The 138,113-nt window shown below is 46.3% G+C and overlaps 5 protein-coding genes across 12 annotated transcripts; 3 read left to right on the forward strand and 2 right to left on the reverse strand.

Moving 5' to 3' along the window:
* Nucleotides 1–475: 475 nt before the first annotated feature.
* CFAP91 (cilia and flagella associated protein 91) lies at nucleotides 476–27,801 on the reverse strand. The gene is made up of 18 exons (XM_068417475.1): nucleotides 27,705–27,801; nucleotides 26,833–26,909; nucleotides 24,536–24,693; nucleotides 21,722–21,805; nucleotides 20,395–20,451; nucleotides 19,315–19,499; nucleotides 18,440–18,617; nucleotides 17,944–18,101; nucleotides 17,506–17,688; nucleotides 17,251–17,393; nucleotides 14,476–14,592; nucleotides 11,373–11,444; nucleotides 9,668–9,814; nucleotides 6,686–6,907; nucleotides 5,273–5,421; nucleotides 3,963–4,054; nucleotides 951–1,270; nucleotides 476–870 (listed from the first exon to the last, which is right to left on the reverse strand). Exons 1-17 carry the CDS (start codon nucleotides 27,799–27,801, stop codon nucleotides 969–971), a joined length of 2,421 nt encoding a protein of 806 aa, XP_068273576.1. The 3' UTR covers nucleotides 476–870; nucleotides 951–968.
* Nucleotides 27,802–35,756: 7,955 nt separating this feature from the next.
* On the forward strand, nucleotides 35,757–38,365 carry COX17 (cytochrome c oxidase copper chaperone COX17). 2 transcript variants are annotated; one of them, XM_068417439.1, is made up of 4 exons: nucleotides 35,757–35,867; nucleotides 35,949–36,088; nucleotides 37,632–37,742; nucleotides 38,154–38,365. In XM_068417439.1, the coding sequence occupies exons 2-3, from the start codon at nucleotides 35,970–35,972 to the stop codon at nucleotides 37,714–37,716; spliced, it is 204 nt and encodes a 67-aa protein (XP_068273540.1). In that variant the 5' UTR covers nucleotides 35,757–35,867; nucleotides 35,949–35,969; the 3' UTR covers nucleotides 37,717–37,742; nucleotides 38,154–38,365. The 2 variants fall into 2 exon arrangements, with proteins under 2 accessions (XP_068273540.1, XP_068273541.1); XM_068417440.1 differs by having other exon boundaries at nucleotides 35,757–35,863.
* A 2,799-nt stretch (nucleotides 38,366–41,164) lies between these two features.
* Nucleotides 41,165–51,699, forward strand: POPDC2 (popeye domain containing 2). The gene is made up of 4 exons (XM_068417382.1): nucleotides 41,165–42,075; nucleotides 44,456–44,564; nucleotides 47,895–48,399; nucleotides 51,250–51,699. The coding sequence occupies exons 1-3, from the start codon at nucleotides 41,531–41,533 to the stop codon at nucleotides 48,351–48,353; spliced, it is 1,113 nt and encodes a 370-aa protein (XP_068273483.1). The 5' UTR covers nucleotides 41,165–41,530; the 3' UTR covers nucleotides 48,354–48,399; nucleotides 51,250–51,699.
* Nucleotides 51,700–54,193: 2,494 nt separating this feature from the next.
* PLA1A (phospholipase A1 member A) lies at nucleotides 54,194–66,799 on the reverse strand. Its single transcript, XM_068417408.1, has 11 exons — nucleotides 66,727–66,799; nucleotides 65,142–65,343; nucleotides 63,678–63,855; nucleotides 62,105–62,213; nucleotides 60,689–60,790; nucleotides 60,046–60,135; nucleotides 58,995–59,162; nucleotides 57,846–57,935; nucleotides 57,282–57,390; nucleotides 55,746–55,910; nucleotides 54,194–54,388 (listed from the first exon to the last, which is right to left on the reverse strand). The coding sequence occupies exons 1-11, from the start codon at nucleotides 66,797–66,799 to the stop codon at nucleotides 54,304–54,306; spliced, it is 1,371 nt and encodes a 456-aa protein (XP_068273509.1). The 3' UTR covers nucleotides 54,194–54,303.
* Nucleotides 66,800–70,074: 3,275 nt separating this feature from the next.
* Nucleotides 70,075–96,783, forward strand: CD58 (CD58 molecule). Of its 7 annotated transcripts, none has more exons than XR_011049689.1 (11): nucleotides 70,075–70,193; nucleotides 75,477–75,776; nucleotides 76,436–76,687; nucleotides 78,077–78,172; nucleotides 84,038–84,085; nucleotides 85,951–86,022; nucleotides 86,813–86,878; nucleotides 86,998–87,033; nucleotides 87,219–87,289; nucleotides 91,535–91,714; nucleotides 92,373–96,783. XR_011049689.1 is itself a non-coding variant. In XM_068417526.1 (10 exons), the coding sequence occupies exons 1-9, from the start codon at nucleotides 70,106–70,108 to the stop codon at nucleotides 87,260–87,262; spliced, it is 1,002 nt and encodes a 333-aa protein (XP_068273627.1). In that variant the 5' UTR covers nucleotides 70,075–70,105; the 3' UTR covers nucleotides 87,263–87,289; nucleotides 92,373–96,783. The 7 variants fall into 7 exon arrangements, 5 of the variants coding, with proteins under 5 accessions (XP_068273627.1, XP_068273628.1, XP_068273629.1 ...); XR_011049690.1 differs by lacking the exon at nucleotides 91,535–91,714 and having other exon boundaries at nucleotides 92,373–95,464; nucleotides 96,680–96,783; XM_068417526.1 differs by lacking the exon at nucleotides 91,535–91,714.
* Nucleotides 96,784–138,113: the final 41,330 nt, after the last annotated feature.

The raw sequence follows: 138,113 nt of genomic DNA on the forward strand, positions 1-138,113 counted from the left end.
TCTGTTCAGAGGCCCGCCTGCAGCCTGCTCATTTCTGACACGCTGAGCTGGAGCACCCCCGTGCTTGCGAACAAGGCAAAGCCAGCATCCTTCCTGCATAGCCCCCTGGAGCTGGGAAGCCTGAGTGACTAACACTGTTCGAAGAAAAATAAGATTCTTTCCAGAATTGTTCTCCTTTGGGATGATAAAAAGCAAGAAGAGGTCAGCCCAAAGAGTAACATTTCTGGAAAAGCCATAAGCACTGGCTAATGGGTTCTTTGCACAAGCTCCCTCAGCCCCCACCATGTCATTCTGCTATCACCCAGCCTTAGTTATTAGCGCCAGACACTGCCTGCTTGGCAGGAACCACCCTGCTGAGGTCAAGGGCGCCTTTTCTTCATGCAAGGACTAATTAGGTGAAAAGATGATGCAAGCTCTGACCGTTTTCATTCAACTTGAACACTTTATTAATAGCAGTGCTAATGCAGGCGGCCGCTCTGCTTTACTCCACTAAGGAGATCAGTGGGACATGCTGGAGAAAAGCCTCTGTGTATGGTCTCAACTCAAAATTTCCCACTGCTGGAATATTTTTTCATTTAATGTTGTTGATGCAAGGAAATACCATCAAAAGCCCAGGTGCTGATGTTTGTTGGTCTGTGCCAGGAAAACAAACAAGGAATGCTAACAGTGCTTTCTCACTCAAGCTTCTCTCAATAATTAGAAGAGGAAAATTAGCTAATGAGGTCCAAAGCTAGTTGGGGAGGAGGTGGGGGGGGGCTGGACTGGGGCTGCCACACCAAAATGTATACAGAGTGGTTCCAGGACAACATTGCTGGCAGGCAGCAGGAGGGACAGCCCAAGGGAGAGAGAGGATTTTCCATTCTGGGTGCCCTGAAAAAAAGTAAACATAATGTGCTTCCTCTCCTTCACCATGCTCCAAACTCAAATCACAGAGGGGTAGGGAAACTCACCTGCCTTGTCTTCTGTCTCTAGGAGGCTGTGGGATGCTTGTCTGATCCATCAGAAGGGCTCACTGCTGTCTCTCCTGGACTTTCTTCGCACGGAAGTGTAGCCAGTACCCGTGCAACTGGGGCAGAGCAAGTGCTGTCAGCTGCATTTGCTCCAGCAGCTGTCCCACTCGAAGCAGTGCTAGCTGTCCCAGCAGGAGGATCTCCCTTTATCTTGCTGGCAGGTGTCTCCCGATGTAGTGCCAGATCAGCCATTACCCTCTCTGTGTCCCCGTGGATGACCTGATGAGCAGCATAGATGTGTTTTCTTTGGGACTGCCTCACTGTGCAAAAAAAAGAGGTAAGGCTTTTACTTGGAAACGTACAGCAGTGTTCTGTGAAGGGGAGAAGGGAGGGATAGCTTTTAGCCTTCCTGCAGCTGTGGAAAAACCTAGCTCAGGAAAAAAAAAAATTACGCCCTTCTAACTTTGGCTGAAAGTGTTCTACTGCCACCTAATAGCAGCAGCCAACTTTGCATTTCACTTTGCAGACTAGCCCCCACAGCGGGAAGCACAGCCCAAGCGTTTTCCTTTCCAGTTTAGGGAATAACTGCCCAGGATGTGTTATCAGGCTTTAAAAGAACTTCTCCTTCAGCGTCTGCTAATTGCAGCGGGTCTCTGGAAGACTGAAGCTGAAATCTGCCCTCTCCTGTCTTTCGATTTTGCCCACACTGAGAAACTCTTACTGAGTTCAAAGTATGACTTGGAGACAGTATAGACACATTACATCACCGACCTTATCCCTTTTGCTACTGCAGGATTGTTCTTTATTGTGTTTTACAGTTTTCATCCAATCTCATTTGTATGTATTCCCAGCCCACCTCTTGGAAAACAATTACCCAAGCCAAATCATTCACCCTACAAGTCTCATCATTGCTCTTCACTATTCTTTGTTCCCTCTTTCTCTCTCTAGATTTAAGATGCTGGTAAACAATCATGGGGATTGAAATACTGTGTGCATGTAAGGAGGGTGTGGGGAATGTTGCAGGAACAAGCTGTGGCTTTCATGGTGTCACTGCCCTGCAGAAGTCCAAGACTTCCTTGTTGTTTTGGTCTGTTCATGTAAGGCTGAGCTGTTCTTAAACAGCTGAGCCTGAACCACTGGTGTCTTGCACACTGTCATACAGTTCTGCATACTGTCACTGACTCAGTTGCTCAACGTTACTAACCCATCCTGTTCATGTTTATCCATCTCCCAGGTCCATTTAGTTGACAATGAATGCAATTGGATCTCACTTGCATATGAAAAGCTGGTGTTCACCAGCCAGCTCTCAATTCCCAGGAGAGCTTGCTCTACCCAAGGCATTTTACCTTCCATCGTGTATGCATGAACTGCATCAACTATACCAGGAATACTCTGGCATTGCTGCAGTCCCTTCCTCCATCTGCAGTGAATACCATCTAAATGAAAGCACGTTCAAATTGGTGAGTGATTGTCCTTTTAAAAGCAAGTTTTTTCATATCAGCACATTGACTTCTACTTCCAATGAGGGAGGGTTCAGAAGTGAGGTGCAGAGGGGTTTCAGGATGAGCCAGTATTGGATAATCTCTGCTTTTATGCATAGGGATGCAACAAAAAGAGGAGGAAAAAAATAAGAGAATAAAAGACTGGGTAATGGCAAAATAGAGATGTTAAAGGGGAAGCTAAAATGTAGGCAAAGACTGAACTTGCAGGCCCTCAAATCTTTGTTCTACGAATGGATTTGCTCCTCTGGCAGGGCAGACAACTGCGCTCTCAGATCACTTCCTGCTATTTTCAAGGAAGGTGTATGCTCAAGCATATGCCAGGTTGCTAAAATTACAGTTTCATAATGAATAATCTGGCTCAGATTATTCACTAGCTTCCTTGCTAGTGCCTCACTATGTCCCGAATCCTAGGCGATCTCCAGGTCTTCTCTTCCTGTTCTCCTTTCTGAGACAGGCTAACCCGTGTGTGTTAGTGCCTGAGCTGCAGGCTTCACTGACTAGAATGACATCACCTGCTTTGGTAGGCTTGCAGAAGCAGGGCTAAGGAGAAGGGAGCTGATTTAACTCACACAGAATTTCCAGCTGCTGAATAGACACTGTTGATGTGACAAACACACAAACTAGGAAGAAAAAAGTTCGCACAATTCAGAGACCACAAAATGTGTTTGCAGCGTTTGAGCTTTCATTCACAAAGCAACAAAACAAAGCAATGAAGTAAGTGCCTTTGTTTTCAAGTCAGAGAAGTACACTGCAGCAAGGACCACTTCAGACTCTATTGTGGTACAATTGCTTTTCTTAAGTTATATCTGTTTTATATTGGGTGACAGGTTTAGTCATGGTCTTCTGAGTGTGCTGGTCAGTGGAAACATCCCAGTTAAGAACCGCTATTTATTCATGATATTCAATGTAATACACAGGTTTCCAGGGCCTTCCCCTCTGTATTTTGACAGATACTATTCCATTTTGGCTAAACAGAAGCATCTTTTACAACTGCAGGATTATCTACTTAAAACATGATGCCACTATAGCCAACCCTAAAACCTTATCTTTGCTTCTAGCTCTCAACCAATTGGGGGGGGAGGTAGAAAACATAGGAAAGCATATAATCTTCCTTCCACATATGGCATATATTTAAGTAATCTGCCTGTTAAAGACTTCTACAGTTTTTAGAAATTGCCATATAATAGACAATTCACAGCCATGCTACTTAAAGACTTTTCCCAGTTTGTTTTTGAAGGTGCAACGGGCTGTTTCTTCTCATGTCGTTTTATTATTGCAGATGATACACCAAATTTACATCAGGTCTGAATTCAGGCCACCATCTTAAAAGATTAAAGCTCATCAGAAACTGGTGAAAAAGGGTCAGAGGACTTAACTCTCTACCTGCAGAGTGCAAAAGAGGAATCTTGGAGAACTGAGACAACTCTTGGCACTGCATCTTTCCTTTCAGTGAGCTAGAGCGAGGAGGGTGAACCAGTTCATGAAGAGAATAAAGTTATGGACTCCTTACCTTTTTCTCTGATAGACATTTTCTCAGCTTCTGGAATCATAAAATCATAAACCAGCTCTGCTACAATCTCTTCTGACTGTAGGTGAGTTCGACTACACAACAGACGAGGAGTGGTATTAGTATTTTAATTTTCTTTCCAGATCACTTCTGCAAATACAAGGCTCCTTTGCAAATATTCTCACTATTTTCAAGGGAGTGTATTGTCATGGCAGTAATTGTCAGCTGGGTCTCTCTTTGTCCTACAAATAGGTGACGGTGCGACTATTCCCCTTTGCACCACACTTCCAATGTGTTCAATACTGCATTGGAAAGCAATATTTCCAGGGAGAAGATCACCCTAGACTCCTTGTCCTCAAAGGTATTTAGGAGCCCAGTTCTCACTGATGACAAACTGAGTTAGACACGCAGATACCTCTGAGGATTTCTGTCTTTGTCAATTTAGTCTTTGGCCCATTGCTGAGCTTGCTAAATTCTTCCCTTTTGTGACTGTGTTTGGCTGGTCTCCATGCTTTTTTCCATGCCAGTGTTTGGTGGGTTCCCAGTTGGCCCAGGGGCTGTATGCATTATCTATGCTTCGTTCTCCCAAAGGATTTCAACATTCTGGTTGTATTCATTCTACTTACAAAATACACAGCTGCTGTACCATAGGAGAGTCACTGTGTCATTGGGATTTTTATGGCTCGATTCCAAAAAAAAAGAGCATAGAAACTGAACTGGAGGTTTGGCAGGTCCTAAAAAGTATTCACTGCTGATGCCCCAGCCAAACACAGGACTCTGGTTTTCTCAACAACTTACTCCACTCAAAGTGCCTTGTCAGGCAGCCATCATCATGACTGACCCCCATGGAAACTGGCAGTTTCTTAAAGAACAGCCACCCCGTAATGAAAGACCGCTGTATAGCTGTATCTTTTAGCATCTCTTTCAAACTGATTTTCTGTAGTAGTGTAAATAAATGAAAAGACCAGTGTGAATGGGTATTGCTTTAGGCAGTTCCCAGATTCACTTAAAGCTCAGTCACAGCACCGCATTGGCATGGAGAAGTCTAAAAAGGGTGATTCACAGATCCCACAAGCGATTTGCAAAGGGAATCTGGCACATGCTGTATAGAAATAAGCTCTGATGGATTTATATGTGTGCACCAGGTAGTAACAGTGTGGTTCCCATACAGCAGTCACAGTAACGAAGCGATCACGAACGGTATTGCTCTGCCCTTCCCCTGTCTTAGATGATACGTGTAACCACAGAATCAGATGGTCAGGCAGGTTCTAAACTGCTGCAAACAGCCTCTAATGTGCCGTTTAATAACGTACCGACTCTCCATTTCGTAAGCAATGTCATTGATTTCCACAGCCATTCTCTGAATCTCTTCCCTGGCTTGTTCTTCAGCTGTGGTCTCCATGCTACTCAGGATAATGTCTTCCAAGTAGGAGTCAATGGTGCTCTGCTGCACCTTCACCACCTGGAACAAAACACCAAGACATTGTTCCTCTGCCTATTGCTGTGCCAGGACTGTGGTGAAAGCAGATTTCCAAAGAAGCAAGAACAACAGATTTTCACCAGACTCTCAATTTCAGGCAGGCCAGCCTGAGATTTGGTTTCAGAGGTGCTTTCTGGGAAGAGTAACTTGTGTAAAAATTTATTTTCTAATAATTCTTTCTGAGAACTAATTGAAGAGAAACAAGTGCAGGAAAGAACCAGTGGTAGAAGAAGAACTTATCCACAGATCCAGGTTAGTTCTGTGAATGCAATGGCAGTTGCTTCCTCAGTTTTCATGATCCCCTGAGCGACAACTGCCACATAATAATCATCAGTATTGACTTCAGTAAATTAATCAGCTTTCATTCAAGCGAATCCTGAAGGAAAAGGTTCCATCAAGCCAGTCAAAGTAACATGAATAAAACAAGACAAAATTATAGGTTTCCTTCTAATGGTTGTAGAGCAGAGATTCTAGAAACAGGTCTTTTCCTTCTGCTAGTCTGAAAGGCATAAGCTTCTGGCACTTTGACCCTCCTTGCTTCCCACCCAGAGACACAGAAAAGATGATAAGAGGAGAAGATAAAATTAAAAGGAAAATAAACATGATGCCAGACTCTCTTGATATTAACCTCCTCCCACTAAGTTTGAAAATTATTGGTTTAGTCAATTAGGCTCCCACTCATTCCTTTCAACTGGGAGAAATATGCTTCATGCAGCCAGGATCTAGGGAATAGGACTATGGAATATGGTAATTCAAGATTTTTGTTTCTGGATTTCAAGGTTATGTTATCCATTATCATTACTTCAAAATAATTTTGGTACCTCTTGTTATTTGCTGTCCACTTTTTCAGGGCAAAAATCTTTCCAAAATCTTGCTGAAAGGCATCCTTCCTGGGAAAGCACCTAATAGTTCTGCTGAACAGAGCAAGTGCTGACAGAACATTATTCCTAAAGATGATCTGGGTACATCCATTCTCCATAGGTATTAATTGTGGAAATTTAGAAACCTACATCCATTCATGATATGCCTTACAGGACTGTCTGTAGGGGTATTAAGATCATCCTTAATTTAATGAACATCACTCTTTTAGGATGGAATCACCCTCTCTTCACTAAGACTTCCCCCTCAATTTTAAAACTAGCCATCACCAAAGTCAGAGCTGAAGCACCTCCCTTCCATTTGAACCTTCTCACAAGGAGGCAGTTCCTACAAACCGCCCACAGTCCCACCGGTCTCCCTCTCTTGCCTGTTTGAAAATCTCATCTTCTTCCTGACGCCGCTTCTCTTCCACCTGACGACGTCCGCTCTCCTCCGCTTCCCGCATCCGCCTCTGCCTCTCAGCCAGCATGACAAAAGCGTGGATCTTCCGTTCTTCTTGCAGCCTCACCAGCTCTTTGGACAGGAAATCAAACATGTTCGCCAGTACCCTTCCTTCTTCCCTGGCCAAGTGGCTTTCCACTGATGACAGCTTTAAAAAAAAAAATGCAAAGAATTGTGTTACAAACCCCAGGAATGTTGTTTGAAGTCCCAGGACTACCACAGGCATGTGAAACAGCTCTGCAACATCCACTCAGACCAGCCATGGGACAACCCTAAGGGTTTTGCATTCTTCTTATTCTACATGCGCTGGCTGAACATAATGTAACGTTCCTGTACACAGGCTCTGGTGGCATAAAGAGGCTAAAAGGTGGCAAAACTAGTCAGTGTGGGATTAGTCCTGACACTGTTACACTAGGACAAGCAGCCCCTACACTTGAGTGGGTGGAAGGAGATACACTGCGTCTAGTGCTTTATTCCAGCTATTATGAACCGCTTTTGTGGCTGTGAGTATATCAGAATAGTTGCTGAGGCCGTCTGCTTGTTACTGGGGAACGCTCCACTGCCCAGAACAAGAAACGGGAAGTATAAAAGTGACAATGAACTGACTTCAGCTCCATACCATCCATTTTTCTGCGCTAAGCTTAGCTAGATCAGAACGGAAAAATAGGATCAAAAGTTGCAAATGAAGCTTCTTTCTAGCATTTGGAAAGTAAAGTCTCTATGAGTAGGAAGCTTGAGTAAAGGTTTAGGAGACTGCAATTGTGAGCACAGCCACATTTCTGTCCTCTCCCAAGGATTCAAAATGTTTGTTACAGTTCAAAGCCACCTCAGTGAAATGGTACATCTTTGGATGGACATTCATGATGCAACCAAACTGATGTAACTTGCTGAGATAATACAGCAGCCATGAGTCCCTACAGTTTTAGGTATTGTAGTAGTAACTGTACAAGTTACTGCTAACAAATTCAAAACAACAGTAATTATATTGAGTTTGCAGATGTGCAAATGAGACCTTAAAATTCCAAGTAATAGAAAATCAGAAAGTCGGTGACAGAGCCAAGACTAAATTTCAGGTGTTCAGCGTTACTGTGCCATTCACTCCTTGTTCCAAGCACATCACGTTTTATGGGTTGGGTATGCGTGATGATTGCACTTTGAAAAGGGACAAGTTCATTATCTCCAGTATGGACTATGAAGCCACAGTCCTTGGCAGGAGGTGCTGTGTCTAAAACCAATGTGAAATGGAGGAAAACAACCCTGGAACACCCTTGTTTTAGCCTTTTGTTATATACCAGGTTGGAAATTTTCAGCCCCTCCTCTCTGACCATTTTATCTGGCATTTCCATCTTCCTTTTGCAGAAAGCATTTCTTGAAAAATGCCTCTTTATACTGGGAAAGTCAAAAACCTGAAAAAAACTGTGACCACCAAAAACTAAAGGGCTGTGTACCATCAGTGACTTTCTGAAATAGCCACACACATAGAAAACTCCTGCACTTGCCTTCCTGAGAGTTTTATAGTTCAAAATGTTTGAAGACCTAAGCCTTGGACTGTGTGCCTTCAGAGACATACTGGGGGAACAAAAAAAGCAAGAGTAGAGGAGGTAGATACCACCAGAGGGGGATAGTGGCTCTCCCAAAAGGAAATTCTGACATCAGAGGTCAGAATCTTTACCATTTGCTCTCTCCTTGTCTACCAACATCATTATGGTGTCTGAACTGCTCTCTCCTTCACTCTCACCTGGGCTTCCAGAAAAGAAGGTGCATTTCAATTCCCTAATGCCTAAGGCTTTTATTTTATTCTTAATTTCTCAGGAGAAAAATTCTGTATTCCTACATTCCACACCTGGGCTCCCTGTGTATGGGGCGCATCTGGAAATGATAAACACTAAAACACAGTCACCCAGTTCAATTTTTACTGAGATCTCAGGGGAAATTTTGTTGCTGCCCACCCAGCAGGAAGCAGCGATCTGGCTTCATCTCTGCCAGGCCAGCCAGCAGATGCTGTTACCATAATCTGGAACCTGCAGAATTGCCTCACAGCTGGTCGCTGAAAAAAAAGGTGAGTAGTAAAAACTATAGGAAAATCTGCAGCAATGTGGGAGATACTGTATATCTGAGATGCAGTGAAGTCTGGACAAAAGTTCTTTAAGATCCATTTCAGACCAACATCTGTCATTTGATTCACTTCGCTCTGGAAGGTTGTGGCCCTGCAAGAAAAGAGGGTGGGAATTTACATCCCCAGCTCTCACTAGATCCTTGGCAGAGGACGGAGCCCAAAATTTTTCTGCTGTCCATAACAGTGTCAAGTACAACAATGTGACACCATTGCTAAGGTCTCAGAAGTCTCGAACCCAGCAGGATTTACAAAGTAAGTCTGCTTTGGCTTCTTTTGTGATGTTTTATGCCTGAGGAGGAGACTGAGAGGGTGCCAAGCTAGAAAAGGAACAGGGAAATGACAGAGCAGTAACACACATTCAGTAAAACATCTGACAGATGTGAGTGACAAGCATCTATTGTGATGCCAGGTCACAGCAGCAGTCAAATGGATTAAAATGCGGGAAAACTGAGGTTCATCTGACAGTGCAGTTTGTTCAAAGACTTGTAAATATAAATAAGTGCTCTGTCTGCAAACAAAGCAACTGCAGCCTGGGTAGCAGCTGTGGTCAGGGCGCCTCAGTCTGTTTCTGAGATTCCTCAGAGCCCCCACAGCAGTGGAAGCAATTTTAGCCCCTCAGGCATTCAATGCTTGGCCTGTGCTAGGAGAGCATTTTTGTTACTTGGGGTGCTTTCTGTGCTGTGGATAACAGAAAACAAAGAAATTAAATGCAAGGGCGGTGGTGGTAAGTAAGCACAGAGTGCCGGGTCAGGACAGTGCCATGAATCAGCCTTCCCATTTATACAGGCAAACCTTGTGCATTTGCAAGTCATGCTGTTGCTGTAAGGCCAGTGTCATTTGCTCCTCTGCCTGCAGAAGCAGCTGTCCATCCTCCTGGAGTGCGTGAGTGGTGCGCAGCTCTCGGATCAGTTCCAGCCGCTTCTCCTTCCCTTCAAACATCTTTAAAAGAAAGTTAAACAACCAAGCATATTAAATGGAGAATACAGACCAACATGTTTTGCCAGCAAAGCATGCCCTTTTTCTTCAAGTTGCAGGGTCAGCTGTTTCCAAGACCTAGCTCTCTGTAAGAAATTTGTGGCCACATTTAGGCAAACACTACCGCTGTCAGGTAAATCTTACCTAAACCCTACTGCATGGAAGATGAAAGTTGAGACCTTCTGCTGTGGAGTACAGATGATCCATTGCTACTTTATTATAAAAGAATTACTTTTTTAAAAATTCTGTTTGGCTTCACTCAGGACTCAATCTACTGGAATGCAGAACAGCAACACCAATGTCAAGTAAAAAGGGAAATATGCTTCCAGGTATTCTGTTATACCACCCTCAATGTCAAAGCTTCCCAGTGTGAGCATTGCCCCTTTTCCTTAGTCCTAGGTTAGGTGTCTCCTGTTTCAAAATCTACTGTTCTCTGAGCTTCGTTTTGAGGGAGTCCAACAACAGCTCAAAGCAATAAATAGGTGAGGAAGTTGTTGGAACTGGTGCTGTCCCTGTTATGGGGTTGTGGCCCACCCCTTGCCTGACACCATCTTCTTTTCATTCTCCCTCTCTTCCAACAGGACTTCCAAGAGCAACAAAGGATGACTCAACCCTGATCACATCATTGTCCAACTGAGTCAGATATTTCTGATCCAGTAGTAGCTGGAAGGTTATTCCTGTTTCATGGTGTGAAAGTCAGCAGTCTTGCAATGGCATCAAACATCCTTCTCATAGATCACCACAGAAATGGAGAAGACTTGGGAAGTCTATATTCCACCTCAAGCCACTTTCACAGTATTGCATTGTTTGCTAAAGCTCAGGTCAGGGTCCCACATGGGAACATTTCACAAACATTAAACAATTAGTGTAAGACAGAGTATCAATGATCCAGAAAGAAGCAGCAGGCATGAAAACAAACCCTCTGGACTGGACTGATTAAGCAAGTGACAGACTTGCTTAATATAAAGCCCACGAGGCATGGCTACTCAACTAATTTTTACCTAGACCCACTTCTACTCCTCTGAAAGCAGAATGATGGGTCCTGTACTTGCTGGAAATCATGGTGGTACACTTCAACTGCTCCTCATCTAAGGTTTAGCTCACCATTACAGGAAACTGGAAAGATTGTATGAAATACAAGCTGCCCTGCTGGGATGTGGGAGGTTTCTTATGCATGGCATCTTGGCATAATCAAGGCAAAATGTACTCAGGGTCCAGATCTAGTCTAGAATTTGCCATTTGAGTAATTCTGCTATGAAGCAGCTAATTAAGCAAATGAGTGTAGGGGATGGCAGCAACAGGGAGACATTCACACACATGTGTAGGAATCTAGAAGTTCCTGTAAGAAATTTGGGCTGGAGAGCAAAGACTTCAGCCTTGGAGGACTTCAGATAACATATAGGAGGATGTGCTGCCAAAGCCTCATTACCCTTGATTAGCACTGTGGAAGAAAGATTGCAAACACACCTTCAATCATTCCAATCATTCTGAAGAGAGACATAAACAAAGAGACACAGAATACCATGTTCTGAATAGCCCTGCCTCGGAGCAACTTCTGCAGACAGATCACTGCCAGTTCTGTTTCCTCTTCCTCCTGCCAGAACAAAACAAATATCCACACAATAATTAATTAAAATTCTTTGGAGACTAAGATTTCTATAACTTATCCATCTAACTATCAAAAAGTCTAACTCATCTCCAGCTTATTCTCAGTTGCTTCCGAACACCATTCTTGTAATTTCTAGGGAAAACAAGGTGAGTCAGAATAATACGTACTCCTATGTTTTACAAGAGATAGGGGAGAAAGGCTGGATAATTAGATTCTGTTTAAGATTTCGGAGGGTCTTTAGAGAGGAGTACCTAATGGTAAGGAGATGTTGACAGAGAAAATTAGTGTATGCATTAGAAGTACTATTTGTAGCTTGACTGAAACTGAGTTTGCAAAATGAGCATCAGCTACATGAATCTAACAGGTCAAGAGATTAAGGGGATAGAATTATTATTGATGGAGGTGCAAGAGAGCTGTTAACCATAAATAAAGGGATTAAATTAAAAGGGAACATATACAAGTTTTCTTTTGGTATTTCTTCCAGTGGTGACCTTTATTGGAGTAACTCAGTAAATTTAAGACTCAGAAAATGATTGTTGGAAGTAAAATTAATTACTCACAGTCTCTTTGAGAACTTTACTGGCCTAGCATTTTGTGACTGATACCAACTTGGAAGAATGATGGAGTGTAGTGGGAAAGGGAACATGACCACAGCAGAAAAGAAAAGGCTCTTTTTAACTAGAGGAAGCACAACTGGCAGCACTTTTTCTTGCTGAGGGGGTCTTCTAGTCTGGAGTTGACAGTAGCAGAAGGAAAAAGTCCATTGGGTGCCTTGGAAAGATAAAAAGAAATCTAAAAATTGCAAGGAAGTTTTTTTAATAAAGAGCCTATGAGGTCTGCATTGAAATGTGGTATCTTAGAAGTGCCGGAAAAACAGGGAAGAGCGTGGGATGAGAGAAGTGGTGTGGGCTTGAATCTTAGTATCTGTTTTTCCTTAGGTGTTGCAGATTAAGTTTTCCAAAAGCAGAAGGAAGTATTCCTGCCTTTCCACACCACTACCCAGGAGGAGCAAAGCACAACTAGCCAAAGGACTGCCCTATGATTTGGTATGTTCTTTTTCTCTGGAAAGAGGGGAAGAATTTCCAGTCCAGTTAGAGAGCTAAACTGCTGTACCACATCACCTGGCTACAGTGTGAAACCCCTTCAGGACAGAGTTTTGGAAATGGAGATGGACAGGTAAGCCAAACTGCTTACTTTGATTTAAACTAAGGTTTGGTTTAATTTGTTGTGGGATGCAATTTTCTGTACTTTTATCATTCAGTGCTGCAAATGATGCCTTAGCAAGGGTAATCATGAGCTTCTCCATCTTCCTGCTACAGACCAGCAGAAAAAAGTGAGGGGAGATGGAAAGCCTATCATGCCCTGCAGGAAAAGGGGAAAAAAAAGGAATTAAGGATATAGAAGGATCTAGGAGCAGGCTGGGAGAAAGTGATAAACCAGTGAAGGAATTCAGAGGCGTTCTGCGAGCTTGTTGTGGCTAGTAAGTGCGTAAGAAATGACTGGGGAAGAGGAGCTGAGGAGGCCTGCAGTAGTGCCTCCCTTCTCTCCACTTTCTTTTATATCCCTTGGGGCCCATGTCACCAGCCTGTCACTCTGGCATACTTTTCTTTTGAGATCCTCAACACCAGTGGGAGGAGGCTGGTGCACTTAGAGTTGGTATTTGTATCTGTGTATGGCAGGAAGAGAAGCATTAACAACAGAGAAGGGCCTTGCTTTCAATGCTCCTCACAGCCAGCTGTAGGAGAAACCTTACTTGGATTCTGTAAGGCAGGAGATGTTAGTGCTGCTCTTCAGTGGCTGAAGTGGCCTGATTTTACAGATGGAGCTTCACTGGAGAGCTCCACTCTTTTCTGTGTTCACTCATAAAGATACTTGAAAATAAACCAAATGTTGACAGAATTCATTTAGGTGGAGTTCTGTTGTAATGGAACTCTTTTTAAAAAAATATAATCTGTAAACATGCTCAAGAATGACTACAACTGGGGTATAAATCTTTCTGATTTCTTTCCATGTTACCCAGAAGTAGTTAAAAATCTGCTAAATTGGTAAATTGGTAAATCTAAATATTGTAAATACACCACTGCAATACAACGTCTGATACCTAGGAGTTAGTAAAGCTGTGGAAAGCTCTTCCCAAGGAAGTATTCTTGTTTCAGTCATCCTAAAATAGACTGTATAAAGCATAGGACATCACAGATGACAGCAGGGAAGACAGCATGGATGATCTAGTAAGACCTTCTCTCTCTCACTTTCATGGTTGTGTGACTCTCTTAAATTCACATGTTTAAATGGTAATTGTGTCTGATTCTTACTACATCATGAAAATGGTGTTAATAAGCAGAGAAAGCAGTCCACTAGGGCAACCACCTATTAAGTACATTGATTTAAGAAAGGAAAAGAAGTTGCAGCTCCCCTAAAAACTTGTTTTTTCCTACAGCATATCACATCCCCCATGACACATCACAACTGCTATTTCAGTCTTTGCAGAAGAATCATCTTCTGTGAACCAGAGCATGCTCATCAAAGACTGCATCCTGCATGGTGACAAGAGCTTCACTCCAGCAAATTAATGAAGTGCATGCTCCGTGCTAAACACCCAAAGTCTCACTGACTTCAATGGGGCTAAACTTAATTGTTCCACTGGATTATGATAGTAGTGTCAGATCAGAAGGTTGGAAGACGCTGAAGAATAATAATAATAATATGATTCTGCCTTTTTGTTCCCCAAGAAGAAGAGAATAACATGTCTACTAACTTATGTCTTTATAAAATAAAGTTTAGTTAAGAATCTGGCCAACAGATTTTGTAAAAGATTTTCAATTCTTCAGCTGCTAGTATCTTTACAGAATAAAGAGAGACTAAGAGAGTCTTAAGAAATAGTGATGGCTATTTCTAACATGAATACGCACAAAAAAGATAAAGTTCACTTCCTTCCTTCTCTGGGCACTCCTTTAACAACTGAGTAGGAAACAATCAGGGATCAACAGAAAAAAAATGCTAAAACCAGCCCACTTACAATAGATGGTTTTTCCAGAACTGGAGTGGGTGGCCGAGGAACAGGCTTTTCTACTTTTTCAAGGAAACGAAGGGGCTTCTTCGGCTCCTTGACTTTATTCTTCTTCTCCAGTATGGCCTGGAACAGACACACAATTTAATGAGAACTGGGCTAGACAGAACAACACAATAAGGCCAGTCTTCTAGATGCTGACTGTTGCTGATCACACTGACTACAGGGAGCTGAAAGTATTTTGCACTTTGCAGGCTTGGGGCTTCCATTTCTTACTGCACATCAACAGAAAAAAATTCGATATGGTTAGTAGATGAGGCTATTGATTGGTCAGAAGATACTGATGGGAACTTCAAAATAATATGTAAGAAGGAAGCGAGGGTTATTTTACTATATTTACAAGTCATCAGCAATCACATAGGGTGAGTCACCTAAAATCAATCCAAAATTGGTATGAACTTAATCTCTAATAAAATACATCTTTAAATAAAAGCATATTTTAGATTTTTTTCATTTTAAAATGAGAATCTTATCGAACCAATTAAACACTGACCCATATGCAAGCAGAGGCAGTTGTGTGTCTTACTCTCCTTATGTAATGACAAAACCATTATTTTTCTATAAGATAAAGGTATGATTCTTTCAAAACATGAAAAATGGGTAGGAATATCACAATTTAATTACAGTTTACATATCACTAGAGAATGGTTATAACTCTCTGCCTTTAACTATAGGTATAATGCTTGTTACTGAGGGTTAGAAATGTTATGCAGTCAGGAGATTTTATGAAGTGGGTCACTTGAAGAGTGTATTGTCACTGTTCTGTGGCACTTCCTCAGTGAAATGTCTTTGTGTGATACATTGTTACTGTGCAGGGTTGAACTAAATAACGCAGGACCCTTTCCTTGCAAAACGGATTTTGAAACTCTTCTCTGCTCACCTGCAACTGCCCAGCAGCCCAGTGGCACCCACAGCAATTGTACAAGTGGACTAAGGGGGAAAGGGAAACTAACTTGCCCGAGAACTTCCTTCTACCAAGAAAATCCACAAGTCCATTAAGAGTGGGTTTTATCTTGTTTGCAGCTGTTTGGTGGCAGATGCCAAACCTCATCAGTCAAAGCAGGCTAGGAGTGGAAATGCCACCACAGCCTCAACTCTTTCAAGACATTTTCACTGTTCAGAGAGCCAAAGTCCTGCCAACTTTCCATCACAAGCTACTCAGAACAAGATATTCAGATAATAATTTACAACTGCATGGCAACGCTTGCCTGCTGTAGGACATCACGCTTCAGCTCGCAAAGAAAAGGGAAGAGAGCACATACATTTAAAGCTCCTTCCAAATTATTATCCTGCTAGCGTATGGGTTGGATCTGTAGTCTTTATAACGGAAAAACCAGACATATTCCAACAAGGAAAAGTGCGCTTCTTTTCTCACTCGTTCTCCTTCAAATGTTCAAATACAGTATTTCACTAGGGAGGGAAACCAAAGAAAAACTTAAGAAAAAAATCCTATGCTGAATTTCTCTCTCCAGGAACAGGAAATTGATGGCACTTGCACAGAATTTAATTGTAAAATTAATTAAGTTTTGAAAGTCCAGTGGCCATTGTACAAAACTCTTCTTGCATGCTGGATCTGACCTTTCAGGCCAGGATAATTATTGGCTCCGGAAAAGGAGAGAGATTTCTAGGTGAAGGGAATAAAATGCTTTATTATTGAAAACTTCTGAAATGGACCATGTTAATAACGCAAGAATCAAAGCCTATAAACTGCTTATAAGAATCATAGAATCACAGAATCATAGAATGGTTTGGGTTGGAAGGGACCTTAAAGACCATCTAGTTCCAACCCCCCTGCCATGGGCAGGGACACCTTTCCACTAGACCAGGTTGCTCAAAGCCCCATCCAACCTGGCCTGAGGGGGCAGCCACAACTTCTGTGGGCAACCTGGGCCAGTGTCTCACCACCCTCACAGTGAAGAATTTCTTCCTAATATCTAATCTAAATCCACCCTCTCTCAGTTCAAAACCATTCCCCCTCATCCTATCACTACATGCCCTTGTAAAAAGCCCCTCTCCCGCTTTCCTGTAGGCCCCCTTCAGATACTGGAAGACTGCTAGAAGGTCTCCCCGGAGCCTTCTCTTCTCTGCATGAGCAGTTGTGATAAATTAAGATATGCAAAACATTATTAGCATGTTTGCAAATCAGATGCCCTTGTTAGGGAACAACAGTGATGTGCATCGACCGTTCTGATCTGATTTTATGAGTGGGGTCTTTTAAATCATGGTTTGCTGCAGGTGTACATTCTTAAGATGCATGTTTCTTAAAACGTACAGAATTTTTAGAATGTTAATCCAGATTTGGTTTATTTAATTATTAGTAGTTTGACAGTGTAACCAGTAGACTTGCCACGTGTATTGTAAAAGCAAGGGAGAAATGAGAATGAGCAAATGGCAGGAGAGACTTTCTAACTGACGTAATAGGTTCTGATCCAAATACCTGATCTGTAGGGGGACAGAAGCAGCTATGCTTGTTTTCTGTAGGGTTGGAGCAGAAGCACAGATATTAGAGAGAGAAAGTACTGACAGACTGAGTTCCAGAACACTACTGGTCATGGCTACAACAGTCTGAATGTCTGATCCGTTCTGTCCTTGAAGTTGTCTTACAGAAAATATGAGTTTAGAGCAGGAAATTGGGAGAAAGCTTACACATGTGTCTTCCCCACTGCATTTCTGAGCAGTTCATATCTAAGAGAAACTGACATGCTGCTGGATGCAGCTCCATACCTGATGAACCTGTGCCAGCTCCACCTCTAGCCTTGCTGATCTTCTAACAAATCCAGTCTCAGTGGTAGTGTACTTAGGTTTTGGAGCTTGAATCTTGACCTGGGTGACAGAATCTGGGAGACAAGCTTCCAGTTCACACAGTCCTAAGAGATACAAACAGCGATTGAGTAATGGAGTGGTAGGGAAAGAAATCTGAGTTTTGTTAATATTTTAAGTAAATATCTCATACAAACTAAGTCTTCCAAAATGCCTTACCTGCAAAGGTGTTAAGATAGAAGCTTTTTACCACGTAGCGTTCAGAATGGTTGTCTGGGAAGAAACCAATTCTAGACAAAGGGGCGTATGTTTGTGATGCAAAGTCAGTATACTCTTTGATGATATCTCGCCTCTCTAGCTTCCCCATCACATTCTTCCTCTTAGCTATCAGCTTCCTGAGCACTGAAAAGGAAATACAAATGTGAGAAGGTTCTTCATACAAATAGTTCTAAAAAAGCCATTTCTCTGGAAATTCACAAGAGCTTTTGCTAGTTAATATAAACATGCCCTGTTTGACCAGAACAAATGCTGGCCATGTATATCTACATTGTGGATGCAACCTGTTTCATCTTGAATAGACTGCAACCTTGTGAAAATAGAAATGGCTTGTCTTAAAACTAAGTCTCATACTGCTCTCTCCCTGTCTTTCAAATTTACTCAGTGCACAGTCGTGATGAATCTTTTTTATCTTCTCTTCTTTAGCCTTCTGATGGTTTTGCCGGTGGTCATCCAAGCGCTTGGCATCCAGCTCCATCTGATTCTCCTCTCGCCTCCGCAGCAGCTCTTTAAAGACTTCCAGTCGAACCTTCTGCAACCTGAAAGGAAAGGCCAGGTATGACCTACAGTACTCTGCAGTGTTCTGTGCAATGCTGTCATCATCAGGTCCTACATAACAACTGACTACTTTACACATTGTTCATATTGCACATCTCGTATTTAATCTTCCGTTTTAAAAAGTGAGTTTAGCACTGGTGAAAAGTATTGTGGTAAGCAGTCTCTCAAACTAAACTTAACAGAAATATCCCTTCCCAAAATCAGGGGATTTTCACAGAAATAAAAGGCTTGTACCTTTTAGCCAATCCCCTAAACCTTCTTGATCCTTCTCTATTCAGCCAATAATTAAGAGAAATATAGAGTATAATTGGACTCCTACTTTTCTATTTCCTGTTCTCTAAAGGCCCACTCCTTCCTCTCCATATCATCCATCATTTTCCTCCTCTTGGCGATATGTGAGGCGCTGTCCAAGGCTGGAAGAGTTGCTTCCCATGCACGTTTTTCCCGGGCACGTTCAATCATCTCCACCTCAGCTAGTCCTGCTGGTAGCCCCCGACCTTACAGGGACAAGAAGCAGTAGCTCTTTAGGAGAATGGTGAATCCAGCAAATAACCACCACTAAAATGTATTAGAGGGCTGGATGGGCACAAGCCCATATGTTAAACACAAGCAGAACTGTCAATAGCCAGAAGAAAATCCTTCTAAGGCCAGTAAAATTCTACAGTATGAGGAACGGTAGGACCGGCAGTTGCTATAGCTTAGTTGACGTTAACACTAGCACTTCATTCCTCTACTGCAGGCTGCAAAGGAGGAAAAACGTTTCCAAAAAGACACTTTCTGAGAATCAGCACTTTCTTTGTCATGTCCAGTGTCCATCACTATTGTGGGTGCGACACTGGGAGACGAGTGTCACATGTGTATTCTGGGGCAGCAGCGTTCGTACTGGTTTTTTACTGATGTCTAACTCAGAACAGCAAGTAAATGGAAAAACTGCTACTAGTTCATATTTGTAAAACATTTGAACATTTCACATTGAATGAGCTCGAAACTCTTTATGAAACGAACCCAGAATAGCACTATTAAGTAGGTAAATATCATACCTATTTTAGAAATAGATAAAATAAGTGCCCCAAAGGAAGACAACAAAGGGCTGCCAAAGCTGGCAATAGTCTTGAAACCTGACACTGAGAAAAAAGAACATCCTGCTAAAGAGAGGACACGATTATTATAATTTATCTTGATTTTTCAACTCACCCCAAGTGAGTGTAGCAAGTGTCAGAAGTTCAGGGACTGAGCCACTGGGAATTATTACATATTCAGGGGAATAGGGATCCGTCTGGGTTTCACCATCCCTGTAATCTGTCTGCGTGCCCAAAGTTCGTAACTTGAGACCAAAGTCCTTGCTGTCTCTTGTAGCTGAATGGACATCGGGCTCTGTCCTAAAAAGAGATGCAAGATGGAAGAACATTTGTCACATTCATTTAAAAAAGTAAACCAGAAACACAACACTAAGTCAAAGGCTGGATATCCAAATGTGGTTTGTTTTATCTTAACATTGCTCCCATTGATGTTAACTCCATCATCCTTAGTAAAAGCAGACTGAGGCTACACTGAGCCCTCTGAAACCTCCCTCCTTAGCTAAGCAATCCAGAAATCTTCTGGTTTCAGCTCTCACAAGTTATTACATGTATCCATTCTAAAGCATTACTTTTAATGGGCATAAAAAGTAACTAATGGTTGAGGGTAAAATGAAGTAGGGCTGCTTCAATGTAGCTTACATGTTTGTGTTTCCAATGTTTCCAGAACAAAAATTCAATTCTGATGTAAGTATGTGCAACTTCCATTGACTCTACTAGGAAATGAACCTTCTTAGGTCCTCTCAAAATTTGATCCTCACTGAAAACCACATTAGGCTACTTCATGGATGCTCTACACCACTGAACAGTATGGCAACTATCACAGAGATTGTAATAAAATATCAAGATGATTTTCCAACAATATTGCTGTATTGGAGAATCTTCTTTGTACTGGTATCCCTTCTAGGATTCAGAGACACTTGGCTTTCTGTTTCAGGCCTCATAATCATAATACATTTGAGGTGCATGTCCTTTACCCACAAAGTACTACTTACATACTGCAAGCAAACTCTTAACCAGTCAGTCACCTGTTTCCTCAGGAATTCTCAATGGTGAACAACCTCTTCCTTACCTCTCAACAAGTTTTTCCTGTTGGTTCATTATGAAAAATATTGGTCATCAGCTAAATAGTTACCCAATCTTTTTCTGGTGAGATGTCACCCGTTACAACAGTATTATTCCAGAACTCGCTACTTACTTTGCCATTGCATCGGCAACATTTAGTGGAAGCAGCTTATTAGAAGAGATGAGAGGTCTGAAAAGAGAGAATGCAGATATAACACAACAACCACGAGCATAAAAGATCATTACGGTTTAGAAAAACTGCAGTCCGCTAATTTCACTGGAGTTACACTGATTTTCCACAACTCAGGTTCTGTGCTTGCATATTTAAGAATTGTGCCTGAATATTAAATAATTCTTTAATTGGTAAGGGGCAACAGAGAATGTTTCACCAGTAGGAGTGAGTGTTATTCTTCTGTCAAAGCACAAAGTGGAATTGCAAAACAAGACAATAATCAAAAGAAGTTGGTTTTGAGTGTGCTCACCACATTTTGTTTATGTTTCACTAATCAGCTTACTTTTTTCAGAGTTTCTGAGAGAGTTTTTTTAATAGCTTCTTGAAATCCTGAAATGAATTCCTACAATCAGCTGGTAAGGTAAGCTGTTTTGGACTTATCTAATTTGATTGTTTCCTTATTTTGCAGTATTTTATGAGGTATCTTGAAAGTGATATGAGCTCAATGACATATTAACAATTCGTTCTTAGGCATTCTTATAGTTTGCATATTGCAGTTCACTCTCAATTTCCCTTAGCCTTTGAGAGACTTTAAAGCTTAATTTCACATTGCAGAAGATAACATCATCTTTGTCCTTTTTTTGGTGGTGTTAAAGTAGCCACAGAGAACTTCGATTTATTAAACTTGGCAACTTTTTTATATTTAAAGTGCCCATATTGGCCAATAGCTGCTGACTATAATGATGAATGTAATTCAAAGTACACGTGACTAAGTTGAGAACGTTTGTATGCTAGCTGTTGGTTCAGATCTTGAGTCCGTTGCTGACCTGCAGTGTTATCCTGGAAGAAGCAGAGCAGTCCTGCAGTAGAACACATTGATGAAAAGTTAATCAAAGATTCCCTTTGCTCCTGCCAGAAACTGGGAGCAAAAAGGTTCCTTCTTAAGAAGGCGCCTTTCCAGGAGCCTGGAGAACCACAATGGCTTTGTGAGCATCTTCTTCCTTTGTGTAGGAGGATCTACAGCCCAAAGCTTTCTACAAATAATTATTAAGTACAGAATTCCTGGTACATTTGTTTATATGGTAACTCATTACCTGAAAATTCTGGCATAGTGTGGATTTTAACTTTGTGACTTAAGATTTGGAAACTATTTAGATTTTCTATAGCAGTGATCAAAGAACCAATAGAAAAGACAAAAAAAAATAAGGCTCTGGCATATATTTAAGTGCTCTTTACACTGCACAAAAGCAAGCTTCTGAACTCTGTTGCAAATCAGTTCATTCCTTACCGTGCAAAATATTTGTAGCGATTCCTGCCAGTAACTTCAGGATCTTCGTAGACAATTTGAGGTATTTGAAGAGAAGGCTGAGCTCTAAAAGCCAAGATACAGGATTCCTTACTATCATTTAAGAAGTACATTCAGAGCAGTTCTGATCTTTTTGTCTTATGCTTCTTTTTTTCCCCTCCCCTTCTCTCTCTACTTCTCTGGTTGCACAATCAAACATACACACTACAAAGTCCACAAAATCCCCATAATTATACAAGCAATTATATTTTGCTTTTTTCATACTTATATATGTATCAAGACAGTTTGACGCTTTATGTATATTCCCCACTATGTGTGGACAAGAAATGGTCATTTGCTGCTTTTAATAAAACTTTCTAACATGCTTGTCATGAAAAGAATTGTCCCCTTATAAATGCTTGACCTTGTAAAGTAAACTACTTTTATTGGGAGTGGGAGGAGCAAGCTCATTTCTTTAAGAGTGAAAAACTTTCCATAACAGAAAAATATGTGTAAAGGAGTATTAGGAACAAAGGGGAAGACTACTACTTCCTGTGTTTCAAAAATAGCTAAAGAGATTTTGAGCAATGTGGAAAATTTTCGAATCAGCAATTTCAATTTGAATTCTCCAACAGAGAAGAAAAATTAGGCTGACCATGTGAATGTTTCAAAACCTATGCTGGAACAAGCACGTCTTTTGCAAGAACATTCTTTCTTCATTTTCCCCCCATTTTGAATGTAAAGTAGGCAGCCTGGTTAAATTTTTCACTATAACATCTTGGAGGGTTTTCTTTATTTTAAAGCTTTGGAAGACCATGAGGTAGACCTCATTAAGGCACTCAGTAAGAGAATGAGTATAATTGAGTCCTTTGAAAGCTATGCATCAGGATTGCTATTTGATTTCACAATCACTTTATACTCCAGTCTTACTCTGGTCAAGACAAGAAACAGAAGTTCTTAAAAAATAAAACAGCCCACATCATGCCATTAAGGTAAGTCATTTCCTTAAGCTATATATATGGCAAGTCCTGAAGGTCATGTTTTTCATAAGACCATTTTTGGCAATTTGTAAGAATCCTGACCTCAGATGTATGGGATTGTGGGTGCTGGAGTTGGTTGCTGATGCCTGATTTTAAATACAGAGGCATATTTACAGAGATACGGTTAAAAACACATAACATTGCTCGACAGCTGGGATCAAACCAGAGGACTGCGTGCTGAGATCTGTTGTCTTCAAAGACCTCATTGAAGCCCTGTGAGCTGCTCTGTGGAACTCGGGGAGCCACAGTATGGCTACCCATTACAGCAGAGCCTATAGAGAGATGCTTCATTAACCTCCCGTGACATACAATTTACTGCCAAGGTAAGTTTAAAGTCATCCTTCCCCAGCACTTTCAGTCATATCATGTAACAAAAGAGCAGGGAAGGTTTCCAGATGCAGTGCAGTAACCTGAGATACTTGCTCAGCACTAATGAACCTATTATTGTGAAGTTGTGTTTGTAATTCAAATGAGTAATTGAGCTGATGGCTAGTTCCACTAGCTGACTCTTTACATATCTGACTGTTGCTCCATCCAGATGGATTTGTGTTTCATTCAGCACAGGTGGGCACTTATTCTTATGATCTAACTTTATTAGCATAAGCTGTTCATCCTATTATGGTATAGTTACAGGCACAATGGGAACCCAGTGAAATAGCCCCTTTTATTGCACAGATCCTGCCTCTTGCATGTCCTTGACACATATTTGCTGACTTTGCTGAAATAAATGAGCATTTATTCCTGGTAACCTTGCAGAGGCAATGCAACTACTGAGAAGACAGCTGGGAAATATTCTGTCGTCTTCTGTATCAGCAATAGTGTCAATCAGCGCAGGTTGAAACAGAGGGGATGTGTTTCTCATTTTTTGTTAATTGCAAGACTCTTTGCAAATACATGTTGTTGAAATGTAAATCAATTTTTAAGCAGCACAGGCATCAAATAAGTTCTTGTTACAGAATAATAGGCAAAATATAAGAAGCCACTGAGGTTTTCATGTGCTGGGGACAGTTTTAACCGCTGAAAATAATAAAAAAAAAAAATGCTCCAAAATTCTTATTTTATTGTGGAAGTGAGAAGAAGATGCTTTTGAAACTGAACAAAACCAGGTGTGAAATCTGCTGTATCACTCTTAAACATCTGTGATTACTGGCTGGCATGTGGTAGAACTCAAGTTACCAGCAACCCCAGAGAACGCACCATATGAAAAGCCCATGGTCTAAAGTTTGCTTGTTAATGCAGCAAAAGCCTCTGAAAACAACGACCTCGGCTGATGCCTGCAGTCTTGAATACAGCTACGAGAAGACTCCAAAAAACACATGGTGTGGCAAAACATATAAACGTTTTTTTAAGTATTTGCTGAACCAGAAGCCCAAATTGTGGTGCCAGGAGAAAGTTCAACTAAGAAACACCTGCACTAAAAATGTGGTGCCCTGGTTCAGGCCCCATACACAGGACTAAAAGGAAACAGCTCCCACTGAAGTAACACGAGTCACTGAAGTCTTCATAACTTATCTGATCTATAAGAGATTGAAATAATTCTCTTCTCTTTCCCAGCAACCGCTGCAAAGCAGATAGCACAGGGATGGATGAAGGAACGTGCAACATCCACCCTGTAAGAAACAGATGGGCAACCATACTCCACAACAGCTGCAATCTCTTAAATTCAAGGGAAATATAAGTAGGAGTAAATTGCAGCCATCCCCACTTCAGTGTGCATGGGTTTTTGTTGGTTTTGTTTGTATGTTTGTTTTAAATTATCCAACCATAGAACACTTACACAGCAAGCTGCTGAAGAGCCTCCAGGCGCTGCTGAGCCCTCCCTTTCCATCTTCGGTCAATAAATGGAGGCACTGGATCTTTGCCCTCCCAACAGAGAGTGTAGCCCAGCAAATGGATCAAGTTACTAAACGTATTTCTGAACATTGGTGCCTTTACCTAATGTTTGTGTGGACACAAAGAAGACAGGCAGTGATTTAGCAATTTCAAACAGCATTAAAGGGATCAGAATGTCAGCTTGCTGTGATTTACAGTGCACATTTGGGATGGGGAAAGAAGAAGGCATACATATGCTAATGATGTCAGCTGGTTAGATGGTGCTTCTCAAGATGTGGAGCATACCAGACTAGCAGCAGATGCACAGATATGTCTTCTGGCTGTTTTCCAGTGTCTAAACTTATACTTAAAATCGAAGGGTCTAACAGTTTGTTACATAAAGAAGTTAGTGTGCAGTTAACTGTGAATGTGCAGTAATGTGAACTTCCAGCACATTACCCCATGTAACTCCCTCCTATTTCATGTGCTCTAGAAATGAAGGAATATACTCCACTTACAGAGTAAATTTACATTATTTTATACAGTAACAGTTTTAGCATGTGTTAAAAATATCTCAACAGGATATAGCACACAAAAACAATCACATTGAAAATCCACACCCTTCCTTCTAAGCACTAATTTCCCTGGGTAGATGTGCCTTAAATCTCTAAATTTATGGTTGCCAATAAATTTTTGCAATTGTGACTCAAGTATAAGTGATGTAGCTATATTGGCCTGAGCTTCTGTAAAGCCTGAAATCAGATTTGAATTGCGAATCGCCCCTTCCTTTTCAGCAGGTGCTAACTCAGATGCAGATAGGGTAGTGGTGACATTTCAAGCACACTAACTCACCAAAGTGTAAGAGAGTGTCAGACGATGAAGATCTAGGCAACCTACTATGAGTAGCTCCTTGCTGTGCACGAGACTGCATTTTTGTTTCATTTCTTTTGAGTTTGGAAAACCCTGTAAACTAATATTACCACACCCCGTGTCTACCCCATTTTGTGATGCTATAGATTAAGAATTCAAAGTTGTATTGTTTTGAATTGCACATTATGCACTTGCTGATTCATATGCTTAAAATATGTTTTATGCAAGTCAGAGTCTTTCACCATACCCATCTGCAACATTACACCTATGATGTGACAACATTAGTGAGAGTACCCCTGCTTACTTTGTCTGGCCTGAACTGTTAACACAGCCATATTGTTGCAAGGATCTCGATGATGACAGGCAATATTTCCAGCTCCGTGTGTATGTCTCTCTGCAGAGAGGCAGACAAACACACATTTCTTTCATGTAGATATATATTTATATAAAGAGCCCGAGATAATGGGGTAAGAGACATGCAGAAACATTCTTCAAAAAAATGTTTCTTGATTCCATTGTTGGAAAGCTGCTCAGGGAATTTCTCCTCGCTGTACAGCAATGGAGTTTCAGAGTTCAGAACATCTGCCTTGCAGGCTCAGTCAAGTGCACAGCTTCAGGAGGACTCTTTGTTTAAAATCCAATAATTCACTGTGCAGTTGTACCAAGTCTGTTTTCCTTTGGCATTCTACCTCTATGCAGCCTGTCCAGCCATCAATCACTGCTGTCCAAAGGTGTGACTGCAGCTCCCACAGACATGCCCTATTTGGTCTTAAACTAGCTAGGGTGAATACGTATAGCAGGGAAGCAAATGCAGTAGGGAGCTAAGCCTGGGCTAACTAGCTAAGGGCTTAGCTAGGAAGTTAAATAGCACTAACCTAGTATGAAGAATCAGGATGGATTTTCAGTCTTTACAGGCTGCTTAGCTGTTGCTACCTAGCTCATTTTAAACTGTTGCAGCACGCTACCTTGAGCTGTAGTGTAAGTATATCCCCAGGTAAGTGTGGAGGCACTGTGTGAAATAAATAACACGTTTTAACAGCTTTGCTTGAACAGCCCAACAATTCTTCAGTTCTTTTATTAGATCTTAATAACCTATACAAGCTGTTGTTAACAGCATTTGGAGATATTCTATCAAAAGTACTGATACACAATTTAGGAAATAACCCAGGACATGAAACTGGGCATTTCTAGGCTGCTGCCACAGAGTCACTCTAGGCCAGTGATCACGGTTACTCCCTGTGTTAAGTCTTGGTTTGGATAAAACTGCTTCCTTTCCTTTGTATTTTGCCATTTTAAGGGAGCAGCTTAGAACTGAGACAGAGTTTCTACCCATGTGTATACACACACACAGAAATACAAGGTGCATGTGAGCTGTCTTTGGCCAACACCTACCACTTTATCACCGACAAGTTGAACATGGACATTTGACTTTGAATGGTCCTTCTCACTTGATAGTGTGTACAGAGGGTCTGAAAGATAAGTGAACAAATGGAGCTAGTTACATATTTGAGGAATTAGCATGAATCATCAGACTCCACTTCCCTCTTTTAAAGCCTGTCCATAAGAGATTCTAAAACAAACTGGGAAAGAAAAAACCTGAAATACATGTCTCCATATTAAAGAAACTCCACCATCACCCAAACGAGCCTCAGAGCTGAAATACTACTGTTCTGTGCAACATGCACTTGACTGAAGAGAAATCTCCTTTCTTTGGAAACACTGACAAATAGAAAATGAAGACATGAGACAGAAAAAAGGGTAATCAGTGGAAATATCATCCTGTACATGATGCTTCCCTCTGGGATACAGAGCTTGCAAATGGTTCACAGTCCCCAGCCTCTCCTCGCTACATGTCACTGCTGCCAACCCCAACGCTTTACTCCTCTGTGGCTCTGCCCGGCTCCTGGGCCGGCTCCCACCTTCCCGGCCCCAAACCTGCTTTCCCTGCCCAGCCAGTTGCCGGTCGCTCAGTGACAGCCCCTCGGCCAGCTCTGGCCGTGCTCCTCGTCCTGCGCGGCGGCCGGGGGGTGCCGCCTGTGCCCTCCGGTGGGCGGGGGAGCCCTAGGGAGAGGCGGGAGGCCTGCTCGGGCAGCCCCACCGCTCCACGACCTGCACATTGACCCTCCCCCAGCACCTAACTCCCCGCGCCGGGCCCGGCCGGACGCGGCCTGTCCCCGCAGAGGGTGTGGGGCCCGGCCGCACCGGTCCCCTCGCCCCGCAGGGGCCGCGGGGAGGACGTTGCCCCTCCCGGCCGGGCCCGGTACCGTAGAGGCAGTCGAAGGTCCGGCCGGGAGCCATTTGGCGGCGGCGGCCGACCCCGGGGAGCGAGGCGTGCCCCGCGCCGGTCACCGTGAGGCTCATGGCGCCGCCGGGGCGCCTCCGGCTGCCGTTCCCATGGCGACCACCGGCGGGCGGGACGGGGCAGCAGGGGCTGGGCCGGGGCCTGCCACGCCCCCACGGCGGGACGTGACTGCGGGGCGGGGGCGTCGTCTCGGTATTTCCCCGGGGACAGCCCCGGCCCTCGCGTTTTCCCCCGCCGCTCCCGACGTGCTGTCGCTGCTGCTTCCTCCAAATCCCTGTGGGCAGGGTCCAGCTTCCCGGGGAGCCCTGAGGCCCGTGAGGCGGCCAGACACGCCCGCCTCCATTTTGTGCCATCGCAGGTGGGGTGGGGAGGGAGCCCCGCTGGTGACGGCTCTCCCGAGCGAGGAGCCGCGGAGAGCCCGTGGAACAGGCGCAGGGGTGGTTTGTCTGTGATTTGAGGAGGACAGGGAACGATCGACTGGCGGGGGCAGGGCCTAAGTACCTTCGCTTTTCAACAGCTCCAGTTGTTCTATGGGGTGCTCTTCAGTTCCCCTGGACCCTCGCGTAGTGCTTAAGAAAACCGGTTTAGCAGTTACAGCTGGGGACTGGATTCAAGCCTGGATATTCTTATTCCTGGCCCTGCTTGTTACTGCTTAGGACTTCTGCTGCCATAAAGTGGTGAAAACAGGCTTGGTATCTACCTCCCAGGGAGGCTGCGGGTACTTTTGCATTTGTAAAGCAGCAGGAGAGACCTGCACAAAGCATCACAAATAAATATTGCACTGTTATTAAGATGCATCGCTGTTTTTGCAAGGAGGAGGCGGTCATCCTAGAAGATGTCAAGCAGTTGGAAGCTTCTTCATGCTGTTAAACGGGAAGGGTCAATGCTTTCGTCAGCCTGAGGAGATTTGGAGGCAATGCTGCCGAGACTTTTCGTGTAGGACGTAAAAAGCAGCAGAATTGCAAGTGGGCCCTCTCTGCCTATAATTTTGAAGTAGGTGCCTCGTGTTAACTATTTTGTGTATAAAACTCTGTATAGCAAAGAATTATTCACAGCTTGCTGTGTCTGACATAAAATTTTGGCCCCCTCAGTGCTTCATCACAGGAGAGCAACGTTAGGACCGTGGTTCCAAATTCCTTGGCTCTGCCAATTTACACATAGGCATTTAATTTGACTTTGGATGCTGGCTTACTTTCTTAAAGGCCCATCACTTGTTTGAAGCAACAACTTCTTTCTTAGGGTAGTTGATCAAAATGGGTTAATTGAAGACTCAGATATGGGTCTGAACTAAGAAATGCTGCCACAGCTTTGTTGCTGAGTGACATCTGTAGGATACTGCTTTCCACAGTGGATGATCCATGCCCTGAAGATACTTGGCAGACTGTAAAGGCCTTCATTTTACTAAAGAGCTTTACAAAGCAATACCTTGATATAATTATTGACAGGGGCAGTGCAGGTCACTTGTTAAGAGAGTTGCCCAACATCTCTCATGATCAAGTTCAGTTTTCCTTCTTTGTATCTCATTTCATTAGAACTTCATAATTTCCATGGTGAAATTTTCCATGCTGGACATCTGCCTTGAGGTAACGAGGTGTGTAAACTGTATGTTGGCCAAAAAATGATTCTTTGTCAGCTCCACCCTCTCACATTTTTCCACTTTAAGGTTTTCAGAGATGACTGGATACCGGTGGTCTGGACTTCTGTTCTTCTGATGAGGAAAGGAACCAGATGGAAACCAAGTAGAGAAGGAACAATTACATGAGTATAACAAAATCCCAGGACGTAGCCCAACAGACGAGTACTCTCTGGAGCTGTGGACGATAAAAAAGGTGCAGTCCTGCTATTAACTTTAACCGCATTAAATTGGACTAAATGTAAGATGTTGCCACATTCTTTGTTCACCATGAGCTGCCTGGCCCCACTGCTTCTGATCTGTTGGTATTGGCAGCTGAAAGACTATGTGGTGAACCATCTCAGGAGACTGATGTGGCTGAAAACTAACCTGTCAGAAAGTAAAAAAGTTTTCAGGTCACTGCATAGCTGTCTGAAGACTAGTACTCATTCATGGGAGGTGACAGGTATATGTGGCTGAGCTAAAAAGCTCAAGGTTCAGGTTCGTGGAGTTTGCTTAGATTAGATTAGCGTGCGTGTGAAAGATTGCCTTATTTTTAACTAACATTTCTGAGAAATCTCTGTGAATTACAGATGTGGGCAGTGTGCCTTATAAGTGTTGAAAGATGTGTTGATTATTATTATCTTGAATGTTCCTTGCCTGAAGTCTTCATATTCCTGTGGACCTGCAGCTGGAGTGAAACCTGACCAGGGCCCCTGGCATGCTGGTGTGTGCTGTAGAATACACTGAAATGGCAAAGTGGTGGGGTGTAGTCTGATTTGGTCTTTTTTTTTTAATGCAGATCAGCCATTTCCAAAGAAAAAGATCCCAAAACACAAAAGGCTCTGAGAAAATGTTTGATCGCAGGCAGTAAACTCTGGCAAACGTGTCTCTGACCAGCACTTTGGAAAAGGGACTCAAAGCTTATGTGGCAGGGTCTGTCTGTCCATGTCAAGAACACATCCTGTTGCTGTGGTGAAAGTGAGCTGAAGGCAACTAAACTGTAAGCAATCAAAAAAAAGATTCCTGTTTCTTAGGTAGTTTTCAAAGAACTTGACTGACAGGCTGTCCTGGTTTGGCCTAAACCAGGCCGATTTTCCTTTCAGTGATTTTTACTTTCAGCTAAGTCTCCTCTAAGTAACTCAGAGCTTGGGCCATAGCATGATTTTTTGGGTTTGGGTTTGGTTTTTTTTTTCCAGTAATAGCTTTTCCAGAACAAGACTGTGTAGCTGAGCTGGGCTGCTGTCTATCTATCTGATGATTTTTTTTATGGCCACTTGGCTCTGAGGGGGCACCAGGTGCTCAGATGTATGAGTAAACTGTCTACACCTCTGTGAGTTATTGTGCAGTGACTGAGTGGACTAACTAACTCTCTGCCAATGCTTAGCAGAGAGCATACCACAGCAAAACTGTGGTAAAGTGTGCTAGTTTAGCTGCCCGTGAAAGAGGCTGAGCCAAATACATTTTACCTCACGTTAACCTTGAGATAAGACGGTGTAATTTGCTGCAAAATGAATTACTGCTACTCTGGTGATGGACTTGTTATGCTGTGATGACTTGCTGATGTGTTTGAACTGTAAAATCAGACAGAGAGAAGTGGAAAATTTAGACAAGAAGGGTGAGATTAGGCATTAGTTGAGAGCAGAATAGTAGCTGGACAAAGAGAAGATGGATGGGATGTGAAAATCTAGTTTTTAGAGGAGAAACTTGGCTGACTGAGCAAAGAAAAATTAGTAGAAGTGGGGTTGTAGAGAACCAATGTGCAGGGGGAGGAGGCAAAGACAGGGTGAGCAGCCAGTAAAGCAGAACTGAAGTGATCTGTACAAGAAAATGGGAGTCCCAGGTGAGGAGGTGAAAAAGTGGGGAAGGGTGTGGAAAGGCAGGACTGGGGGGGTGGGGGGAGAAGGCAAAGAAGTTGAGCTAAACAGATGATGAGTCTCTCTGCTCTGTGAAACCCCTGGCAAGATGTCATCCATCTGGCTTTAAGCTTAATTACATAGATGGTCCTCTTCTGCTCTGTTAGCAGTTGTCAAATGACAGCACTGTTGTGGTGCTGGGTGCATGTGATGCTTCGTGGCAGCTTTTTTCTAGTTATTAAAAGAATCTAAGTTACAGGCAACAAATATTCAAAGTACTGTTGAGGCTTTGATGGCAGGAAATGCCAAAATTAAAGTAATCCATTTAAAGTTAGTAACCCTTAGAGTGCCATTTTCTGTTCTTGCCACAGGATGTCACAATTTCTCCATGTATGGTCCATCACAGTCTAACCTGGGTGGCGCCAGTTCAGCACTTCTATTAAATGTGAAATTATATAAAATGAGATAAAATGAATTTGGCCCTTGGACCTATCCGAGGTAAGCCCTAATTTCCATTCCTTGTCCGATCTCCACATGATTTACTAGCTGTGTATATAATAAACATCTCTTTCCAGATGTGTGATTCAGAAGGAGCTGGAAAGCGGCAGCACAAGGCAGCAGTCAATGTGGTTGCTAGGTTTTTAATCCAGGAGAAGGGGGCCTTCCTCCCAGCCCATCAGAAGAGATGGTGAAGGAGAAAAAGAGGAGGAGGACATGGTCACTATGCCCAGCAGGAAGCAGAGGTAGGTCTCAAAAAGATGTGAGAAGACAGATGCTGTGAAATACAATGTTTTGTGGATCTAGGCCTTGTCTCTGTCCTGGCTTTTGGCTATAGTAAGGCATTATATCCATTTTGGAATACCTCACTTGCAACTTGTGACATCTTTTGTAAAAATGGCCTTGGAGTACTGACTGTGGTAAATGTTGCTACGCCAAGGTGAAGTCTTTGGTTTCTTTGTGCTGTTTTTACTACAAGCTCTGCTAAGAGAGGCATCTTGAGATACAACTACTGAAATGGAAAAAACAGATTAAAGTCTTTATAGGAGACCTGGTTTTGTTTGTTTGTTTTTTTTTTTTCCCCTGCGCAACCATCCAGATTTCATTGGGAGAGTCATTCATCACTGGAAACAGTGTCTTGACTGTACTGTAAAAACATTGATTTCTTAGCAAAAGCAAGCACTGGTGGCAATTCTTGAAATTAGTTTTGCTGCAAATTTTGATCAGGACAAAAGTTTCTGCTCTTCCTGTTGTTGTAGGAGAGTTGCTATCTTCTTTACTGTGGAGGGCTAGGCCACAGAGTCCTGGTCCCAGCATGAAACCCCAGAATTTCTGGGAAGCCGTGGGCTGAGTCTTGCAAGGTCAGAGGCAGTGGTTCTGTTTCTGAAGTGGAAAGTGACTGCAATCTTGCAAAGTACCTTCCACCTCCAGCCTCTGACGCTCTGAAGATTTGGCCGAATTTCTGGCAAGAGGTGATCAGTTGGAGTACTTGCTCACAGGGTATTCAGAGAGACAGAAATGCTTTAAAAGTAATCTTGATTCTACTCTGGTTTCTTTAAGGGCTTCCTTGCCACTATGGAAGGAGACTCTCTCCATACAGCCTTCTGTGGTGATCTCCCAGGAGGGGATGGTTCAGTCCTGTGGTAGAGCATCCCTGCATACAGAACTCATGCCGTAGTCCTAAAACATGGGGATCTGCCTCTTCAGCCTGGGAAGGGACTGACACATCACTTCTTGATTTTTAGCCCAGTGAAGCATTTGCCTTCACCTAAAGATGGAGTTTGAAGATTAGAGGGGATGTAGTTAATCACCTTAAGAGTCTCTTCCATTGTACTAGGCTAGAGCAAAGGTCCTTCCGTCCCAGTATTCATTCTCTCTCAGGTCATGCTGCTGAGCTGATAGTATTTGGTAGTTGTGGGTCTGCAACTCTGATCAAAAAGAGAAACTCTATCCTGTACTTGGGCAGTTAATATAATAGGCAACAGGGCCCTGGTAAGTCATCTTGCTCAGAGGTTTGAAGTCCTTTTTTCCCCTGTGTGTATCTTAAGTGTTGACCTTCTTTGAGAATCAAACACAGCGTATGGTTGACTGGGCTGCTGGAGCAGTGGCTGTCTCATGTTTACACTCAGTCAAAGACAAAAATATTTCTCTAGACCAATATTAAACAGCTTGCTTTTTTTTTCAAGATGGTAAAGGGTTAGTGATTCGCAGAATAGGCACTACATGGAAAATATCAAAATACCTTTGGCTCTGTTTCACCACACAGATTTTCCACAGCTAAATTTACCTTCTATCATGTATATCAGAAGTGTGAGAAATCTGGAAAACCCCGGACTACCCCAGACCGCTACTTTCAACTGACATTGATAGGGGCTTACCCTACCTAACAGTAACAATGAATGTAAATATATTTTTGAGGTTCCTTGAAAAGTCTGTCCTTTTGAGTCTCTCTAGCAGACAAGTACTTCTTTTTTTGGACAACCATTCTTTTAGTGGGCTGAAACTGAAGATAAAAGAAGCCAACGGCATAGACTGCAGTGCTACTGTGATATTTACACATCATGAGTCACTGCTGTATGTTCTTTAATTCTGATAAAGGGCTGTACAGGGAAAATAATTTGGAAACCCATGGCAACTGGGCAGTCTCCCCCTATTTCACCCATTAATCCTCAAAACCCAGAGCTGTAAATGGCCAATGCTATCTGTAGTCCTTGTACTCTTACGTGTGGCACCAGGCTATGAAGTGACATGGTAGATTGAGGGAGGGTCTTTTTTTATTATCTCTTTCAGAAGCTCTGGGATTTTCACTGAATCTCCTTTCCTGGGTACTGGATCTGAGAGTTTTCCAGCAGCCTGAGCTCAGTAGCCTGCCCTCAGCCATTCCTCTTTGACTGGTAGATGAATCTGTTCATCCTGTCACATACTCTTTTAATATAATTCTTTTGCCACTGTCAGCAGGCAGAGGACAAATGGAAAACAAAAAGCACCAAGTTAACAATCAATCTTTGCACACAATGTAATGTCAGAAGAGAAAAGGCTGTGATCTCCACTCTGCACTGTGCTCCAAATTGGTGTAGTCAGTATGACAATGTGTTAACAGTGCTTTAATGGCAATTCCCTTCCTTCTCCTCCTTCCCTGCCCCTTCATCCCACCAAGAAGTGATTCCTTCTTCCAGGGTGATTCCGTTACAAACTATTACCATGCAGGTAGCGTGGCCAAAATGCAGTGCTCCTCCTTGATCTATTTAGAAAACTGCTGAACCGGGAGGCTGTCTGGGCGTAGGTCAGTCTGAACAACCTTCCCAGCCAAATGGGATATCTGTGGGCAGGCTACTGAGCTGAAATTCATGGATAATTAAGTAGGTGGCTGATTAGGTATGACACCATTTCAGAGGTAGGATGGCAATGTGTAGGCAATTCTCCTCAGGAGCCTTGAAACTCCTGCGTTTCAAGGAGTTACACTGACAGGGTGCCACAGGGGTGCCTCAATGGTGAAACGGGAGAGCCTCATCTACCCATGCGATGAAAATGAGGAGCTTTGGACTTCTGGAAAAGAGCTAGGTTCTACTTCTCACCTCTTTGTGAGAATGAGAGGATGATCTTGTCAGTTGCTGCTCTTACTAGGACCGTGGCAGGTGGCAGGTCCCCTCAGCTGCTGATGCCATGTTTCACCCTCCTGCCCACTCCTTACCTTTTCTTTCTGGCTCGTTAAGTATCGAGTGTCCCTGGAGAGTGTGTCCCTGGAGAGTGTCCCTTAGGCTGCATCAAAAGCAGCGTGGCCAGCAGGTCGAGGGAGGTGATTCTGCCCCTCTACTCTGCTCTTGTGAGACCCCACCTGGATACTGCGTTCAGCTCTGGGGCCCCCAACATAAGGAGGACATGGAGCTGTTGGAGAGAGTCCAGAGGAGGCTACGAAGATGATCAGAGGGCTGGAGCCCCTCTGCTATGAAGAGAGGCTGAGGGAGTTGGGGCTGTTCAGCCTGGAGAAGAGAAGGCTCCGGAGAGACCTTCTATCAGCCTCCCAGTATCTGAAGGGAGCCTACGGAAAAGTGGGAGAGGGACTTTTTACAAGGGTAAGTAGTGATGGGATGAGGGGGAATGGTTTTGAACTGAAAGAGGGTGGATTTAGATTAGATATTAGGAAGAAATTCTTTACTGTGAGGGTGGTGAGACACTGGCCCAGGTTGCCCAGAGAAGCTGTGGCTGCCCCCTCCCTGGCCGTGTTCAAGGCCAGGTTGGATGGGGCTTGGAGCAACCTGGTCTGGTGGAAGGTGTCCCTGCCTGTGGCAGGGGGTTGGAACTGGATGATCTTTAAGGTCCCTTCCAACCCAAACCATTCTATGATTCTGTGAATGTCTCTGCCGACCCGTTGTCACAGGACCCGGAGCCATTTGTGTTACAACCGCCCGCCCTCCGCCGCCATAACGCTCCACAGAGGAAACGGGAGGGCGCGGCGGGCGGCGGCGCATGCGCACCCGCCGCGGGGAGGAGGCGCAGGAGGAGGCGGGGTGCAGGCGGAACGGGCGTTCCGAACTACACCTCCCGGCACGCCGCGGGCCCCGGGCGTGGGCGGGCGGCGGGGAAGGCTGCTGGGATCGCGCAGAGCCCTCAAGGCCGACAGCCCCGTGGCGGTCTCTCCGCTCTGGCGCAGAGTAGGCAGGTAGCGGCGCGCGCCGGGGGCGGGGCTGGCTCGCGGGGGGGGCCCCGCTAACGGCCGCTCGCGCTCCGTTCTCCCCCACAGGCCGCCGGGGAGCCGCCCGCCATGTCGACGGTCGCTGCCGCCAGCTGCGACACCAAGGGCGCGGGGGAGGCGCGGGAGGAGAAGAAGCCGCTGAAGGCCTGCTGCGCCTGCCCCGAGACCAAGAAGGCGCGGGACGCCTGGTGAGGGCCCCGGCCGCGGCTCCCGCCTCGGGCCGGGGGTGTGGTGGCCTCTGGTGGCCCCGAGCTCCCTGGGGCCAGCGCGGGTGTTCCTTTTCTCAGGCTCGGCCCATCGTCGAGCTACTGCTTGCGGCCTGGCCCCGGTGGGTTTCCCACCCTGCCCTGCTCGGTGCTACCTTCTAGGAGTTTCTGCCCCTGCCAACGTGCCGGGGTGGTTTTGTGAGCCCACCCCGGAGCGAGGGTGCTGGAGCATCCAAGGAGGGTGGGAGAGGGAGGAGGGAGAGGAGAAAATGGCATAAAAGGGTAAATTAGAAATGAATAGATTAATATCTAATAGTCCTAGTTTAAAACAGGTTTCAGAGATTAGCTCTTAATGCTGCTTACAAATCTTCACTACTGTTGACTGACTGAAGCCACAAGTACCAGCAGGTAGTAAAATTTTTATTGTTGAAATGATTATGAACGCTCTTCTATTTTAAATAAAACAAAATAGTTTGGTTTTTAGGTCTTAGAGAATGACGTTTCTGACAAAGGTGCAAAATTTGACAACGATCTATATAGCTACCTTTGTAATTATAGGCTTAGTCACAATCATAGGACCTATCAAATAGCATGAAATGCACCCCCAAAGTAGAGTTCCTTGGTCTAGAACAGTAAATTACTTTAGTCTGGTGAGCAAACTGTCTTTTTTTTACCTGACAGGTGGTACAGATGCCGTTCAGTAGGTGACATAATACAGACACTGTATTTTTGCCAAAGTTAGGGGGGTGTGTCTAGTTACATGGCAAGAGTGAAGGTAAGTCCAGGGCCCTCTAAGAAAAGGGTGGTAGGATGCAAGTCCTTGGTCAGATGGAGTTGCCATGAGCAGCCAGCACACCTGTCCATACTTATTGTGATCAGACTTAAATGATTAACAAAGAGCGAGTCTGAACTGCTTCTGTGGTATATGTGATACACCAATGATGGTAGGCTCTTACCACTATTTGATTATGTATTAAGACACTTGGATGGATGAGTAACATCAAAAGTTACCATATATGATAAATCATGTTTTTAAGAGTAGCTGGAGAGTTTATTTTTTGCTTCAGGTTCCCTGAATACCAACTGAAGCTGGACTAAAACGTCATTTACTGGTCAGCCTATTCTGTGTAGGTCTGTTACTGGAGAAATTTTGTTGCTGCTGTACTGAATGATTTGAAACTGGTTGCTGCTGAGATCAGCATACTTGATGAAGTGATGCGACAGCCTTGTGTTGTATAACAAATCCCAGTCTATAGACTTGCCCAGAATAGATGCTGGCCTGTTAATAGGAAATTCTGCTACACATCTCATCAGAGTTTTAAGTGCACCACTCCAGGCTTGGGCACCTTTTTGAGATAGTTTTATGCTTTCCAAAACAGCACTACCCTGGACAGGATGGGCGAAAAGATCTCTGGAGCCTAATAGGGGGTTTTGATTGTCCCCAACAGCTTGTCAGTCCAGTGGCTTTGACTAATAGTAAGCTAACATTTTGTTGCTGAACCTTGGAAATACTTTTGTTTTGCAGCATCATTGAGAAGGGAGAAGAAAATTGTGGACACCTAATTGAAGCTCACAAAGAGTGTATGAGAGCTCTGGGCTTCAAGATATGAGTGAAATGAGCAGGAGTGCGAATGTGGTGAGTATAGCCTTCAGGACCTCTGCCTCTGAAGGGCCCTGGCATCTCAGCTGGTGCCACTGGAAGGCCCAGAGTACTGTTGATGATGGCAAAGGTATTTTCCTTATGAGAGGGAAGGCAAAGTAATCCTCATTGACACTGGAGTAAGTACTGCTGTCCTTGTGAGGGTGGTGAAGCCTTCTGGCAGTATACAGCCTTTGTGAGTAGCTCTTCAGCAGCAGAGTATTGTTCTGCCTCTGTTGTCTTTTCACACTTCAGATCCAAACTTCAGCTTGGATTTCTAATGGTAGGGCAGTGTGGGGGTTGGTTTTTGTGGGATGTTGGTGGGGTTTTTTTGTTGATTGTTGAACTGTCCCTCAATATCCAGTGGAAATCCATGTTTCATGAAGCTGTCTTTCCTCTTTCTTCTAGATGATGTCTGTGGTGTGTGTTATGGAAAGCTGCAAAATAAATTATTTCTGCAATTTACTTCAAAGAACAAATATAAACAAAGAATCTATTTATAAGGAGTCTCTAATGATAGACTGTGCATCACGTCTATGGCTTTTCCACTGTTAGTTCTTGACCACTGCTATAGAAAATATATTTTTTTCCTCTTAATAAAAGTCTGAAAATAACCAATATTCCTGACTTCTCTTTCTTTTAAGTAAAGAAATGACAGTGCCCTGCTCATTCAAAGCACTGGGCTATAGGAATGGAGAGAATGAAAAAAGCTGCTTACTCATTGAAATGGGAACAGTGATTACTCTGGTGGTGTGGTTGAACAGATGGGCCTGAGGTGGGTTTTCCCTCTGATGCAAATTGAGAAATTGTGCTAGTAACTGCCCTGTTACTGCTTTCAGCAAAGTCATGCTGAAGCTTGTAGTGCTGTTTGTGATGGTAGGTGTAACTGTATTTGTACAAAGATGACTACAGCCTTATTAAATGAACTGTGCTTAGAGTCAAAACTGGATTTGTTTTCCGCTATTCAAAAAAGTGGGAAGAATTCCAACAGCTTTACCCCAGGATTCAAGCTTCATTCCTTGTAATGAAGAATTAAGTACTTTCCATATCAAACTCGAGTTCTTGAGCCAGTAGTTCTTCAAGGGAAGGGGAACAGAGGACTGCAAATGTATGTACAGGTCACTTGCTTGAAAGAAAAGTGCTTTCTTTTTTTTTTATGCCCAGTTTTTGTTGTGTTGGTCTTGTGCTAGGTGTACATGGGCTTTTGTTTTCTGGCTTTTTTTCTCACCTGTGTGAAGTGACAGAGGAAAGGTGATTGTGGCCTTTGATTCCTTACGATCTAGAGCAAAAAAAGTGCAGTTGATAGATTGTTACACATATGGGGCTTATTTGTCTGTGTGCAACCTTGTCATTGTTCTTCCTTTGGTGAGTTGACTTTGCTTAAGATGGCATCACTGATTACTTCTTCCCCTCCTGCTGAGTTTTCTTTTCAGAAATTGAAGATGAGAAATCTGTGCTTTGTCTTGGTTGTTCTCTTGGCTTTGATCCTGTTGGAGGGATGGGTGCAGTCGTGATAATTTCTCTGCCTGCTGCGGTCTGTGTATTCTGAGCTAGCAATGAGTAGGCTGTGAACGTTTAGGATGTGACACTTGGTACTGTCTCTGCCGAGAGTCACAAGTTGTGTGAGGAGAGTTTAGACTCTGCTTCCAGGAATGTTTCACAAAGGTCCTGGAGTCTGAGGAAATGGGCTCAAAAAATGCTTGCAGGGGACAAGCCAGGCTGTTAGACTTGGCTTTATGCTGCTCCTCTACTCTTCCGTCCTGAGGTAAGAGTTGTGCCATGTTGGCTTCTGGCCTAAGAGAAGGGACGCAGGTGTAGTTCTGGCAAAAAAGCATTCCAAGTCTGCAGCACTGTAGCTGGCTGGGGAGCAGGACCTGGTGTTCCTCTTGGCATTTATTGTTGTCTTGAGGTAAGAAGCTTGAGTAAGGTCACTTATTGTTGAATGAATGGGCTTGAACTGAAGAGAACGTTAAAAGGTGGATGAGCACCAGCTTTGTGGTAGTGTGTCCAGTCAGGGTGAAACTGTGGAAGTGGTGTCACAGAGTTAAGAGAAGGGCAGGGGATGCAGTGATCAAATAAGAAGGGAGTGCTATTTAAATCAGGTTGAGAAAAGAAAAAAAATGGATCCCCATACCATTTTACACAAATTCTGGAAGCTTAAGGAACGGGACATCTAGGCCTGCATGAAGATAAAAGTGTGGTAGATATTTTAGAAAGCTTTTAGAAGATGATGAGTGGGATACTGTGATACCTGTGCAACAGGTACAGAAAGGATGCTGGAGAACTGTGTACTTAAAAGCATAGTAGCAGAGCCGAGTAGTGTGTCTTTAAGTGAGCGGTGCCGATGGGAAGGGCACGTTAGGCAGGGCAGCTGCGAGCTTGGCCTGAAACACGACCACCCTTGAAACCCTATCTCTGCTCCACTGCCCCACGCAGGCTGACTTCATTCTGTTGACTGACTGTGTGGGTTGCGTCAATGCCTGAAATGTAACTGCTTCCTGGCAGCGGGGCAGATCCTGCCTGGGTGACTGATCACGTGTTACTCGAAGCAGGGGAGAAATTGCATTTATGCATCTTTTCTGTAGCTGACCACGGAGGACTGAGCTTGGCAGGTCCCTCTCGTGCCTGTGTCCTAGGTTACCTGAGTGGAAAGCGTATGCTTTCCTCTTTGTGCTAAATGAAGGTCGAGGGGGTTCCAAATAGCTATAAAAAAATGAAAATGTGAGATGACGTTTCCCAAGGTCTTTTCCCAACAGAGCCTGTTATCTGTGGGGTGGGAGAATCCTTCCTCAACTAGGATTTCCCTGCAAAACGCGCTTCCACGTGTTACACCCCCAAACTTTTATGTGGGATAATCCCCCCTGTGATAGATAAAGCTGAGTCCCAATGGCTCGTTTACTCTAGCTGTATCCCTTGCAATCACAGCTATCTGCCCGTGCAGAGCTTTACCTGGTGCCCCTTGGTCTGCAATGCCCCATGAGGTGGAGCTGCCTGGCGCAAGGGGAGGCTGTGCTGCAGCGCCTGGAAAGTATTGCCCGAGAGCCAAGCTCTCTTCTTTTGCAGTCCCTGCCGCTGCTACGAGCCACAGCAGGCGAAGGGGGTGACCTTTCTCCTTTTTTGTGCTGGGTGAAAGTCACTCTCTTGCAGGAGCTCAGAGCAGTGCGGACCCCCCCTGTGGCTGGAGCTCCCCGTGATAAGCTGGTTGTTTTCCCCTCTCCTCTCCCCTCCCGGCGCTGCGCTGGGCTTATCTGGGCGCCTGAGTTATGTTAAGTAGCGGGTGCGTGCCTGCTCTCTGTTCTCCTCGCTGCTTTTGCTCCTTGGATTTCAATTCCAAACATGGTTATCCATTTGGGGTCTCTCGCCCTTCTGCTGCCAAGTGATACACATTCCACATTCAACACCAGCTCCCTCCGCTGCTCTCTCACAGTCGCTATTTCCAGTGCCAGAGGGCTGGCAAGAGAGGCGGCGCAGCGAGATCTCTGTCCCATCCGTGACTTTTACAGCTAATGGCCTCTTCTCTTTCTCCGACTGAGCTCTTTTGGCCTCATATTTGCCAGCTCCTTTTCTCACTGGTGTGACTAAGGAGGGGGCCAGCTGCTGGTTTGTGAGCCACGAAGAGGAGAAACGATCCCCTTTGGGGATTTTTTCGGGCACAAAAACGTTCTGCAGCCCTTTAACATGTCGCTCTGAAGCGTGTTGCTGTGGGACCGGCTAGTGATCAAGAGGAGGAGGAGGAACAGCTACCCAGCAGCTCTGGTTTCAGACCTCTGCAGCACCCTTTGTGTATGACAATTCGTTCTGAGCGCAGGACAGCCGGGGAGGGTGGGGAGTGGGGAAGGATGAGCACAAGCAGCTTCTCTTGGGACCAGGCTATTCTCCAGCCTCCTGTGTGCGATGCCTGGAAGGAGATTATGGAGGGAGCAGCCTACCAGCTGGCCAGCTGCATTGTGCTCCTGGGTTACATGGGGGGAAGTGGTGTCTTTGGGTCCCTCTATATCTTTGGCCTCCTGGCCCCAGGCTACTTCTGCTATGCTCTGTGGGGCTGGCTGAGCGCCTGCGGGCTGGATATCTTCATCTGGAACATGCTGCTCGTCCTCGCCTGCTTGCTTCAGCTGGCTCACCTGGCGTACCGGCTCCGCAGAGACACCATCCCGGAAGAGTTTGACCTTCTCTACAAGACCATGTACCTGCCCTTGCAGGTGCCCCTGGAAGTCTACAAAGAAATTGTGAAGTGCTGTGAAGAGCAAGTCCAGTCGCTGGTCAGAGACCAGAATTACGCGGTGGAGGGCAAGACGCCCATCGACCGCCTCTCACTGCTGCTGTCTGGCAGGTAAAGGCTTTCCTGTTTCTCAACAAAGTCTGACAGCAAAGCTCTGTGGCTTGTTGTTGTATTTTCACCCTCTGTAGAAACTGGGGTGATGATTGTTTGCTTCCTCTGAAAAGGTTTTGAGATATGCTGTTGGGGAGGGGGGTAATTTGCTTTTGGGTGGTGTTTTTGTTTTCTTTTTCTAAATTAGAATATTCTGGGGAACGGTTTGCAGAATGTGCAAGTGAAGCAGCCTTCCTTGTGATGCTGTTGGAGGATCCTTACCTCTTTGTCATTTTAAAGTGATCTTATTTCTGATGGGAGCAGCCCAGCTGCGAGACAGTGTTTCGCAAGGCAGGAAGGTGGTGTGTCTGGACCTGTGGTCTCTGGGGGTACCAGACATACCTCTCTGATGTGAATGGCTGTGCACTGAGTATGCTGAGTAGGAGTCCTCAGTTCACCTGCTCCCCCTGGCCAGCAGCGTTCAGGGAGAGGTTCCACCCCTGTTCTCAACACCTCAACCCTCAGGGCTCCAAAATTTTTCACTTTAAGTGTCATTTCATCACGAGAGAGAGAAAGCGCTCCTGTGGTGGATCCTGCCTCATCAGGCCTCTTTCTTTCCCTGTGCTCTCATGCATTCATGATGTTCCTTCCTCCGGACCACCAAGGAGGACCTCACGGACCCCTAGATAGTTGCACTGGGGATTTGGTTATTGAATGAACTGTGCTGATGAAGTACTGGCATTTGTTCACCTGAGATCCTGTGGCATGCCCTTACGAACATATCTCTTAACCATTTGCAAAATCCAAATGCAAGGCAAACAGTAATGGTACTGGCTTCCCAGCTGCTGGCAGGCACTTGGCACCAATGTCAAGTGAGAGTGGGAGAAGGCGGCGATCTGTAAATGGGAGCGATGCTGAGCTGTAAGAGGTGTGTCTCACAAGGGTTTTCCTTTGGGAAGACAAACCCAGCATCGCCTGGAGCTCATGTTTTGCTGCAGTGGTCCATCCTCTCTGGTGAGGGGGTGTGCAAAGAAGGGCTGTCCTTCCTTTTTTTTTTGGTGTTTGTACCTTTTCTAGGATGTGTTAAGAGCATCCTGGGACCACTGACCAGTGCTGAATGGCAAAGCACTGGGAGGAAATTGGGTACGTGTGTTTCCATTAGGTGTCTTTCCCCTTACAAATGTCTGTGCTGAGCAGGTTGCACTGAAGTTTACTGTATCTACAAATAATATTAACGGGGAAGAGTCTGTGCTGTCTTGCTGTGCACTGGATAATCTGATGCTGCTCTGTGGGCATGAAAGTGCTGCAATGGACAGTAAGCCAGTGCTGATGGAGGAGTTGTTTTGCTCTCTTTTGCAGTGGGAAGTATGTGTCTTGGCTGGTATAGAATGCTCTATGGAGATGTGATTAGATTTCTATTTCCTGGTACCTGCTCTATTGCCTTGTGAGGTCCTGGCTGACCCAGCAGAGCATTGCTACTGTTATGGTGCCCCCCCTTAAACTGAACAATAGCAAGACAAAGGGGACTTGGAAAGGCAGAATGTGCCTGGATCAGGAAACCTGCCGTGTGATCCCTGACCCCTCCAGGCAGCACTCCCAGCTGACTGGAAGTCAACAGTGAACTGAGCCTTGTAACTCTTGAAAGCTAGAATTGCCTTTGTGCATCATACAATGAGGGAACGTGGTGACAGGGAGGCAAGAGGCCCCAAATCTGGTGATGGAGAGCTATGAGCAGAGCTTCAGAGTGCCCTGCCATTGCCCCAGGCCTGTGCAGCTCTCCTTCTCTGCTCCCACAGCAGAGCTGGGTGCAAGTTCGACCTTGACATTGGTAGGCAATTGTAGCAAAAGCAGGGGAAAGGAATACATGGAAGGCAAAGAAGCCAAGAGAGATTGAATGGTAATGTGCAGCAAACTATGAGCTCACAGTGTGATGTGTCAGGCACAATGGCCAGTGTGATTTTCTCGGGTTCTGGGTGTAGCAGCTTGCCAGCATCGAGGTGGGGAATGCCCTCGTGCAACTCTGAGGACAGGAAGAAGATGCAAGTACAAAGAGCCACAGGCTGGCTTAGAAGTACCTGAAAAGCAGCAGCAGTCTTGTGGGCTGAGAAGTCCAGGTTCAGGACCAAGCATTGCACCTGTGAGGGCTGGCTTTGTAGCAGGAAACGGAAAACAGATGGAATACAGGGAAGTGGCAGCAAGTATCATTTCCCCCAGAGAAAGGGGTCACAGCCCCATAGACTGGAGCATTTGCAGCTGTCCCAGAGAGGGACACATGTGAGATGGGGAGAAGCCCTTTCCTCCCTGGTGAGACTGGCTGCCTGCATGTTGTGTGAGCTCATCAGGTTCACGTGACACCTATTTTGTGGCCTAAGCCTGTGCACCTCACCTGTCCTCTCTGCAGGGTCCGAGTGAGCCAGGACGGACAATTCCTTCACTACATCTTTCCGTACCAGTTCCTGGACTCTCCAGAATGGGAGTCGCTGCGACCCTCTGAGGAAGGAACTTTCCAGGTAACCTTGTGTGGCCCCGCAGCAGCCCAGCCTCACTCCTTGCTGCTTCGTTGTGTGCTTGAGAAGGGGACGGAGGGGGCTCATTATGCCATTCAGAGATAACCAGGAATACCTTCCTCCCTCTCCTTGTGGTTTAGCCAGCACAGGGTGGTGCTGTCAGCTGTGTTATCTTTTTTCTGCCTTCCTCTGAAGACCTCAGTGTGTGCTCCTACTAACAGCAGGGAGGGTGGAGCATGGTGCCCCTTCCAATTTAACATGGAGATGAGGTATCGTGTTGCTGGCTCATTCCATTACAGCACTCCCTGGTACCTGTACTGATGTGTTTGCACTGCACGCTGCTAGCAGGGTGCGTCGTTCCAGCGTCAGGGTGGCAGCCACGGCAATACGCGGCAGTGATGTAAATCCATAAACATCCCATTCCTCACAGAAGTTTCTGGTGGTGATGTGTTTGGGGTGGAGAAGCAGAAAGGATGATTCACGCCCGAATATGGTTCTTTCTGAGCAGAAGAATCCCTTGCTGAGAGGCCAGACCAGTTCTTATTTGCAGTAACTGAAAGGATTTTGCTCTTGCTGTCAACACCACAGTATTTGTTTGGCTTTCCTTCTGGAGATTACTCAAGCCCACATCTCTCTGCCTTTAACTCACATGCCAGGACAGGCTGATCCCTGTCAGGATGTCAATCTAGAATATGTCAGTTAGGGCATATGAGGAGGGATTTTGCTAATCCCTTGGGAGTGTGGGATGGTCGTGAGGGAATGATGATGCTTTCTCATGAGAACGGCCACATTCAGACTTGGTTAGACCAGGGCAGCTCTCCAAATCTGCTTTCCTTGGGTCTGAATTTGGCCCATGTACTGTGTGAAAGGGTCATGGCGGTCGCTCCTGAAAGTTATGTCATCACCAGCAAATTATGGTCTTGCAAGAGCAGTTGCAGGCAATGGCTGACTGTGTGACTGTGGCACAGGGCTACAGCTCGTGAGCAGGAATAGGGGTGCTGGGCCAAGATAGCGAGGGCAACAACAGCATGGCTGTGCTAGGGGTGGGGTATCTCGTGTTTTGCATAGGGCTTCAAGCCTGGCAGCAGATTGCTGTTAGCTCCTGGATTATATTTGTCTCAGAGCTGAGCAGAGAGGACGACGGCTGCCCGGTCCTCCTGGCAGGGAAATGTTCCCTCTAAGTGAGGAAATGGCTGTCTTGATGGCATGCAACCTGCAAAGACATCTGCAGCGTTTGCTGAGCAAATTTCTGTGGACCTGAATGTTCCCAAACCTCTGAGTGCCTTTATCTGTGGTGCACGAGACAGCTCGGGAGCAAGCTGGTGCCAGGCTGCACCAGCCCTGCCAGCACCACACTCTTGAACCCTCTTCTGCTCTGTGAGAGAGGGCTGGTCAGGGAGCCCTCTCCCTGCTGTGCCTGGCACCGGGATGGGGAGGTAGAGTCCTCAGCGGGGAAAGGCTGCAGCCGTGTGCTGGAAATGCCTAAAACTCACATCTACTTACTGAGGAGTATGAAGAAGTAGCAGATTGTGCAAGACTTGCATCCAGCAGGTGAGACCTGACAGGTCCATGTTCCTGGCAGGACGTTACTCTTCAAGGCCATGCGTGGCCATGGTGATGTGCTGCTTTTGGCAGCTGTTTAACTCACCAGTCCTTCTTACTTGAGTAGTTAATAAAACTTTGTGGCATATCTCAACTTTATTCCCAGCATCACAATCATTTGGTTACAAAAGTGCACGTTTGGCTCCAGGGCTTTGCTGGAGGAGGGCATGGAAGGTTTTCCCTGCCCAAGTTTTCCCCACGGCTCTCTGGATTGAGCAGTTTCAATCCTGAGCCCACTGAAAAATGGCAGAAGTGCAATTCAGTCTACAAGGAGAGACGGTTTCCTTGAGCTTTCTGCTTTGGCTGTGTCTTCTTCCCACAGAACTGCTGGCTCCCAGTGCCTGAAGGAGTTGGGTTTCAGGGCTGTCATTTTCCCCCAGAAGGCTGAATTATGGGCTCTGGCAATGCCAGAACACTTGTGTCGGGGGGATTCATGACTGAAATCTGTCCTGCTGCTCTGGTTAGGAGGCAGGTTTTCTTATTACATCTCACTTAATCCCTCATGAGAAGCAGAGACGTTTGATTGCCATGCCAGAAATCGGTTAGGAAAATGAGATTCTGGTCATTTCAGTTTGTATGTGACCCTTCCTCTTGCTCACCTTGGCCTGGGAAAGTTCTCAGGTTTGATCTCCTATATTTCTTTCATAAGGCAGCTGCTTGCATGGCAGTGGCATTGAATATCAAACCCAAGGACACACACATGCAGCCAAGCCGTGTTCAGCTTCCCAGTGGCCCTCTGCCATGGTGGCTGGCCAAGGAGACCCCTGGATATAGAGTGAAAGGGAGCCCCCGGGATATTTTGGCTCCGGCACTTGTTCACATGCCAGTGTCTCCATTACACTCAGATGTTCTTCTTTAGCCCAGGGCAGTTTGACCCTTCCTGTGTCTCTTACCTTTTATTATTATTATTAAATTTATATATTACAATATACACTCATGTATAATGTTTTTTATTATTAATAGTCTGGTCTTACAGCTAGGGGGGAAATGGCTCTGTTCACATTAGCAAAACCCAAAGCAAACCAAAATGTTCTCTAAAATCAATCCAATAAAATCTCGAGTGAATTCCCTGCCTACACACAAACCCAGTAAACCCCTTTTATTCCCGCTCTCACTGAGCTGTGCTGTGCATCCTTCAAGGCCATTCAGCCCTACAGTGCCTGGCAGAGCTGATGAGACAGGATGTCTCTCTGGCGCAGGGTGACCAGGCAAGCCTTCCAGGTGGCCCTTCCTATACCCAGGGCCTTCTTGGAGCAGTGTGTGTGTGACCCAGCAGCAGGATAGGGTGGCAGCCTGCTGCAGGGCTACCCACTGGTGACTTGGGCCAGCTGGGCACACAGAAACGCTTCCCTTTGTAACATTTCTGTAGAGGGATAAGGCTGTCTGTGCCACTCTGCTCATTTCAGCTACATCACTTGGGTGTCAACAGGGAGCATCATCTGAAAGCGAGAGGGTGAAATGTAGCTAGTCATGTGGTTAGATTAAGCAAGAGCATGCTGCTAATTGCATAGGAAAACCTGGTCTCTGGCTCCTTGGAGAGAGCAAGCAGAGGTGGGTAAGGATTTATCTGATTGATTGGTTTGGGCGATCTGGCTCTCCAGCCCTGCTGTCTCCAAGAAGAGCAGGCATCAAAAGGGCTGGGGTCCTTCACTGGAGAGAAGCACGCAGCCCCAAGGTGGGTGACCCCTGTCTGGGTGGTAGGGCTTACTCTGCTCCCTCCCCACCCCACAGGTCACGCTGACGGCTGAGGCGGACTGCAGCTTCATCACTTGGCCGAGGAAGAAGCTGTATCTCCTCCTGAGGAAGGACCGCTACGTTGCCCGACTCTTCTCCTCCCACCTGGGCTACGACATCTCAGAGAAGCTCTACTCCCTCAACGAGAAGCTCTTTGCCAAGTTCGGCCTTCGCTTCGACATCCGCTTGCCCAGCCTCTACCACGTCCTCGGGCCAGCCTCCTCTGAGGGGGAGCCAGAGGACTGCGAGGAGCCACCACCTGCCTCTGGCCGGGCTGGTGCCTCTGAGCCCCCTCCGCAGCCACCACCACCACCACCGCCGGCTCCGCGCTCCCGGGCATCCCGGCCTGACAGTGACGTGCTGGGTGAGGACTCCACCAGTCTTGTCTTGGAAGATTTTGCTGAGTTGCCGGGGTCTTTTATGGACTATGTGAGCGAAGGGGAGTATATGAAGTGAGGGCACTCCTGGCACGGGCACGCCTCACCCTGTGTGGGACCCCCGCGTAAGTACCCGCTTGTGGAAGCAAGTCCTTCCCGTGATGAAACTGCCCAGGCAGAGCAGCGACCCCCAGCTTCTCACCCTCATTTGCCATGGGTTTGCTCCTCTGCAGCGTTTTGTTGTCTGCTGCGCCAAGGAATCCCGGGAGGTGGGCTCCACCTGTGTGATTTTCTTAAGGAAAAGCAGCAGGGAGAAGGATTGACTCGAGGCACCAGCTGCACTGTGGGGTGGAAGGGACAGTAACCCAGCCATAGGAAGCTCTTCCCTGCCCTGTCGTCTCTCCATCCCTCAGGGGAGGCAGAGAAACTGAAACAGTGTCCAGGCTGGCAGGTGGTACACTAGTGCCCACAGACACCCCACAGGGCTTGACCTGGCTTGCCATGAGGTCGAGCTGTGCCTGGAGATACTCCAGTACTGAGCTGAGGAAGAGATCCGCGTGTGAGCGAGCAGACAGCCCAGGAGATGCTGACAGGGGTAGAAACAGCTCCAGGGTTTACAGCAGATTGATAGTGGGGAGTTGTTGTACACCTTGCAAGTGCTCAATCTGAGCAGGGGAAGAAAGCTCAGGGTCCTTCCTCCCCCTGCCCACCACAGCTCAGCCCAGCATTTGCTCTCTCCTCCTTTTTGCTGCTGAGCTTTGGCTCAGCCACATCAGTAAGGTGTTGAAAAGTCTGCCCTGTGTGGTGTAGCTCTTGCCTCCAGTGACCCTGGGTGGACTGACAGGCTAAACATTGCTTTAACACACCCCAGACTCTGCTTTCTGGTGAGCAAGAATGAGATGGTCTCTTCCAAAATGCCAGCTCTTTACTCTGCAAGGGAAAAATCCCTGGGCCTCGTGGATGTTGGGGCAGAGGAGCAATGTAGGCGAACAGAAATAGACGGGAGGGTGGCTCGTGCTTTAATTTCAGATCCAAGTGGCCAAGAGAGAAATTCCACACTGAGCTACTTTTAGCCAGCTGCTGCACACCAGCTGCAGACCCTGCCTCATTCACAAGATCTAGAAAGACAAAAGCTTCCAGCTTCCAACATGTTTTAAAAGGATTGTGTGAAAGCAGGAATAGCTTTGTGCTGTGTAGCACAAGCTTTCCCCATCACACACATACACAGACCCCTCTTGTGTGTGTGTTCACAGTATCGACTCGTTACCAAAACCATGTGTGCTGATACTTGCAGTAGAGACCTGCAATAAAAGCCCAGATTTTTCAGAGGCTGGTATTTGGCGTGGGAGAGGAGGATGATCTTCCTTGTCTGTCAGTCTGGAGACAAGAGCCAGTGTGGTATTTTAATTTCTAAGAACTTAGACAAGGAAACACAAACTCTGTTTAGTGTGTCCCTAACAGTCAAACGAGCACTTCCTTGTTACTCTGCTCTCCACCTGGGTGTCCTAATCGCATCACGTCCCAGCAGCACAACAGCAATTGTCACACCCAGACAATATTCCACAGCAACTTGAGTGCCTAACCACAAAGACAAGTGCAGAGGGGCTGCAGTATTCCCTTCTGGCCAGGCATTTGTCACAGCTCAGCAGATGATCTGAGCAGGTCTGCCACGGGCCAGGGAAAGCACTTTCATAACTTTTCCCTTAGAAGTGGTGAAACATCCATAGTAAACAGGGATATTCCCTGCAGTGTCATTGTTCCAAGCAAGTGACAGCTGCAGTCCCAGAGGTCAGAGCTCCCCTGGGGCTTTCCCCTGGTCTATGCTCACATCTGCCCCAGCCAACTTCCAACCTGGCGAATCACCTCTCTACATTCCCCGTGCTGAAGTGCTTCTATGGATCACATTCCTTTCCATTTTCTGTGACTGCAACAGCCACCTTGCTATGCCACAGTACAGGAGGCAATTCTTGAATGCCCAAAGTGCTGCAAAGATCATGCAGAACAAAATACTCCTGGGACACATATTGGCCTACTATTCTTATAATCTAGTTCTTTGAAACTCTTTCTAGTCTGCTTACAAGCAAGACAGACTATGATAACCTCCTGAGGAGCTCATTCTTTCTCTGAGGCGGAGAGATATTTCAGTAACTTACAGGCTGTCTGTTTGAAAAAGGCAGGTTCAAAGGTTCTGTTCAAAACAGCTCAATGCTCCATGGCAAACTAAGCTTTATTCCTTGCATGAAAATTCAAACAACCAAAAGCCACCTACTTTTCCCCCCTTTTGTATCGCATTTGCTCTAATTCGTTGCTATCAAGTGCTTGCAAGATGTGGAGCTGCTGCTACTTAGTTTTGTACTGTTGTATCTTGGGGCTGCCTTTCTATTTGGTGGGTGAGGTGGCTGGTTGGATGCTTGATGGCCTGTAGGTTGGTATGTAAGTCAGTAGGAATTGTTTTACACCTCCTTTGAGAGCAAAATCAAAGGTGAGGGTGGTGAGACACTGGCCCAGGTTGCCCAGAGAAGTTGTGGCTGCCCCCTCCCTGGCAGTGTTCAAGGCCAGGTTGGATGGGGCTTGGAGCAACCTGGTCTGGTGGAAGGTGTCCCTGCCCGTGGCAGGGGGGTTGGAACTAGATGATCTTTCAGGTCCCTTCCAACCCAAACCATTCTGTGATTCTATGAGCTGTGGGCTTTGTTTCACTGGTATCACAGAAGGTGCTTTGGAGGGGTTTGGTTTTGCTGTCTCAGGGTGGGTGCATAACCCCATTATCTGATTTATCACATGTTGAAGAATTACATAGTTTTGCATGTTAATTTAGGAGGGGAGGGGAGAAGGACAGGTAACGGTGGGCTCCATGAGGTTTGTGTCTTGGGAGAGTGAGGAAGTAAGAACTATTCCTGTGATAATAATGGTGCTCTCTCTCTGCCTCCTTCCCCCCCCATCATTTTCTTCCCTTCTCCACTCTTTTCCTTCTGCAGCCTCTGGAAACCTCCGGAGTTCTCCCCACCCTCTCTGCAAACGACGAGCGCCTCTGGCTCCCACTCAGACCCCTGAACTCTAGGGAACAACAGGCTGTTTTGAACCCAAAGCCCCTCCAAGGGAGCGTATGCTCACACAGGTTTCTGACCAGAGACACTCTTTAGCAAGCACTGAGACGTCTGCCTGCAGACATGTACACTCAGGAGCACGTGAAGCACACGCGTGAGACTGCGGTGTGACACTCCAGCACCTCCCACCCCACGGCTGTTCACCAGAGCTGCCTGCCCCAGTGTGCTTCCCCGGTTTGTTTTCTAGTCCTGCCTCTCTGAGGTGTGTCGGCAGCTCTGATACCAAGGTACACCGATACTGCTGCAAGCGATACCAGCCTGCTTGCAGAATCTGTATTCCCTTTGATTTAATGATTCCTATTAAACTCAGAGATGAAACTACTGGTGTTTGAGGATTTGGAGAGGGAGATAACACCGTTTGAAAGGTTTGAGGTGATCTCAAGGCACGGGGTGGGGAAAGGACAGGGGAAAATGGGCTGCCTGACGGCTTTGGTAATGGGCTTGCAACAGAGAGTATAATATGGAGACTTGATATCATGCATCTCCCTGGGCATCCGCTCTAGTAAGACCAGAAATTACTTTTCCAGGGGTTAGGATTCCTCACTTAGGACAAGCACCCTTCTCAAAGAAGTTACCAGCTTCTGGTGAAAGGTTGGTTGTTTGAGTTGATTCATTTGGAATAAGAAAGGGGAGGAATTGGGACTGGGGGCAGGTGTAGGCAAGAAGGAGAGCCTGAACCCCTTTTTCTTTTTTTGTGCTTAATGGGGGATGACCTCAGGGTGCACACACAGAGTGAAGAAATGAGTCAGTACAAAACATCTCTGCGGAGAGCAGCCACTGGTAGGAAGAAGTGCAATATCTTAGATGAAAATAGTGTGGAGGTGGAAGGCCTCTTCCAAGTTCAGCTGCAACAGGCTTTGGCTGATGAGCTTCCCCAGCCATTTCCTCTGTCAGGGAATTGGAGATGGCAGAACCGGTGGAGAAATCCTTTGTCTCACAGAGCCTGCAACCAAGCTGGGCGGTGAGGGTAGGAGCCTCTCCAGGGCAGATATCCAGGGAAGGAGTGAAGAGCATCAGCCCCTCTGTCAGCATGCACAGGGCAGGGTGTTCTTCAGTGTCTCTTGGCACAGACACCCAGGGGTATGGCCATCCTGTGTGTGGGGCTGGCTCTGTGTCAGCCCCGGACTGATGGAGGCAGCCTTACCTGCCTTGAGATGCTCACACAGGGGCTGTGGCCCAGAGACCAGTTTGGCATGTCTCGCAAGTCTCAGCTGGGTGAGATCTGTGCCCTCAGGATCTGGCACCCTTGCTGAGGTCTGGAGAGGCCTCTGAAGTGGTGGGTATGTGGGATCCATGGTGTACACCACTCCTCGTGCTGCTTGCCTTTGCTGTCACCCCAGGGCAGGAGAACGGGGCTGCCCCAGGCCTGGGGATCATCCTGCTAATGGTTGTCACCATGTTCCGTTGCTGCATTCTTGCTTCAGCCTGACTCCATTGCCCTTCACAGCTAGGAAATGTCTCCAGCATATTAACACAAGAGCTGCTGGGGTCCCTTCTGCAAAGGAACCGAAATGCACAATGAAACTACATCTGTTGTGGTGCATTATACACCTCCCTGAAGTAGTGGACTGGGTTGGTCTGAATTACACGCTGCCCTTCACAGGTGCCTGCTGAGGATATATTCCAGTCTTCAACAAGGTGCTCCCTGGAAACCCTTCAGTCATGGCACCAACTAACCTGTATCTCTGTCAGGTTGTCCGAGCCCAGCTCTAACCCTCTCCTGAGTGGATGCTGGAGATGGTGTTTGTTAGGCTGGCATTCCAAACAGCCACATGGCAGGGACCAGAAGCTTGGACATGAACTGAAAGCAGGACCTAACTCTGCAGTGACACTGTCTAGTTGAGCCAAATGACTGAGGCTTTCTCACAGCAGAAGTGCCTTCAGCACACCCCTCTCTCCTGACCATGGTGTTCCTGGTGTACTTCTCTATCACTCAGTGAAGCCAGTCAACAGAGCTGGAGAAAATGGTCTACAGAAGATGCGGTTTGTGCGCAGAAGTGATGTAAGACTTTCTTCTCTTTAATTTGCATATGCATCAAGGTGGCAGAAAAGGTATGGATGGGTGAGGGCTGTTTCTACGTACATGTCTCTCATGTTGTAATCTTTTACCAATTCTTTCCAAATCTCAGCTACTTTTCCAGGTCTGAAAGACTGTTCTGAGTTCCTGGGACTAATTTGTGTTAGGTGGCCCTGTAGCTATGATGCTCCGTTCTCCTCCTATTACCTTCTATTCTGGGCAGTTGTTCAAAGCACTGCCGTGCTCCTGGTGTCTGTTTCACTTCATGAGAGCTTCAAAGAGAACATGCCAACAGCCAGAAGAGCTGCTTGCTCCAGGCCTGTCACGGGAAGGAGATTCATTCTGATTATTTAGCAGGAGCACTAACATGAAATCAATAGGGTTTCACTCTGAAAGTGTCTTGTATATAGGACTAGTGAGTTTCCCATTGGAGTGTTGGCTAGGAGTGACTCGTTCCTGTGCCAAACCTGAACCACACAGTTTCCCCTTGATGAGGAAAAATAATACTTCTCATCTTTAATATGAAGTTCTCAGGACACTTTCATACAAAACACAAATGAATCATCCCAATACTCCTGTTGTAGGAAGAGTGGTATTATCTTCTTCTTTCATACAGATCTGAACCTTGAGATTAAATTACCTGCCCGTCCCACTTTCAGAGCTGGGTACAGAATCCATGAGGTAGAAGTCCCAATGCAGTCTTTTAACTGAGAGGTCTTGATGTAACCAATCAAGCTTGTACTCACCGATCTGCTGCACTCTTCTTTTCCTTGACATCCTGTCCCTAATGCAGGAAGTAAAAAACCCATCCAGTTTCACGGTGAAAGTATCATCTGTGAGCAGAGAGCAGCAACAGGTTTAGGGCTTCTTTCCAGATTTGGGCACGCCTGCGTGGTCCGGAGGCAGTGCTAGGCACAAGCAGTGGGCAGCTCATAGGACACGTCTGTGTTGCCGGGGAGGGTGAGGTTCCAGGGCAGGCATGACATTGTCCTGCTGTGGAAGAGCACAGGGAAGTCAGGCAGCGCGTTAACAGGCGGAGGTTGCTGTCCTAACACAGAGGCAAGCAAGTTGCGGATGGACCTTGTGCTGCTCTGCAAGGGTATGGTGAACAGGGTGCTGGGCCCTGGCTGGGATGAATTGGCTGGAGGGTGTGCATACGGGGTTGTGTCCTTCACCTTTCCACCACCTCCTCCTAGCACTACCATTGTTGCTCTGAGTGCTCCTGGTTTAGTGATAAGAGCATAATTGTGAACCTGTGCAACTCTACAGCTTTCTACCTGAACCACAGCCAAGTCCAGGGGTGGACTTGGACTTCCAGGGGTGCAGGTTAGCACACCTTTAAAGCAATGTGCCATGCTGTCCCATTCATAAGTGATAAAAAGCCAGGTATCTGCACATCCATCCCAGCTTCGGAGTGCTTTGCTCTGCAAAGCATGCTAGTAAGGAACAGTCCTAATGGTCGAGGGAGTGCCTGGTATTTACATAGGAACGCCTCCTTGTTCCCCTATCTGGGCCTACTAGATACATTTTTACTGCCTTGTGCTCCAGTGTCCTTGCTGCCCACCAGAACAGAATTTGAATGTGAGCCCAGACTCCCTTCTGCTCCTGGTTTTCCCTGCTTTGGCGTATCTACTAGCTTGCTTCAGCCTGGAGCCAGGATAAGAGTCAACTCAGAAGCAATGTGGACAGTTTAACATGTCAGTATAGACACAGCTATTTTTCCCTGCCTGCAAGAACTCTGGGTCTGCAAAACTCCTGGCAAGAATATTGTATTATGGAGAAGACTATTATCTCTCTCAGGATGAGGAGGACTTGGCTGCTTCTGCTCTGGATAAGGTAATATGCTGAAGGTATATACTCTACAATGCCTGGCCCAGAAAATGCCAAGAATGGTTGGCTTTAGCCTTAGTGCTTTACAAACCTGTGCAGTATGAGAAGCAGAAAAGTATTACCAGTCTTCTGCTGTCTCATCCTGAAAAATGTGTCTGTCGTGTTTCAAATGGGGGCCCACTGTAGGCAGGGGGAAGATGGAAAGAGCAAGCAAGGACAAAAGGAACAAATTCTAGTCACTACAAGCTTTTGCCATGGTTTGTGACTTAAGCATCTTCAAGGTGATGTGAGCTGCAGCCATTTTCCTTCCATAGCACAACACTTTTATCCTGGGGGAAGAATCATAGAAAATTCCCAGAAAACTACCTTGGAAGTTTTTCTCTCTAACAGGTAGAAAATTATTTACGTAGGGACACAGAGGGGATGGGAGAGACCTCTTTACATATTTATCTAAACAGAAGAGTGCATTGTTTCAAACCACAGGCTCAGTGGATCCCTGTAAGATATTGCTGTGACTTACTTGCTATCAAGAGGCAGTGGGGCTGTGCAGAACTTGCCAACAATGAATGGCTCATCCTTCCTCCAGAATTGATTCCTGGGGAGATATTTCAGTGTCATGTTGTTTATCTGGCAGATGGGAACTCTGTGGGCCAGCAGCCGTTTGCCCATCTCCTGGTGCTTAGGTCTGCAAGGCAGGGTGAGAGATGTGAGGGAGAACATTCAATCAACCTGCAGATGCAGGAGGAAACACTGGAGGTACCTGGGGTATATATAGCCCTCGTGTACTAAAATGGAGTGAGAAGACTCGTCTGTCAAAACAGGGCATTGCATGAGAGTCTTAGTGGCTGTCTCTGAACGTTTTATCTCTGAAGTCAGGAAAATTTCTGTATAAATACACTTCCTACCATAAAAAAATTACAACAACTCTTCTTGCTATTGCATATAGATTGAAACACTGCCCAGATTGCTACGGAGAGGTAAGTGGTAGATAAGGTCAGTATCTGTGAAATCATGAATGGCACAGATAGGGATTGGTTGTTCACCACTTCTTCCAGTGCAGGAGTTAGAGGTCATCAAAGAAAGCTAACAGGTGGCAGGCTCCAAAAGATTGCATACTGCACAGAGCACCATTCCTTTTAAGCTGTTAAAATCCTCACTGTGGGATGTTGTGGATGCTAGAAAGTTTACATGACTGTACAAGTCATGGGAGGGGGACTGGACGAGTTCATGGAAGACAAAAGCATTGGGATCTAATAAGGACAAATATCTCGCCTTTGGCTCTGAAAGTCCCTGAGATGTAATTAGTCAGACACTGGGAAACTATTTGAGGGAAGAATTACTACATGCTTACACTGCCTTTTTTGATGCCCTTTTTGAGATCCCCCTGAGGCAAGGGCTGTGGAACAGGAGTCTGAGTCTGGTTGTTTAATTCAGATACAGTTTGGAGGAGGGTGGTGCTCTCAAGAGACATCTGTCTGTCTACACATGTGGTCTTGGTCCCCTGCCCCCTGGACTTTTCCCTACAATGGGAGCCTGAGTGCTTTGCTGCATTACTGCAGTGGCAACAAGCTACTGGACTCATTTCTGACTGTCAGAGATTCACTTGTCTCCTCTTTGGGCAAAGGGGAATGTCTAAGCCACAAAGTGCATCAGCCTGGAACCTCTGTAGCCATCTCTGTCTGGCAGAGTAGAGCTAATAACTATCTGACAGTGATTGTGGTTTGAATTGGCACCAGGCAAGGCTATGTTGTAGAAAAGGAACCAGTGCAGCAACACAAAAGTATGCAAATTTGGGCATCCTGGAGTATACCTACTGCTTTGTGCACTCAGGGGAGAGGTGGACCTAGCCAGAGTTACAGAGTAATTGTAGCACATGCCTGATTCTTGACAGCATTGAAGGTAAAGATGGAGGGACTCAAGAAGAAAGGTTGTGGTTCATCCCACAGTGACTGCACTCAGGGAGATACGCTGTTGTTGTGCCTTTTCTGGATTGGTATAAACATCCTTACACATGGAGCTGGGATAGAACAGGCCAGAAGCATGTACTGTCACTCACATGGTGATCTTCGCTGTGTCCTTGGTGCTGTTGCTGCAGAAAGTGATCTCAATGTTGGTGACTATGTTTCTTCTCTTCTGCAAGTGGAACTCAACCAGGCTGTGACGGACTGAGCAAGAGGCAAAGTATGTGAGAGTGAGAGCAGGTACTATCGGTTGGACCTACCCCTGCCAAAAAAGGCCTCTAGCACTCATTCCCTGGCCCCACCAGCAGAAAGAAGATTAAACAGACATAAGAAACTCGTCTCTGTGGTATGAGAGGCACAGTGGGCAGGTCTGTGTACTCCAGTGTAAACAGACAGACATTTTCCCTACTCGTTACTTCAGTCCTGAAGCCATGTGGCTGTCTTAATCCAGGGCTGTGCCCACACTAATAAACCCATTGGAAAGGGCTTTATGGGGGTGATGTGCAGGGTTATGGCTCTTCAGCTGTGTGCCTCAGACCATCTGGGACACAGCAGCTGATTCTGATGGGGATGGTGTGTTGTAACTACCTGGCCTCCCCAGAGAATCTGCCTCATTTGGTCAATGCCCTTCTGACTCATTTTTTCTCATTGGTACTTACCACAGAATGGGGCTGAGGGACTGGTTATTAAATAAACTTTCACTTCCTTGGGCAGCTTTCTCATGTTGACACCTGCCTGCTCCAGCAGGCCTGCAGGAGGAAATAAAGCCAGTGCAGGGAAAGCCATGAATGACCCAGAACAGAAATATAATGAGTCCTGATTCACCTCCACTCACCCTGCCCAACTCTGCTGTCTTGGAGGACAGATCTTTTCTTTATACCAGTGCAAATGAGAGCAAGCACAGGTTTGTGGTGTCTGTTTGACAGGTTAACATCCCCTCAGAAAACCTGTTCTGGCTACCCCAGATAATCATCACCAGGGTACCTCTTGGTGAGTTTGTTTCATTCCTCTGCTAACAAACTGTGTCACCAGTTGCACCTGTGCAAAATGAGCAAGACTAAAGACTACCAAGTCAGGAAACTTAGTGCAGCCGTAAATGACAATGCAAACACAAGGTGCTGGGAAATTGAATTTCTTGGTCAAGTGAGAAGATCACCATAACTTGAGGGCTGCACCACTGACCAGCTGACAATGTGGCTTGGTGAGATGGGGAAGAGGTGGCTGATCTGAGGGCACCTATATCAAAAGAGGCCTCTCCTTATATTCTTCTGGTATCAGACTGCAAATAGCATCAGAGGACACTTCTCCTTGTGCCACAGCCCAGTTTCAGAAGTCTAAAAGAGGCAACTGTTGCCTTCTCTCAGTCCAGGGAGTTAATCTTTGGGGTGGCCATGGAAGGAATTTATGAGAAGGGGGTGGCACAGCAACAGTGAGTGGTTTGTAGAAGAATGGGACTTCAGGCTTCAGATAAAATTTCCAGCTGCTTCTCTAAACAAGACACTTTTTGAGCTAATTGCCCACTTGTTAGGCAGGTGATTCTGGAGACTCTCTTTCAACTCATTTGCGGGCCCTATGAAATGTTGAAAGATCAGAAATGTTCAAGATGTTGGTGTTCTACCTTGGGCAATATATGAGCTTTTAGAGTGTCTCTATAGAAGCCTGAAAATTAAACAGCTTCTCACTATCCCCAAAGAGAGCCAAAGCAAATCCTCCTCAGAGAAATCTGAACCACATACTGTGCTCTGCACTGACACCCATCAGGAATGTATTGTCATCTGCTCCAGGAAGGTCTTATGCTGGTACTGTACCTATTCTGGGACAGGAGAACAGGAAGGGGTCAACACAGTCCAGGCAACGACCGTTTAAAAAATCTTGATGACTTGCACAAGGGAACGCCACCATCGGACACGAATGTTTCAAGGCACTGACATAGAGATGTACTGCCCTCATGTGATCACAGATCAGGTACTTATAGCCTGCAAGAAAAAATGCACCCAGAGAAAAGCAGCCATCAGCCTTTCCGTTGGCTTCAGTCTTTCTGCATGTTCCCAAGGAACTGAGAGTCAAGAAACATTCTTACAGATTCTGCAGCCATCCCCTTCCTGTTAATAACATTTTGCAGAGCATTGCTGTGACTACAAGCCCAGATCCCACTGCAAGAGAAGGTATGCAGGAAGTTAGAAGTGTATCTCTCACACTAACAGGGTCCCCCAGAAGAGTGGGACCACAGGGCTGCCATGTCTCTGTCAGTGTAGCATCAATGAGGCCCCACGGTCTCTGCAAGGGGGTACAATAGCTTCAACTCCCACCTGCACTGGGACGCCAACAGTGGGAAATGAGGTACCACAGGTGTCCCCTGTAATCTGACCCTCAATGCAGCTGGCTCTTCCAGAACATATTTGAATATTTATCCACACTATTTACTGTGTAATGTCCTATTCTCTAGAAGGAAAGGGCAGTGATTTCACAAGCCGTCTCTCTAAGTATAGACACAGTTTGCAGCATGAAAACAAAACGAAGCTTTTGCTAGTGGCCTAAGAGCCTTTCTAGCAAAAATATTTTCGTTGTTGATGCAAACTCTACTGATGCTAGGGTTATGGCTCATCTAGAAGTGTCACCAAAATCATGTCTCTTGACAGTGGTGCTGCCAAGACACTTGACCTGTATGTGATTTTAATTTCAGCTGCTTGTTGCACTGCTGAGAGGAGATGTGGGCCATGAATCTCTGCTGCCATGTGTCTTTACAAATACATGTTGTCTCACTTTGATGTCTGCCCGGACTGTAGCAGGAGCTACAGCATTTTCACAGGCTGCTAAATGGCCATGAAAGCCCTTTGCTTGGCCACAGAGTGTTCTCACCTGCAGAGATGAAGCGGGGGCATCCTGGCTGATCTTTTCCTCCATTGACAAAATAATCGATGTGGCCTACAGGAATGCGGATCCCGAAATCTGAAAGGAGGTGAAATGCCACTTCATTCTTAAGCTTGGCTCTTCTATAGGCTTTACGCCACGTGGTTTTTGACAGGCCCCAATAGTTGGTTGAACATTAGTAGTGCTGGACCCAGCTCCAGTGCTGGAGACAGCAAGGACAGATTTCCAGCTGTTGGTTTGACTCTGTTACTTTCCACCAGCGGCACCTTTCTTAGTCAAGTGAGAAAAAGCAAAGTGAGACCAGACATGTAAATTCCTTCCAGGTGGTAAAAGCCACGCTGAGCTCATTCTGCATAAACTCACTCTGCTGTAGCAGGGTTAAGGAAGAAATATTTGCTGGAAAATTGCCCTCTGTCTAATCTCCACCTGTTTGTTGCTGTGAAGTGCTCTGGGGTGTGGATACCTGCAAATGAATTCATCATTAAAGCCTATCTAATCAAGAAACTTTCTCAGAGTGAAACTGAGCTCATGGTAGCCTGGCATAAAAGGGACAATGACCCACACACTCCTTAGCAATAATGATGGCAGGAGGAAGAGAAGCACGGGCTGAAGAAGACGGAAGCCAGCTTACTGTCAGCATCGGTATGAATGGCTTCCACAAAGAGGGCATCCCCAGGATCCAGGCGTTCCTCAGGGCTGGCTCTGGTGTACTTAGGGCCTGCGGGATCCAGGCCTGTAACAAAATCAAATGCCTCAACAACAAATGCTCTTCAGCCCCTCTCTCTCTTATTTCTGGACCAGTTATTTCATCCAAAACTTTTAAAATGTTGCTAGGCAGAAGTGATAAATTATTCCCAGGTCGCACTGATGATGCTCCAGAATGGTTTCTGCCCCTGCTAACTTCCACTACAGCTTCCTTACCTTGTCCTCCACTCTTCCACTGCCCTTTAGCAGTTTGTGCCTCAAGTTTTTAGGCTGTAAAGCCATGACTGACCTTCAAATACCTCTGACAGAGTGTGTGCAGAATGTCTTTGATTTTCTGTGAAAGAGAATCAAACTTGTAAGACCTTCCCTAATTGTGCTGTCATTTGTATTAGCACTACGGTCTGAGAAATGTCACTGAAGATGGTCAGTTAGGTGGTGAATTCAGCATGCCAGGCATTACAAAGGTTTGATACTATCAAACATCCTTAAAACAAAGATGCTTCTGAGCCCTCTCCCCACAAATAAAATAGAGTCCTTAAGCAGCCATCTACATTTTTGCTTAAAACTTGCTCCCTAGAGCAACTTCTGGGGAGTCAAAGGAATACAGTAAATTATCCTTGGCAACATCAAGGAACAGGTTAAAGATTTTTTTTTTTAATGCTGGCTGTGGTTTATCCTGTTCACTTTTAATAGAAAAGTAATCTCACAAGATTTTTTTTCACTCATCTTGCTGACTTGACTTCCTGGCTCGGCCTTGGGCTTGCCTCATCACTACAGACTTGCCTGGCAATCACTGGACTGTGGATGACCTCGATTCCTGTGACTGGACCTGCTCTGCTCTTCTTGCCCAGATACGGTAGGACTGTGTCCCTTGTCAATGAGGCCACTGCCCCTGCCTACCTTGTTGTCACCCTTGGCTCTCAGCTCACTTTTTCCTGCAGAGCAGCTCACTCTTGCTGCTCCCCCATGACAACATGCATTGTGGGCTTTAATTTTAAGAACCACAGAAGTATACATGCTATAAAGTGGAAGCAAAGCATGTGAGTGTTGTGAGGTTTCATTAGTCATGAGATCTCATATTCTTTTAAGCTGGCACCAATTTGAAGAGCGGAGCAGAGGCTGAGGGACCCTTTTGCAAATACATGCATTATTTGGTGGTGTGGAGGGGACTGATGGCTGGAAAGGCATTGACAGCTCTTCTGAAGCTAGGAAGAAGCCCATAAGCTTGGATCTAATGAGCCCTTATGCAATTAAAAGATCACTATGGATGAGTCCACTTCCTTGCTCTTTCATTCTCTCCCTCGAAGAGCTGGTGAAGACCCGAGACATAGTTTTATGATACCTGTTATGCGTCCCAGCTGACCGCCATGGAAATGCCCCACCAGGCCCCCAACATGCGCACCAAGGCTTACCCCAATGATGTGGATGGATGTCCCTGAGATTCCCAGGGCCTGCAGGTTGATGATAACACAAATTAATGTTGCTGTAGCAGAAAGGTGAAATACCCTGTCCCAGCCCATGCGGCAGCTCTGTAACTCTTCTAATACAGGATTGCTTTTGAGGTGTATGGTGGAGAACCAAATAGATGTGGGAATGGTGGGTATTGCCCTTGCTGTTTTTCAGAGTCTTTCTTCAGGTCCACAGATGCAAACCCAGCCCTAACCAGGTCAGTCAGATGCTCCTATTCATAGCCTGTAGCTTCTCTTTTCACAGCTTGCTTCGGACTGAATTTCCCCCTCTCAGCTGACTGACCCATGTTCACCATGTGAATAATCTTTTTCTCAGTAAAGCAAAGGAAATTTTTTTCATTTTTATACCACCACTGTACCAATATCCTGATTAGTATTTTAAGATTATATTTTCAGAGATTAAGGATTTATCCATGGGCTGAACTGCCAGGTAAAGCCCAGCCATTTAGACGTGATGTCAGATGACCCCATCCAAGGGAATCCAGCTGCCTGCAGGCTGGTCTGCATGATGCAGTGCCATACTATGGGAGGGCATATGGTGCGTGAGAGCGTGGGGGCAAGACGAAATATCCTGACTTTGAAATGTATGATGCCCAATAGAGTCTTCTGTGGTGTAGCATTCCAGGAGATGCTGGGCAGAAAAAGTCCTTAAGTAGCTGGACTAGAGCTCAGCACAGACACAGAGTGAGTGGTGGGGACACCGTCCAGCTCAGTCATTTGTTCACTGTGTGACCTACTCAGTAATGAGGGGTGACAGTCCTCTCCCTCCCACCCCAGCCCTCACCCCCATCCTCCTAATGACACAGCGGCTCAAAGGTTGCCATATTTCTGGAGAGAAATGTGTGACTGTGCACAACATGGTGTGTACCCAGGACTGCACAGTGTACAGCCTGGTCTGCAGTGCAAACGTTACACAGAGAGTTTACACCTAGCTGGTTAACACAAAGGTGTATCACCCTCATTGTGTCTGAGTGTTGTTCAGCTGTGCTCTGCACAAATGAACTGGGACACATCTGGGGATTTCCAGCTACTGGGACGTATATCTGAAGCCCAAAGCAAATATAAAATAGCCTTAAATCCCACCCCCTCCAGCTCCCTGGACAAAATTTCTAGGCAGAAGAAGAAGACTGTCCAGTGAAGTGTGGACCTGAGAAAACCCAAGGCATCCTTCAGGTTTGTCCCAGGCTGGAAAGGCAGCTGACAACTGGGATGTTTTTCCAGAAAATGTCAAAACTCAAGAGAAAGAATAAAAACAGTGGCATGCTCAAGCCTGGACTGAGAGAAAGGGAAAAAAGGAATCTCTTTAGTGCTACACAGCACTCTGGAATACAGAGCCTGTTTGTCCACCTCCTGGAGACAGCAGGTTGGGAGCAGCTCTCTGGATTGTTTACATGAATGATGTTCTCTGGCCGTGCTCCCCCCCACTGGAAATGCACAGGAACTTACCAGGAGCTTGCTGATGAATTGTGAGATGGAGAGGGCCAGCTGTGTGACATTTTCAACTGCAGAGCGATAGGCTCCTGTGGACCCATAAACCCAGTCTACTGCAATCACATTCACCTGGCTTGTATGCAGTATGGCACCAACAAGCCCCTCAATCCAGGAAGGTTTGGTACCCAAAGCCCTGCAAAGACATCAGAAACAAGTGTGTTAGGTGTCTCCCAAAGTAGTGCATGTGCCAATATGTTGTTCACCGGTGCTGGAGCTTCACATGCCTCAGAGGAGGCTGCCAGACAGTTGCTGAAAGTTTTTTCTGGTGTCAGACACCCACACCTGGCATTTCTTTGCAGTGGTGTAATAACACTTTCCAGAATGGGCTGATTCAGAAGGGAACCAGATATTTTAATGAGTGAGACAACATTTGCAGGGCTCAGGCTGAGATGTCAGTCTTGCTTCAGTTAGCCACCACAGAGCCCACCTGGAGTAAGTGAGCTGACCAGGAACACCTTCATCTTCTTTTGCTACCAACTGGCAGGAAGTCCTTGGGCAAATCACCTAGTCTTTCATTGCTACATTTCCTCATCTGTAGACAATTTTAAAAAATTTCTGTACCAAAGAATTCAAGGAAAACTGAGGAGGATGTGTCATACTCACTTCCCCTAATACCACCTGGTGGGGGGTGTGCTATGTCACACGAGGGCAACAGCCGGTTTTCTGAAAAGACCCTGCAACATCTTCTGTGGTTTCATTCTGGTCTTCTCTGCACTTTCCATTCAGGCTTTTGCACATCAAAAGAATAATGTTATATGGTCACACTTGGCTGAAAAATGGCACAGTAAAATAAGCTTGCAAAATGGTGACAGCTTAAAAAAAAAGGCTCAAATCCCTACAATTTCAAGAATAGAAGTATAATGTGTCTGGCAGGGTTCCTAAACGGCTGACTAATCCAGGCTGTTGATAAATCAGGACATGAGCTGCAAGGAGACAATTTAAAGGGACAAGAATCTTGAAGAGAAGACTTCTTAAATAAAAAGGTTGAAAGAAGGAAAGAAAAGAGGTAAAAGAGGAGAAACAAGTGAATGAGCGAGCGAGTGAGAGCAAGAAAGAAAGATGATAATTTCCTAACTTTTTTTAGGTTCCAAAAAATGTGAATCCCATACAAAATAGGCAGCTGGTCACAAACTAAAGGACTTCAAGTCGTGTTGTAATGAGGCTTGTCAGCAGCATTTTCCATGCCTCTGGCCCTGGTCCACCCACAGTCTCTCAGACAATTCCCAGGTCCAGTTTGGGGCTGAGCGCTCCAGACTCTGTTCTTAGCAGGTGTTTTGCATGCAGCCACTCTGCTGGGGAGACTAAGAAGGTCACACGAGCAGGGGGTTTCCATGCCAGCCCCACCCAGTGCTGGGGAATGCCTTAGCAGTGTTTAATTTACCAGTAAAAACTTAGTCGTGGTGCTCTTCTTTCTCTCACCTGAAGCCATGGATTATGATCTTGGTTTCCAGGCTGCTGTTGAAGCTGCAGTTCTTGATGCCATCATCAGGTAAAATCAGCTCACCACAGGCGGGGCTTGAGGAGGTGAACAGAAGAAACTGGACCTTAAGTTTAGTGCCCCGTAGGAAATTCGCTGTCTGGAAGTCAGTGCAGTGATGCCCTGAGAGTCCCTCTGTGTTCCCTGCAATGAGAGGGCGTGAATAGCATATCTAGTCTGTGCAATGGGGGGAAAAAGCTAATTCTAATTCATTAGGAAAACGAAGGTAGCAATCTTGCTTCTGTTGATGAAGATTCAAAGGATACAACAAAAATTAAAATCAGCCTCTTCTGTAAACTTTATCTGTCTGATAAAGTTGTTTCTGTCCTTTGATGGAATTCCAGCGCTGGCTGGGGAAGATAACTGTGGGTGTCACGGTAGCTTTGACTTCCAAGAGTTGTTTTATTGAGACATGAATGATATTCTGTGGGAGTTTTTCTTCCAAATGGGCCGCACACACCAGCTACCAACCACATTTATGATCTGGCTATTAGATCTTTAAAAAAATGGTTGCCAACAGGTAGTCACCACTGAATGGGGATATTTATATTTAAATTCTGGTAGGCTTAGTAGAAGGTACAAGTCTAATTGACAATTGTATCAAAAATTCAGAAGTAAATATGAGAATGCTGATGACAAAACTTCTCAATGATAATTTCCTGATTGATTCATTTACTGGATGAAAACGCTTTATGGGAAGGAAAAGGCAGCTACTAGAAAGCACTTTGGTCTAGGCAGCAAAAAAAAAAAATCTCAAACCTGTACCTAGTAAAAAATTCAGCAAATTTAGGCTAGAAAGCAAGCATAGAAGTTTAGCAGTGTGTATGGCTGGCAGTATGTCCAGCTAGGTTACCCACAGAAGAGCTGGATTCTCCATCTTTTGCCATTTCAGAGGACTGGCAGCTATTTTGGACGGCTTGTTGAAGGTAAGATGTTGGATTTACTGAAGGACAAATGGGGTGAAATTTATTGACCTGCGATGAGCAGGAAGCCAAATAATTGATGAAACAATCCCTTCTCACCTAAGAAGTGTTACGTTATGAACTGTCAGAAATTGTGCAAGACGAGGGGGACTGTGAGTAAAGGTAAGGTGGGAGGCGCACTGCTGTGAAGCTGCAGGTGATGTGGGACTGTAGTGATGATCACAAAAGCAGTTTCATTGACAGTGCAATTAAAGAAAGAAATGGAAGCGTGGCACCTCTTTATTTTCTCTCAGCTACTGCAGATTAGACTTGCTAAGATTTCAAAGCAGAAGATGCCAGTCCCAGAGGTCAAGTGGTCCCTTTTCCACTTCCTTACACTTCAGGGTAAACCTGGATCATTCTTTTAAATCAGGTTAGTGGAATTAAATCACTGAGACTGAATCAAAGCAGAGGAGAAGAAAGGACCATTCTTGCACTACCCTTTCTTCCTGGCACCTAACTAGACTATAGCAAGGACCTCTTGACACACGGGTTGTTTAGGGAGAATTGAATTCAGATCCTTCTGTGTAAAACCTTCAGTCCCTTGCACTCATGTTTTTCTTACCTGCTTGTGCTGAGCTGAGCAGCAAGAGGACAGCAAGAACAACGAGCGGCTTTCTCTTCAGATCCTCAACCATCTTCCTGTTAGTCCACCACGAGTACAAGGATTGTACAGGGAAAAAACAGCCGTGGTGGGTTGCTCGATCAGCTTGACTCTGTTAATGATCAACCAGCCTGTGCCCTTTTAGGAAAAAAAGGTAGGGTCAATTACCTCTGCTCTTGTTTGACCATTAGCCAAAGTCTGTGTCCGCAGAGGGCTTCACTGACATTTTGGTTAAGGAAGATGCTCCCACTCCTTTCCTCCCTACCTCCCTTTCCTCAAGGCAAACTTCTCACCTCAGAAATCAGCTGGTGAAACCAGTCCCAACAAGCAACAGAGGTAGAGTGCTTTATCCTTGCCCCTTAGACCTGTCTGCTAAATTCTGACTAAGGACACTGGTTTGTCACAAGGCTTCACAGCAAGTCCGTGCCAGGAAGATTCATACCAGCCTTGCATCTGTGTATTTTCCTATTGCATTGCTGTCTCTTTCCTGTATTTCTACTTTTGGTAATATTCGCATAACTGCCGAAAGAAGGCAAAGCAATGGATTATTTCTGAAAAGCGAGGGGAAAGACAGGTTAAAATGTAACTGGTGGCCATACTGCTGTGATACACTCAGACCCTACATTTCTTAGGGCGGGGACACCCAACGTTTCCTTTGGAGACTGCATTTCAGATACTACGGGAAATAAAGGGATGATCTCAATGCACCAGTATCATAAGCGTGCAAATACTTCAAACAGATCTTTGAATAAAAAACTTTTCTGCTTTGGTGTAAACAGATGGAGAAGCATAAGCGCACGACAAAAAGTGTGACCAGCAGTCTGTCGCACGACATTCATGAGAGGGTGGTACCATCTCCCTGGCTGCGTTAGACTTCCAGGTAAGGGCACATCTGTTTTCTGAGTCTCATTGATGCATGTTGGTCCTTCTTGCAGAAGAACAGGGCAGCTTTGCCATCGACTGTGTTAATTGGCAAGAAGGGTAACAAGCGAAGGAGCATTCCTGGTGCAGCCACTATTCTACAGCTGCTTTATTTGAACAACAAAATGAAGGAATTGCTTCAGTCTGATCAGAAAGATGACCGATGACCTTTCCAAAAGCATCAGACATTATTTTTCTTTACAGTTATTAGCAATAGCAGTCATTTCCTTACCCCAGTTTGCTCCAGCCAAAGGCTTTGGGGCTGTTTTAGGCAAAAGATCTTTTTTATTTCCAAGTCACTCCTGAGAGAAATTTCTCCAGTTCTCACAGGGAAGTTAGGCAGCATCAGCTGACTGGCCTGGAGGGCTACTGAATCCTTACCCCATCTGCATCCTCCCAGGGACACATAAATACAGATACATTCTGATCCTGAAATACTAGGCTCCACGATCAAGCTGGCTTAGTGCCAGAGACGTAGGTTCTTAGTGTCTCTTCAAATATGCAACTGAGTTCAGCAACCCAATCAATTTTCCAAGGTTGAAAGCTGCAGTATGAATAGCCAACTCCTGGCTTCCAGCCCACTCTTCATCTTTCCAGCCCCGGCACTAGACTCACATTGATTCATGGATTTCTTGCTTCAGATTTCTCTCTGCTGACCCTGAAGATCTCATAACCTACAGGAAAGTTGTAGTGTGCAAAGTGGGAGGTGGCATCCTCCCAGCAGTAAGGTTCAATCCAAAGTCCCTCACATCTTGGGAGGACATTTTATCTGACAAGAGGACTAGTCAGCAGCAGAGAACAGCTGCTCCCACCACCAGGATACAGCAGGAAGAGGGCCACGTTACATTTGTGGTGTGAACGCTGTGACCTGGAGCCTTTACAGGGCAGGGAGCTCCCTTTGACACTTGACAGAGATTGAGAATGGAGGGGACAGAAAGGCTTCTTGTGGGTTTCTGTCACTGAGCAAAAGGAATTTGTGGGATGGGCCTGACTCCATCTGGAAGCCAGTTACGTGCCATGTCATTCCGACATAGCTATGGAGAATGGATCAGTATTATTCTGATTTTGCAAAAACTGAATGAGACAGCATTACTCAGCCCAAGGTGTAGTGTCATTCTAGCTCATGCTGCAGCCTGCAGGGATGAGGTAAGGGAGATGACAAAGACTCTTAGAAGGAGGAAAAAAAACGCTCAGCATTGGAACATCTTCAGTGTTGATTTTGGAAGGTCCTCTGGTCAGAGAGCTCCACGGTTGCCATTTTTTTTTTCTGAACTGCTAAGGGCACTGTTGTGTGAAGGGCAGAGTGGAGGTCACCCCAAGTGGCGGTGAATAGCCCGACACAGCTGCTCGGCAGTGAGCGTGCGGGCCAAGCACACCAGGAGAGAGCCAGCCGAGGGCTAAACCTGCGGTGGGAGCCTCCCCGTCCAGCGCTAGTGCCATGCTGGTCTCCCCAGGAGAGGCAGTTGTGCTCCTGGGAACCGAGCGTGCTTTGAGGCTGTAAGGTCTGCAGCTGGACCTGATGGCAGCTGGATTCTTCTCAGCCAGGGTAATGCACTGCGAGCAGAACGCAGGCGAAGGAGGCTGATGTATCCACTCGCAGCGACTAACTCAAAAACACTCTGTAGTGCCAAGGGGCCAGTCACCCACGAAAGGGAATGTAAGTTTCTTTTAGTTTTCTGAATGGGCTTCTGAGCAGCTGGTGTCAAAGGAAACCACTAGAAGTCAGAGCTGATTTCTGTTTTATTTTTTTTCCTTCGCCCAGGCAGAAGGGTCACCCTCACAGAGCCCAGCCCAGCCTTGGGGGAAACGGGTGAGCATGGCCAGGCTTAGCCTCAAGCCCAGCCCTCAGAGATATCGCCAGGTGTCCCCCAAAGAGAACAGTGGGCATTTTGGGGAGCATCAGTGTCAAACACCAGGCTCCAGGGGGTACGGGGTTTAGATGACTGTCATTCTCTGAGGCGGCAAGCTGCATGTTACCTGCTGAAATTTGTTCTCTCCTTAACCCGTGGGGCTCCCACTCCACATGAAATTGATTTAACGTCAGCTTTTCAATTAGCAGAACTGAAACTTCCCTGCTGTACGAGCCACACGACGATTCCTGCCGCCAGCGCTTGCCGGAGTTGCACCCCACGAACCAGAAACCCCCTCCGCAGCATCACCTCGCACCCTGCTCCTCCCAGGCAGCCGCAACCCACCGAGACACACCAGAGGCGCCCGCGAGGTTTGAAATCCCCTTCCCCAGCCGAGGCCCGGAGTTTCCTGAGGAACCCCGCTTACTCAGCGCCCCACAAGGGACCTTCCACCGCCGGGCCCTGCCCGAGCGGGAGGGCGGGGAGAGGGCTCCGAGGGGCCGGGGAGGAGCGTGGGCGGGGACGGGCCGGCGGGAGGCCCGAGAGCGCGGCGGGCGGAGGCCGCACTCATGTTCCGGGGTCTGTTCGGGACGGGACGAGCAGGCATGAGGCTGCCGGCTCGCCTGGGGCGGCTCCTCTTCTTTGGCTTCCTCCTGCGTAAGTCGTGAAGGGGGCGGCGGGGACCCCTCCCCAGCCCCCCGCTCTTCCCCCTCCTTGCGGGGCGGAGGGGGCGGTGCGCGGAGCAGGGCGGGCGGCGAGCGGCGCGCCCTCAACCCTCACTGCCCGGGTGCGGAGCAGAGGGAGCGGCGAGGGCGGTGGCTCCGCAGCCGCGGTTGGGGTTTGGCAGCTGCGGCCTGAGGAGCTGCCCTCGCCGGCCGCGGCCGTCCCGGGCGGGGGCCGTGGGGCACCTGGCGTGGCCCCCGCGCCCGGGGCTCAGCACGGGGCTGTCCCGGGCCGTTCATTTTCTCAATGGTAGTAGGCAGAACCGAAGGGCTGCCCCCCCCGCGTTTAACGCTGTAATTTCTTAGTGTCACCGGCGATACGTTTCGGCTCTCTCGCCCCACCCCGCCGTCTTGGCACGGGTAGTACTTGTGGCCTGGTTTGTCTCCAGCTTCAGTGAACGGGAAGGGTGCGGTGGGAAATGGGTGCGGTGCGATGTGTAGGGGTATAACCGAAGCTATGGATTTTGTGGTGGGGAGGGACCTAGGCTTGTTGGTGGGTGCCACCCTTATTCCTGCCTCTGCTGCTGTGTAGGGCTTTGTAGGTGCAGGCAGCCCCGTATTGTCCAGGTGTAGCAATACGTACCTCTGTGAACTTGCTGCAGCGTGCAAGTGAAAAACTCTGCTTTTGATGTTACGTGTAGGATTTGCAGTCATTCCTGCACGAATCTGATTTTCTCTTGCAACAACCTGGGACACTGCTACAGCTTACTGTCATCTGCATTCTCTCTTTCCTGACTGTAGCTTTTGCCTGTGCTTTTATACCATGGGTCTAGGTGCTTTCTTACTGGAGTTTGGGAAGCGGGTCGTGGTTTTGGCCTGTGAGGGAATTAGGAGCACTATGGGTGAATACTCTGATAGTCTTCTGGACTGAACGTTTATTTCAGGGTTCTCTGCAACTGGTGGTTCTGAGGGTTAGGAGGGAATGTAACACTCTGCTGCTTACAGTTGTTGGGGGAATTCACAATTAAAAAAAAAAAAGTCTAAAAAAGGGGTAGTTGGGAAGTTACAAAAAATAGAACAAAAATCCACTGTTTAGAAAGCCCAACTCCTGAGGCAGACAGTTCCTTGCTATAAGCTAATCAGTAAGGACTTTTTCCACCCAGCTTCAGCAGGTGGAACGTTAATGTCTTAATGGTAATTTGGGAATCTAACTGCTGCTTGTATAGACCTAATATATACGTATATGCATTTCAGATAGGTACTTGAGACCAAAAAAGATGATAGTGATAGCATTAAAAATAAAAAGGGAATTAGCTTACAGAAGTTCTCTGGAATAACTAAGCTTTACATCAGCTCCAAGAAAAGTAGTGAAGAGCATCAAGTCAGGTAGGCAAATATAGTAATGAAGCATTTATTGCTGATAAATGGAATAGTAAATTTCACTTACTCTGTCGGAACAGAACATGTGGATACCTTTAGCCTGCTTAAATGCTTGAAGAGTCAGAATTATTCAGGTGAATATTAAAACTTGAGTATGGCACACTAGGTTGTGTGGGTGACCCGCTACTCTGTGAGTGAAGGGCTGTGCCTTGTCTTGCAGAGGCTGCAATCCAAGCTCTGCATTCAGAGACACGATTTGGTTAGTGTGGAGTTCCAGGTTACGTGCATTAGCTGAGTCGTTGTCAAACATGCGAAAATCTGAAATGCTTTCATGTACCAGGCTAAGATTCATGGCTTGCTGTTTGCTGCAGGCCAAATCTGTGCAGCCGTGCTGTTGTAGTGGTTCAGCTGAGGCGTGGTAGGCAGAACGCTTGACTCTGGCTCTTGAGTCCTGCATAGGACGAGAAGGTTGTCTAGGCAAAGGTATCTGGCTTCTGGAGAAGTAGGAACAGAAGATGATGTAGATGAGAGGAGGTGGTGGGTTTGCAGAAGAGGCTTTGCTCGCACAATGTTAGCTTCTCTTTATCAGTAACACTTTCATTGTGTGATTTGTTTGGAAGGATAGAACACAACGACATGGCATGAGAAGGGATTTGGAGTGGTTGAAGGAGATAGAAGGAACAGGTAGTCTGACAGTTTCTGTAGAGGCTACTGGAGGCCTTAGTGCAGCACTACTTTGTTGTGTGAACTTTATCTTGGAATAATAGGCTACAGTGAGGAGAGAGGGAGAGAGCAGAGAAACATCATTTTTATTTCTAGCCTTCCTAAAAGAGTGTATGAGAAAGTGTTTGGCTGTTACTTCTCCTTTGCTCACAGCAGAGAAGTTAACTGCTGTGGAATCTGTCTCTATAAAATGAAGTAGAAAAGAGGGGAAAGGGTTCCTTGGAAATTCAGAAAACGTCTGATGACACATGCTTTCTTTAGAAGCTCAGAGATACATGATGGAGACCTTACGCAACATTTCTGTATGATGTACAATTTCCTTGAAAAAAGGAAGCTGGCAGCATTGAGTGGGACTTTTGTCATTTTCACTAGAGTAACGAAGCAGGGAAGTAAAAGTGTCCGATCCCTGGTTTTAGACAGAAGGTCCTTCTGAAAGGATAACCTTTTCCCTGTCTTGCTTCTGAGAGCCCTGAGTATCCTTGGGCAGAAACCGTAGCTCCTTGCTGCCAAGCTTTTGTTTCACCAGCCAGCAAGAAGAGAGTGCACTGGAGAGGGCAGCGCTCTTCCGTGCCAAGCAGAAGCTGTGGAGTGAAAATGTGTTTTCTTTCAGCTTTGCTTTCCTGCAGTCTCATTTCTGGGCTTGATGAAGAAACAACGTTGCCCTTGTAACGCCAGCCTAGCTCTTATGGTTAACTGAAAGCAAAGACATGGAGAGTTTACATGCATCAACACCCAGGCTTAGGAAGTTATTAGTGGATGGCTGAGCAGTGGTGGCTGTCCTTGCTCGTGGTGTTAGTCCCCAGCAAGTGGCTGCTTTCCTCCTGGAAGGGAGTCACGTTACCTTGCTCTTGTCAACAGCCACTGTGGCTTGGCTTATGCATGCTGACGTTAAGCCACCACAGCTTAGTTGTGTCTGTGAGCCGAAGTTACTGAGAGGTAGAATTGCGTGGGTAGAGCAGGGAGTTTTTCTCCCTGCTAGGAACACTGTAGGTCCCTAGGCAGTGACAGATGACTTCTTGAGGAAAATGCACTCCGAGAAATTATCTTTATGAAACAAAAGTCTCTAACAAGACTCCAAGCTTCAGCAGATCAAAACAGCATTTCATCTTGCCCGACATCTTGCCTTCTTGTGGTTTTGAAACACCAATGTTGGAGCTCCTGGGTTCTGTTCTTTTCTGGAAATTGTTAGAGATGGGTGGAAGGAGGTGCTCATACTGGAGCAGTGGGAGCAAGTGAGATGTTTAAATCTGTCTGAATAGGATAAAAGACAAAGAAAGGCAGGTGGGTTGTGTTGAGAAGATGTGGGAGTGATAGTTGAGCCCTCTTTACCCTGTTTACGTTTCTAGTTCCTGTGCTACCATGTAGGTAGTACAGTTCTAGTTCCTGGAAAAGGCTACCATGTAAGCACAGGCAACAAGACGTAGAAACTGGAATGGCATGAGAAGAGTACTTTCATGGGTAAATTGCAAACAAATTGGGGAGTCCATAAGAAGTAAGGCACGGAGAAGACCTTCTGTGTGCGCAGTTCTCTCCCCAAGCACGCAGAAGTGTGTTTCCCATTGCTTGCCTTCAGTCTCCTGTCTGAGAAAGTCTCTTTCTATGGTGTGGTACCAGGCAGAAGAGCAGGGCAGTTAGTATGCTGGCGAGCATTGTTCTTTGCAGATGGGGAACCTAATCTTCGTAATGACTGGCCTGGCTGATCTCCTGGCTGCTTTCATATGGAGAGGAGATAGGTTGTGGAGCAAGGTGGGCTGTAGCTTGTTTTCTGGACTCATATACAGTGAAGGGAAGTGACTTGTTTTGGTGTGATAAAGCTGTAGTATCCACATTGATTTATGAACACTGTTTTCATACAGTGGTGATGTGAGGAGCAAGGGAAGCACAGAATGATATAGGAATTGGTGAGTTCTTGACTTGATGCCATTTAGGAATGAAAACCAAAACAAACCCAGCATAGTAACTGTCGCTTGGGAGCAGTTGGTTTGAGGAGTAGGCTTTTGAAGTGTTTCTCTTTCACCATGCACAGTTACTGTTTAAAGGGAAGTTTTCCATGGTGCATACTGGGAATCTTGCCTTAATATGAGACCTCATTTATATCTTAATCATGCCCTTCCTTCCACTTAGTAGTAAAAAATTACCAGCTGTCGTGGAGCGAAAGAGAGTCCTTAATGCAGGTGTAACTTGAACTCAGTATTGACATGTTTTTGTCTGTGTCCACATACATGTCTGCCGTGGCAATAGTCTTGTGATATTTTTTTAGAGCCATTCAGAGCTATTCAGAAGTAGGAGATGATTGCTGCAGACTGAAGCAGGGACACAGGGATGCTAATGGTTTACAGTACACCTTCCCCAGAGCAGAATTTTGTCTCATCTGTTAGATCCCTAGGTTTTTTTCGCACATATAGCCGTTTTTAATAAAACTAGGGAAAATCTCTTATCCCTCTTCTCTTCTGTTGTTGTTTGCTTATTTATATTGAACATCTGAGCCTTTTTAGTAAAATACGATTGATTCAAAACTGGTAGCAGTTGAGATTTCTGGACAGCTCCCGTTTCTTGCTTACAGCTCTGCTAGATCTCAGAGGTTGGGATGCTATTTCACATCCATTGGCTGTGAAGTAAACCTGCTTAAGTGACATTTCCAAGGCAAATCCCTAGTATCCCCATGATTTCGGAGCAGGCGCTTTGAACAGAGTAGTAATTTTGTGGCAGAAGTGTGCTTTTTACTAACTGTGTTAAACTGCCATTTTTCCAGTATGAATATTATTTGCTCAGCAGGAGCTTCCATCTGGGCATTCTGCAACAAGATGCTGAGATAGATTTTGCCTGTGACAACAATTCTTCATTCATCTTTTTCACCAGACCATGGCCAGGAGCCTAATTCAAGTGAACAGAGGGAAAGTCCTGAGAATAGAAGAGCTTGGGAGAGGGAAGGAGATCAGGACAATGATTCTACCTGGGACCAGAGTGTGGAAACGGGATCCCTTTGCAGTGCTTGTCACACGATTGTGCAGACAGGCTGGGTTTGGGTAATGCTTAACTGACACATGCCTTGCTTTGCAACATTGTGATGTGCTTCTAACCCAAATTTGAATATCTGATAGTGCATACAGCATTAGTCAAGCAATAGTTTATAAAACAATTGTTAAAGTAACTTTTTTTCTTTTTTCCCCCGTAGCATACATCCACTGTGAGGACGTGTTTGGCATCGTGGGAGAAAATTTTACTTTTCCAGTAAAAATAGACAAAAAGATAGTGGAAATTCTTTGGACGAAAAACAAGGATAAAGTGGCTGAATGGGAAGGGCAAAACAACACAACATATTTTAATTCTCTTCATAACAGAGGCTTGCTTAACAAGCAAAATGGGTCCTTGACTATATTTAACTTGGAGAACAATGATACTGGCACATACAAGTTACTCTACTTGGATTCTGCGAAAGAAAATGTTGAGTTAACCTTCGTGCTTGCTGTGTTAGGTAAGTAGTGGAAAAAATGCATAAAGAATTTGCACCACTTTATTCACTTCAAGAAGGCTAGAAAGAGGATTGTTTATTTGTCAGGGAAGCAAACAAAGAGTGGGGGGCTGTTCTTTGGCTTTATTGTTAAGTTGCTTACGCACTGTTAACAAATTTTCAAAGGTGGCATCTAACTTGTGTGCCATCATTACTCAACTTGGAATAACTTCTAGAATGTGTGCAGATGGCACACTGTGCACTTTCAGGTAGATAACCAAAGTTTTGAGCGAGCTGACCAAGTTATCCCAGGCATTATATATCTACTAAGGATGCTCCTGCAGGTCTATTATACGTGCTTGAATATCTGTGGCATCATCCTGTGCAGATCTACGCAGCTTCACTACTAGTCTTTGGGTAATATATTTGACCAGTGTGTATATTTGTGCTGTTGACAGTGAACCTTGGGGAGCCTCAGACTAGGCACTGAAGAACCACAAACAGGGCCGCTTTTAGAAACACATTTCTCTCACACACATGCGTGCGCACACACATGCAGACCTTACACACAGACTTTTATCTATGCACTCTCTTGCTGCTTTTTTTGCTCCAACCCTTGTCCCATGCTAAAACTCAAGGCAGTTTATACCCAAAGTAATATCGAATGTTTTCTCTCCTTTTAGCTCCCCCTTCGGAACCTGAAATAAGTTGCAACATCAGTGGTGATGGCGTTGTGTTAAAATGTACGGCAGATTTCCTGAAGCCTCTGCATTACTCTTGGAAGTCCAGTAGCATACCAATCACTGATCAGACCCAGGAAGTTTTCATCCCTAAGGAGAATGTTCATGCTTCCAGGAAAGCTGCATGCTTCATTAAATTCTCTCAAACGGAAAAGAGCTCCGAAATCTCTTTGGCTCAGTGCTTTCCAGATATAGGTAATGAATGGGTCAGGTTGTATACGCAAGTCTGAGAGGCTAGGTTGGGAAGCAGCATGGACTTTGACTGTAAGATTTCTACTGACTTCTCAGGAAGTTGAATTTAAAGAGTAAAAAGCATCAGAAGTGATTTGTCTGCTAAAAGTGTGTTTAAGGTTGGTGAAAGGTATGAGGTTGACAGTCTGATCCCCCAGAAAGATACTTTTTGCAGGGATCTCAAGAGAATAAAACCTTCAGCTGTGACTTGAAATGAGTAATAATAAAGAGGGAGATACACTTAGGAGATCTCTTCTGAACCTTCTGTCCTTGTGTACTTAATGCTAATGACTATTGTGCTCTTGTACTGCTTTCCATGAACTGGAGTGAAGCTATTTAGTCATTTCAAGTGATTCATCTAGCAGCCGTTAGATAAAATAATTTCTCATCTAGCATGTGCATGACTCAATGAGCATACTACTTTTCCTCCTTCACAGACAGATATAAAAAGGAGAAAAAAGAGTTTTCCTGCTGTTGCTTATTGCTTTGGGACAGCCTCAGCTGAGCTTCAGGTCAGCTTGGGGCTTGCCTTTTTTTTTTTTTTTTAAAAAAAAAAAACATAGGATGAGAACACGTTTGGAACCATCTGGTTTGTAGGGTGTGTAAGGCAGTCCCTAACTGACAAATTTCCCACTTCTGTGCAAAAGTCATTTTCATGGTTTACCAGTATACAATCCTTTCTCCTTCATGGCAATTATGTGTTAGAGACTTGATAGAAACAAGGCATGTGTTGGGTTGACCTTGACCTTGGCTGGCCACCAAGTGCCCTTCAAGCAGCTCTATCACTCTCCCTCCTCAATGGGACAGTGGGGAGAAGATAGGAGAGAAGCCTCACAGGTTGAGATAAGAACAGGGAGATCACTCACCAAGTACCTTCATGGGCAAAACAGAATTGACTTGGGGAAAATTAATTTAATTATTGCTGATTAAAATCAGAGTAGGATAATGAGAAATGCCCAGCCAATCCCTGAGCCTCACTGTCCCCCAGCCAGCTTCCCCCAGTTTATATACTGTGCATGATGTCATATGGTGTGGAATTGGCTCATTTGGGTCAGCTGTCCTGGCTGTGTCCCCTCCCAGCTTCTTGTGCACTCCCAGCCTCTGCTGGCAGGGCAGTATGAGAAGCTGAAAAGTCCTTCTCTTAGTGCAAGCACTGCTTAGCAACAACTAAAACATTAGTGTGTTATCAACATTATTCTCATCCTGAATCCAAAACGCAGCACTGTAACAGCTACTAGGAAGAAAATTAACTTTATTCCAGTTGAAACCAGAACAGTTGTATTTCTACTTAAGTAGTGTATCACACAGTTGCTTTTTAACTAACCAGTCATTATTTATTTTATTTTTTTCAAGGAGATGGCTATCACAAAAGAAGTAGAGGTGGTCTTATTGCGGCTTTTGTTCTCTCAATTCCAGTTATAGCAATACTAGGATTACTATACAGAAGAGGTATGTGTAGCATTTCCTAATTGAGCTTAACGTGCTTTGAGGTTATGCTGATCTAAGGTTCTGTAGAATGTATGAAAGTTTCTGGCCACGTGTTGTATTGTAAATACACTAGTGTGTAAATACACAACTTAGGTACAGGCTAATACATTTGAAGGAAATAATATACGGAACTTTCTTGCACTTGGACACTGGGCTCTGGGAAACACTGTGTTTGCATATTTCTCCTTCAGGCTGGCTGTTTCTTTTACTGCGTGTTTCTACTTACCAAGTATCTATGGCCTCTCCCATTCCTGAGTGTGCTTTCCCCTCCTTTTTTGAGAACATCATGAAGCTGCCCTCAAAATCAGATTATTGCTGGGACAGGCTCTTATCAGAGCCTGTTGAATATCTTATGCTGAGGCTAATCTGACAACTCAGTGTGCTCAGCTGATACATAGGCACTTCTGTGCCTCTTGTCAGCCTGTATTGTCATCGTCTTGGAGATCTGGATTTGTTTCTTGATCCATCCCTACACTGAATTTCAGTATCTTTTTTGTAAATCTGACAGCTTATTTGGAAATGGTAATTGTAGGCTACCATTGTGTATCTCTTGCTGCCACCTTTTTAGGTTAGTATGTCAGATTGTAGTCTGGCTTGAAAAAGAGATGCAGACCATCTCTTCTCTTTGTGTTTGGGAGAGTCCCAAACAGGAATACATTGCCTTATCCTAAGGGTACTCTGTGTGGAAAATTCCTGTTGGCTTCCTGGTGGGGTCACCACTTGGGGGTGGCTGCAGGGTGAAGAGCATGGGATGCATTTCCTATCTGGGAAGGAGTGATTGATGATATTCGGGAGGGAGGCTCTGATCAGAGCATACATAGATGTCTATTGCATGTGGATCTTGTGCTTTCCTGACATTCTCCATTTAGTTTCTGTTGGCATGGAATCATAAAATAAACTAGGTGGGAAGGAGCCTCTGGAGGTTTCATCCAACTTGCTACTCAAAGCAGGACCAACTTCAAAGATAGATCAGGTTGCTCAGGGCCTTGTCCAGTCAAATTTTGAATATTTCCAAGGATGAAAATACCCCAGCCTCTTTCAGCATGTGTTCCAGCACCGAATCACCTTTGTGGGGAAGGATATTTTCCTTATTTCTGTTGAGGATTTCCCTTTTGCAACATGCAGCTCTTGCCTCCTGTCCTTTTGTGCTGTACTTCTGAGAGGAGTTTCCTTTGTTTTCTATGTCAGTTAGTTGTAGACTGCAATTAGCCATCCTGCTTTTTCTTCAGGCTGAACAAACCCAATTTTCTCGGCACCACCTTGCACAACTCCTGCCCCCTAAACATCTTGGTGGACATTTGCTGGACTAGCTTCAGAATGTCAGTGTTTTTTCATGAATTGGGAGACCAAAACTAGACACAGTATTCCACAGGTGGTGTCACAAATGCTGAAGAGAGGGTAAGAATGAGCTGTCGATGGGCTGACTATGCTGCTGCTAACACAGCCCAGTATGTGGTAGGCTTCTGCTGCAAGGGCACATTTCTGATTAATGTTCAACTCGTCGTCCACCAGGGCTTCCAGGTCCCTTTCTAGCCAGGCAGAGCTCAGCCTGCACTGCTCCAGGTGCAGGACTTTACGTTTGCCTTTGAACATCACATCTTTTCTGCCAGTACATTCCTCCAGGTTGTTGAAGTCTCTCTGAGTGGCAGCCCTGCCTTCCAGCATATCCCCTACTCTCCCCAGTTTGATATCATCTGCAAACTTTTTGAGGGTGCCTTCTGTGCCCTTGTCCACGTTGGTGATGTTGAACACTATGCTTGGTGTTAACACGTGAAGAATGTAACTCATAACTGGCCATCAGTTAGACTCAAAACAATTCAGCTACTTCCCTTGTAACAGTGAAGGTTTGACCGTGCTAGAAAATAAACTTGTTGCCTCGGTAGGATAAGCACTGCATGGGTATAATCAAACAGAAAATGTGATTTTATGATTTAAGTACAAGACTCAGAATCATAAATTGCTAAGCTCTGCTTTAGATTTGGTTAGATGTGTTCTGACTTGTGTTGCAGGAGGCCCATTTTGTTGATCTCTCACTGATGGTCTTTTGCCCCAAAACAATATTGCACTCTTTTTTTCCTTTCCCCAAGTCAAGTGTTCAGTTGCATGTCATCAGTGAATTGTTTTTATTTGGTTTGGGGGCAGCAGGGATGGAATGGAGTGAGACTGTCAACTAGTTTCCAAAGGCACAAAACTTTGTTTCTGAGTAATTTCTCCAGATATTCTATTTGTTTTGGTGGAGGTAGGAATAAACTTGGAACATGAAGAACTGCTCAGAAGAACAGTCCAGTGCATGGCTCAGGTAAGAGAACCAGAGTGTCACAAATGTGTGGATATGAGACTATTGCTTTAATTTGGTCCAGGCTTCTAAATTTTTTCTCTGTGGCAGTATAGTCTTTCATTGGAGAGATAAAGGAGTAAGTTTTCTTTCAGGCCTTAGTTGTTTTGCAGAGTGTAATTATTTTTTCCAGGTCATTAATATGTACTTTCTAAAATAAATTTCCTTATAGGAGAACATCAGCTACTTTGCCCTGTGGACAGCCAAGAACAGCCTAACTCAGACAGAGATAAGAAACCTCTATTGAGGTATAGATGTTTTTCAACATCTGCTGTTGGTTGGAGTAAGGAGTCTGATCTGCTCTTTCCTTTTTGGCTGCGTGTAAGCTGTTGACTTGATTTTCAGGGTCTGCACATGTGGCCTCTAAGTCTCAGCTGAGGATAATCATGAGGACCTGCACTTAGTGGATGTATTCACTGACAGTGAATAACTTGAGATTTGCGTGGTCCTCAGATCTCTTTGGAGGTGAATTCTGCTTCTGACAATGGAAAATGGGGGCTGGCCTCAGGATGAGGGCTGGAAAAGCACACACTCTAGGGCAATCTCTTTGTTGGAGAATTGCTCTTCACCTGTTTGGTTAGGGCAGGTTTATGTGCAGAAATGAGGTTAATACTTCTTCCATCTCTTTTAATCTTACCTGCCTGTCCCATTTATATAACCTTCTTTCAGAAATTTGGTTGATTATTTTTCTAAACCCAGTATTCATATCAAGTGCTTAGGGCTGGGCATGAATGTAATATATTGCTCATTCCCAGTGTCCCCCATGGAAATTTGTTGCTGGCCTGTCTTGGAAATGGGGCAGCTAGCCGTTTTCTCTGTGTGTTGAATTTGACTTCGAAAGGCTGGTGGTTCCAGCGGGTGGGGATTGATGCTGTCTCCATCTTTCTTCTAAGCCCCCTTTAAGTATTGAAAGGCCACAAGAAGGTCTTCCCAGAGCCTTCTCTTCTCCAGGCTGAACAATGCCAACTGTCTCGGCCTTTCCTCACAGGAGAGGTGTTCCAGCCCTCTCATCATTTTTGTGGCCCTCCTCTGGACCTGCTGCAACAGGTCCATGTCTTTCCTGTGCTGAGGACTCCAGAGATGGATGCACCACTCCAGGTGGGGTCTCACCAGGGCGGAGTAGAGGGGCAGAATCACCTCCCTCGACCTGCTGGCCATGCTGCTTTTGATGCAGCCCAGGGTATGATTGACTTTCTGGGCTGTGAGCGCACATTGCTGGCTCATGCCCGGTTTTTCATACACCAGTACCCTCAAGTCCTTCTCTGCAGGGCTGCTTTGAATCCCTTCATCCCTAGCCTGTATTGATACTGGGGGTTGCCCCGACCCAGGTGCAGGACCTTGCACTTGGCCTTGTTGAACCTCATGAGGTTCACGTGGGCCTACTTCTTGAGTTTGTCCAGGTCCCTCTGGATGGCATCCTGTCCCTCAGGCCTGTCGACTGCACCACTCAGCTCGGTGTCATTGCAAACTTGCTGAGGGTGCACTCATTCCTGCTGTCTATGTCGCTGATGAAGATCTTAAATAGTACTGGTACAGTACTATACAGACCCTTGAGGGACACCACTTGTCAGTGATCTCCATCTGGACATTGAGCTATTCACCACTGCTCTCTGGATGCAACCATCCAGCATTTGCTGTTAGTTTACCTTGGTCGTATCTTGAAAATCCATCCAAGGGCTGGCAAAAACAGGCACGTTGCTAGTCTGGTGTGCAGAGCTCTGGTCCCCGCTTTTTGTGCATGACTCTGGTACATGCTTACATCCTGAGGGTCAAGGTGCAATTGTCTCCTTTTCTTTCTCTAATGCTTTTCAGTTGTTTCAGGAAAAAATCTGTTAGCAGCATCTTTTGATTTACTCTTACTCCATTTTGCAGGCATGTCTTCTTGTAACAGTCAAGAGGAGGGAAGGAGACAGTCAGTGGAGGAATTTCTCACCTCGTTCCATTAGTTACCAGCCTGCTGCCCACCCACGATTTCTTTGCCTGGTGCCCTTCTGCAGGCAGCACAGATTCTCGGGGTTGTCTGCATTCCTGTCTTCTTGTCCAGATCTCCACTTGTGCTTCTGTTGTCCATTCTAATACTGCTTTTTTGCCTTTTTTAAAACTTCTTTAATTTGCAGCAAAATTGCTCAGTTCTCTGGCTTGTGGGTCTGTGTGTTGGGGTGTGGAAATCACTCTATACAGTGAGTAGCTAAGGAAGGAGACAGCTGCTTTAGTCTGTGCTCCTTTCACAGGGGTGAATGAGGCTAACATGTTCCAGCTTTAACATGCATGGGTCTTGTTGCCAGGACCACCGTGGTCTGTTCTGACAAACCAAACTAGATCAGCCCTTAGGCAGTCAAGCAGATTAGAGGGAGCAGGGGAAGACTCTTAAAAAATACTTTGTTGTGGAGGTCACCAGAACAAATGCTGTTTCAGTGAGGAATGGCCAAAGCTCCTGCCATCAAATACGAGCTCAGTGCCCTGTTGGAGTGTTGTGGTGTTGAACTAACTGTGGCTTCATGTGGAATACTTGGTCTGGTATCTTACACAAGCTGCTGGAGTTAGCACAAGGCTGGAGCAGAATGTTTCTTGGATTGCAAACTACAGTGTCACCTTTGCAGAGATTTTCTGTATGTTTAATTTAATTTCTTAAGTTGTTCTTGAATTCAATTTCTGAAGTTTCTTAATGTTTTTTTTTATGGGTTTGGAGGTTAAAAAAACATGATGAGGTCCTTAGTGATGGGCCTAGAAAAGATGCCACAGGTAGGGAAGCAGTGCTATGAAAGCAGAGTTTTGGGGGTTTTTGTTGTTAGGTTTGTTTGGTATTTTTTTTGTCCCAAAAGTTGTGGTTCTAGCCCACGGTTCAGAGGTCACTGAAGTCTAAAGACTACTGATGGATTTGAAAGTGAAAAAAGGAGAAGGATGGGGGGGAGGAAGAAAACAACAAAAACCCCCCTTTTGCTACTGCACTTATATTTACTTTAGAATGACAGATGTTTCTATTTGAGGTTGTTTAAGATCTGCAAAGAGAAAGGGTTTAAAGTCACAGTGCAACACATAGATGAAGTAAAGAAAGAAGATGTGGATTCTCTTCTCATAAGAATCATAGAATGGTTTGGGTTGGAGGGACCTTAAAGATCATCTAGTGCCAACCCCCCTGCTATGGGCAGGGACACCAGCTGTCTGTGACTTCTTATGGCAAATCTGTGCAGCTTTATCGCCTTAAGTAAACTCACTTCAGAAGGATTTTGTAAATCACAGAATCACAGAGCTGTAAGCATAGCTGTGGATAATGGTGGTTATGGTCTGGGACCTTAAGTAGTAGGTGGAGGGAAGTTGGAGTTGAAAATAATTGTGAGTCCTTCAATAAAGCAGCATAACATACTGGTTCTCAGGAGTATCTGCTAGAAGTGTTATAACGAAACTGTACTTCTAAGGCTGTGTTGTATGTTTTGCAGACTATTGTGCTACCTCCATACACATTTCTAAAAAGGATTTCTGTTTGCTTGCAGCTGCATCTTCACAAGCTGTTGATTATGAGAATGAAAAGCCTGAAGCAGGTAACAAGTGAGATGGTGCCCTAAAACGGGGGAACGTGAAGGGAGGAAATAATTTTGCACATGGCCTTTTGCAGTCCAAAACATATTAGTGTGTTCCCAGTGTAGAGATTACCGTTCCACTGTTGGCCTAGAAAGACCTGTTGCCTTAGGAGCAGTAAATGTTGATGATCACTAGATGAGAAGTCAAAAGAACCTGGATCCTTGTGTTTGTTAAACAGCACTGAGCAAATACCTTCTTGGGGCTTCAGCTTCGTTCTTGATACAATGAGAATGATTCTGCATGCTCTGTTTGCAAATTGCTTCAGCATCTGTGGAAAGAACTAAGCGTGTATGAGGAAACCCCTTTATAGTAAATAAGCAAATCACCCTTTTGTCTAGTGTTACCTTTCATTTGCATGCACAAGAGTGCAAGGATATTTTTATAGTATGCTGTCATGGGTAGGTGATCTTTGATTTCAGCTGGAAAGAAACCCGCAGGCAGGACCTAAGATAATGAAATGCTGTGGCTTCAAAACTTTGGTGGCAGACAGATCTGAGCCTCAGTACACCAATTTAGAGATGGGATGCTTACAAGCTTGCAAAATGTTAATTGGGGAAGTACAGCAGACTTCTTTCCTTAGAGAAGCACCATTTCTGGATGTGGTATCTTCCACTTGGTTTACGCTCTAGGAAAGTATGACTGCATTCATCAGGCAGCTAAGCGAAGTCCCAGTGTAAATCTTAAGGAAATTCTGGGACCTGTATTTTTTTCTAGAAGTTCTTTTTATTCCAGAGGGATAGTGAAATATGAACATTACAGTTCAAGTCAGCAAAAAAAAATTTTTGTTTGTTTGGTTTTTTTTGACCCAGGCTGTTGCACTGATGATTCATTCTCATAACTCTTCCACCATTTTCCACAAATGACTGGATAATAACGGGGTTGGAGAAGGCAGAGGTTTTTTTTTCTGATTAAGGGAAAAATCACTAATCATGACAATAAGGAAAAGGAAACCCAGAAGCCTCTGGGTTTTGCTACTCATAAAATAAAGGAGCTTTATTTTATGCCTCTCTCGTGGAAGAAAAGAGGGAAATGTACAGTTCAGGCAAAAGAGGATCAGGTTCATAAAAGTTGTCTGATTGGACACTAGAGGAACAAAATAAAATACTTTATACCAGGAAGGGAAGGGGTCTTGGGTGGGCTCTGGGGGTCTCTGGTGGTTGCAATCCCCCCTAATTGTGCTTCTGCACAAGCGTGGTCGAGGCCTTCGTGTTTACAAGTACAGGTGGCCTCAAGGAGAAGATATCGTTCTGGTTCTTATTGGACTTATCTCTCCTCTGGCACCAGAGTTGGTGAATCAAGTTAATTTAGACATCACAAACTTGTTCTTCACAGTCTTGTTTTGTCTTTGGCCCTTTTTATAATTAGCAAAGAACTTAACAGAGACCTTGCATTCTCTAAGACTAAGCGTAAGCATGAATCATTGACGACTATAACATTGTTATCAGTCCCGTAAGCAGGTCCCATCTACAAAACATGCAGTTTGCTTCAGAACATACTGTTATTCTCTATTATTCTAGCTGAAAGGAAAATGACTGACAGGAAAGCTGATTCTGTGTAAAGGTAACACAGAGTAGGCTTTTAGAGCCTACTCTGAGGCCTACTCTTGCTAAACCGTTGCTGAACCGAACCGTCTGGTATCATGTGCAAAGCAATTCTACATAGGACTTCTGCTGGTAGGAGAGTGGCACGTAACAACTGCAGAGGCAGAAGGTGTGCTGCTGAGCTCTGGACAGCACAGAGCAATGACTTATGCTGATGTGGGTGGAAAAAGCCATGGAGTATGTGCTCCTGAGGGACTGTAGCTCTTCTCTGATCTCTTTTTCAGGCAAAGAATTGAACAACGAGGACAGTACCCTGAAAGACAAGCGGACAGTTAACAATGGTGTGAATCAGGAAGGTAGGTGCCTGCTCTACGGAGGTAATCTGTAAAAGAATAAACAAGGAAAACATGGGCCTGTTGCTGAACAGGGGATTGATTTAGTGATATCTGATGCTGATGCAGTATAGGCTAGATGAGCAGAGAGTGAGGTGGACTGAAAACTGGCTGAATGGCTGAGATTAGAGGGTTGTGATCACTGGTATGAATTCTAGTTGGAGACCAGTATCTAGTAGTGTACCCCAGGGGTCAATTCTGGATCCAGTCCTCTTTAAAATCATCATTAATGATGTTAATGATGGGGCAGAGTATGCCTTCAGCAAGTTTGCTGATGATGCAAAACTGGGAGGAGTGGCTGACACACTGAAGGGATGTGTTGCCATCCAGAGGGACCTTGACAGGCTGGAGAAATGTGCTGGCAGGAACCTCATGCAGTTCAACAAAAGGAAATGCAAAATCCTGCAGCTGGGGAGGAATAACCCCATGCACCAGTATATGCTGGGGGCCAATTAGCTGGAAAAGCAGCTTTTCAGTAAAGGACCTGGGGATCCTGGAGGACAAGAAGAGGAGCATGAGCCAACAATGTGCCCTTGCAGCAAAGGCGTGCAGTTGACCATGGTGTAACTCGGGGAGGTGAGTGCCTGTTCTGTGGTGGGGAGCTGTCCTGAGGGAAAGGTGTTGGCTTTCTGGTGTTAGCTGATGATGTTGGCAACATGTTGAGTTGTAGCTAGTAACTCACACTTATGCAATAGCCAGCACCTTGAAGTTGAGCGAGGCAGGAGACTGTAGTTGTGTTCTGATCTCTCTTTAGACAACTTTAACGAAGACAGCGGCTTGCTGGCCAAGCATGCAGATGACCATGGTGTAAATGAAGGAGGTAAGTTCCTGTGCTATGGAGCAATCTTTGTGCATTGTGACTCTTGCCTAATGCTTCTTAATGTGAAGTTATGGGTGGCACCATGGGTGCTGAGTGCCTTCTGTGCTTGGCCTTTGCAGGATCTGGAAGGGATCACGAGGATAGTGCGGAGCTGGGTATGGAGCAGAGAGGGGAGGTGTTGCATGATGGCCCCATTGGGGCAAGGGATTTTGGTCTGGGCAATTACTGATGCCAAGTGAATGGCCCAGCTCTCGACAGATTATTTTCGATTCATCTGGGCTGGAGAGGGCGAGTGTTGTGAGCTCTAGGATTGTCTGAGTATTGCCTGTTGTCCTTGCAGAAGTGACCCAGGATGCAGAAGGTGGAAATGGAGAGAGCGCCTGAGCAACTCTCCCAGCTACAGTAAAGAAGGTATGTGAGGGTGAAGCTCCCCATGTCTCGGGAGAGTGTGCAGACAGGCACAGAGGCTGGGAGTGGCAGTGCTGGGCCAGGCTCTGTATGACCCTGACCCCTTTTTGCTCAAGTAGAAAACAGAGTGAGAATTACTAGGAGGGAAGGGGGGTGTGTGTGGTGGGCACATGTGTGTGTGATGTGTCCTAGGGAAGTGTTCAGAAGACTGGCCAGTTTAGCTAGTTTAAAACTGTAGAATTAAATGTTACTAACAGTCATTAATAACACACCTCTTGCTCATGCTTGCACTTCCACTTTATGCCTTAATGAGTGACAAATGCTTATACTGGCTGAGGTGTCAGAAGGCAGTATGTTTTTGTGTCAGCAGATTTCTGAACTATAATTCTACCTTGTTAATTATGAATGCTATTGAACATCATATCGAAGTAGAGAGATACTGTGTAAAACTGAAGTGTTTTTATTGCTTAGGTGTGCAGCTGTGTTTTCTTTGGTCACAAAGAACGCAGAGTTTATTTAATTTGTGTTTCTCTTGTGGTTTGTTGTTTTTTAAACCTACATGGACATGGTGGGAAAGCTCTTCTAAATAAACAGACCAGTGGGCCTGAGGGCTGACACATGGAATGAGAAAACTGATTATTACCCTGTGTGGGAGGATGGTTGATCAACACTACATCTTATGGATGTTAGTGAAATTCAGGCTGCAAAGATGCAATGTTTCACAACAGCTGTTTCATATTCCATGAATTAGAACCTTTACTCGGTCATCAGTTCTGTATGCTGCATTTACTATGGGGGCATAACAGGCCTCCATATACGTATCTCCGAAGCTGTTTTGCCCTGTGTGCAGACCAGAGCGTCTGTGAGGTCACATAGCTGCTTCTTGGAGTATGTTGACGTGGAGAATATTAAAACTCAGATTAGTCCTGTCCCAAATCTTATAACAGAGGAATATAAGGGCTGTCCTTTAATAAACTGCATAAGCAAGGACTTATATTAGTCTATCATCCATCCAGACCAGAATACTGTTTCTGTAGAATTTTTCTAGAGTAGGGAAAGCCTATGGAATGCTAACTGGTTTCACTGTTACTAATTAGTTTCACACTGTGATTCCCAAGAAGTGTTAAAGATCATAGGTTTAAAGCTGAGATCATTGACCTTTAGTTTATAGTGAAAAGTCTTACTGAGACATCTAAATCTGGCAAAGAACGCAAACAGGTAAAGCCCTTGCCAAGAGAGCAATTAATACAGTTTGGCTTTCAAAGCGCCTGGTAGTATTGCAGAAAATCTTGCTGAACACATCTGTAGAAAATCCAAAGTTCCTATCTGTGAAACAGCAAGGTTCCAGGCAGAAGAGTTGAAGCTGTAGCATAGTGCTATATCTCAAAGTCTTTGGTCTTTGTGACAGCCAGGTGGTGGAGGTCAAAGTAACTTTCCCAACCTAGCAGGTTCAATGGCAGCATGGAGAAGTGAAATCAGCTGCCAACAATAATAAGGAATTTCTCGATTCCCAAGGGATATAGTTCAAGTGCATGACCTGCTTAGAAAGAATTTCACTGGAGTTGTGTCAGGTTTTCAGAAGTAAAACTGTATGTAAACATGTAATAAAACTTTCTTATTGATGGTATCCCTGCAAAGCTTACACAGATTACGATGATACTGAGAACTGTTGCTGAACTTTGGATCCATCTAATCAGGGCAATCAACTTATCTGGGTTTGAGAGACTTGCTGTAGTTTACCGTAGTTCAGGCATGGTTTACTCTGGCTCTAGGGAGCTCTGTCTTTCCTGTGGATGGGTGAAAATTGTTCCACGTAGACTATAATTTGTAGGATGGTTTGAGCCAATCTGGCCACTTACTGTCACTAAAAGTGGAGGTCTTGCTCTTTGGACCAGCTCTGATGTTCATCACCCCCCTCTGTGAGACAGTTTAACTACCTTATGTATCAGGAAGGTGACCCAGCAGAAAAATCTGGGTGGTCTTCTGCTGGACTAATGGGTTAAATCTGATCATAAAGGGCTTTTCATAAGCACTGGGCTGACATACTGGAGGGGATGGGATGCTGGTCAGTGATGGATTCAAAGGGAGAAGGAAGGGCTGGAGACAGGGAAAGGGGCTGGGGGGTGGGGACTGTTGCAGTGATAGCAGGACAGACTGAGATGCCTCTTGCATGAAGCTATTACTTTCTCACACAGTAAAGCTTTGCTGCCCTTTGAGCATGGTGAGGAACAGTCATAGTTTAACTGAGAATGAGCCTGGTGGTAGAGGGCATGAGCTGGTTTCCCAGAGCTGGAGCCTTTGACGGTGCTGGCTGTTCTACATAGAACGTAACTAGTTTAAAAAGTACTTGACAAATAAAACATCTGTGAAGAAACAAGGTTTTGGAGGGATGTGAAATTAGGTCAGCTGTAGCAAATAAACTGTGTGAGGGAAGAAAGGAATGGATGGAAAAAATTGTTCTATTTATGAAATGAAAGGGGAGACCTCATTGCAGTCTACAACTGCCTCAACGCGGGCAGCAGAGAGGGAGGTGCTGATCTCCTCTCTCTGGTGACCAGCGATAGGACACAAGGAAATGGAATGAAGCTGTGTCAGGGGAAGTTCAAACTGGACAGTAGGAAAAGGTCCCTCACTGAGAGGGTGGTCGGTCACTGGACCAGGCTCACCAGGGAAGTGGTCATGGCACCAAGCCTGTCAGAGTCCAAGGAACGTCTGGACGACGCTCCTAGTCATATGGTTTGGCTTTAGGTAGTCCTGAGAGGAGCAGGGAGTTGGACTCGATGATCCTTATGGGCCCTTCCAACTTGAGATATTCTATAATACTATGAAAAGTTTTGTTTCCAAATTTATTAACTGAGTTCCCAGAAACTTCTTGTTTTGAAATTTTTTATCTGACTTAAATGTTTAAAAAGAAAACTTAAAAAGCTTTTAGAAAATGTGTACTATAAGCCAGTGTGTATCAAAGCGTTTTTGTTTGGTAAGAAATGAAGTTTGCAGATTGACTGAAAACAATTTTCTTTTCCTCAAAAGAAAAGGAAAAATATTTTGTCTGTCATATAGCCCTTAGTTAAGTGGTGTAACTGTGGGCATTTTATACTGGTCTCTGCTTTTTGTGTTGTAGATCAGTGGTCTCCAAACTTTTTTGATTGTGCACCCCATCAGTAAAATATTTTGAACATACTCACTCAATTTATGTGTATTTATTTATAAATTATATCATGTGCTACCATACTCAAGTTTATTATGTACGTTATAAAACATGCACAAAAGTAGACATTAGAAAAGGATGAGATAAGGATGAAGTAAACAGTATTTTAATTTTTTAATTTTATTAGTGGTGCAAAAATATTTTCTTCCTGCACTGCAAGGGATTGCCCTGTGCACACCAGTTCGGAGACCACTGATGCAGATAATCCATTTAAAGATCTTCAGAATGCCCAAGAGTGTGGTAGCTAATAGCACCTTTGCTGCAGAGTTTTCTGTTCTGCCAGGTTTGATGCTTCTGTTGAATTACTGGCCAAGCAATCACATTCAGATATTTGCTGAAGACAACGTTGCAAAGAGGAAAAAAATCTCCAAATGTGGGAAAACAGGGGTGGGTGGAAGGGTGGGAAGGAGTTAGGACTGAGTGTAAGAAACCTGAGTCTGTGATGCAGACAAAACTGCTGATGAAACTCTCATGAAACAAGGAAACAGACTTGAAGCAGGGCTGTATAGCTGGAGAGGAAGCTGTGGTATCTTGTAATAACTGAGTCAGATCCTGTTAATTGCCAAGGAGTAATAATGAAGACCAAATGAACTAAGTCAGTGTATTATTCCTGGCCTACGTGACGTGCTGCTTTGCAAGGGCTACTTACTTGGCTAATCTGTGCTCCTACCTCAAGCTTGAAGGTTTAGCATCTGAAATAGTTATGTTGTTACGTCATGTCAAGTCATCGGACGTAGCTGTGCTTTCTTTGGTGCTGTTTGTGAGCTGTGTGGGAACAGAACATTTTGCATGTTCTGTGGGGAATGTGAAACCTGATGCTTATCACCACAGCTATAAAATGAGAGGAGAACACTAATTTCATATTCAGGCCCTCTCACTGCATAGACACAAGCAAATAGTAGCCCTCCCCCCCACCTGCTGCCAAGGCTGGCTTCTTGATCATGTTCTTTAGTGTTGTCATCAAGCTGGCATAAGTCAGCTGTAGGTAAAGCAGTAAACCTGCTTAGATTTTAAGTATACTAATCATAAAAATACTTCAGGCCTATCCAGGAACCTTGTAAGAACCAAACAAGAGATGAGCGCTGTGTGTTCACCATGTGCTGGTCTCCTAGAGCGTCTCCTGACATCTTATCCTAGGTTGGAGTGATGTTGAGTTATAGACTAGTTGTCAACTAGAGTTGACACCGTTGCTCTGTGTGCACCAAGATGGAAACACCAATGTAAGTGGGCCTTGTGTGTGCTTTATTGGAAATCAGCCTGGTTAGAGGTTGATGCGTGTTGCATGCGGTGAGTTAGGTTGGGCGCGTAGTCTTGAACTTGCTGGATTTGAACTTCCTGCACTGTAATTTCCCTTTGCCTTCAGTTTCCTTGCTTGTCAAACGAGACCTCTTATTTGCAATCCTCAAAAGAGAAAACTCCAAAAGCACCTGGTGTTACTGTGTGGAAGAAACAGCAGCAGCATCACGTGCATGTGTGGTGCACAGCTGATACTAAGATTATAGACCTGAACCTTTTCATAAAAGTGGTGTCTTAAGTGCCTGGTTATATGATCCAAAGTCATGGAGTCAGAACAGCATCAGAGGTTACCAGATGCTTAGCAAGTGGCTGGCAGTAAGTAATAAATGTTGTTAACCTGCCCAAGTTGCAGAGGAATGTGTCTAACCATAAACAGATAATTTGGGTGAAACGACTAGTGGCTGTCAGGTACCATGGGTCCTGTAATGTAATTGGATTGTTTTGGATCATGTGACAATGTCTTAATTCATCTTCACACTTTATTAGTATTTAAAGCAGGCAGTATTCCTGTATTCTAGTTCAATTTCTAGAAGAGAAGACATTGTAATTTATCTGTGTGCTTTTCTTTTTCTTTTGCTTCAGATCTTAAATCATGAGCAAATTATTGCATTATGGACCAAACAACAATGGAAGAGAAGCAGTAGAATTCAATGGTGAAGGAGCTGCTATGTTTTCTCTTGAAGGTCTTCCACCAGCACTGAACTCATGCATACTCATGCATACCGAACTCAGGAAGTGCTTTGAAGCATTGTTGCATTGGAACAAAACTGCTGCTATTAGTGGTGGTCTTTTTCCTAGAACTTTTGGTATTTTTACACTTCCAGGATTTTTTTTAATGTCTTAGCTTCTGCTTTACATTATCCTAAAAGAATGTCAACCTACCCATTTTTAAATAATATGTTTTTAGGTTGCTTGTGACTAGAAAGAAAACTTGAAAACTGTGACCATACATACACTGGAGCTCAAAAAGAGTCAAAGAGAAAAGAATACCATGTATTAATGTTTCCAGAACACTAAGCTATGGAGTGTTTTTCGTGACTTGCACGTGCTGATTGTTTATGAAAGCTGAAAACCATTTCAGTTCATTTTGAACTTGGTGTCTGTAAAGAATCATGAAGGTTTAACAATGAGAGATAAGAAACTCCCCCCTTCATCTTCCCTCTTGTTTCAACTTATGCCCATTATCTCTTGTTCCACCACCAGGCACTACTATGAAGAATGTGTCTCCATCTTGTTGATGATCAGCTTGTAGGTATGAGGCTGCTGTTAGCTACCCTCCCAAAGTCTCCTCTTCTCCAGACTTGAACAAGTACAGTGCCTTCAGCTTTTTCCTCACAGTGCTGTTGTTTGAAAAGCGGATTTGTGGCCCAGTGTGCAATAAACCACTTGTCACACTCAGGAGAGACATTGCTTATTTGTTTCAGGTTTGCACAAACCTGGGTGCTTGGTGAGTTCCCACGAATCAAGCAGCCGACCTGGTTACAGTATCTTCAATATTTATATCTTTTGATTACACAATGTTATATCTGCCTACCTAACACATACGTGAATCAGTCTAATAGTTGTTCAGTAAGTTATGTAACTACTCAGGTTAATTACAGCACCACTCAGCTTGGTGTCATCTGCAAACTTACTGAGGGTGCACTCAATCCCACTATATGTCATTGATGAAGATACTAAATATTATTGGCCCCAGTGTGGACCCTTGAGGGGCCCACTCATTGTTGTTTTCCATTTGGATATTGAGCCATTGACTTAATTCTTTGGACCTGGCTACCCAGCCAATTCCTTATCCATCCAACAGTCCATCTAGTTCACCCATTCAAGCCATAATATTCTAACTTGGATACAGAAATATTGTAGGAGATGGTGTCAAAAGCCTGGCTAAAGACAAGGTATAAAAATACTGCTTTACCCTCATCCATAAATATATTTATTTCATCATTACAGAAGGCAGTTGGGTTGGTTGGACATGATTTACCCTTAGTTAAATGTATGCTGGCTGTTCCTAACCACTTTCTCCTTCACGAGCCCAGAAATGTGTCCCAAGAGGACCAGCTCCATGATTTTCCTGGGGACAAAAGTGAGACTGACCAGCCTGTAGATCCCCAAGTTGACCTTTTGGTGCTTTTTAAAAATGGATGCACCTTTTCTAGTTTTTCTAGTCTAGTCAGGGTCTTCCTCAGTCTCCATGACCTTTTAAAGGTGATAGCACTCACAGTGACATCAGCCAGCTCTCATAGCACCCTTGAATACATCTGATCCAGTCCCATGGACTGGTGTGGATGAAGTATTCTCAAGTAATCCCTGTCTTCTGGTAGTTTTTTCTTGAGCCCTTTGACTAAGCACAGAGCCCATGAGACCTTGTTAGTGAAAACTGAGGCAAGGAACACATCAAGTAACTAAGCCTTCTCTGTCTGATATCCTTAAATCACCCCTGCAATTCAGGAATGGGCCAGCATTTTCCTCCTTTATTCCTTTACAGTTAATGTATCAGCAGATGCAGCTCTTGTTGCCCTTGTTGTCCTTCGCAAGTGTAAATATAGCTGAGCCTTGGCTTTCCTGACGCCATCCTTAGCTGCCCACGCAGTGTTCTTAAATTCTTCCATTGTAGCCTAGCCCTGCCTCCACATCTAGTGTAAGCAATTTTTGCACTGGAGACCTGTCAGGAGCTCCCTGCTTAGCCAAGCTGATCTGGTTTGCCTGCCTGTTTTCCTGACCATCAGGTTGGCCTGTGCTCAGGCATGGAGAAAGTCTTCCTTAAAGGCCTGATGGCTCTCTTGAGCTCCTTCGCTCTTTGGAACTGTCTCCCGTGAGATCTTGCCTACCACGTTCCTGAATAAGTGGGAATCTGTGCTCTGACACTTACCTTCCTCACTCCTTTCAGATTCTGGAGCTGTTTCTTGGTCACTACAGCCCAGGCAGCCATTTGTGACCACATCCCCATCCAGTCTTCCTCTGTTAGTGAGCAGCAGATACAGCTTCACATCAGCCCTTGCTGGTGCATCTGGTAGCCTGCGTGAAGAAGTTGTCCCCGACGCTGCCCAGAAATCTTCCTGACCGCTTGAATTGCTGCGTTGCCTTTCCAGCAGATGTCAGAAATTCCCTGTTTTGTGCCAGGTCTGTGAGTCAGAGACTTCCTCGAGCTGTTCAGAGAAGCCTTTACCTTCTTCCTTACATTGGTGTGGAGGCCTGTAGTGTGCACCAACCATGTCATCACCCCTACTGGCCTTTCCTAGAATCGTGACCCATGAGCTCTCGGCCAGCCTGGCACCTCCTCTGTATCAGAGCTCACAGAATCACAGAATTCAAGCCACTCTCTCACAGAGAAGGCAGCCTCTCTCCTCCTCCCTCCGTGACTTTCCTGTAGAGCTTCTGCACATCCACTGCAGTGCTCCACTCACGCAAGCTGGCTCACCATGTCTCAGTTATCCCAACAATGTATTTCTGTGAACTCGTGGAGAACTATAATTCTTCCTGCTTGCTTTCCATGCTGCATGCATTTGTGCATGTACCTGCGTGCCTCCTTATGCTAATATTTTTTTTTTTTCTTCTGAGGTCTGTTTTGTTCCTGTCACCCTGTCCCCTTTACTTTGGACCCCTATCCACTACTACTTAACTGTGGCTTGTGATCTCCCTTCCCATCGTTCCTACTTCAGAGCTTTTCTCATGAGGTAGGCCAGACTGTTGACAAATATTTTTACGTTAGACAGCTCCGTAGGACATTTAAGCTACTCCAGTGTGTTTTTTCTGGTAGTGAACCCTAACTAGCAGTTACTAGCAGTATGAGAAGGATCACAGGTAACTTATGCCCATGCCCTGTGCTGTCGTAGGAAGTACAGACCCTACAGAAAACTTAGGATCTTTCCTTATTGCTACACATACCATTTAGATGTTTACTTCCACTGACATAATTTCTTCTGCCCTTTGCAGCTGCACTGCAGGAGTGTTCAACAGGATCTTTTGTTAGAGCTAGATCACCTTACCTGTACTGTTTTCTGTAAATATTGGATTGTAATTTATTTTAAAAAACTTGTTAAGATGTAAAAAAACTTTGCCATATCTTTTTGTAATATATACCTATGCTTTTTATTTAACCTTAAAAATCAATAACTGATCCCCAAAATAATCTTTAACCTGAAGTGTTTTATTTTATAAATATATTTTTAAGTCGCAGCTCCTGACCCAAGTGTCTTTCTCCATTGCACCTTCAACGGGTTTATCAGGATGATGCTGTCTACTTCTTAGTAACTCTTTAACAAGTTTCCACCCAAAAATGTCCTTTGTCATCTGTACTGTGGTAAGGGTAAACCTGTACCTTGTTTCCCTCCTTGGACAAAGGCTTGCTTTCTGTTATTAAGAGAAATAATGGTAAAAAAAATGATTGTTTGGAGGAACTGGCTGAAATTGCTCACAGAAACTATACCAGTTCATCTAATACACTGCATTCATCCTGTGCAATTTAATACTGAACAGCATGCAAAAGTCTCATATAGGGTGTGGTTTTGAAAATTCCTTGACACGTGCTGTCATTGACTTTGTTTCCAAAGCAAAAAGCAACAGCCTTCAAAAATAGTAAGCAGTTGTGGTTAATTAACCACAGTTGCCGGAAGTCTTCAGCGTAATTCATGGAATTTTGGAGCTGTATCAGAAGTAGAAAAACCCACTTACATGGCAGGCTGACTGAAGACCAAGAACTACATCACTGCCTGCTTTCACACACTCACTTTGCTGCACAGTGTCTGCTGTGCATGATAAAATTCTACCCACTGGCATAAGTATAGAAAACTTTGCAGTTTTCAAAACAAGAGTGAAGCTCAGGGCTTTTTTTAATTGGTATTTTTGTTTCTTTGGTTTTTATGATGGGTGGAATTTTTTTCTTTCCATAGGGATGTGAAGCCAGATATTTGAAGAATAAATTGACCTGATTTTCTGCTGATTTTGGTGACAGTATTTGCAGTGCCGTTCCCCGTGTCCCTCTCTCCAAAAGTCTCCTTCACCATAACTAAAGAAGAATAAACATTTTTTTCTCTGAAAGATTTGTGTCCGATCTTACCTTGCAGTGAATGCAAAAATAGGCAGTTTTCAATAGCAAAGAGCAGAAGCTCACTCGAGATGCAGTTACTTCTGGCTCGTGTATGACTTGAGTCCAGGAAATGCTGACTGTATTCCAGGAAGCGAGCCTGACCTCCGCCACCCCAGAGTCCCAGCTCGTGCTGATGGTGAGACCTGATTATTGCTAATAACAGAAACTCACAGTGAGCAGAAGCTGCTGCTAAGTACTTGTGCTCACAAGACACAGCCCAATTGATTGCTTAGTCCTGACTCTCCTTTTCTTTATACTTCCTTTAACCTACAGAAGCAGTGCCTGCAGGAGATGTTGCTCCTCATTTATCCCAGAATAAATGAGTCCAGAGCTCAAGTGCTGGTGTAGAATTGATTTTATGGATTTGAGGCATCAAATTCAAACCACAGTTGTCAAGGCAGCTTTGTGTTGTGCTGACATGCACATACTAGCTTTCGGTTGTTTGCAAACACCCTGTCCTAGATCTAGCTGTGCTGGTTGAAAAGTTACACTGTCTTCACTTTATGGCTGCATGTGCAGCCGTTGGGAACAATCTGTAATAGATTACAGTGTGAAAGCAGTCGTGTGAGTTTAAAGAGCCTTCACTGGTGCTTAAGGGCTAACTTCATCTGGAGCTCCACAGGCAGAGTCGTGAGGACTGGCTTCCAGGAACAGGATTGTAGCAAAAGCTAGGGACAGCAGGGGCACCACCAGGCAGCACGGTTGTCTTTTGAGCAGACTTGTATCTATGCCTTAAAACCAGGGCCTGATGACACCTGGCAGACTGCAAGGAGGGTGATGCACACCCTACGTGGCACGCTGCTGCTGGAACACAAGTTTGCAATGCTCTTTAAGCAGTAGCAGGTTAATCTACTAACACCCAAAGCAGCAAGGGGGAGATGAGCGTGTGTGCTCCCACTGTCTCTCGGTGCAGTTTCAACTGTGGTGTAGGTACAAGAACATGAAGCATTTCTATGGACCCTAATGAACATGTGAACGAAATTCTGAGGAGCTTTGCCTTAGGGTTGACCTCAAGGGGACTTTCCCTCTTAAAAGGTGGTGAGTAGAGTTGGCTGTGGGGCACCATGTGGGCCACTGTGACTTAACTAGTGCAGTCATGGGAGAAATCAATCTATCCTCTGCCCAAGGATGTATCTAAGTTTCTACTTTGTCAAGTTTTATATGACCCAGATAGAAAACTTGAGTCAAAACTTGGATATAACGCAGCTTCTTCTTCATCACTGTCAGATATCTGAGGACAGGCCTATGAGTCCCGAAACTTGTCAATCTTTTCTAGCAGTTAGGGAGACAAACTGTGCCTCTCTAGTTAGAAAAATTCATTCCTAGCCTTATAAATCTCAAGTTTCTTTCCCATTTAGACTGTGTTTTCCTCTTCTATCATATCCAGTTGTGCTTGTTTGACATTCCTCTTCATTGGGGGATTCAGTGCTCTTCGATTATGCATTTTTGATCTGTGTTTGGTTCCTGAGGGAGAGGGGGAAGAAGAGAGTGGAGAGTTGGACCAGGAAGATGGAACAGAGAGGAACTGAGCGATGAATGGTACATGGAGGTAAGTGCAAATAAGGTCCAGAAATTCTGCGTGCAGTGCTGCAAAACAGACTGGTTTTTAGGGCTCCAAGGGTAAATTTGTCCCGGAATCATCTCTTGAAATGCTTGCCTTATGCTGCAATAGGCTGTGTCTTGCAGTCCTGGCAACAGAGGAGCCGTGCCTTTCTATTGATATCATCATTCCCCTGCTAGTTCTGGTTGAGAATTACATATTCAGAGGTTTCACTTCCAGTTGCAAGTTCTCAGTTTTAAGTGAATGTTAAGCTAACCTAAATAACTAATTTAACTAAACTAATCAAGAAAAGTCCTTAGTGGTGATGGTGTCTGTCACTCAAGCCAGAGGACTGTCCCAGGGAGACAACATTTGAAAAAGAGGCGAGAAGCTTTAGGTGCCACAGTGGCAGCAGGTGGTCCAGGTGTGTCCAGGTGGTGTTGCTCTGCTGGGGCACAACGGGACCCCGCAGTGCAGGGGATTATTCCCCGGTTCCTTCTGCTGTGTGGAGAGGGAAGTTTTCTAAGGAAGGGTGTTCATTTGGAGGGAGAGAAAAAGGCTCCTGAAGGTGAATCTCACCTGCTGGATTAGCTGTTTTGCATTAAGAGCTGTAGGAGGCAGGTTGCTGCCCACTTAACTCAGACAAAAGGCATTTGGTGAGTGTGGGGGTGCCTTACCCTGTGGGGTGGTTTGTTGCAGATATTTTCAAGGGCAAATGATTTTTTTTTTTCTAGAGGAATTAGAAATTGACTAAGACATGCAACATTTTATATTACCTTTAGAACATCAGAAAGAAGGGTCTGGATGTGTGTGCATCTCTGTATTGTGCACTGCTCATACAGGGGAGGGAAGTATGCTGAGGAAGTAGATTATTAGCCTCAGTGCGCTGGAGCTTTTGAAGTAGAAAGGGTTTAAGTTACTACAGCATTTGCCAGTAGATCAGTGTTTGTGCTGGGCTGTGAATTGTTTGGGGTCCGTTTTCCCTAGATGTAGCAGTGTCCACTGAATTGTGCTGGAGTGAATGTGAGGAAAGCGGTGCTTTCACCTGCTGAAACAGCAGGGTGGTTAAAATCTGTGCAGCTGCTGGTCCAACACAGACATTTGGCCGGTGTCTACCTTAAATATGTATTCAACTGAATGTTTTGGCTTACATACAGCATGGGGGAGCTCAAACAGCAGTACAGATAACATCCAGTTCTTCAGAAAGGCATTTAACAGCCTTACCATTGTTTTTGTCTGCCTACCCACCTCCCACCTACATCTGCCCTCTTCATGCTGAGGATGTAAAATGTCAGCCTGACAGTTCAAGTGTGGCAAAATAGCAAACAAATGTGAATGATGGGAAGTCTCTAGCTGAGGCTGCCTAACGTGGCACCACCTGCCATCAGTGAGAAAACATGGGTCCAAGAGAGAGTTTGCTGTACTGTTTCAGCCCCTGGAAGACCCATGAAGATGGATGCGTCCCTTTGCCATTACCAGTCTTAGACATTTTAAACTCCTGCCTTAGGAGCAAGGCTCTGTGTGTGTGCTTGTGTTTGTGTATGGATAGGTGTGTGTTGTTACCTAGAAGAGCTGTAGGCTCAGGGGGACATAATCCAAATCTTCTGACAGAACTCTGTTTTCTTTCATACTGTGAATTCAGGAACTACATGATACACTACCTATTACCTTTTGTTCGTATCTAAATTGTCTCCAAAACCTCAGGGTGAGGAGGAAGTCCAGTGTAATACATTGTTACACATCTGTGGAGGTGACGTAAGGGTGCTACACTATATCTCTGAAGATTATTTCTTCGGGATTTCATATTTTTTTTTGTATTCATCATTTTGTGAGATCCAAGACACTGCCCCTGTGATGAGCTGTTTCACCCATAGCATCATTTCTCTCTTCCTGCACATCATAAGGACAGTAACAGGACAGCGGTTTTAGCACCCGTTCCACCCAGTTTGCATAACAGTGGCATTATTGGCATGTTGAGCATGGTTCTGTATGTAAAATGTCAGACTTTTCAAAAGCTCTCAGTAATTTGAGGTGCCTCACGTTCTTGGCATCCAACATTAGACAGGTTAAGGAGCTTGCTGGGATGACACCATCCAGAATCTGAACTTTCACAGTGAGCTGCATTATTGAAACTGCATCAGTTATACCAAAGCAATAAAGTAATCCAGTACCTTGGGATTGGCTTAAAAATCACAAAACTTTAAAGAGTAAAGGAAGATGAGAAACAGTGTGGGGCTGGAGGTCCGATAGAAATAAATACCAGACTGATTCACAAAACGGGGGCATCTTGTTTGCAGCGGGTGGGAACTCGGATGACAGCTCTCTGGCAGAGCTGGACACGCAGCTCTTCCCTAGAAATGGTTTACTGAACTTGTCTGCAAGTTCATCCTCTGTGGCAACATTTCCAAGTGCTTCTGGTGTGAGCGGCCAGCAGGCACCGCTCTAGCATCAGGAATTGCTCGTCTGCTGTGGCATCTGTCTGGCAACGAGCTCCTCGCAGTCCCTCCCAGCTCCCTGTTACACGGGAATGGTGTGGCTATAGCTCAAGGCACCAGTTTGGGCTGGAAAGCTCAGGCATGGCCCGAGGGGGCTGTGAGCTGGGCAGTGAGTGTATTTACCTGCTTCCTGACACAGGGAAGGGGTTGCCACAATATTTGCGCTTGGTTACTGCAGGCAGGTTTCTCCTGGGTTTCAGTACACCTAGATATAGCAATGAAGTGTTACTGGCAGGTCAGGAGGGAGGTGATTTTAGCAGATTATTTAATGCTCTGTGCTCAGAGGTTTCTGGAGGAGCTACCTGAGTGGATTTTCAAAGAACTGGGAAAATAGATTTCCTAAGGAAAGGCTTTTGCTTATTGAACTGGATTTTAGCCCTCGGGGTGCCCAGTGACTTGTGACCAGGTGCCTTTATGCAAACACAGTTTGCGTACCCCTCAGCCACATTCAGACACGACCTGTTCTGATGTGCTTCTTTCAACACAGCTGCAACCCCCCGCCCTTCCCTCCACCCTCTGGTCATAGAGGTTTCGATCCCAGACTATAAAAGCAGTGCAAAGCCTGCATGTTGCAGACTAGCTGTAATTAAATCTCCCAGACACAGAAGTAGTTTAAACAGGTACAGCTGGAACTGACTGAAATTTTTCTTTACTGCTTTCTGGGCTTAGACCAGAGCGGGGGTCCTGCTGCCTCCCTGGAACAGGTTGGGGAGGGAGCTGTAGGAAGAGGGCAGAGAAGGGACAGCTTTGTCAGCTAGAAAGCGATTGAGTGACCTTTCTGCTCCCTGGATGAAGTGGGACCATTGCCTCTGTGTGCTGACATTTGCTCCAGCCCTGTCCTTCTGCCGCTTTCTTCACCTCTGCTTCATTTCGTAATTGCCTTTTGTGTTGTTGGTTTACCCCACCCATCCCCATGCTCCTTCCCTTCAGCATCTCCTCTCCAGGGATTCCTCTGCGTGAACCTGGCCAACAGAGGAGGCACAAAAAGGACAGCCAGCCGGTTGCTCTGCTTTTGTTGCCCTGTAGGTTAGGTCTGTCTTATTTGAGATCTCATGCCACTCACGGCTTCTGTTTGAGAAGAAGAAAAAGGTATGAGGATCCTTTTCTTTTTACCTTTTCTTCCCGTGCAGACCTCCTGGGGTACTCAGAGTTTGCCCTCTGTGGATTCGCACACCCTGTCTGGAGCTGCGGGAGAGTCAACTCTTAAAGACCCCATCATTTCTTACTGATATTTTGTGCGTCATTGTGTTACTGTGTTTGTGCAGTTGTCGCTTGCAAACAGCGCTTTGTGAGTTTGGCTCGATTTTCCCCTCCCCTCTCCTCACCTCTGCCCTGTTCTTGCCCTCTTGTCTTTCATTTATTCCTGGTTTTGTCATGATCTAGGCTAGACAGACTGGAGACTTTTAGGCTTCCAAAGACCTGCATTTCTAATGTAAGAAAACAAGTGGAAAAACACTTAATCTTTTTCCCTTGGACTGAAATCCTACAGGCTCCTTAACCTAATACGAAGGCACATAAAGGGCATAAGCAGCATTTCTTTTCCTTTGACGGTCATCTTTAAGGGGGGGTAGAAGAAAGACAATTGAGGTGATAAAACAAGAAACCAAGAGGTAGGATTCCTGATTTCTGCTCTCGGAAATCTTCTACCACTTGTTGGCTGCCTCACTCGGAGCTTGTCATTTAAATTTTGTGTCAAAGTTTACCTAACTGTTAAAGAATAGCTGTTACTACATTTTCTCAGGCTCTTGCCTGCAGGAGGTGATTATGGAAAAGGTAACATTTCCCTTAACGGCTGAGCTGCAGTCGATTTAATTTGCAATTTGTTACGAAATGGTAGGTATTGTTTTACCTTCCTTCATCCCCAGGCTGGGGGAACGGGCACAGAGAGTTCCAGAGATAAATGGCGAGCCAAATAATTACAAGCCTGGCTCCTAGGGGTGGCTTGAGGATTAATGGCTATTTGTACAGAACTTCGAGACCCTTAGCTGAAATGTGCTTTTAACTCGGGGGCACTGCAGGCTGGAGGTGATGGGTGCCCCCAGGCTCTGGCAGAGGTCAGCACTGGGAGGATATCAGATCTTTTGAAGCAGAGATGCAGCTCCAGGGATGTGGCCAGTGAGGCACAGTGGGGTGGTTCACATTAGACCTGGGAAATGCTCCTATGTAGGACGGGAAGGTGGGAGGGAGAGCCTCAGGAATAACACATCCAATGAATGCTTCTCTAGCCGTCTTTCTGGTCTTTCTATCAATCAGCAGTGTCCCAGCTGGTAAGAAGGTGGCAGTGCTCAGCTGTCATGGATGTAACAATAAAACAGCTTGAGTTGCCTTCTGATGCCAGCCAGAGCCTCCTTGGCCTTTTCCCCTCAGGAACCCATGGGTGACCTCCATAGGTTGCATTAAGCCAGAGCACTGCATTTGAAGTGTTTTGGAGCTAATATGCTGCAAATGACCACGACTTGTCTGGGCTAGGACATTCACTGTCATTATCACAAGCGGGGAAACTTTTCTGTCAGGTGCCTGCACAGTGTCAGAGTCCCAGCCTGTTTTTACAGCCCTAGAAGGATGTGCTGAGTGCATTGCTTTCTAATCTTGCTGGGGAGATTTTCAGAGAGGAGGCTGTGCTGTGGGAAGCAGTGTAAGATATGGATGGATCCAGCCAGCTTGTGCTTGTTTGAGTCCACAAGTGGCTGCCAAGGGCCAGGCACTTGGGGAAAGTTCTCCCTGTCCTGTGGGAGGAGCGCATATGTTTGGAAAGATCCTTGAGTGCAGCAGCCACGGGTGGTGCAGGAGGGGAGAATCTCTCCCTGGGTCTAAGAAGCCCCTCGGGGTGGTGCAGGGAGCAGTTCAATGCTCCCAGCATCGTCCTAAAGCAGCAGCTGGTGGTGCTATATGACAAGGCTCTACTGGCACCCCAGGTAGAGGGACTCTCAGGGGACTGACTATGTTAGCAACTGCAGTGGGGCAGGTCAGTTTATGGCTGGGGAGTCAGCACTGTACAGATACAGTGAGTCCATCCCAAATCCTTTGCTATTCATCTCGTACTGTGGGGGAAAGGAGAACAGCTTATCTCCCTCTCCGCAGCACAAGGTTTCAGGAGAACATCCCGCACCTCTGAGCTACAGAACATCCTCCTTTCTTTTGTTGTCTTCCTGTAAGAGATGCGTTTTAACCTTCTGTCTGTTCAGTGCTCAGGCCACCGTGCAGCAGCAGCAGCATATGTATGGCCCTTTATCTGGTAGGACTGTGTTCCTTGTGCTGAATGTCCCCTCCTTAGTATCTTCAACCTCCCTTTCAGGTTTGGAGATGCCATCGATCTACGCCAGTTCCTGTCTTGCTAAATCAGTAATCTGCAGTTATATCCAACATCTTCCTGCTAAAAAGTCTTTTTAAAATGGCTGCTGGTAGTCAGGGACCTCACCAGTGTCAGTATTGTCCATCTAGTTGGGGAGAATTTGCTGGGGAACAGACCCGTCATCTGATCTTTGTCAACTCTTTTTTTTTCCTCTTTGAAGCTTTGACTCCTCGTTACGGGTAATGCGAATAAAAGTGTCCATCCCCACCACCCCTGCCTCTGGAGAGCAGCACGCTGAAGAGGAATGAAAGGGCCTTGGGAATGCTGAGCGTCATTTTATTATTATGACCTTTAAGGAGACAGTGGGAGGATGGAGGAGGAACACAAGGAAGACACATAGACAAGACCACACAGACAGCCCTTAAGGGGGGAGAGCAAACCCAAAGGGACTTCAAGAGACAAACAAATGGGAGGGGAGGAAGAGAGATAGGAACAGGAGACTGAGCAAGACTGGCACGGAATGGCAGAGCCACCTTCTTCCAGTTTATCCAGGGAGTGGCAGGAGCAGATCTGGGGCTCTCCGTCCATGAAAAAACAGCCTTCTGTGCACCATTCTCCCCTTTTCCTGAAATCTCTGCTTTTGCTCCTCCAGGCAACCATTAATCTAATATTAAGCCCCTTAACCTCTCTAATTGTTCCCTTTCAGTGTCAGCTGGTTTCCTATTAACCTTTCAATCTCTCAGTAATGCAGTTACTTCTGACTCCAGCCAGCCCTGGCTCTAAAGCTTTACCTCCGGCAGTGAATTTTCCAAGCTTTCACTTTTTTTTCTCTTTCTTTTCTGTAATGATTATTACTGCTGTTAAGGAGCCAGTTTGAACCAGCCTCTAAGTGCACAGGGCTGAACCAGTTGGAGTCTATAAATAGCCCTTCACTAACTAACCTTGCGCCTTATTTCATTAAGCTGATTGGCTTCCCTCTCTCCACTTCATTGCATCTCTGACTCTCTCTACCCTCTCCATTATTGATGCTGGATCCTTTGTTGCTATCTGAGACACCTGCTTGTAGATAGCAGCGTTGATCAGTCCTAGGTTTTTTCTCTCCTGAACAAAACAGTGTTGTTGCTGGGGAAGCATCTCTACAGTTTCATAACAGAGGGAAAGCAGAGGGCGAGGCAGGCCTTAAACAGCAAGTCGGAAAATGCCCACACCGTGCAATAGGAAATAGCACAGCTGAGCACCGGTCACAGGGACAGAGTTTGCTGCCTATAGGCTCGGTTTCTGCTGTGACACTCAATGCGATTATACTTGAATGCAAATCCCGTTGTGCAATACAGAAGCCAAGGCGTCTGCCCAAGGACGAATGGTGCTGCAGTTCAAATCAAGAGTGCTGGCCTGGAGCAGACACAGAGATCCCAGAATGCAGTGTGAGCTGTCTGCTGCATCTGAGACAGGTCCTCTGGTGACTTGGACGTCACTAATAGATATGCTACCGCTGCTTGACCCTGTAACCTGGCAGAGCATAGTTTGCTTCACTGGACCTTGTCAAGTCACAGCTCAACAGTGTCTTCATGCTGTGCCTCCTCTAACTCACCTGTTTCTTTTTGAGCTGATGCAGTTCCTGAGCTCTGCTCAACCCTGGTACCTCTCCCCAGGGCCTGTAAGCTGCTCCTTTTTTTTGTGAAGTACAATGGATGTTTGCAGTGAAGACTGAGTTGAGCAGTTGCATGAGGTGACCTGAAATCTCTGGAGTCAGTGTAAATCACAGCTCAACATTACAAGGCTGGGTCTGAGTGGCACTTGCAAACTGCTTGTGTGCAGCGATGCCGTGGGGCAAAGCATCTGCCAGTGCTTTACGAGTACTAGGGGTGCTACTGCAGTACCATGACAGGTTTTGTTTGATGGCCCCAGGAACAGCAATGGCTTCTACAAGTGGGGAAGCACCATCTCATCGCAGAGCTGGGATCGGGGATCCAGTCATGCCTCTGTTTTGCTGCGTGCCAAGGGGCAAGTTCTTTCCCCATGGAGCCTTATTTTTCCCTGAAGGAAGAAGAGGGAGGCTCAGAGGAAACTTTTCCAGTCTGTGCTTAGGCTGACGTTTACAGCCTTTTGCTTCAGCTCAGAACGATTTGTGTGTCTAAAAGCTCTTCTGTTTTTTCTAGCTGTATCATTTGTCTAACACCAGCTGTTACCTTTCCCTGAGAGTCCTGCCTCAAAGTCAACAGCAACTTCATAATAATAGGAGCTATTCTCTTCCACTCTCCGTGCAGCTCTGTGTGTCCCTACTTGCCCACTTACTGCTGTTCCGTGCTGTTGGAGGGCAGATTCTGGCAGCAACGAGCCTTTGTCTTATTTTCTGGCAAATGACCTCGGTCTGCAACACAGCAGGAAAGACAAACAGTGAAGAAATGAGAGCTGCTAAAACTGTGGTTAAAGGAGAAGGTTAACTGAAACTCTTCACGTCATGGCTCTGGGTGCCTCATGGTGAAGGGCTTGGTGGCTGAGCCAGGACCTGGCCATGCTTACGAATGGGGTGGGTTCAAGCCTGGAATGTTGCCCCTCATTTGTGGGAGAAAGGGGGTCCCAGAGGCCTCTCTGGTCCCTGCTGAACCGTGGGGCAGCAGAGGAGGATTGGACCTGCCAACAGGTGCCATCTCAGGGCAGGCATCATCTTGGGGTGCTCCTTTTGGTCCTGAGATGGTGCCTCAGTGGGGTCTCTGGGGCCCGGCAGGGAAGGGGGTCTCCACAAGTTTTGTAGTCCACCCATGAAGAAGGGTGGCCATCTTGCAGACCCCACCAGTGGGGGAAGGCCCTGTGGGGACCGCTGCTGTGGGTGTGGATGGGGTGAAGCCCCTGAGGCCAGTCAGCACCCCCCTAACAGAGCCCCAGCAGAGTGAGGGGCACAGCCTGGCCCCAGAGGAGGGCTCGGGGGCTGAGTTGAGCAGGTACGGCTCTGAGAGGAGGGTTTAGCTCCTCAAGCACCTATGCTGTAGGTAGAAGAGGAAGAAAACTCCGCCAGGTTACACCAGGAGGTGCCTGCTCTGGATGCCTTGACGGCTCCCTGTCCCGCCTGCTAAAAACGCTGCCTTGAAGTGAAGGTGACCCGGAGTCCTGGGTCAGTGGAGCAGAACACGTGTTTGGAGGGGAAGCCGGTGGGAGATGTAACTCAAAGCAAAACTACCCCTGCTTTTTTGATCTGCATCACAACAGGCAAATGCTATCAGACCCTCCCTTAGCTACACCGCAGTTGCCCATTTTCCCTGGCTTCTATGGTCTGTCCCATCTACTCCTCTTCCCTGGGAAGCTTCCTAAATATTTACACCATTGATCAATCATATGACCCCACTATGGCAATGTGATACGGCTTTAGCTGTGCTAATCAGCTTAGCTTGGGCCCCTGACCCCTGCCATCTTATTTTAGGAAAAAAATTTACACAGTGCCTGGCAAGGGCTGTTCAGTCCAGAGGATTTAAATCCAAAGTGAAAAACAGCAACACAGACTTTTACTTTTTTATTTTGTAGCCAGAATTCAGTTTACCATTACAGTTTCTGATTTGTCTTTCCTCTAGGAGGAGCTGAGCTTTGAATAATACACCAAGATTTCAATTGCATGGTAAAATATTTGTCTCTTTTGACTCTTAACAAAAAAATACCCCAAGTAGTAAATATTGAGTGCTATGGCTGAAGCACTTAAGAGACGCTCAGTCATCCAAATGGACTTGGACACTGAATCACTTCCCTCCTTTCTCCTCCTGACTTTAAATGATGTCCTTTCAAGCAAAATGGGCTCTAGAGAAAAGAGCAGTGTTGGGTGCAGGGGACTGGAAACATTTACCTTGAACCTCAGAGGCTTTTGTGAGGGAGGGACCAGAGGAGAGAGGGGCCTAAAGATAAATATATTCTTGGAGTGTTTTTTTTTTCTCCACAGAGAGACATCTCTTCTCTGAAGCACCAGCAAAAGTCAGAGATGAATGAGCAGCCAAGAGCAGCCCAGACCCCAGCTCATCAGCTGGTCAGCCAGTGATGCGAGTGGGAGAAAGTATGCTGATAGGTAAGTCTCTTTGCAAGGCTCCAGGAGTGTAGTGCAAACCCTACAGACATTATAAGAAAATATGAATTACATCATGTCTGGAGGAGCTTGTTTTATTATAGAGAGGAGTACTAACAACCTTCTCTCCACTGCATAATCTCTGAAGGGAACAGAGTGGCTTTGTGAGGGAGAAACAGATGAGGGCAAATTAATTATACTGGGGTAAAAGAATAACTGGAAATATGTTGTTGTGTAAGAGGAAGGTCTGGCAGAAACTGAGCACCTTCCAAAGCCTGAGAGCTACTACCAGTGACAACTTCTGTCATCAGCCCTGCAGGTGAACATCCAGTGTGCTGCCAGACCAGGAAACATCTCCAGACCCGCCTGAGGGCTTTCTCAGCCCAGCCCAGCCCATCCCAGCTGCTGCAGCAGCCTCTGCTCCCAAGCTGCTGAAGCACCATCCAGGTGCAACAGGAGGATTTCAAACTCCCTGTTTGCCACATCTCCAGCCCATCTCCCTCCCTGTGAAGCGTGTCCTTGAATGAGTTCATCATCCTGCTTTCTCAGCAGGTGAAAAGATCCTCCTTTTTAGCATCCCAGGGGAGACATGGCAACTGTCCAGGCATAGTAGAAGACTTTGAACATCTTCAAGGTTTTGAACTTGTATTGTCCTCTTGACACCCATGAGTCTAGAACTGATTAACTCATCTGCTTCGATCTCTGGAAGGGAATGTTCTTCCTGCAGTTAAATATTTACTCATCCTTGCACATGGACCAGGCATTACAGAGGCTCGGGCTGCATTTGCATTTTCTCTCCATAAATTGAAAGAGAAAGGAGCATCTGCCAATATTTCAGTGATGCCACTTCCATCTTTCATGGTAGTCCAGTCATGCCCAGTTCAACCTAGCTATCCTGTTAGCTTCAGCAGCATTCCTAAACCCACGCCATGGGGAGCCCACGTTGCACACCCAACAAATACCTTGGTTCCAAAGTACATCCTCAGAGAACAGCACGAATCGTGTTTCTGAAAAATCACGTGTGTCTAGCACTTACAAACTCCTTTGCATGACATTGCTTTGGGAGAGGTAGAGCTCTCCCCTCCCCAGCCTTCCACCAGCAGAAGGACTTTTATGGTAAAAGTAATTTCTATCTTAGGCAGCACCACAGTGAAGTGGTTAAAATGGGAAAATCTGAAGCATTGGTATGGGCTTTTAGAAATACTGGGCTATCCCCACCTTCCCTCCAGCTCCTACCTGCTGTAAATGCTGGTATGTGTGCCTTTGACATGCCGATATAGCCAACAGGTACCTATCATCCCCCTCCACTGCTATCCAGCACCAGACTCCTCCGTCCTGACTGTGGCAGGGCAGAGAGAGCTGCTTGACATCCCCAGGACTGGGTCTGGCCCCCAGGACACCAGCAGGTCAGCACTGCTGGATCTGTGGTGGGGAGGGAAGAGCAGCCGGGAGGTGTTTTGGCTCTGTGCAGGGCTGAGCAAACACAGCAGCTTTTGCTTGGGAATAGGTGCAGTCCCTGGCCACACCGGTGACGTCCCTGCCACTCCTCCTGGCAGAGGGAGTCTCCTGTTTCCCTTGGCTCAGGCAGGGACTCTTTTTTTTTTTTTTTTCCCCATCTCCGTGGCACCCAGCTGTTAGCTCACCATTTCAGGCAGCAGTGACAGCAACCAAAAATAATACCACTGTACTCAGTTAATCCATAGGAAAATCCCATACTGGCACACAAAAGGTGGAGACAGTGCTCACGCATTTTCCCCTAAGGGCCTTGGGCAATGGAAATTTTCTCAAGCTCCATTCATTAACGAAATAGATGAGCAGTTATGTAAGGTCACGTGAGGGAAGTGGTTGGGCTCTGGTCAGTGAAGGAGTTAGTCATACATCATCGAGCTTGATGGGCCTGGGAGGAAACGTGGAGGCACTCTTTGCTTGTTCAAGGACTGAAGAGGGAGAATTTTAGCCATAAATCCTTATTACCCCCTGAGCTTGGGCACCACCTTTACAGACTTTGCAGGAGGCATGTGGTGGTGCTAAGCAAAAGCAGGGGGTTGAGATCTGTTGAGATCCTCCCCACCTTCCTTTTCTTAGATCACTCACCCCTCCTCCAAAGGACTTAAGCAACCACCTGATGATTTTGGGGTACAAATGTGCTATTGTGCATCCCCCCAGCCAGTCTGTTCTGGAAGCACTCAGGAGGGGTAAGTAAAAGAACAGTACAATTCAGCAGTCACAGGGCAGATAAAATCTGCTCTCAGGAACCACTACAACATTACTAGGACATTCATTTGGGGAAGGATTTTCAAGGATCTCTTCTGAAACTTGCCCATTACCAAAGCTTGTTCCTGATTTGAACTGTTGTCTCTCCCACTTTGAATCAAAGATTATGCAGTTCTACAGAATTTCCCCAGAACTGACTGTAGGAGAGAAGATGATAGGGCACTGATTGGGAGCCACACTTCAGTACACAGTTCGACGTGATTTGGAATAATATTCTCCCACTTCTCACTGAATCTTGTCCTCTCCCCTGGTAGCCCAGCCACAAGTCCTCCAGTCCCCTGAGTTTGGGTTACCTTGCCCCTTGGATTTTCTTAGCTTCTGCTTTGGGGCTTGCAGATCTGACTTTTAGACAATGACATCTCGCAGAAGACAATCAAACCACCTTTGTTTTCTCTTGTTTGCTCTAATCCCTGGGTGCTGAATAACCAGCTTCAATCTGCTTGTGTACTTTCACCTTGCAGCCAAACTCTTGGAGGTCATTTCAGACCGTTGGACTAGCAGGGCAGCAGAGCTTGGCTGGCAGCCTCCATGGGACGTGGAGCAGCAGTCACCTGGCACAAGCTATCAGCAGGACTCGTGGCCTGACAAGTGCAGAGGGCGGAGGAGGCCTGGAAAGGGAACTCGTGTGGGGCAGGTAGGGAGGATGTGGGTGTCAGGGTGTATCTGAAGTGCTGTTTGATGCCTGATAACTGGGAATAAGTGGGAATTGTATAAACCAAAGTCCCTCCCGCATTCACTGGTCTGCCCCAAGCGCTGAGGTTGTGAAATCCTGGAAACCTGCTCAGGGCATCCTAACCCACCCGGGAAGGGCTGCATTGCAGGGTGTGGATTCAGCCCTCAGTAAAAGCCCAGCTGTCTCCCTGAGCAGATGGTTTCCAGGAGGTGCCACGTTCCTGACCGTGAGGAGCTGAAAGGACCGTGTATGGGATATGCCTTAAAATAGACAGAGATATAGGAACAGGGTTCAGGTCCAGGCAGCGTGGACTTGCTGGCATCTCAGGCGTTTGCTCACGGAGGCAAGTGCTGCTAAAACTACAGCTGCCACAGTGTCAGTGGTAGCCCCAGGGTCATGTTCACTCAAGTAAAGGATTCTGGTTCAGATTTTTTTTTTCCAGCCAAATTCCTTTCTGTTTTATTGTTTTCTGCTTCTCTAAAAGCCAAGCTGAGTGGGTAACAGATTCCCCCTCTCCCAAAGGTTCAAGGTATTGTGGAAAAAGATATATCTTGAATTGGGAGGAAAAGTTAAAATCTCTAGCTTTTCAAATAATTGATTTTTTGCTAGGGAAAAAAAAGCTCTTTTTGAAATACTTTATTTTATTAACCTTACAATTTTTTTAGAAACATTTAAATATATTTAGCCTTCTCTTTTTTTAACAGCTGAATATTGTAAATCTGTGGTGAACATTTTTTTTTTGCTTTTAAAAATGTCTAAATGTTATGATACTTAGAAAAGGGATTCCCTCAGCAATATTTCAAGCTGACAAGTTCTTTGAAAGCAGCTCTTCCCCAGAAATTCTTTGGTTGTGAGGAACTGGTGTTAAAATTTGAGAAAAGTTTGGTGAAAGGTTTCCAGCAAATTCTCCTGAAACCTGTATCTTTGTGCTGTAAAGATGTTCCTGGCTATTTGCAAGCCAAGCAGTGACGGGTGACAAGACAGAGCTTCTTGATGGCAGCTGGAGAACTCAATGAGATGGATTTCCCTTGGCGTCCTTTCTTATTCTTGCTACATAGTTTGGCTTTGCTCTTTGAAATAGTTGTTAAACACCCCCTGTCAAAATAATACACTGCAGTGTCAGTTGTTCCTGTAAAATCCTCAGAGCGTGCAGAATCTGCAGAGTTCAAAGAGCTGTTGGGAGAGTGCGCTGCAGGTAGGAAGACCCAAGCACCGGCAGGTCAGGGCACGACATCAGTGAGCAGAAGAAGGAGAAATCGGTTTTTCCTCACTGCCCACCTTGTGCTTAGCGCTCCGGCTGGCACAGCCCGACTGCCTTGCTGCGTCTGCTGGAACGTGTGGCACCAGGCGACCGCGTGAGTTAATTATTAAACAAAATGGAGTCATTATTCCCTGTGCCACCGCTGTTCCTCACATAAATCTGCTGCACGGTAGAAAAATTATTCTGTGCGATGAGAACAAAGAAATCTTTTCAGGACGAGCAGACTTTCCTCTGCTGGAGAGCTGCTCCCACTTCACCTCCCTGGAGCTAGAAGAGTGATGCACTTGGTCTCCATAAAGGGGGGGTTTGGGAAAGATAGATGAAAGTGCTACAGAGACTCGCAGCACTGATTTCCATGAATAATCTCCCCAGCTGTCAGTCTGGGTCCAGAGCCATTTCCTTATCAGAGAATACATTTCTACTAGCACCATTTCAGAGTCCGGAAGGAAGTATTTTGAAGTTACCTTTGGCATTTCAAGGCTAGCACAGTTTCCACTGAGCTTTCCTGGACCTCTAGATAAAATACGAACTCCTGGATGAGGTGCAGAGGCCACAGCTGCCTGTCAAGCAGCAGTACAAATGAGGAGACAGACTCAGGGACAGAGATGGTGAGATAGCATCCAGTACTTGAAAAATCCATCTGTGACTAGTTTTACATGACAGACACACAGGAAAAAAAAACCCAAAGGCTTACAGGCAAGCTTCACAAATGCCAGCCACCCAGGAAGGGGTCCCCTTTGCCAAAATAGCTGGTCACCTAGTTCTGGGAGGGAATAGCAGAGAGATGATCTGTTTTCTCTGCTGCAAAGCCTCTCTGAAGCTCCTTCTTTCACACAGAGGGGAAGGTTCTCTCCTCTGAGCTGCTAAACCTGACAGGGGTGGGAAGTCTGGGAAGGGCATGTGCTGGTGCAGGAAGGGTGCATGGGCTGAGAGTCAGACCTGAGCCTCTGCCTTTCACCACCTGGCAGAGCAGCCCCATGGAGGCAGAGCACTGCAGGGTTGCTGCGAGGAAACTGATGGGCAACACTGGCTATTTCCCCAGGGATTTAATTCCTGAGGATCTGTGCTCCAAGCACTTTAGCAGGCAGCCTCTGTAAATGACACAGGCATTGTGCTCTCCCTGTCTTCGCTGGCCGGTGCTGGGCTGAGTTGGTCCTTTGCTGCTCTTCTCGAAGGGGCCAGACGTCTTGTGGAAGGAACCCTCCCACTTTGCCACATGCTGTAATAGCAGGGAAAGAGAAACACAGAGGTCCTGTGGCTTAGGCAAAGCCAAAAAGCAAGGTGCCTGGCAAGGCTGGCCGTGGAAGCCAGGACTCCTGGCTCCTGGGAGCCAGTCACTAGCTTATATTGCTTCCCTGAATGTTGTTTAAAGGGACAACACCAAGCACACCCCTGCTCCTGCTGGGCTCAGTCAGGTGCGTTTGTGGTGACTCTTGCTTTACTTCAAGAGCTTACCTTGGCTCTTTCCCTGTTGCTTCACTGGCACCCTGTGAAAGGACTTCAGCAACCCTGGTCATCCCCTGGATGCAGGAGGAGTGTCTGGAGCAGACTGAGGTGTCAAGAACTGTGCACACTCCAGGTCTGGCTACAGGCTGGCTAGCGGTGCTTGCCGGCCTGCCAATGCCCAGCCATGGCTGAATGTGAGGCACGTGGTGAGGTCCTGTTCCACTCCTTGCATGTGTTGCCCATCTCTGCAGCACTGTGCTGCGGCCATCTTCCTCTCCTGTGACCCCATGGCCTGCACATGGCTCCCTGGGCTGCACTGTAGCCTCTTGGCTGTGGTGTCGGGCATCATCCCCTGCGTGGTGCTGGGCATCACTGCATGCCCAATGCAGCCCCTTTGATGAGGCACCAGCTTCACCGACCGCTCACGCAGTCAGAGCCACTCAGCCACGCACCGCCTCTGCTTCAGGGAGGCCGATGCTGTGTGAGGGATCTGTAGTAACTTGCAAAGGATATTCAGCGGGCTGCTAAAGAAAAGGAAAGCTGATGAGAAAAGGGGTTGACACCTGGCACTGCAGGGCTGCGTCATCCGTTTCATCACTGACTCTCCTTCACTCTGCTCCCTCCAGACAGCATCACGGGGAGGTGGTACGAAGGGACCCATATCTGTAAAGACTGGGGAAAGCCTGGGTGTGAATAAAAGGCACAGCTGAAAGGTTGACCTGCTTCAGGGGCACTGCACTGTTTTGTTCCTCACTGAAGCAAGGGCACATCTCCATGGGGAGGTGGGGACAAAGCCCAGCTTCTTGCCTGTGCTCTGAGCTGGCTGGATGTGAAATAACTCCAGTTTAGGGGAGATATAGGTGCGCAAGACCTGTGGCTGAGTTGTTGTATCCTGCCTCTTGGTGTATGTAGTCTGCATGCTTTCCACTTCCATATGTTTACTGCTGCTATGAGCCATAAGGGAATTTTCCTCTCTTTTTCCTCTCTATCTCTCCCTGAGCAGCTCAGAGGCTGTTTGTGACCAGTTGGCTCTGGACAGGAGCTAACTGCAAAATGTGTTAAATGAATGTTGGTCCTCTATTTCTAAAGTCAGCTGACACAGAAAGCTGCAAGTACATATGACAAAGTCCTCTCTGGTGCCTTCTCCACCAGGGTTTCTTGAAAGTTTGGCTGACTGAGGATACAAGGGCAGGCTGGTCACTCTCAGGTCATTCTGGAATGGTTCACAGTGACCCCCTGAGCTGTGCCTCTCCCCTCTCCTCCTGCCTCCCTGCTTGCTGGAGTCTCAGTCTAACCCTTGCAGAGGAACAGACACCCTTCTGTAACCGGACAGCCTGTCTTGCCTGCCTAGGACCAGGACCTTGCAACTCAGTGCTTTGTGGACTCTCAGCATCTCCACTACTTCATGGGCAATAGGCATGCAAGCAGTTTCCCACAACAGCTCTGCGTGAAATATTCAGCGCCCCAGCAGGAGCAGGGTGTCTCTGGTACGTGTCATATCACTTAGGCTCAGCTTAGCCCTAAGTCACTGTTTACAGATGGATTTTGTTTACTTAGAAATGCGAGTGAATCTGGTTCATGAGTAGAGTCAAGTTACAAAAAAAATATGCAAATGTCACACAGAATTAGGATTACTCTCAGCAGACAGAAGTCCCTTCAGGTCCTTCAGCATCTGGGCTAACTAGTGAGCGTGACTGGTCTGTGCCCTAAACCAGGACTAAAGTGCTGAGCGAGGTCTTAGAGCTTCATCTTTCCTGTCTCTGGTGTTAAAGGTGACTGAGGAGCTACCAGGGCAGATGCTCTGGGCAGCCAGCACCTTCTTTTACCTAAAGGGGAATGGACAAGCCTTCTTCACTTGCCCCTTGCAACCCTTAGCTTCCTTAGCTGTTGTGATGGGAAAACACAGGGAATTAAATCATTTTTTATTTCCCTTCTTCCCAAAGATCCTTTATTTATTGTTTCTACTCTACACCTTGACTGGATATTATTCCTGAATTCAGATGTTAAAAGTGTTTTCCCATGCCTGCAGCCACCCTTTTACTGTACAAGCTACAGATTAGGAGATACATATCACAGCAGGGAATCTGGCACAGCGTGTGTCTTTCTTCCTCTGCTTAAAAGAGCAGGGACAAATATTAGTTTGAGATGAAAGTGAATGTCTTCACTTCGTTAGGAACAGGGCCCTGACAATGACTCTGCCTCACATGCTTGGCTAGCCTTGTGCCATGCCCTGGGAGGCTGCCAAACTTGGCGTTCAGCTGATCCCTCGCTATCTGTGAGGGAAGGCAGAGCCAATGCCCACTCAACAGGACTTTGTCCTCCTGATGGCAGGAAGCTTACGAAACGTCAGCCTTTGCGTGTGCTGGCATGGCAGAAAGGCTCTGACCCTCACAATAGCGGCGTTCTCTGTGGACTCAGCTGGGAAAGACTAGCACAAAGTTAAACCTGAGCGCAGGCAGGCTTAGAGAGCTTTTCAGCAAGATCCCATCAGTTATTGGCAGTACCCGAGACAACAACTGAGGGCTGGATGGGCTTCCCACAGCATGAGTATATGAACAACGGTGTGTGCATGCCCATATATATGTCTATACTTGCATGCATTTTCTGTATGTGTAGACTAAAAACCACAGACTTTAAGAGCTGTTAATAATCATCCACCATCATGTATTCTGTGTATGGAGGACAGGGCAGCAGGGGAGGCCCAGTCCTGTCTTATGGAGGACCATACTATCTGGACATCATGCCTCAGGCTGTTGTTACAACAGACAACTGTTTGCATGGAGCACAACTTTGCCAGTGCAATTAAGTCTTTCCTGCCCAGAGATGCTTTCAAACTGTGAGAAAATCCTGTTTTGGCTTCTGTAGACCTTTCAAAGGGCAGGTTTAGCTGTTGCATTGATGCCTTTGTGTTCAGATCTGCTGCCGGCAGGATCAGGTGCATCTTCTGAGCACGTGTTGGCCCTATGGCTGTTCGTAAGTAGGGGTTAATGAGGAGGTGGGGCTCTAAAGATTGTAGCCTTGTTCCTGCCAAGGTCTGAGCTGGGAGACTTACCTCTGAGCTTACTTTATGCTAGCTGCTCGCAGAGGGAGCTCTGCCTGTGACCTGATTGAGAGAGCAGGACAGGGTACTTGAGGGAGCGCTCTCTGGTTAGTAGGGAGGGAATTCACTGTCGTGGCTGTGGTTTCCAAAGCAATCTGCCCTTTTATTGGAAATCAACCGAGCTGACACAGGCAAGGGGAAATGTTTGTTCAGTTTGAGATCAGAGGCCCTTGTTTTGAAAGCTCAGTTTTATCCTCAGTCCTAACTTCTCTCTGTGCAGCATTAATCACTGGTCTGGGAACAGAAGATTTGAACTGTCTCCAGAGCTATACAAGCAGATTTTGGTGGCTCTCAGTAGTGCTCTGTAAATAAGTCCCAGCAGGCAACTGTGTAAGTAAACAGCTTCTTTGCAAGCACCAGTGCCTTTCTCCGCAGGTTACTTAGTCTGGCGGAGGGTGCAACGGCAGGGCTCTGCTAGCTGTTGCAGGGACAGCCTAAGCACCACACACAACAGGCAGGGACAATCTCCAACTGCCAACTGACAGTTTTACCACCCGCTTCACTGCAGCTCAGCAAGAGCAGGGTTTGTCTCAGGGAGCCAGGAATCCAGCTGTGTTGCAGAAACAGCTGTGCCATGACATCATCTTTGTCCCTTGGCGTGTATGTGTTTCGACATCGCCTTTAATTACACGAGCGTGAGCTCACCTTACCTACAGGGCCAGGGTTCTTACAAAGCAGTCTGGCCCTGCTGGAGGGAAGGCATGGTTTTAGGATGGATGAGTGAGGGATAAATTCTCTTTTAATGCTTCATGGTAGACTTCTAGGGCAGGGCATTCTGGTGCAACTGAGAGTAATATATGCCCTGAGACCTTGCCAATATTTTTTGAGTATTTCCCTTAGAAAATTACATTTTTTTGACCATTTGCATAGAATATTCCAGAAATTCTTTGTGTGCATACGTGTGGTTTTAAATTTAGAGAAAATAAATGCATTTGCCTTTAAAAGTGTTCATTTCCATTAAAAGGCTATTTTTCTCTCAAGTAATACCTGTTGTTTTTTTTTTCCAGCTGGACAATATTGCCTAGCCCTTGGGGGCTTGATGCTATCAGGCAAGACTCCAATTATTGAACCACCAAGGATATAAATAAATGCCACTAAATGGCTTAGCTCGGTGGCCTTTGCCCTTCCTGGGGGATGGAGCTCATCTTCCATCAATATGATTAGCGGAGGAGGTTGTGTATTGATTAATTGTCCAGACTCATTTCTCATTAGCTGGCAGGAGCCTGTGATGTGTGACCTTTTCCACTGAAGTCAAAGCAGCACATTTTACTCCCTAGTGGTTGGGTGCCCAAATCCTTCAAGCTCTCCAGGGCCCATGCTAACAGATTTGATAGCTGTCTCAGTGAGGGTAAAACAACCTCCCAGCCTCCTCCAAGATGCCTCTGGGGTAGAGCTGAAGCTGCCTGACAGGTGGGGGGGAAAATGCCCTGCTACTCCTTTGTCTCTCTGGGGGAAAAGCATCCCTAAAGCGCAGACCTTTGCAAAAAAAGAAACACAAAATACAGCCCGGCGTGCAGGTGTGCACGCATAGCTCACATGTTGGCCAGTGCATTGCTGAATGGGCTACTTAATCGCCCCATCTGGGCATTGTCTGTAAATCAGTGTTTTCCTGCCAGGGCTAGAGCGCAGTCAGCTGGGCGTTGCTGCTTTCCTGGGGAGGAACTCGCAGTCCCACGGGCGAGGGAGTGCTCAGCAGCTGGATGAGGCCCCAGCGTTTCCAGCACAAGGTGTCCCCAGGCCTCCAGCCTCCAGAGCTGGCACCTCTTGCTGCCTATTGTGTGCGCTGTGGGGGTTTGAGCACGAGTGTTAACCTGTTCTTGAGCTTCACAACAACACCCAGGCGTTGCTGCCACACTTGGATGGATGTGGCTTTTTCCCAGCAGGGCTTGGCCCTGGGACAAGTGGGATAAAGAGGTGGCATTTGCGAGCTCTATTCCTGTTGCTGCCATGTGGCATGACCTTGAGCAAGGCTGACAGGAGGTGAAGGGAGATGATCCCATGACGCTGCCACCATCCTCTGCTGTGCTGTGGTAGTTTGCTTCTCAGCCGACAAGTGGGAGTGTCATGTCACTCGCCCTGGATAACACAACCCTACGTGGGATGGAAACTTAATGGAGGAAACACACGTGCTCCACCCAAGCAATGCTACCCAGAGGTGCTGTGCTGAACAGTGCAGTACCCAAGCGAAAGAGGCAGGAGAGCTGTGGGAAGGACTCTGGTTCAGTTGTTAGCAAAGGGGAGTGGGAGGTATGACACTTGGACTAGGATGCTGAAGACGTGTCCATCGTTTCTGCCTCCATATGAGTTAATTGTCTAGGACCAGGGATTCTAGGCAACAAAGTCGGGTGGAGATAGCTACAACAGAGGCACGTCACCCAAGTACCCCATCCTCGTGGCAGCTCTCATGCAGTGCCGAGGGGCAGGCAGCAGCAGTGTCTATAGTTGTCTTCTGTCAATAACAATAAGCTGGTTACTTAATCTCTGGGTAAGGCTAAATTAGGATTACACCTTCTGTACCGATGAAATCTCACAACCCTTTTTAGGAGTTTAGGTTTTTGGTATAGAGAGGGATGTGTTCAGGTCATCCCTGCCATACCTTCTGAGCAAACATCAGAGTAGAGTTTATCAGGCACATTAGCAAGTTATTCCATGCTGCTACATCATTTGGAGTTCAATAAAAAGGTTGTGGACTGGGAACGGGGAGGAAAAGAAACAAGGAGAAAGGAAAAACTAAACCCAGCAGAGAATGAAAAGAGGAGATGGCTCGAGGTCAGAGGCCAGGGAAGCATGAGTCCAGGAACCTGCAAAGGAGGAGAGGCTGCAGGAGGAGCTGCAAAGGGCAAAGGGGAGGGACAAAATGAACCTGGAGACCCCCAAAAGCACCAGGAAAGACAGGTCTGGGTGAGTGGGGATGCTTTAAGACAAATCATCACCCTGTTACAAAAGGGATCTGAAACTGAAAAGGATCCTCATGGGAAGAGAGAATAATCCAGTGCTTCCCTTCGTGTTGAGACAAATGAGGGAGCTGGATTTCCACTGAAATGGAAGAAGGATGACTGCAGATACTGCTCAAGGCACTTTACATACTTCAGTGAAGCATGTCCTAAGAGAAGAAGGGCAAATCCATGGCCCAGACATTACAGATACCTTGGGTATGGCTGCCAGGAGTGTGTTGTCTCTTTGAAGGCATCCACAGAAAGAGGGCTGTCCTTGGCAGCTTGAGTCTGCATGTGGAGGAATGCAGCCTGCTGAGAGCGAGACAGCCAAGACAGGGTTTAGATTAAGACATGGGGAGGAGGACTTGGGATTTTGTGTGGGCTTTTTAGTTGGGACTTATGTGATTTCCATGCTGGCTTTTGATGTGTAGTTGAAGGCAGAGCATAGATATTAAGATACAGCAATGACTAAAGGAACATAAGAGAGCATGAGAGTAATACTAATTTGAGCAGGAGACTGATACTCCATCCAAGATTATATAGTCAGTATATGTGGGAAACTGGGAGAAACAATGGAAGTGCCTGGACGCCAAGACAAGGAGCTCATGAGCAATATGCAGAACTAGGGAATGAAATTGTGTATGCCAGGGCTTTGGGAGGCAGGACAGACAGCTGTCATGGCTGGACCACTGAGACTGAAAGATTTGTGCTGCTTGGAAGAGCAAATAAAAGAGAGGTGTGTGGTAGTATCATCTGTGCATGATATTGTTGAGTGTGAAGAAACAAGCAGCAGCAGCAGAGGTGATAAAACAGAATGTGTTTGGGTTCAAATCACCCTGAGGAAAGACAGCTGTAGCTCTGCTGCAGTTATCCAAGGTTGCACCAGGATATTGATGGTCTCTAATGTTGTTAGAAAGGTGTGCAGTACCAGGGATTGTCATTACTATAGTTTTTAACTTCTTACGTGGAGAAAGATTGCTACTAGCATAGGCTGGGCCCAGGTATTCCTGGATGCACTGGCTGACATATTTCTTCACTAAAGAGGCAGTAAACTAATCAGAGCTGCTGTTGTGTTTGACCTGGTCTCGCTAACCTGTGAGACATTACAGAACAATGTGACAGAAGATAACTTTTAACCTTGACTGTGCACAGACTGATTCTGTTTAAAATAAATGGTAGAGTAAATATCATGGGGCCACAGCTAAGATTTTTCAGCCTCAAAACAGGAATGGTCAGAGACGCTACGGGACTGAAGCGGTGAAGCAATTTGAGTTAAAAGTCTCAAGTACTTGTATGTGGAAGGCATTCAGACACAGCATGGCAAAAGCTAACTTGCTTTCCTGAACAAGAGAGTGGAGGGAGAGCATATAGAAAATGTGGCGCTCTGGTCAAAATATACTTCCTCAGTGAAAGATGGGAGTGGTCAGGAAAGAAATCTACATTGCAGAGGTCACAAGGTGTCATGGTTTAAAGCTGGGCCAGTTCTTAAACCAGTGGCAGATGCTCTCTGTTAACCTTCCCTCCCGCCCCTGAAGGGAAAGGGAAAAGGGAGAGAGAATTCCGGGTTGGAAAGTTAAAACAGTTTTAATAAACTATAATAATGAAAAAGAGTATAATATTAATAGTGGAATAATCAAATATATACAAATATATACAAAACCAAGATTGAGCTCCCCCGATGTTGGTCACGTCACCACCGGCACTGCAGGGCAGGCTCCGGGAAGGCCCAGGCTGGGCCCAGCGACGGTCGAGAGCTGGATTCAGGGATGCTCGGGTCAGGATCAGGAGCAGCAGGAAAACAGAGTCCTCTTCGGACACCAGCCATAGCAGAAGGGGGCGAGACCCTCGTGATCCCCCCGCTTTATACTGAGAATGACGTGTATGGGATGGAATACCCTCGTTGGTCAATTTTGGGTCAGCCGCCCTGTCCGCTCCTCCCTGCAGGTGCGACCCCCCTGCAGCTCTTCACTCGTAAGCAGTGAGGAATTTAGCAGTGACCTTGGTTTCTCTAAGAATAAGTACAGCAAAAGCCTTTCTGCATAACATCCCTACCGGTGCCTCAGCGATAACTACAAACTTCGGGCGTTATCAGTCCTGGAAGCAGACACTGTCTGCAAAACACGCAGTTAGTTTCAGAAAGTGCAGTTACTTAGAAGAGACTTAGCTGAAAGTAAAAATCACTGAAGGGAAAATTGGCCTGGTTTAGGGCAAATCAGGACACAAGGTTAGGGGAAAAAGACACGTCAGTCGGCAGAAATCAAGGTGAGAGAGACCTGGCAGAGTTGCTGAAAGAAGTTCTTTGTGAAGGTAAAAAAGAACAAGGCAAAAGATCAGACCACTGTGCAGTGCAGCTAAAATCAAAGTACGCCTCAGAAACCTGAAGTTTTGCCTCATTTTGCAGGAAATACGGTGTAGAAGAAGGGGATTACAAGTTGATGGCTAAAACTGCCAGGAAATAGAAACAATCCTCTCAGAGGTCAAGTCAAAACTCGCAAGGTTTATTCAAATCAGAAGGATCCTGGAGACACATCAAGTAGTAAATCCAATAGCATTGATGTTCAATCAACCTGTTTGACTGAAGGTTGGATGGGAACCACACAGCTGCATAGTACCAACAATTTTACCTAAATTTAATTAAGATACTTACAGACCCAAGGGCTTAGAACAACTTTTCTTTTTATCCTAGAAGGCAATAGGAATAATAAAAGATACTGAAGTGCATAGATAATGGGACAAAATTCAACATGGCTGTATGAAAGGTAGAGTATTTTTGATTATTTTTATATTTGGGGGGAAGAATAGATCATTTTTTAAACATCAGTTATGGGGTATATGAAATGTATCTATGTTTCACAGAAGGTGATTGGGAAGTTGTAAAAGTAGGGGAGTGCAGGAATTCACACTTGAAATGAAAAGTGGGTAATGAATTGCTTAATGAAGAGACCCTGAAACATGAAGTAGTAGGCAGTTGCTAATGAAATTCCTTAGGGACTGGTTTTGGCACTGGTTAATTTCATATCTTCACTGATGACCTTGGAGAAAAAAAGTAAATGTTAGCTGAAGAGACAAAACAAGGAGGCATTGCCAGTACTGAGGAGGAGAAAAGTACCTTCCAGAAGAGCTGGAAAAGGAGAGAGAAAATTGTAACAAGTACAAAGAATGGCACTAGAGTGATCTGGGGGAAAAGAGAGAAGTGATGGAAGGAGTCTAGATGGGCTTTGCTGTTTTTAGCCTAGCAAAAGGAATGTTAAGAGGGCATATGATTGCTGCCTATTAATACATCCGATGGGTAAATCCCAGTGCAAGAGAACTGCTATTTCAGTTAAAAGACTGAAGAGTACTGGCATGAGAACATGTATGCATCACAGACTTTAAATAGAGGCTAGATACTAAGAGGTCATTTTAACCACAATAACGGAGAGGCTTCCTTCTAGCCACATATAAACTGTTTTCAAATGTGTGCCATAAAAAACAGCTCCCGAGACAAACTCTCTCTCTCTCCCATGACCATTCTCAAATAAGCTTAAGCCCTTCCCCCTGCTCTCTTATGGGAAACGTTAGCTAAGCTATGCTGTAGGTAACTCGTAATTCCTGCAGCAGAAGTTCAATCCCCGCAAACGACACAGATTCAAGGGCATGTGTTTTTGCCCAGCTTCACATCAACTATGAAGCACAGCCCCTGATCTCATTGCTCCTGGGATCTGGATGCATGGCCATCTGCTATTAGCATAAAGAAGAAACTCCTTTGCTGACCTCCCCAAAATGCACGTATTTGGCACAGCCTCTGCTGTTGTGCACTCTCTGATACAAGTCAACATGTTACCACAGCTCCTCATGGGGCTCTGGAGAGGAGCCCACGAGGTAAGGTAAATAAAGTCATATGGGTTAAGCAGGATGTCTTGAACCACAGAGCATCTTCTATCTTCCCTTTTCATTTTTCTCCTGAACTTACCCTATATATATGTGGAGTCATCCGGCCCATCCCTACTCTAAAAAAACAACAATCCAGGACCCAAACCCCAGAGGAGAGTCTGAGCTGTTCCTGGGCTGCCTGTGGAGGCCTCAGGACAGAGGCAGGTCTGTCCTCATATGTGTGCATCAGTGCCTGCTAGGCTTATGTGAGTAGTGTTGCCTGGCAGCAGGCACAGTTAAAGGGGAAAAATTTGCTCCTGAGGGAGCGTAAGGAGAGAGGAGGAGAACATTAGTCTTGAGCCCTTTGTTTTGACCTTTGTCAGCTCCACCTGTTCAACTTCCATTCAAAAATGTTCATTTTTTCTTCAAGGAAGTCCACTCCTTGTAGTTGCACTACCCTGTACAAATGTGACCTGGAGACACAACTTCCAAAGATAGATAGGTTTGGGATCGCTTGACAGCAGGTGTGACCTGTGTGTGGACAGGTGGCCAGCACGTGATGGTCCTGCTGAGGTGTTTTCACGCATAAAAACTATAGTGGAGGCTGTGGCGCCTATGTTGGCTTCTCCATACACTGCTGTTTGCTGCTCTCAGAGGTTAAAAAATTATTTCCTTGTTTTCTGAAAGGGAGACACTGAAACATCAACTTCAAATTTAATGTACTATGTTGCTTTTGTCAGATTCCCTTGGGGAACAATGACACTGAGGATTTCTTGTAGATCACTAGAAGAGATCTGTCTGTCTGTCATTATCTCCATGTACTGTTCTGCTTGTCCATGCAAGATCCTTATTTTGCAAGTGGGTCCCTGTGTATATGCCTCCGAATGTCTAGTCTTGTATATTAGGACCTGTGTGCATCAGGGCATGGGCCCTATTTTGTGTCTCTATATGTCTCTATGCAGGTTCATGCCGCTGTACCAAGAACATGAGAAATGTAATGAAAGTGAAATGAGGGCAACCAGAGAGATGAACCAGAAGATGATAGAGCACCATGCATGCCTCTGGTATCATGTGAACCTGTTGGCTCAGGGCTTGTGATCTGCCTGTGGTCATGCTTAGTACCAACAGGCTCCCGGGAGCATGCAGCTCCACCAAGTGATAAGGAGATGAGCCTTTGCCTATGCCCTCCATGGTGGGCACCGGTGCACAAGAGGAGCACCTCCCAAGGGCCAGGGGTGGTGGAGGTCCTGATGGGAGCTGGCCAAGGCATGCCACCCATAGCCAAATAGTCTTAAAACATGCATTGTTCCAACACGCCTATGAACAACACAAGGGAGGTAAAGGAAAGAAGGGAGCCCTTTGTCACAGCTCCAGGAACAAAGGCCGGTCTGTGAGACCCAGAGTAATACTGACCCAGCCAGCATCAGCTGCCGTTGTTTCTTCCGTCACGCTGACAATGCACAGTTGCAGGGTTTCTTTCCGCGCGAGGAGAATGGGATTTAGTGTTAGTCAAACAGCAGCCAAGCTACCAATTCAAGTCCTGTTCAATGGATGCAGCGTTTTCTTCATGTTGTTTTTCTCCTACTTCCTCTATTTTGCACTAAGACTTATTTCCTCTCTCTCTCTCTCTCTGTAGCACGAGCACCACAAATGCGCACACACTTTCACTCCTCTTGCTTCCATTCACCTCCCATTTTGGAGGAAGCAGCTGTGCATTTGTATTGCTAGGGAGATCAAATGTTTTTGCCAACACAGCCCTCAGAGAAGCAAACAATGTTGACCACTGAAATCAGCACTGGTGTGCACCAGTGGCATCGTGTCCACCCAAATGAGTGGGACAGTGCGTCGTGCTCCTTTGGGCTGCCTTTGCCAGGGTCTTGGGTAGGCACTGGACCAGGGTCTTCCAGTAAGTTTCCTCTGGGGTTGGGAGAGAGGCCACAGCCAGTCCCTGCTGGGGACTGGTCTCTAGGCAGGGAACACAGGCAAGGAAGCAAGGCTGTGACGTTGGATGCTGGATGTACGAACATTGAATGGGTCTCGAGTGACGTAGCTTGGCTGCTGGCTGACGAGTTTGTGTTGTCATTAGATAACCCCTGGAACAAGAGCCAGCCGGGAGCTCCGCGTGCAGCAGCTGGCCCAGGTGATCTGTCCCTGCCCTTGGCACCCATCCACCCTTGGCAAAAGGGTGCCTTCCCCTGTCTGCTGAAAAAGGCAGTCCTGACCACGCGGCTCCCACCAGGCACTCACAAGGCCCCACGCAGCTGGTGGGGTGAGGAAGAGAGGGGACAGGTCGCAGGGTCATCTGACTGCTGGTGTCCTTGCACCTTGTGGCACCTGTAGCAGTGCAAGCTTGGTGCTCACAAGCAGCTGCTGAGCTACAGCTTCCCTTTTCTCTTGAGCAGTGATCCAGGTGCAAAGAGCACTCTGAAGTTTCCTTCTCCATCACACATGTGCTTACTGTCTGCATGGTCAGGAGGAAGGCATGCAGTCTGGCTAGAATTTGTCTCTGTCTGCAAGCCACTTGCTTAACTGCTCCCCGTTGCTACATATTCCTGTAAAATCAGGACAGTTCTGGCTGACTATCTGAAGTGCTAGAGATTGGCCACAGATAGAGAGACCAGCTGGTATGTGCTCAGGTTGAGATGGGAAAGCTCTCAAAGATCTCCCTGGTGTGCCTTGTTCATGTATTCCAGTGTCCAGGTCTAAGCCAGGAAAAAGTCTTTGTTTTGGTCAGGTAGGGAAGAATTGTGGGGATGTGATTTGGTCCCCCAGGATTTCACCCAGCAGATCTAGTCCTGCTATTGTAAGGAGCTGGGCACTGGCAGTCTTGGAGCTTCCAGGCTTTTGTATTGAAGGGTTTCTATCAGTTATAGGTGCTGGGAAGCATTTCTTGGGACAGAGAAGGGCCAGAGTTTTCATGTAATAAACAGAAAGGCACCTCCTTATTGACCACAGGCAGGCCCCTGTCCTGCAAATTAATACCTGAATTATTGAGTAATCTCTGATGATCACACAGTGCCAGACATACAGAGAAAACAGCAGAGCAGAAGGATGGAGCACTTAAAGCTCCACTGGAGCACTGGGGCCATGGGAAGCAGCAGGGGAAGGTCAAAGACTGTTTCACTCTGTGCCTGCACAAGGTGCAAGGAAATAGAAAGGCCTCGAGAAACAGTCCTTGTTCTTACACTGGCTGGCTCTGATGGGCTTGATGGGTTTGGTAGTTTTAGGGGAGGAGAAAGAAAAGAGGAGCATAGCCAACTCCCTTAGAGAAGACCAGCCCGTGGCTGGAACCGAAAACAAGAAGGACTGCTGGAGAGCCAGAACTAACCCTGGCTGTGCCAAGCAACACAGCGCATCCCCTCCAAAAGCACGGCTATGGCTGGGCTAATAGGGTCCTGAAACTGTTTGTAGAGCTGGGGATCCACAGCACCGCAAGAAAGGGAGTTAGGACCTGCAGAGCAAGGTATGTGTGTCAAGGCCGACTGCACACAGACTTGCGGGCCCTATGCAAGCCATGCAAGCCACGAAAATATGAACATGGATGGATATAGCTGATATCTGATGCTGTAACATGATAATGCATAGACTGGCTACAGTTCAGTGGGTCTGTGGTAGAGCAGTCTGCATGGCAGAGGTTCAGACTGGTGGCTGCTGATGCCTATCATTGTCAATACCATGGACGAATGAGCGAAATGGAAAATACTCCTGCATATTTTGAAAAAGACCCAAAGAAGGGCCTAAACTGGCTCAGAAACGTGCCATGGAGCTCACCTCCTGGATACACTGCTATCACAGTTTCAAGAACACCTCCATTGCAAAGCACTGCAGAGCAACTAGTAATGTGTGAGTATAGTGTCGCAGGTGTAAATATAGATACAGATTACAGAGACAAACTTCTGCTCCTGGTGGCAATTGCTGATGTCCTGACGGAACCCTGCAAGTCTGAACAACGGCAGTGGGTGCTGCAGCAGCTCCCAGACATTGCTTGCTGGGTGGGTTGTTCTGGCTGTTTATAGTGATGCTCTACACTAACGAACTCTGCTGTTGTTCTCACATTTTGTTCTGAAAAGGAAGACGAGATGTGGGACTGGGCATGGTACCTGCCAGATATAGCCCTGGTGGTTCAGACAAGCTGCAGTTCGAGTTGTGCCGCGCAGAAAAAGACAGATCTCTTGCAAAGAGCCTGAGGCCCCGAGCAGCCTCAGGACTACTGACAGCCCCAGAGGGACACACTCAGTGAGGACACTGCAAAAGGGGAGCCCATGGGGTGCGTCGACGAGGGCAGAGCAGCCCAGGGTAAGTTGAAGCCAGCGCTGCCTGGCCAAAATTAACATGCTCCTTGTTGCCTAATCTGTGACAACCCATCCCAGGGAGTCCTGAAAAAGCCACAAGCTGTTTTACACATGGGTGGAGGGCAGAGCAGCACCTTGCTTGCGTTAACACTACCATCATGTGTTACCCTAGGCAAGGGCGTGCTTTTGTCACTGTTATCACTGGGGTGTGATCACTTACTGGAAAGTTTTCTTATCCTGGAGCACAGAATCTAAAGGGAAGCAGTTGGATTGCATTCCCAGCTCCCCTGGCTTTGGCACACGTAACTGATCTCCCCAAATATTGCTTTAGCAGAGAGCTGGACACAGAGCAGAACAAGGAGGGTTTCTCTCTCACACGGTGTGGTGACACCAAGCCCAGTTTCACGTAGTTCAGCATAAAGGAAGAACAGCAGCAAAAGCATCCTTGAGATTTGGCCAAAATCTGCTCAGGAGGGAGCTTCAGGTGCCACTTCTGCTGGGAAGTCAAGCTGGCGTGTGCAAGGTCAGATTCCTGTCAGAGGCGGCTCTGTTGGCTGCAAGGCGATCCCCACGTTAAGCCTGAAAGAGTAGTGGGCAGATGGCACACCTCCACCTTGGCCTGCAGCACCAAGACGGTGGACATGCATCCTCATATAAACTATAAAGCTGGGAGCATCCTCGAGCATGGGGATGGATTTCCTCAGTGCGGAGGGCAGATAGGGGCATTCTCCTGATGCAGATAGTCGGGGGGGGTCTGGAGTGAGGCACAGCCTCTCCCCGCTGCTGTGCTGGTCCCTGCTCTGGCTGTGCCCTCCTGCCCCAGCTCTGAGCCTGCACGCTGGCCATGCTGGCCCTGCAATTTAAGGTTGGCTTGACCAGCAGGGAATGATCAAAGAGTGTGTTCGATCTTAAAGGGGGAGTGAGTCTGGGTTGTTTGTGGAAAGGGAGGTCAGACTGGACCAGGAAAGTGGAGGAAGGATCTCGTCTGAGGTTCCTCACCTTCATGCAACTCAGGGTGGGTCAGACCATAAATGTGCAGGGCAGGAAAGAAGTTAAGTGAAGAAGAGTGGAAAAGGTAAAGCCACAAATGCCCCCATACGAAGGCCAGGAAGGGAACATTCTGCTTAGCTGCCTAGGACAGAGGTTTATGATTTTTTCCTATGCAGTTCAGCAGTGTTATCCACTGTGAAAAATCATTGGCCGTGGAGATATCTGATAAGAACTGAGCTGGCATCGGTTGGGAGAACAAAATGTCAAGAATGCATTGGGCTGCACCCCCACTTTTACCAGCAGGCAGGACATCAGGCTGGGAACAGCATGTTGCTCGCCCTTATCTCTAATTGTCCTGCCTGCCTAGCTTCTTTACTGCCTCCTAATGAATGCAAATATAATGTTTTGAGATTTGATCTTCTCCTAAGAAACCTTTCTCCTCCTACATCTCACCCTCCCAACCTGTGTTCCATAATGCATAGCCTTGGCTGGTGATGGGAAGTTTAGGGAGCTGAGAATGATGTGAGTACAGAGGAATACCTCTAATTTGGCTGGCTCTGCACTCCTAGGCCAAGGGTGACATAGTTTTCCCCACAGAGCAGCAAAAAGTTGCCATTTATAGCAAAATCTGTCTGCTCCCAAGTGGTTTAAAATGAAGGAAAGCAAAAATCCCCTTTCTCACTTTTTTTTGGGTGAGAAAGGTGGTAAGAGCTGTGGGGTTCTGAACAGCCTCAGCCTACACCACAACTGTCCAGGGTGCACCAGAGATGTCCCACTGACTGTCAGTGAGAGGCACCAGGAAGAGGTACAGCTTTAAGGGGAACCAGTGGGCTGAGGTGGGATGCACTGTGTACTCCCTTACGTGGCTGCTGAGGGGCTCAAGGGCTTTTCTTCTCCTGCCCATGCCACATCCCCTTCCATCAAACCTACCCGTCTGGCCATGCCCTCCCGGTTGCGTAACTCATCCCATGGATGTGTAAGAGCTGTTGGTCTAACAGTAACATAACATGTGGCATCTGAGGACACTTTTGTCCCTCAGCAAGTTGGGACAGGCCTTGTTAAGATGTTAGCCTGAAATTCAGAGAGGGACTGACCTCCCTTTTCCTGCTCAAGGCTTGATATGAGTGAAGCTGTGAAAGAAAAGGCTTTTCAGTACTGCTTCCTTCCTCAAGCTTGACTCTAGCAGGGTGCCCTTCTCAAACCTGGCTTGGGAGGCTTTGCTTCCCCCCATCTCCTGTGAGCCATCACATACTTATGGCCCCACAAGGCACATCCTAGCTGCTCCCCAGGGCTGCTGGCAATTCAGTTAATTTCCGTGAAACCTTGGGCAAAATACCTGCCTCTCCCTGTGTTTTTGAGCAGAGGGTGCAAGCCCTGTCCCTGGGGGCTGCTGCACCCTTTCCAGGCTGGAGAGTATCCAGAGCCAGCTCTCTGCTCTCCTTTAGGACACTGCTGGGATGCTGGGGGTCAAGCCCCACTGATACCCTGGGGGCAATAGCATTGCTGTGCTCTCCCTAGACAGCAGGACAAGCCTATGCAAGCCTGAAAGGTGGTCAGGTAAAAGAGTATTTATGTCGCTGTGTTTATACAGCTGTAGCTGTAAGACATCTGTGGTCATGTATTTAAACAACTAGATCTTGACCGAGTGGTCAGGTGTTAATATTCCACTGATGTGAGCGAAGACAGGGCAATCCTGAAGGATAATACGAACAGAAAAGTCCTCTTATAGCATGGTTGTTACATACCACGTGTGTCTTTTGGGGAGGTGTGTTGGCTGAGGATCCAGCAACCACATGCATGAAGCAGTGTAAGCGGAGGGCTTCACGCGAGGGGCTAACTCAAGGGTGAGGCACAGAGAGGAGGAAGAGATGCTTAGTGTTTCTTCCAAATTTGGTAGTAATTTGGGGATTTCACACAACTCATCAATAAAATGAAACCAGCTACGTCATGAGGGCATGAAAAGGAACCCTGCTGACACCAGTGCAAGTTCCTTGATGCCAGTGACGATGCATGGGGGTTTAAAGATGTTGATGAGTTCAGAGAGCTGATTACAAAACCACACTGAAATACAGAACGAAAAAGAGGAAGGCTCAGACAAACTGTAGCTATCATCTGACTGCTTCCAGAGGAGGTAGTGAAGATCCTGCCTTGACTGCTCTGTGACCAAAATAGATCTTCCCCAGCAGATCCTGAGGGTGCTCATCCCAGTATTAAGTTTTCTTTCCTATCATACCTTCATATTTCCAAGCGATCACACTGTTTCCACCAGCTTGCACTGGATGCCAGCAGCGCAGCTGAGCCATTCCTGACCCCTGATCTACAGTGATGAGAAGACTTTGCTCGAAGCCTGCAAGCAGTACCTGTTTCTTCGGGAGAAATTCATCCAAGGTGGTAATTTTTCACTGAGGAGGAGAACGAAGGTCACTCAGAAATATTCTTTTCTCCAAGGAAAAACTGTCTTAATTTCTCTTTTAATTTTAGGAGGGATTAATCACCTCCTAAAAAAACTGGGAGAGCAGAGAAGCAAGAGCATGTGGGTGAGCATATGTGAGAAGGAGAAGGCTGGGGACAACCACGTTTCAGGCTGGCTGTCGCACTGATTTGCTTTTAGAAAGTATTTTTTAAAGGAAAAAAAAAGAAAAAGGAACAGGTGGGCATCGGTTGGATGGAAACGATCAGATCCTCACCACCTAATACATATCACCAAGTATATGTGTGGACAGACAGGTAGGTGTGGTATGAATTAAGGGTTTCAGGAGGTTATTTGAAAGCCAGGTTCACCAAGTGGCATCACAACTTAGCTGCGTCAGTTTGTCTGGGCAAGGGTCCACAACCAGAAGCTCCTTTGGCTGGTGCTGTTGCCGAGAAGTTGTGTGGAGCTGCATCCTCCATAACGGTGCTTCTGTCAACTTCTTGGCCGTCTACCCATCGGGCCCAGATCTGGTTAGCTGTGCAACCTGAGAGTAGTATCCTATGCCTGGCAGGTATGAAGACCAAGGTAAATAACCCTCAATAGAAACCACACTTGTTAGGGAGAGAATGCGTGTTGGATTTCATAATTCACCTTGGGACTCATTCACCAAAGGCTGCTCTGAGCCTGTTAGTGCCGATGTCTATTTTTAACCCTGATTCCAGTCAGCTGTGGGTCCCAGTCCATGCATGTGACATGCTGTCAAGCATCCTTTTTTTTTTCTTTAACATTTAAAAAACTACTGTGAATTTTTTCAGCCTCCTCTCTACAGCAGTACGGGGAGAAGCTGAGCTGCTCTGCCTGCGGAGAGGTTTTCCATTCCTCACAGCTGACGGTTTTCAAACCATCCCTCACTTTCTGCCTTGTTTCTGTGCATCAGGGATCCAGTTTGGCAAGCACACTGGACATGGGGGTGCCGACTTGGCAAGCCTCTTGGGTGGTGACACCCACTTTCCCAGGCATGGGGACCATGGGGACCATGGGGACCAGAGTCCCATGCTCCTTAGGAAGCACAGCTTTTTTTTCCAGTTCTAATAGGAAAGTTCCAGTGGCTTTTCATTGGAGAGGTTTTTTTTGGTACCTCCTTCCCGACCAGGTCTCCCCTCTGGGCTGTTTGAACTGGCTGGTCGCCTGCTAGCAGCACAAGCCTCCTGAAGGCAGAGGGAATTTTTTGCGTACTGTGCAGGAAATTTGGAGCCTTTTAAAGTGAAAGGAAGCACAGAAATGCAAGATCCCATTGCTGCTGTTACCAGAACTGGGCAAACTGGCCATATTTGCTTTCCAGCCTTCTGAAGAGTCAGAGGGCTCAAAGGTTCACGCAAGTAAAGATGTTTTACTGTGTTTGGGAAGTCAGATGACAGAAGCAGGGAGGCAGATGATCTCATGGGAGGAAAGATGAGTGGGATGAGAGGGATTTCTATCCCTCCCTATGGGAAGTAAAACTTTCCATAGATATAGACCCTCTGCCATACTCTTCATCAGCAAAGCCCAGGGGTCCAGAGTCTGTTAGGGTGATGAGGAGTAAGGGGAAGAGAGAGGGAGAAGGGCTGCAGAGGCTGGAGGTGGGGAGAGAAGAGGAGAGGAGAGGAGAGAGGAGAGGAGAGGAGAGGAGAGGAGAGGAGAGGAGAGGAGAGGAGAGGAGAGGAGAGGAGAGGAGAGGAGGAACATGGTAACATCTGAGGCAAGTGCAGGCAGGGTCTGAGCAAGCCTGCAGCAGGGAGCTACAGAAGGGGCCCCAAGCATTGGTACTGTTCGGGAGCTGATGGAGTATGAAGCTGTGAGTGGGAGCTATGGGAGGTGTGTTCAAAGCCAGGTTCCTGGGGAGCCTATCCAAAAGGCTTTACTGAATATGTTTGTTTATACATTTCCACCTAACTGGGGTTAATCTGCTTTGTGTTTCAGCTAATCGGCTGGTTCAGAGGCCTAATAGGTTGGACGGGGGGGTGTTTTGCTCTTCTCCTGTTTTCAGGCCATGGAGTCAGGGGAGAGCAACTGCTGTGGAGAGGCTGAGAGCTGCCCGATGTCAGGTCTGGTGGAAAAGTGCCTTATCCCTTGAGGAACGGTGCTGGGGAGCAGATCCCGGGGGGCACTAGTGCCTTTCTTCTCACTAATTGGTAGGTCTCGTGAAAATAGAAGGATTATTGGGGAAAAACTCCACCTCAGCAAGAGCCTGGCACTAAGTGAGGTGACTGCTCTGTAGGGGTCTGCTGAGCCTCCCAAATCCTGGTGGGCACCATCCCCAGCTGGCCCCAAGCCCTGCCCTCCCCCTTCTGCCTCGGGGCTCCACCTTGAGCAAAGCAGATGCGTGGGTCAGGCACACACGTCTTGTGTCCCTCTGTCCCCTGTGAACTTTTGTCTTCTGGGAGCCCTTCTGAGCCCATCTGCTCAGGGACTGTTGTTATTTCAGGTCCCTTTGCTCACTCAGGGGGTGAGTCATGGGCATCTCATGCAAAGTCTTCCTTGTCGCTTGAGGTTAAAGGAGAAGCTGTTGCCACCAGAAGCACATCCCGCCCTCTGAGGGTGGAAAAAAATAGTCAGGAGGATGAGCTCAGCCGTGTGGCAAGAGCCTGTTGTACTAAGGGGAAGCTGCTGTAAATGCTGACCCTCCTGCCAGACCCGTGCATAAAGTGCTATTCGTGGGGGCTGTAGCGTAGCCATGGGACATGACAGCAGTGGCTGTTCCACCACTTTGGACCTCCCAAGCTCAAGGCTTGTCAAGGAGATGTCTGCTCTGGCGCCTTTGTGCTTGCAAGGTCGAGGATGGGTCTGACCCCTTCAGCGTGCCACATGAGGTGGTTTCCAAACTGGTCCCTAAAAAAGCCTTCGTTGCTCTAGAAAACTGCTGCAACGCTCATCCTGTAAGTCTCTCAGAGGAGACAACACGGCTCTCAGAAAGCTCTCAGTTCCTGGGTGAGAAACAAAAGGGAGTGCAGAGCCTTATTCAGAATCCGTAAGTTGTGTGAAAGGGGCAGAACAAAACCCGGGCTGCCTTCAGGGCCGCTTGCACACACTCTCCCCAGCAAGGCGATGAAGCCACAGGCAAAACAACACCGGCCATGCGATGACACCCAGCTAACTGGTGACAGACACTCAAGGTCCGGCACTGTTTAATCACTGTTTAATCACGGCAGATGAGACCTTCCTGTTATTCAAAACTGTCCTTTCACCAACTCGCCCCCAGCCACCCCGGCAGTCCTGTAGCCCATGACTCGGCCCTGCCTCCCCTCCCTGCCAGGGGCTGCAGGGGGACCCGGCGGGGACCCTCCGTGGCTTTTCTGACCTATCTGAGCATCAGGGGTGTGTGTGTGTGTTTTGCATGCACACAACCCCTCAAAAAAAGGGCTGCCCTCGAAGCCTAACTCATGCGGGCTGGGGAAGGAGCCTCTGGCCGAAGCCAAGGTCAGGCGAGTGAAGCAGCTCCAGCTTTTCCCCCGTGCTGTTTGTGCAAGGCACCCGCTGCTCACGCTTGGCCCAGCTGCCAAGCCCGCGGGGCAGTGATTAAACCTCCATGCCTGGCACCGGTGCAGCAAATACAGGTGGTTTCCAGTTGAGCTTTTTCACCTCCCTTCTGCCAGCAAAGGCAGAGTGAGCTGCTGCCTCGGATGTGGCTGGCCTCAGGCCTCTGAGTGCTGTGGGGCAGCCAAGGTGGCTTCCCAAAATAAAAGCAGGTGCGCTGCGAGGCTTGAGCCAGGCTTTGCAGGCGATGTCTCAGCCTGTAGGCGAGGGCCATGCAGCAGCTTGGTCAGGGGCACACAGGAGGGTGGTGACCGGGCACCGCCAGTGCCCCTGAAGACACCTGGAGGCGGGTGCTGAGCCCCTCCTTCATGGGTTGCTGAGTCAAAGCCCTGTCTCACCACCCACCCACCTTTGCATGGGGTGACCAAGTGAAGTGGAAATACTGTCCAGCTGGGAGGCTGTGCCATGCCACGCTCTGTTCTGGCAGAGGCCAGCGGACATTGCCTCCTCTGTGCTGCAAGTCCAGCAGCTGGGGTGGAGGTGGAGAGCGGCTTGGTCAGCCATGACCAAGTCAAAGGGCCCTGGATGCCTTTGCTGACCCGCTGCTCTTCCTCTCTGCATCTGGAGTTCAAGCCAATAGCAAGTGCACTGCCCAGGTGCTCTCCAAGCTGTGCCCAGGCCCCTGTGGCGCAGCCCGGGCTCATTGCCTTCGTGATCATAACTCTAGCCGATGGTCCGTGCCTGCTGCTCTGGCTGGGACCAGGCTCTGGACAGACCCACCCCATCCATAGTAGTCTCAACGTCATGGCAGCAGCTAGGTAGCCCCATGCAGTTGATGCTGACTCTATAAATGCGAGAGGAACAGAGAAAATACTGTTACCGTGGTGGCCTCAGCACTGAGAAAACTGCTGAAATGAACTTGGCATTCAAATAGCTGTTCCACTTCTGCACCACGAGGGGAAAGAAGGGGGAAGGAAGAGTTTTGCCTGGCCTTGTTCACACAGTTCCATGACCTCCCAGAACCAGGTCTCTAAAGTGGTATGAGGGGCATGTTCAGGTCAGTCATTATAAAAACCTGTAACTTTTTTAGCCCAAACATTATACTCCACCTTTGGCGACATGTAGTAATTTTAGTCTCTAATTACTGTGTATTGCTTAGCTTGTAAATATTGCCCAACATCTAGGGCCAATATAAAACATCTCTTGTTGCCTTCACGACCTCCCCGGCCCTGGTTACCTGCTCCCTTCCCCAAGCATCAGAGCCCTGTTTGTCCCAGGCACGGCTCCCTCAGTCCCTCATCCAGGCAAGGACGTTAAAGCAGTCACAGCAGGGTGAAGCTTTCCTTTAACATTAGCCAGTGCTTGCTCCAGGCTTGGCTGCAGAGTAGTTTTCTTTCAGGAGATCACAACTAGACTGGCGAGTGACAGCATGAAATGCAAGAGATGCTCCTGGACTGGTGCGAGATGTCCAGGTGAGGTGTTACTCCAGAGCAGCAAGCGCAACCAAGAAGTGTTCCTGCACAGCGTGGCTTGGAGCTGGCTGCAAAGGAGCCTCAGCTACCCCACAGCACAAGGACGGCCTAGTGAGGAACCATGTGAGCTCGCAGGGCACGGGTTCAGCTCCAGCACAGGTGCTCAGAGGTACGGGACCCCTGCCCTCCCTCCCAATATTCAGATCTCAGCTCAAGAAGGCCACCAGCAACCTGACCACACTTTGAAAGTGGCTGTGCTTTGAGCAGGCAGCTGGACTTCCAGGTGTCCCTCCTCACCTACATCTTTTATTCTAGCAAGAGGCCCACTGCTAAGGCTGTTTAAACCTGAGATGCCAGTGGGAAGAACAGGTTCCTTTCTTTTTTTTGCCTGCATGAAACAAGAAACACTGATTTTGCAACTTCATTGCAGCAGGACTCTGAGGAAGTCTCAGGCACTATCAAAAAGTTCAAGCAAGTGTCACGCCTGGGTGGAACAAGTGTCATTCCTGCATCGCTGCTCTATCATCATCAGATCCAGTAAAACTCATCCCACCTTCTTCCTTCCTCCCTTACTACAACTCCCTCATCTCCCCTCCCCAGCTAGGATCACCTAAAGCCCAGTTGCATCAATTCAGCTGTTAGCATGGGCAGACTCCAACAACTGGAAGACACTATGTGTTTTGTTTTTTTTTTTAATTATCTCCAAGTGGGGGTTCCACATTAGACCATCCAAGATAAGTTAAAACAATTGCCCCCTTCAGCCTCTCATTTTTTCATTCCCTCATCCTCTCTTTGCTATTTGAATTTATATTGTTCAGTACATGAGAGAAGTGACCTGGCTTTAAAATAACACCTTAAAAAAAGAAAAGTAATGAGGAAGGAGGGATGACAACATGGAGTTTTAACTGCAGATCCTTTCAGTGCTGTGGTTTAGAGTGATCTTTCGCAGAGGTAATCACATATCTAAGAGGGGCACAGAACAGCAGCTCAGGAATAGGATCAAGGGCCTGAAGCATCTCCAGGTGGCTTTAGCACAACAGCACTAGGTACATGAAGTTAGGACTTCATGGTGAGTGACCACATGCAAAAGGCCACCCTTCCCCCTTCTCAGAAGTGAACCATACAAGCATTAAACAGTAAATTAAAACATATGGAAAATGGCTAGATATTCAGAGGGAAGCAGCATGACCCACTTCAGCCCACAGAGCCAACTTGGAGCCCAGACAACAACGATGCCTTCTCAAAAGTAGAAGGTGTAGGATCCTGCACCCATGATCAGCCTCTGCCCTCACTCCACTGCAGGCACAAGCCAGTATCAGGATGGGGCAAGCACTATGCTGGAACAAGCACGTGCATGCACAGAGGACACTAGGAAACACTATCCCTTGCTTGGCAAAGCAAGCAGGAAAATCAGTGTCAGAATTTTGAGATCCAAGCGCCATTCAGTGGAAGCCTGTTCTTCTGAACCCAGCAAGTCACAGCCTCTTAAAGCAGGTCAGAGAAGACATCCAGCCACCAGCTCTTCTCTCCACTCGATACTACATTTGCAGAACATAGCCGAGATGCAGAGTCAGAGGCCAGCAAGCTTCCCGAGCTTCAGGCTTTGAAATGGAAGTGCTTGCAAGTAGTTTGTCACATTAGGC

Source organism: Nyctibius grandis, chromosome 23, assembly GCF_013368605.1.
Source record: "Nyctibius grandis isolate bNycGra1 chromosome 23, bNycGra1.pri, whole genome shotgun sequence".
NCBI lineage: Eukaryota > Metazoa > Chordata > Aves > Nyctibiiformes > Nyctibiidae > Nyctibius > Nyctibius grandis.

Coding starts and splice junctions, on each gene's coding strand:
- COX17 (XM_068417439.1), top strand. CDS start 35,970: ATGTCGACGGTCGCTGCCGCCAGCTGCGACACCAAGGGCGCGGGGGAG. Junction 36,089..37,631: donor AAGAAGGCGCGGGACGCCTG/GTGAGGGCCCCG, acceptor TTTGTTTTGCAG/CATCATTGAGAAGGGAGAAG.
- PLA1A (XM_068417408.1), bottom strand. CDS start 66,799: ATGGTTGAGGATCTGAAGAGAAAGCCGCTCGTTGTTCTTGCTGTCCTC. Junction 63,856..65,141: donor ATCATAATCCATGGCTTCAG/GTGAGAGAAAGA, acceptor ATGTCTTTGCAG/GGCTTTGGGTACCAAACCTT. Junction 62,214..63,677: donor AATTCATCAGCAAGCTCCTG/GTAAGTTCCTGT, acceptor ATCAACCTGCAG/GCCCTGGGAATCTCAGGGAC.
- POPDC2 (XM_068417382.1), top strand. CDS start 41,531: ATGACAATTCGTTCTGAGCGCAGGACAGCCGGGGAGGGTGGGGAGTGG. Junction 42,076..44,455: donor TCACTGCTGCTGTCTGGCAG/GTAAAGGCTTTC, acceptor TCCTCTCTGCAG/GGTCCGAGTGAGCCAGGACG. Junction 44,565..47,894: donor CTGAGGAAGGAACTTTCCAG/GTAACCTTGTGT, acceptor CCCACCCCACAG/GTCACGCTGACGGCTGAGGC.
- CD58 (XM_068417526.1), top strand. CDS start 70,106: ATGTTCCGGGGTCTGTTCGGGACGGGACGAGCAGGCATGAGGCTGCCG. Junction 84,086..85,950: donor GAATGAAAAGCCTGAAGCAG/GTAACAAGTGAG, acceptor TCTCTTTTTCAG/GCAAAGAATTGAACAACGAG. Junction 86,879..86,997: donor CCATGGTGTAAATGAAGGAG/GTAAGTTCCTGT, acceptor TGGCCTTTGCAG/GATCTGGAAGGGATCACGAG.
- CFAP91 (XM_068417475.1), bottom strand. CDS start 27,801: ATGAGCCTCACGGTGACCGGCGCGGGGCACGCCTCGCTCCCCGGGGTC. Junction 6,908..9,667: donor ATGACTTGCAAATGCACAAG/GTTTGCCTGTAT, acceptor TTTTTTTTAAAG/CTGTCATCAGTGGAAAGCCA. Junction 4,055..5,272: donor GCTTACGAAATGGAGAGTCG/GTACGTTATTAA, acceptor TCTGTTGTGTAG/TCGAACTCACCTACAGTCAG.